The sequence below is a fragment of the Colius striatus genome, chromosome 1, assembly GCF_028858725.1.
Source record: "Colius striatus isolate bColStr4 chromosome 1, bColStr4.1.hap1, whole genome shotgun sequence".
Taxonomy (NCBI): Eukaryota; Metazoa; Chordata; class Aves; order Coliiformes; family Coliidae; genus Colius; species Colius striatus.
The window spans coordinates 177188188-177332366 of NC_084759.1; the positions used below are offsets into that span (position 1 = coordinate 177188188).

The 144179-nt window shown below is 37.0% G+C and overlaps 1 protein-coding gene across 29 annotated transcripts; it reads right to left on the minus strand.

Annotated features, from left to right (window-relative positions):
• Nucleotides 1-5692: 5692 nt before the first annotated feature.
• On the minus strand, nucleotides 5693-67093 carry NRCAM (neuronal cell adhesion molecule). Of its 29 annotated transcripts, none has more exons than XM_062020539.1 (28): nucleotides 67002-67093; nucleotides 63739-63935; nucleotides 63315-63437; nucleotides 62780-62950; nucleotides 62283-62339; nucleotides 60085-60196; nucleotides 57977-58161; nucleotides 55669-55800; nucleotides 47319-47462; nucleotides 46246-46357; nucleotides 45749-45915; nucleotides 45518-45665; nucleotides 44847-44971; nucleotides 44007-44036; nucleotides 42606-42707; nucleotides 39708-39905; nucleotides 39525-39595; nucleotides 38410-38635; nucleotides 38010-38125; nucleotides 34577-34781; nucleotides 34262-34384; nucleotides 33126-33302; nucleotides 32002-32037; nucleotides 23776-23901; nucleotides 22605-22757; nucleotides 18256-18387; nucleotides 15869-15947; nucleotides 5693-6318 (listed from the first exon to the last, which is right to left on the minus strand). In XM_062020539.1, exons 2-28 carry the CDS (start codon nucleotides 63875-63877, stop codon nucleotides 6081-6083), a joined length of 3627 nt encoding a protein of 1208 aa, XP_061876523.1. In that variant the 5' UTR covers nucleotides 63878-63935; nucleotides 67002-67093; the 3' UTR covers nucleotides 5693-6080. The 29 variants fall into 29 exon arrangements, with proteins under 29 accessions (XP_061876523.1, XP_061876508.1, XP_061876483.1 ...); XM_062020524.1 differs by having other exon boundaries at nucleotides 33117-33302; XM_062020499.1 differs by lacking the exon at nucleotides 62283-62339.
• Between the last annotated feature and the right edge of the window lie 77086 nt (nucleotides 67094-144179).

Below are 144179 nucleotides of genomic sequence, written 5' to 3' on the forward strand. Positions count from 1 at the left end.
GTGTGTTGCCTGTCCTGAGCAAAGGGGTTAACAGTGGTCACTGTCCTGGACACACTGCAAAAGGAGGGAGGACTGGACTCCTGGGCTTCCCACTGGAACCCCATCCCTCCGGCTTTCTAGGGCTGGCAGTGGAGGCTTTATATGTGTTGCAAAATCAGAGCTAATTGGCTGCAAACCAATCAGGTCAACATCATTTTTTTAAGCCTTTATTTTTGTATAGCTGCCAAACAGATGTAGCTATAAGCACTGATCTGGGAAGCGACAACCTAGCAAGGCATTCAGCTGGTTTCCCCCCTCTCTCTATATATGAACATTCAGATGGGATGTGAACGTGGATGCTATGCTTTGGGTAGCCGTTTTCCTCAGGCTTCTGCTAAACAACAACTGTGACTTCCCTCTAGTGGTCAATCGTTGTTTTGAAATGCCAACGACTAAAGACGGGGCTGCCTCTCACATTTTCAGAAAAAGAAAGAAAAAAAGTTTGTCATAGAAAAACGTACATGAGCTTCCCTTTTCCTAAAGCTTATTGTGATTGCCCAATCCTAACAGAACGACAGAGGCTGCTTTCTCATTAAAAAACTTGGAACCAAGAATCTGTTGAGAAAAGTAAGGAAGAAGAAGTAACCTCGGCTAAATATAAATTCTTGCTGGCTAATTGGCTCAGCAATTATTCAAATTACAGAATTACTCTTAAGAACTGTGGACACTACAAAATTAAAGTGATAGTATTCACTTGCAGGCAAGGTAACCAGTTTTCCAGTGCTTCCCCATCTGGTGCTTGTGTCTTAGAGACCACCCAGTAGCCTAGCAAAAGACACTTTCTTCGCTTTGCTGGAAATGAAACTGTTTTAGTCTACGTCAACTTTTTTCTATCCAACTTTCCTGTGACTTGGCCAGAAACTGCCTTTCTGTTATTTTCTCATTTTTTTCTTGAAGAAGCTCTTCAAAAACTCTGAGTAGCCACCCCTGGAGACACTTTAAACGTGTAGATCAGATGCACAGGGACATGGTTTAGTGGTGAGCTTGGCGGTGTTTGCTTAGTGGTTGGAGTTGATGATCCAAAAGATCTTTCCCAACCAAAACAATTCTATGATTCTATGATTTTGGTATTCCAGGTTTAGACTCCTCATTGTGTAAATTCTTAATTCACCTAATAGTTTGTGTGGCTCTCTTGTACCTTCCTTTAATCAACAGCTTGGAAAATGACCACTTTCCTCAAATTACTTTAAATTAGTTAAATTCCCAAGCAAAAGTCTCTTCAGCTGGCCTTGCCCTACACTTACACAAAACAGTTGCTTCCCAGGAGAAGGTTTTAGCTTGCTTCAAAAAGCAGGGAAACGGCTTCACGTTTGTTCATTCATCTGTCAATATTTATCCTACCCCTAACCTATAAACTTGCCACTTTTGAAGAAAGTTGCTAAGATTATTAAGTCCTTCTGTATCTCTTGAAACAACAACTGGATAAATAGAAAAAAACCCCAAACCATAAAATTCTCTGCAAGGAGAATGATGTACTATCTTACTGTCTGTTTCTCAAATCCTTACAAGCAATTTCAAATATTTTACCTTTGATCTTTCATCTTCTCTGTTCCAACAGTTTCATTTTCTCTCCTTACTGCCCTGGACAGGCCAAGTTTTCATACCAGCATACCCAGAATGTCTCTCTCACTACAACTCATATATTGCAAACCTTGTACTTGGAATGTGTTCTGAATATTGCCAGCTAGAAAACTTCATTTGTCCCTTTCCTCAGTCCTATGAAGTCCTGAAGCCCTCTACATCTTTGTGAATACAAGGCAAGCCAAGGTACAGAAGGAGCTACTGTCTGTGGAAAATAAGTATCAGGTATAGTTTATTGTCAGGGGAAAGAGCAATTCATTCTTTAATGCAGCATGAGGCCCAGTGATTTTTAAGAAGTTGGGCAACAGAGTCAGACTGTCTAAACTTGCCCTGTTGAAAGGCTCAGCTCTGAAGGCGTGAATATTGGTAGAGTAATGGAGAACAGACTGAGAAACTGCCTGGGTCCCAGTGACAGGACCTGCTTCACTCTCCAACTTTTAACATATGCAAACCCATTACTTGCAAGCTGGCTTCAATTTTATGCCATGGTGCATTCCCAGGAGACAAAGCAAATACTCTCAAATTCACAGTTGGGCAAGATTCTCCAACCCCCAATGAGGGATCAATCTTTTAGATATTAAACATGATCTGAATCTTTTATCAGCTCATCTACATGTGAGCAGAGTAAGGAATTTTGTGTATATTTTTGCTGCCAAAACCCATGAGATTGCAAGGACTTCAATTTTCCTCCCTGCTTACAGTCACAAGGGATCACATCTACCGTCTGTCAAAGTCCTGTTGACATGGATTTATCTTGACAGTTTGGTCTAAAGTTTCCACTTCATGTGTGGAGAGAGCCCTTCAGACATTAAAAAATGATGGCCTGTTGCGTTTATTTGCACCCTGGGGGGCATCATTTGGGGATGGATTCCTACAAATAGCACATTCAGTTACTTCCACCTGCCCATGATACCAGTTGCTGCTTCTGCCAACTCCTTGAAACGTTTGTTCCTAAGGTAGTAAGTGGGTGACAACTAAGAGAGGGAGTGGGACAGGAACATAACAAAGGACGATTAATTTTCAGAAATTATTCAAATCTCATCCTCTTCCTGCTTTTCTCCCTAATTCTTCTTTGTTTATTATTTCTATTGGTTCTGCCTTAAAAAAGGCCAGATAGCATATGAATAGAATTTAGTTCCCAAATCTTTTGCCACTTTGCCTCTGCTATGTGGAGCCACAAGATATCTGTATTTTCCTAAGAACAATGCAAGAAGATTACGAGAAAAATTACCATTGGAGTATTTTCTTTAATTCCCTCCAGATTTACACAATCACTTCAGTGAGAATAAGATCAAAAGCAAAGGTAAATCACTAAAAGGAAAATGTAGCAACTGTATGTATGAGTACACTTTGAGGAACATGCACAAAGAATGTATGTGCATCTCCAAAAATGGTTTTTGTATGAAATCTTTTGTCTCAACAAAGCCTAGGGAACTCAGACCTCTCTTTTCAGGAATTATTCTTTAATTAAATGAGAAACAGTTGTATTTCATAACTCCAAGTCAATGCACATGGTTGGAAAAATCAACAGATACCTGTACAGAAACATAGGCAGCCCCATATCTGAAGGTGCCAGAACTGAGACTGGCTGGGACAGCCAGGGGTTTCCAATCACACACAGGAGGGCTGACAGAATGGCTTCTGATTCAGTGACAAAACCCCTCTTTCGGGCAGCATGGACAAAGATCAGCCTTCTGATGTATCTTACGAAGCATCTGTATCTCTTGGAATCCATGGCTTTCCTGCAGTCTTCTCTGCAGAGCAGCTGGCCTCCTGCCCAGTCCGTTTCCATTCATACACAGAATAGACAAGATATGAAATGAGCATTGCGATGGATTTTGTGTACCGTGAAAGAAGTTATTTAAAATTTCTTCACTTCCTGTACTGTTTAAAGACAGATTCCTGGAATTTGTCAGCCAATGCCTTTCAGACACAAAATCCCGATTTGGGATCTTATCTGAGAGCTCTTAATTTCGAATAAACATTCTTGTTTTCTCTTATTCACTCTTGTAGGTATGGAATACGCCTGTTTCAGTATTTTCATTGCAGAAATATGACTAAACAAAGCATCCACGGAAGTAAAATGTAAATAGCAGGAGATGTCAATGGGAAACGGCCAGACAAATTCACATTTTTTCAAATGCTAGCATGTAAAGATATGCACCTTTCCATAAATAATTTGGCTGCAGTACATCAACCCCTGTAACATCATGGGAACACCTTCTGCCAGAGTTGTTTCATGCCTTTTTCCACTTTGAATTCTGAATTACATGGTGAATCGGATGTGATTTTTACTGCGGTGCAAAGAGAACAAACATTGAAATTTTAAAACCACATTTATTTTTAATACAAAATCCGTTGCACTATTACAGAAGTGAGCCTGTATGTTTACCCCCACATGCACAGATAATTCAGCATCTACAATTAAATAAAGAGTAAAATTATATTTCTGTTTTACCAAAACCATAGGCAAACCTTAGTAAGAAATATTCTCTTTGTGCTTTGTAATCAACGTCTGTAGTATTCACTTCTTATTTCGGTTCCTGTTAAGAAAATGGATCATCGGAAAGCTCAAAGGTGCGAAAGAAGCGTGTTACAGCTATAGCTTACATTGGTGATTACTTCTGTTGTGCTTTACCTACGGTATATGACACGAAAGCTACAAGGTGTACCATGGTCTCATGTAATGCACTGGCTAAAGCTCTGAATTAATGTCCAATTAGGAATCTGCAGCAAATAAGCAGAACGGTTCACTATTTTGTTTTCACAGCAAAGAAGAAGAAAAATAAAATAAAGTAGATGCTTTAAAATACCATGCACACCATTGGCTACAGTACTTCTTACACAGTACAACATAAGCTTTCTCGTTTCATTTGTCTGTAACACCTAGAAGCATATAGCATCTACGCTTTAAGTGTATTTACAAATTCAACAAAATATCTACATATAAAAAGCTTACTTAAAATTAAACTTGATGCAAGTTATGAAAAACCAATTTATTGGCAAATGAAACTGAGCATTCCTTCAACCATAGGTTGTTATAAAAATTGATATTTGGAGGTAAACACTTGATTGATATAGTATGCGAGAAAGTAATTTTGTCACCGATCATGGTAATCCTTTACCACTAAGCCAATGTGTCAGCACTTGTCAGATTGAATCCTGTGGTTGGCTCCGAGCGGTAACCCCCACACTGCTTCAGGGTGTAAATAATTACAGAGCTGCCCTACTGATCAGGCCGGGACACAGAGGGAAACACTCGCTGGTGCAGTCAGCTGGTTTGGTTTCTTTAACAATTTGTTTTACTTGAGCTTATACCTTTCTGTCTTGTCAGTCAATAACCTAATTCTGGCTGTGTTTTGTTGTTTTGGCTTTTTAAATTTAATCTTCTAAGGCCATGAAAACATGTTGTGCTGTAACTGTCTAGAAAGCATTTATTTCATTTTTAAAGGAAAAAAAATAAGTCAGACTCTTATGTCATTTAAAATATTTCAAAGCTTCCATTGCTAACACAACAGTTTCATAACACTTCACATTTTCACTTTATTTGGCAATGACAGTAGTCCGCCAATCAGTTTACTGCATCAACTGATTTAGTAGTACAGAGCATTATGGAATGCATATTGTATAAAGGCACTGAATGTATTTTGCCCTGTGTTTTCTGGAATATTTTCTCTCATTTTTAAAGTTTTTTTTTCTTTTTCAGTGACTGTACAAATTCCAAAATGCATTGCAATGCGTATCTTTTATGCCCTAAAATCAATCCAATGCGTTTTGATGTAAAAATAGAACACTGTACTGCTGTAATACTTGATAGATTAAAAAGGCTATAAAGTAATAGGAGCAAAGAGCAGATAATAGGGTCTCATTAAGCATCAGCAAATGCAAGTGTCATACTTAAATCATTTAGCAATTATATACTGTACATACTGTTCCTAACTGTCTTGCAAAAAGACATATGATAGCTAGACATTAAGTCACCAATTTCACAACAATGTCCACAAAGACATTGAAGTTCTATATAATACTACTATAACACTCTGACAATGAAAACGGAATTCATATCCAGGGATTCAGCTGAGGACTGCATAACAAATTGTCAAACCAAGGTTTTATAGTGTACACGAGGATTATCTGTCAATTGTGTAGTGCTTTTGTTTTCCATGCATCATACTGTATTTTCAACAAGAAACGAAATAACAAGTGGATGTTTGTGTCAGTTCCTTCTGAAAGAAATAGAAATACCCAGGTTTTGAACGAAATTGGAACGTTGTGTTTTGATTCATACTAACAAACCACTTAACGTGTCATTATGTGGTATCACTGTATCAACCTGCATACTCTCATAGCATAAACATCTCACGGTGAGGAGCTCCATTACCTGCATGTTCATAGTATGAGAAGGAGGATGTACAAGTGCTTTAAACAGACTGAAGACACAAGGGGATGAAGTTCTGGGGTTACACAAACGAATTCATGGCATTTACAGGAGAAGGAGCCTCAGAGCTTTCATTTCCTTCAGCGGGTTCTTTCTCTTTTTTACCACTATATTGTCCAATAAAGGAACCATCCTCATTGAACTGACCATTTACACCTTCTCCATAGTCAACTAAACTATCATCACTGTCTTCTTTTTTCACAGTTCTGTCTGAAGGTGTCCGGCTTCCTTTTTTTAGAGGTTTATGGTCCTCTGCATCGCTGGAGACACAAACAAACAAACAAAAGGAATTAGCTGATGCATTATACATTAAGACAAAATCAGGCATGCATGCAGAGTTTATAAAAAGCAAGTGTGCAGGCCTATAATCCTTTAGTAAATCCACATCACATTGTAGAGACAAATCAATATGATGCAGTTGACATGAATACATGGTGTAGGAATGGTTTAAACAGAGAATGTCTTCAGTGGAAGAGGGAGTGTGGTTTTCCTTTTTTCAGGTTTTTCCCCCATCGTGCATGGCTTTTCAATGGTAAGACCTGTGTCCTTGGCTTGGAAGCAATTTAGATGCAACTGCAAGCATTAAAAAGTGGGTTGTAAAGTAATTAAAAAATAATTTCTTTGTTCTCCAAAGTAAACAAGCTTATGATGTGCCGTGAAGTTAGTCTGTTAAACTTCTTGGTTTCTTTGACTCCTTGAATATGAGTGAAGAATGAATTTGGTTAAATGAAATATACCGATTTTCTTTACTAGTATAAAGAAAATAAAAGTGCTGCATTTCAAATAATTTGTTACATAATGCAGGCCAGACTTGCAATTTTCAACCTTACCTTTCAAGAGACCTACATATTCCATTAAAAGGGTGCAGAAGAAACAAATGAAAATAGCCTAAGAAGAAAAGCAAAGTCCATATCCTGATAGTGATCAGTATTTTATCAATAATAAGTTGCTCTTAAAATTGCTAAAACATATACTGTCTTACAGGTAAATCAACAATTCAGCTTACAGTAGCTAGAACTGAGGAGCTGAGAGCAGGCTTGGTCTTTTCCATTACTTATCAGACCAACCTCCCCACCCGAATCCATAACTGGTAACAAGTTCTGACGATGATGGTGATTCCGAGGACAACAGAAAAAGGAAAGGAAAAGTCAGGGATGAGAGATCCCTGTAGCAAAGTACTGCAGTCTTTCCCTTGTCAGTGGAAATGCTGCAGCACTGTCAGCATCTTCAAATGAATCTGCAGCTGTGGTAGGCTTGTATTTCATGAAACAGATGTTAGTTGGGCTCTTTTCAGAATCCTTTACACTGCATTTCAGTTTCAAGATGAAGATTTCAGCAGCAGCCCCAAAGCATTTTCAATTAAAACCCACTATTGCCAGCTGTACTTTTGGGTGCAATTATTTAGCCTGTCTTAAACAGAACATGTGGCTTTATTTGCATACAGGCTACAAAAGACTGAGTGATTTTTTTGTTTTTATTCCAGGACTGCCAGCTTATGGAAAATATAAAGGAACATGTGTAGACCATCAAGAAATGAAAATATGTTTTACAATGTCCCCAATATATATATTCAGCAAATTATTTTCACCATCTAATTCCTCAAAGCAAACGACAGTTCTTACAGCAATGCATTTTCTTATTTTTTTTTCCTAACTAGTATCTTTGAACACTCAGAGAAACCATAAATACACAGCACATACAAGGTTACACAGATTACATTGTCAGCTAACAAGTGCCCTGTTGAGAAACATTTTGCTATTGCTAGAAAACAATTACACCAATTTTCCATCAAGCTGCTTCTCCTCGTCACCTTTTTTGGCTTTAGAAGACCTCAAGCTATCACATTCTAAAAGAAATATATCTTTAATGTGCTTATATACTTACAGAAAAAACATACCAGAGATTTCATCCTTCTATGCATACACAAGAAAAAAAGGTTATAGAAACAACTGTCTCATTAGTGTGTACGAAAACCTTCATGTTTAGAATACACAAAGGCAAAAACTACAACCTGGACTGTATCAGTCTGGATTTTTAGTTATTGCTTTGTACATGGCATGAGGATAAGTATCATATCATTGATTTTCTCTGCTCACTGACCCTGAAAATACAGAGGCTACTAACATTTAAAAGTATGATACTCCAAAATGTCAAACATCCGGCAGAAGTGAAAATGTTTTCAACACTGGAAACGCAAGCAGGTAACAGAGACGATATAGAAGGGACTTCATTTTGGAAAGGTGTATTTAAAAGGTTGAAGGTACAACTGAGTATCTAAAAATCACACACAACATAGTTTCTCCACTGTTCTCATCAGAGGGCATTAGACTCATGACAACAGGCTCTTCAAACTAAACGAATCACAGACCTTGCTCTAAGATAGCAACCACTTCTACTGCTTAATACTTTCTGGGTAACATAATTCAGTAAAGAACATTGTGTATACTGTTTCCTGTTTAATTTTAGGCAAATAACTTCATAATTGCTTACACCATGGTATGTAGGAATGAAAATGAATTAAGACTGCATTGGTACCACATTCCAACTGGTCAAGAAACTGTACCAATATTCTGAAGTGTGACCATATCCAGTGTAATTCACTAGGCCGGACTATACACTAAATAAATAATACTCTATCACTGTCCTAAAAATATACACATATTTGTGTTTAACACAATAAAAAGCTCAATTTTCATGTATAACTTCAATAAACCTGGATACAGGAACTTGTGCTTTGTGTTGCTCTTGGAGTTTTCTTGTTCATATTTTGGTAAATAAAAATTTCTTTATAAGCCAAACGATGAAGAAATACACAGTTCATTGCATTGTGTCTGTTTTCTCTATATTTTAAGTGGATACTAACATAATAAAACCACAGATACAAAACTGTAGAGCAGATGCAAAAATAAAATCTGAACCTGAGGATTTCCTCTCTTTTTGCACTGAGTCCAAAGAGAGGTTCTGCCAAGGCTCTGACACTGCAGAAACAAGTGGGATTGTCCAGGGTGCTTTCTACTCCTTGCTCAGGAAAAGGAAACATATGCCATGGTACCATTTATTCTTTATCAAACTGGAATATGACTCTTGTGTTAGATGAATACAATGTTTTGGATGGAGGGGAAAGAAACGGAGGAAGAAAGAGAATAAACGAAACAAAAGAAGGTAAGTGAAGAGATCAACGTTTTGGACAACACTTTTGTTACTCTTGGGGTGCAAAAGAGAGAAAGTACCCTGGTGCTCTGGGGAAATGAACGTATTTGCTGTGTGCTGCTAAGAGAAAAACTGCAAAAAACACTGAACTGCATTATGAACATGGATGGTCAAAGAGAACACTTATTGCAAAAACATGTAAAAGCCATAAATTTTGATACAGTATCTGCAAGATTTGATAATTTTACTATTGTTCATGAAACTACTCCAAAATTCAACCAGGAGAGATGATAATTTCTTTCAGGTTTTGTTTGTGGTTTTGCTTGCTGATTTTTATACTCAGTGTAATGATGTGAAATAAAGATGAAATGCAAATTGGGCTGACTAAAATTACAGTGAAAAAAACAAGAAAATTTTGAAAACCATCCCAAATGCAGTACCTACAGTTAATAGTGAGGCAACAGGTACAGGTAAGGAACAAAACAAGGGGTAAGAATCGGTGTGAATTCTATATTTAGATCAGACAGACATGAAAGATAAGTGTAGTGATTGTTTTGCTATTTTTTGTCTTACAAATTCTATACTAGTAGGTTTTTAAGGATGAAAGTTTCTCATTTGGTAAGTACTGATCTGCACTACACACATGTAACATTAAAGCATATCTAAAAGCATGATTTAAATATTTTTACTGAACAACGGCTAATATATGAATCTATGGGTTTTTTCTTGGTTTAAGGAAGCACACACCAATCTTGCAGCTGACTGAGATACAAGCAGTGGGAAAGTGACAATAACATGTGTAAGTGCAAAGTACAAACTTATATTTTAAGAAAGAATACTTCCATTTCACAAGCTCATCAGTTATGGAAAGAAATATGTACCTTGAAATCTCCTTGCTTCTTTCAACTTTTCAATCTTTCTTCCTTAGATTTGGGTACATGCAGCAACCAGTCAGAATGGGGAAGACAGTTTTACGATGCCTCTGCAGTCCTGCAGGCAACTAGTTCCCACTAAACTTTGCCACATTCATGGACATGCAAAAAGACTCAATATATGGTTAGCAATATACTACTTTTCCTTACAACACAACTGTCAGGTGAAAGGCAACAGAAAACAAACAAAATGGGTAAAGCACTCTGGGCTATTGGATGCAGAAAGAGGATGAGGAAGATGAAAACTGTTGGTAGTAAATTCCTTTTTGTATGCCCTCGGGTCAACAGTCCAGAAATGTGTAAGTATAAGCAGTAACGTGAAGCCCCAGAAATACCCTACACTCTGGCTCCCCTGCACGCTCCAGGAGAATCTCTGCCCCAACACCTAACAGGTTAATGTGCAGGCTCCTAAATTGATAGGACTGTGCAGAGGAAAAAGGTTTTCCCTATAACCTTGTGCCATCTGTATCAATCCAGACTTCAAAACATTTTACTGTTTCTTATGTAGCTAAGACATATGCACATCTTTATTAGTTTTCTGAATAGTTTAATGTCTCTGTAGTACTCAATCTCAAATCCTGAGAGAAGCTGGAAAAACTCAGATTAAGCTCTGGCTTCCATTGGCAATAGGTTAAAAACCTGTTAGTCAAAGAAGCTGACTCACTCCTTGTGAAAATTTTCAAGAAAAGTCTGCTTGAGAGAAATTCAACCAGCTTTCCACCTTTCCTATTTCTGGTGGAAAAATATGCTAAGGGAAAGCAGAGCACTGATTATAAACATAGTGACAAGGATGTTCAAGAATTAAAATAAGAACTGTTGAAAGCACATGTGCATAAATGAGCATACAATAAGATCACTGCCAAGTTCAATCAGATTATTCAGAGACAAGAATTCTTCAGGCAGTTCATTAACAAAATCTCTTGCACTGGAAGGGATCAATCTTAGACTTATGATGCTGAGGCACAAATCATTGCTAGGTCCCCCTGGAAACACACCTAAGCTGCAATGAAAACTTGAATAACTACAGACAAAAAATACTATTGTCATAACAAACCATATTCTCATTGTTAATCAACCCAGAACACAACAGAAGAGTAAATATATTATCTAGCAATCTCAGAACCCTCCACCAACCATTTCCAGAAAGTCTCTCATAGTATATCGAAGAACTTCTGGGAAAAACACTGTGTCAAGATGTTGATGAAAAAAGGCAAAATAACTCAACCAAATGTGCAAACACCCTGTGTTACCACACTAGCAGTCCTACTACTGTAGTTGCCCTGTCCTGTTTGATCTTCCTAAGATTTTACAGACTGCAAAGAGATGCCAGACTTTCATACTTCCCATCAAATTAACTAAGAAATGCATGCTTGCAGTCTCTCCCCACTCATGAAGCTACAGATCTGTAGATGCCGTAACTTCTTAATTTCTCTTGGTTTTGGACTCAGGGTGGAAATTTAGGCTGATCTATATACCTACACTGACATGAACAGAAGCTCTTGATAGTCTCTAATTTTAATTTAAATGAACATTTGTGGTACTTCTTGTATTTCTTGGCCAGTTTCTTGGTGTGAGGATTGACTGTCCACAATTTACTACCTTGGTCTTCTACAGCTCAAGAAATCACTGGGACTGTAGTGCTGTTTGCTACAGAAGGAAGCACTGTTTTCTTTTTATTATGCACAAGTGCAGGTGCTCCTCCAATCACAGGAACATAGTGTACCTGGTCGTTCTGAGGTTCCTGAATCACCTGCATTTCCTAAAGTATTACTTCCTTTGTTAGATTGGTGTGGCAGGAAAACACGATGGTTGTTAGTTCTGCAGAGAGGATGCTCTTAGATGAAACTGAGCAGTGCAAAACTTCAAATAAGAATACTGGGAAGCTTAGAAATTGAATGTGACAAATCCTCCCCTAAAATTGAGAGCTATGACTTCTCTAGAGTATCTTGGTAATTAAGATCTAAGTAATTTAATAATTGCAACTGTATTTTGAAACAATTTTCTAAGCATTGGCCTTATTTGTCCAGAAATATTGAAGTCTATTCAGCATAAATTTCCAAATCTTTCACTGTTCCCAGTTCCTGAGAAAGGAGGAAGCAACTCTATGATCTTAAAAGGTTTCTCTTGATGGTCTGGTGTCTCTCTTAAAGTCAGATGTCCTTTTGTACCTGGCATGAAATGATTGTGAGACTTTATACTTCCCCTTCCCCACTTTAAACTTTGGAGGAGAACGAAAGGAGCTCAGACATTTGTGAGGAGAAGAAAATGAAGAGCTTCTGATGGAGTTCTTCTTCTTCAGCTGATGTAAGGAGTGTTTGTGTACTGAGAAACCCTTCATGATCTGGACCAAAGATTCACCAAATAGCTTGCCTCCTGAATATGGTAAAGACAGCAGTTTACATTTTAGATCTAGTGATGAGGTCCAAGGACGTAGCCATATAGCTCTCCAGGCTACAGTGAGGCATGCCATGTTTTTAACAGTGAGTCTGAGAGAATCCTCAGCTGCATCATGGATAAAATTAGCTGCCGTGTTACAGAGCCTGTGTTTCCTTTGCATGGCACCAGATGGGACCCATTTCTTTTTGAACCTGGCTCGTTCTTCTTCCAACCATATTAGTAATGCTCTAGAAGCGTACGTACAGTAGATAGATACTCCAAGCTGGGCTGCAGCTAGCTTGAAAGATCTTTTAATTGCTTCCTCAACCTTTCTATCAGTAGGATCTTTAGGGATAGCATCCATATTAGCAGGCACTGATAGTACAGAATCGCCAGTAACCAATACTCTGTCTACTTGAGGTAAGGTCCCCCACAATGCAGCTTTGTGCACTGGAAGAGGATAGAGCTTATGTAGGATGCCTGGAGCTTCATGCTTTGCCTCAGGATTATGCCAAATCCTACAGACAAGATCCTCCACTGCTGAGTCAATAGGAAGTGCATTATCTACCTTGACTTCTTTCGAGGAGAAAAGCAGTTCTTCTGAAGTGCATCCAGATTTGGAAGATTTTAGCATTAACACTCTCTTTATATGCTTGAACAGATAATTCTGATTCTCCATGTCAAACTTGCGCAGAGGATCTGTTCCTTCTTGCTCTTCTATAGAGGACTCAGATGACACCTCTTCATCTTCAGAGGATGACTCAATCTCCAAGGCCTTGTCAGCTTCAGATATCTTATTCCTGGAAGCTGTTCTATCTTTTGAACTGTCCATATGGTCAGACTCAAAAGCTTGAGAACTGCTCCCAGTTGCTTCTAGAGGAACCACTGGAACTTCTGTAATTGGTACCCTGGGATGCTTTACTGACTGGGACCTAGCCTGTGCCACAGAAGTTATGCTTTGTCTGGCTGCTGTCAAAGCATCCTTTAAGACACTCGTTAGCTCAGGCAAAATTACAGATTTCATTAATGAATTATTTTCAGATTCAGAGAAGTGAGTAGTAGTAGTAGAAGGTCTTACCTTCCTGGGGTAGGAGCTCTGAGTGTCTTCTGAATCTGAGCTGTAGTCTGGGGTCTGGCTGAACCAGTGCTGCAGAGAAGAATGCTGCCTTGCCAGTGAGCCATGAACTGAGTTGCAGCTGAGGAGTTGCTGGAAAGGGGATGGCTGTCCTGCCTGAGAATCTGAGCCCTCCTCCGACCCCATTATCTGTTTCTCAGAAGCATGATGTCTAGAGCCATGCCTGCACTTCCATTCGTCTGACCTCTTTTCCTCTCGGCAGAGGGAAGGAGAGACAGAATTAACCCTTGTAAGCTTGGAAGACTGCCTAGCCCTCCTCCTGGTGTAGGAGGTCTCTGATATGGTGCTGGAGTATTGATCCCCTGGCCTTCTGAAGAAGTTGGATCTGTCAGATCTCACAGACTTTGTTTTGGTAAAGACAGGGTCTGCTTCAGGAGAATTGGCACAGCTACCTTTTCTTTTCTTTTCCTTGTCCAGTTTCTTTCCTGTCCAAGCAGACATGGACCTGAAGTGATGAAAAAAGTTCAAAATACTCGAATTCCTAGATCTTTCAAAAGCTGCTCTTTTTTTCAAGGGAAACCCTATACCCTTTTTCCTCAAAGAAGCACTGCATCATGACCAGTGCCATGGGAGGCAGACAAACTGGGAACTGAGTGACTGCAGTGATGCTGGGCTGCAGAGGGGGTGCCAAGATATCTTCTGTAATCTGACTGGTTGCTGCTGCTGCCCTGTCTCTAAGGAAAAAAGAGGAAAGCCCAATATAGACTAATTACACAGAAATACATTTTAGAAAGGAGTAAATAGGATGAGCTCTTTCATGTGAACAAATCTCAAAAGCTTGGCATGCATCTGCTCATATTCACCAGACACGAATGGTGGATAAATGCCTTATAAAATAATTGAATAAAGCACTAGATGTTTCTATAGATTAACTCCAATCACTAAAATAAGGAGACATAAATTCAAATCTTGCTACAGGTCACACATGAAAGCAGACACAAATATTATTATTCTGAGAAAACATGTGTGGAGGTGATATAATTTGCATGATTCTGTACAAAGGTCAGATTCTGCAGCTGAAAGTTCCAAGTATCAAAAAAAATAAGTGCAATAAATGAGAATGCAAACTGGATTGCCTAGGAAAACTAATACAGTACTTATTTACCTCTGCTTCCAAACATTGCTTCACACCTCCTTTTTATCACCTGAAATTAGTTAATCCATGTAAAAAGATACTATTCTGAACTCATTACCTGAAGAACAGAGTATTTTATTTTTTAAAAAAACAGGGAAGAATAAACAGTAACTACTCTTTGGCATTGAGAACTTTCAGCCAGATCAAGATGCACATTTCTCTTCTTATGAAGAAGCTATGGCATCAGAGTAGACTCTTCTTGAAAAAATTATTTTTCTATGTACATTTGTAAATATTACATCTTCAAAATAATAAAGGGCTTTTACAATGCATTTGACACTACAATGCATTATAAAATCTATTTTAACACTCATGTCAAATGTAGTGGTATTGACATCTTTAGAAAATGCTAGTAATATATCCTGCAGTAATAAAAAAACCCCAAATAAAATGCTGCTTATTTAATACACTATACTCATAATTCTTATACAAAAAGACTTGACAAGACATGCTTTTTGTGATTCAAGAGATTCAGCTAGACTACATTTACAATGAAGGAAGCAAGTCAGGAATAAGAGATGTCTTGCATGCTTTGAAGCTGTCTGCTATATATCTTGTACTGAAATACATGAAAGGGAGATTTGATTTTTTTCTTGTAGGACATTCCTTCACCTCTGTGTATAACGTCGCTTCCTTGTTATTGGATTAGGTGTTAGTACTGGCAGCCATTTAAAATGCATTTGTAGTCCAGTCAATGTAACACAAGACTGCTTTTATTAGGTCACAATTAGAAAAGTATTTTCAATAAGCATAATGTGAAGTGTGTCCGGACTGAAAGGACACTGTACCTGGTATTCTAACGATCTGAAAGATAGGTTTGTAAACAAAGACACCTCACATGGAGAGAACTGTGTTTGAAGCTGGATTTCACCTTGCATTAGCCAATGGCTAACTCTAAGCTTGGATGTTAATTTTATTTTTTACTGGTGTGGTTGAAATGCTAACTATAGTTCTATACAGCATTGGGTATAGAATCTTTGTCAACACAGAAAAAAGTTAGTTTTCAATTAATAACTATGATACTATATACAGTACACATGTGAAGTGAACAGTCAACATAACAAATCACGTCAGTTGCTCACCTGTATTCACCAAATGTTCCATCATCTTCCTTCATAGGTTGTATTTCTGGATCAGCATGTGCATCCTCCTTTTCCTTCACTAAAATATTTGAAATAGTTATTTTTTTTATCATGAAACTGCAAGATGAGAAACCTTAAGACCCTAATTTTTCGAATTGGTCACATTTGGCAGGAACATGGTTTGAATAAAAATGTCTTTTTTGAATTGAGGCCTTAGTCTGTTACATTTCTTCTTTGCAAGGCAAAGATCTGTTAAATAGTTATAGAACTTTATTTTCATTCAAGTACAAAATACTGTATGCCATTCTGCATTAGGAAAACATTTTCTTTCTTTCATCTCTAGCATTGAAGACAAACTTTTGTTAAAAATCCAACTAAAATTCATTACTTGTTCTGCATTTCTCTGCATTTCATATTCACTGTCTGTTTGTATAATTTACGTTTTCATTTCATGCACTAAGATTCCACAGAATTTTAAACACTATTTTAAGATGTACTAATATTGAAAAAGTAGTTGTAGTCTGTTAATTTTTTCTTTTCTACAACATGATCAGAAGTGAAGCAAAACCATCTACACCAGAAATCCAATATACACACTCTTATTGTTTACTCTGGTGATTTCCACACTTCATGTCTACATCTTTGGTTTATATGCTCTTATTTGAGATGACATGAATCATTTCTGGCAGTATTTTCTAAATCTATTATCACAATAACATGCAACACCTTGAAATGTACCTGGCTGCTGTAATTTCACACTGAAATAATTTATTACTTTTTTCAAACCACAGGTAATGACATGCTAAAATACGATGGAACGGAACGAATAACTTTGTGCTTTGCATTTAGTACACTTGCTATGACGCAAAAAGTCCAAGTAGATCTAGAATCTGTGTTTCACCCTCTTCTAAGTGGCTCACTCCCAAGTTTTCCCTACCCTTTTCAGTTTCACCACTTCACTTGTTTAATTCTCCTAATTTTCCTTCTGTTTTTTCGATTTTCTCCACTGAGAGTCACTTTTCCTATATCCTCTGTAATCTCATTTTCTCCTTGAAAAATCCAAATATTAGGAAAAACCTTAAGATGATATCTTCAGTATGTCATTCAACTCTATATAACACTGGTTTCTAAATCACCTGTCTTTCCTTCATGGGCATAGGTAGTTGGGACAGAAGCTTCTCTTGCCTAATTTTTGCTGTCACTAAAAATGTTTGCCATCTCCGTAAAACAAACAGATTGGGCAGAGAAGGATTCTTCTATTTATATTCTTATAAAAATAATCTGCTCTGAAAGATTTGCTTATGAGGAGGGAAAGTTTTAAGTGTTCACTGATGCTAGTTTTCACAAGTGCACTGGTCAAAACACGTGAAAAATTAAAGTGAGAAATTAAAACACAGTATAGATAGTGCATCCATCTTTTTCATGTCCAAAATAAGAACATGAAGTCTGAATTGGTATTAAATATGCATTCTAGAGTCTGGATATTTATATAATCTCCAGACCTTTGGAGATTTGGTAATATAGAACATATTTTTCTCAGGAAATCAAAATGTAGCTAGGAAAGGAACAAATGAAATTGTCCTTTGATGACCACTTGAAGTTCATTCATATCTACCCATGCCTCAACAGTTGCTCTGAGATCCTATCAGGCAGTACCAAGTAAACTAGTTGACACTATCCTTTTCAAGAGAGATTTAGTCCATGGATCTACTACATTAAAAGAAATATGAAACTGGGGAAAGATGATATAAGATATATATATATAAGCACACATGCATACATTCACACATATATGCATTTCATAATGTGTATACCCAGAGGAATGAGAGTTTTGGCAGAAGTCATACATTATTTAGTTCCAATTTTTAGTTAAAACGGTAAAATATACTTAACCATCCTGAGGCCTAATACTAAAAAATACTCCAAAATAAAATTAAAAACTCTTACAAAGAAAAGCCTTATAGAGGTGAAACCAGTCTAACTAAAGGATGGTAACCTAAAATGTAACTGCAAAAATGAAGCTAATTTATTTCTGTCCATATAAATTCTAACTCAGCTAATTTTACTGGGTTAAACCCATCTGCATTAGACCTCGGAAAGCAGTGTGAGCAGTACTGAGGAGAGGACTGGGTATCTGAAACAAAGCTCAAATCTCTTTCTCAAGGTAATGTGGGATTGAAGGAGAGACTTTTCTCATGCTTAAATGGGTTGAAATTTTTTACCAGTCATCAGATTGCTCCTCACAAGCCTACCAAATTATAAAACTGATTTACCATATACTCAAACACAAATGGAAGCCAACAGCAAATGTAATTTCTCCACTAAACCTGTGATCCATCTTAGTGGATTACCAATAGGACTCTTACTGTCATTGTTATATATCATACCTGGATATTTGCCACCCTTATTCCTCCTTATGAAGCAAACAATCAGTAAGATCAAGATTAGAAGAGCAACGGCACACATAAGACCAATGAACCATCCTTGAGTAGCGATGTCCACTTGCCGACTTGCCATTGCTGCAGAATAAAAGAAAAATTAGATGTTTTGCTGCATTTAAATGCTATGCTAGTTTAGACAAATAATAGACAGTATACATTGCTCATTAGGAAAGGAATAAAATTCACTGTAGAACTTAATATTAAGAAATGTATTTTGTGAATGTTTTCATGATTCAAAATGTTTCCAAGTACATGTGGAACTTGCTTGAGTATATAAGAATTCTGCCAACACTTAAGCTTAGCAATCACTGCAAAATCTGTGCACATACTACACTGCTTCCCACAAACCTCAAAACTATTCTCAGCCATTTTACATTAATTAAACTACTGAAACAAAATTGCAAGTTATAATTCACATAACCACATCGACTGCATCCTCAAAATGAATAAAAAGCCAATAGTCATTAGCTAATGCACTCCCATCAGTCTGAAATGGGGAAACAGATGGGTCACTCAAGGCCCTAAAACTCAATTTCAACTAAAAATCAGCAATGAAGCATTCTTTAAAGTCGTATTAAGTATCATTTATCTTCCTCTCCTCAAACTTTTACGTCATTCTACAATTTATCTCAACTGCCATGAGTAAGCATTAGTGATGACTTAGCCCGATGGAACTGATAGGCCTTTCCTTGGCAGTGTTTCTCTAGAAATGCTGATTCTAGCTGGAAAATAATGTAAAGTAAACTACTGATGATAAGTAAATTACTCAGGAAACACTACAGTCACTAATATGGACAGGAATTATCTGTACAGTTTAGTCTCCAACACAGTAGGAGGATTTTCCATGCGAAACACTGTTTTTCTGCTCCCCTGTTGGGAAACGTGCTACAAGCAGTTGGCCTTAGGATTTGCAGTTGGGAGAAAGTGGGAAGCATGTGATGAGTCTGGGATGCTACAGACAGAAGACAAGTGAAGGAAGATTCATATCCATCCAAATCATTCTTGTTCATTCTTCACCTTCTCTTCCAGCTCCAAGAGTCTGAAAGTCTATGAAGAGTTGCCCAATAGACACCTTTCTCTACTTGAAAAATAGAGCCAAAGGTCACCTTCCTATACAACTAAGGGAAGTAACATGCAAACCCATTACTATGCATCACTCATATGGCATTTTGGTTCTGCACTTGTGTTTTTCTGGCTTCATGAGATACGGTATTGGATTATTCATAGCCAGTACATTACATATGATTTTGGTAGGGATCAATAGTACTTCAGATCTCAGCTTAGTGGACACTTTGCACTAGGATCACGTTATGTTTGAGACTTGTAGTCAGTCTCTTTGTTCAGATACTGTGAGTACATCAGCTCTCATGGCACAACACATTACATCCATATCTGCTAGGAAAAGTCTGTAGACTTGCTTCCACTGAAGTGGAGGACACAATGCATCAACAGAAGTTTACATACAGAACTGTGAAAGTCCCACAGCCCCATAAAGATTTCCACCTCTACTTGGAGAAGACATGTTTTTAAGGGAAGGCTCGTAAAAATAGGTCAGAGAAAAACTATTTTCAGTGGAGCATTGCCTGTTTTCCAGTCACAGTTCTGAGTGACGCAGCATAAAATCTTCTCCTTACAAAACATGTTGGAGGACAACTGGGAACAGCTGTATGCTGGTGCTGTCCCTTGAACCATCCCTGAGCCCTGCTTGGCAGACAGCTAGCTGACAGGAGACTGGATTGGGCTGGCAAGCACACTAAAATGTAAAAATATTAAATTACAGGCCAGAACTCAAGCCCATGTCTCAATTTTACTAGTTAAGACAGAGGCTGAGACAACTACTTTGGAAACAGCAGTTCTCAATGGACCCAAAATTCTTAAAGGATTTTCCATGGACTGCATGAAAACTCAAAGTACTTTTGATGTCTGGGGACAGTATTTACCCTCCATTCCAGAAAACCATTGTATATTCAACTTTAAAAGCACTGGTCTAAAATAAACTCTATTTTCCCACCCCTTTTTGCTTTTCCTGGGCAAAGTTATGACTTTATATAAATAGAGTAAGGAATTCACGTCCTTGGTTACTGTGGAGGTAAAGTTAGGAGAGTCTGTGGACTTTGCTTAAGAATATGCTAGAAGCTAACTCTTATATGCACACTAACTTAAACAATTTTTGCATTAAAATGTCTGTAAGTTGTATAAATATATAGCTTACATCCATATACATTTATACTCTATATGCCATATATAAATATATATGTGGCAGTGTTAAAAAAACAACATCACAAAGGCATCTTCCTCTGAATTATATATTGTAAATGAAAACTATAAATGAAATTAAATCTTGTTTCCACATGAAAGTTAAAATGATTTTGAGTTTTGCATATATTCATTGATAATAAGGCATTAAAAGTTATATAATACATACTGTGACAAAATGCAAAAGCACATTTAACATTCAAATGTTGTAAGAAATAGCATCAAGCAAAACAACTCATACATAAAAATATGCAAGATAGATGGGAAAGAGTAAAGATGAAAACTTACATCTCCCTGTATTCTTTAAGTTACTGTTTATCCAGTAAGAAAAGTTTCTAGGTCTCAGTGCAACTTGAAAAATGGCACATTTTCTGCTTATGCTAAGGAAATTATCTGCTTCAGGCAGAAAAGACCTTTCTTCTTGGAGAACTACTAATGCAGGAGTCAACACGATACACTGTACACTCAAAAAGATAAACCCAAGCACTGTGAAGATGCTCTATAGGAATGCTTGTCAATGAAAAAAAATGTTGCAAAAGTTTCATATATAAAATATCACTCCCGATTAAGGCCATATTCCAGTATTTTCTTCTTTGTCCCCTCAATTTTCTCGCAGTGGTTAAAAGCTTTGATCTAGGCTGAAGACAGTGGGAGACAGTATGCCATGTATACAATTTAATGTTAGACACTGAACCATTCCATTATCAAGAAGCAGAAAACAGTGTCTTTAAATTCTCTTCTTCCTTAACTACTCAAGGACATAAGCCAAGGTGACTGGGTACATACAGGATTCCTGATCTACTGGCTCAATATTTTTTTATGCAGAAAGATGCTTTTGAGAAGGCATTGTTTTTAATCGTTTAAATTCATCTTATGTTTAATGAAACTATGGTGTTGCTCCTTGCTTTACTGCTTTAGGCTTTGGATGTATATTTGCATAAAATTTTACAGATCTCCTTTTACACCACTAGCTGTCTCTGACATAAATACCCTCTGTGTTTAACCCATACATATTTGCTTGGCACTGTTTTTCAGCACCATGTTTTCAAAGCCTTCCTGCAACATGATAAACTGTGGACAGATATGGAACAAAACAAAGCAAAAAATACGACTTCATAAAGTGTTTACTTTCAAACTGGCATGTGTGTTACTTTGTTGTCTGGTAATTGTTACATTTTGTTTGAGCATATTTTCATCCTGAAACTACTTTCTTAAATCATAATGTTCTGGAGTCAGTGAGGGTACTGCTAAATACCTATGCACTGACCAAAATGCTTGGAATGAGCAGAAGTGGCTAGCAAATACACAACAAATAATAACAGTTGACCAACAAGCATGCAGTGATGGCAATGACATATTGAACATAACATCAAAAAACTTCCAATAAAGTCCCTTCTCTAAGTTAAATAAACAAGCATTACTGACTTGCTTATGAAGTAATATGACTGAAATATGTACATAAAGGACCTTGAACAGTCTTACTGATTTACAGAATATAGCTGTGACATCAAACTCTATATCAAACTAGTATATGACAGGAAAGGAACCATTTATGAGTAGGAATCTCTTAATAGTGGTAAAAACAGATTACATGAGATAACAAATTGAATCCGCAATTCTGATTATGCAAACATTTTAGCTCAGATTTTGTTACATTAGAACTGATCATACACAGATTGCTAGCTTTAAAAATATATACTTGGCTCTGTTAAAGCCCACCTTATTTGAATATAACCATATAATTAATAAGAAATAAATGACACAGGTCAGTGCACAGCGTATAGATGGACTGTGAGCAGTGACTACCTTGCCCCTAATACAAACAACATACAAGTAGAGTGAATTGAAAGGATGAAAACATTGAAAATCTACATAATAAATGTGCTGGCATTATTTAGGAGTTCATAAAATTATTCAACATTGCTCTACAAAAAGAACATGCAAGATGCTTGCTACAACATCTCTTAGCTAGAAGCAGTTCAACATCTTGGTCTACCACAATTCTGACTACGACACAGAAGTGGTACGGTGTGCCTCACCTGGACCTGTCTCAAACATATCCTCTGAACTCCTAAAACCAGATAAGCCCTCAGCACCAACCCGGACTTTATATGCTGTTCCTGGTGTTAAACCCTTTAACACAAAGAAGCTTCGAGAACCATTTACAATTTCTTTTTTCCAATCTTCTTTGCCTACAAAAATTTTAGGAAAACAACACATGGGAATTTTAATTTTCTTTGCATTACTGAAAGTTTCTAGACAGAATACCATCAACAGTTACTTGACTAAGCTATAGACTGAAAAAAATAACTGCTCCCTCAAAAAAACAATACAATTATATTAAATTACGACTTCAAATACTATATTGCATGCAACATATCGTACATGAATTATGAACATATTTGAAACGTTTGTTCCATTGTACTAGAAAAATACTATTTTATTTCTTTAAAAGGCTTATTGAACTTGTCATTACAAAATACATTAAAATAGATTTTAATCACTTAATTAAACTACATTTCTGTAGTTTCAGTCAATATTTACTTTAATCAAGAAGTTCTACTGCAATCTGAACCTTTCTCATATCTTTTTCTAGTACAGTCTCAGATACTTCTTTGACCAATATCCAGAATGCATTTTTATTCCAATTTTCAGATGGCCCTCTTTAGTAATAACTTTAGCAGGACAGAGTATTTGAAGAGAAGTGCCTTGATTTTACTATTTATCTGTGTTTTAATTATTGCTGGTGTTATCAAAGATTAAAACTAGTTTTATGCGCCACTAAGAGCACACAAGTTAGTCGATATTTTAAAGTTTACTTTAACAAACAATATTGTTTTGATTGACTTTATTATTTATTAGACATAATTTAGGGAAATTGTATCCTATTTTAAAGCAAGAAGTCATATTTTTAAACAGGTAATCGCTGCATGATAAACAACTTCATGCAAACTACATTTTTTAGAAGTTTACTTTCAAAATAATTCCTAAAATAATACAAAGGAACAAAGGCTGACATTCTGTCTAAGCAACAAATACATGCTACACATCAATGTTTATTAGAATTTAAATTATTGGATCTCCTTGATCAAATTAAAAATAATTCTAAACATTAATTAACACTGGGTCAATTTAGGACTACATTTACTATAAAAATCTTTGAAAATAAATGTGAACACTTAAGCAAAATTTAATGAAAGGACTTCTTACTGCCTGCTACACCATATTCAACATAAAAGTTCGCATGATCTGGTCCCTCATACTCCCAACTGATATTGGCATAGGTCTCAGCAGCAGCTGTTGTAACATTTCTGATCCTTGGGTAAAGTGGTTGCACTGAATACACAACAGAAAAACAAAGCAGAATACAAAACTGTGACTTCAGACATTAAAAAAAAATGAAGTTACTGTGTTAATTTAGATCACATACAGGGAAAGCATAGTATGTTTGCCATTGTTTTCATTAGTGACTGAAGTAGCAAATTTGGTAGTTGAATCCTACGCAGGATTCACTACACTATGATATTATAGTGTAAAAAATCTATGTGCACTACTGAGCATTCCCTGTACCACAAAACTGCCAAATACTTAAAAATACCTAATTGCCAAAATTCTGGAGAACATTATTTCTATTTATGTAGAAGTAAAATGCAGACAGCAGGAAAGTGAGAATGTTGACAGGGTAATGGAAAATGGTAGAAGAGAACAGAGTTATGAAGGTGGTGCACACCTCCTTCTATGCCACGTGTGACTGAATGGACTGCAAATGTCTCAACTGCAAGCCCTTATAGGATTTTGTCTCTATTGCATTGATAACGATAAAAAAGGAAGACAATACCCTTATAGAATGTTGGACGGACAGTGTGCATGACTGGGGAGGTTGCAAAAAGGGTTTCTGAATATCCTTCACCACCAGAGATAGTAGGAAAGAAAAAAATAAAGAGTAAAACCACTTTGCATCAAAAAGTAACATTTAAGTAATGCAGTAAAACCTTACCTGTTAAACGAATAATACATGCATACTCTAAGTTCATGCAGGATTCAATTAGCTTTACTAGTTAAAATATGAAACAGCTGACACACATGTATTTGAAAACAAACTGAAGTATGTGTGTACCAACATCTTTATTTTCACAGAACATTCTGAAATCAACTTCACTAACATTATGAATTCACAGCACCTTTAGACATTTGAACATTCCATGACAGATATTGGAAAGCCAATATCAACATGGTGTGAAGGTCACAAATCACTCGAATGCAAGAAGCTGTTGATTTTCAGGTACTCTGTTCTGTTGCCGACATTCTCGTTCAACAACAGTACTTTTCACAGATATGCACAATGCCCACATCTATGAAAAGAAATGCTTCTCTTTAGCATTCTGTAATTAGCCACTTCCTTGCTCATACCTCAATTCTTTGTTTTCCAAATACACTTGTTACAAATGGACAAATTCATTTGCCTAATACTACCAAAAATTGATTTTTAAGAGTTCTAACAGTGTATTAGTGCAGATAAAAAGAAGATGCTTCTCAAAGGCATGAAATTAACTTTAAGTATAAATGTCTCACTTAGTTTGCCATTGACTTTTCTATCTCTCTAGTAAAAATCTCTTTTATGTTAGAAACATCATCAGAAATACTTCCGAAAGGACCATGAAACATCAGAGGTAAAAACCTAGTCTCAATAAAGGCAAGTGGTAGAATCTCAATGGCTTCATCTACATCAGAAAATAAAATGGGCAAAAGTCTGTTATCAAGGAGAGAGCTTCTGCATAGATTTTTATCTACATAGTCAAATTATTTTCATCTAAAACCAGGATGGCTCTGCCCATACAGCTGACTGGAAGAGGTTGCAAATTAGATTCAAAGAGAAAATGGCTTACTTTTGCACAGTCAAATAAATAACCAAGACTACATGATATTAGAGCACCATGTCTAGAAAACTATAGTTTCTGAGTCTTCTTGAAAATACTCAAATTATGCAAATATTATCAATTCGCCCAAAAATGTATTTGCACTATTACAAATTTTTACAATATCAGACTTTTTATCCCTATTATTACATCAAATTTTTCTTCTTAACTTTATTCCAGTAGTACTAGTTCAACTCTTCAATCTGTATTAAACTAATGATTCCCATGCTTGATGTCTTTGTAGGTAAGTTGTGCTGATATATCTTTACACTATGTCTTTCACCAATCAAAAATTATGAGGAAGATATTATTCAAATAATAAAGAAAATATTTGTTTCTTGGCTAAAAATACCTGAACAAAACAAAACAAAAGGAATTAGATTTTATAAAAGCCATCTAGGTTACTAAGTCAACAACAAAACCTCTAAGAAATGCCAAAGCCAGAGCTGTCCAAGGAAAATCTAGCATGTAACCATATACACCATGGTAATGGAAGGGGATTAGATTCTGCTTCTCTCTGCCACTTGAAGGTAGGGAGAGGAAAGAATAGCAGGCTCTAAATTTAGAAAGGTGCAGAGTCTGAGATTGCAGACAGGACATATAAACTTCCTTCCTCATTTGCACATAGGAACAGGTGTTTGTCACAATCACCATCTATCAATTTGTTCTGTGCCAAGAAAACAAACGGTTTGTATTTTAAATATGACTTTGTATTGTTTCACTACATTGTATTTTGTCAAACTCACATTTTCCTGGATTTTGCCCTTCCACAAAAGATGACTAATTAGCAACATAACTGTATGACTGATATTTATCACCAAGGTTAAACAGAGAAGAAATTTTTAGCAATAATCTGTTTCAATCTCTTGCAAAATGATGTCACAGAATTACACCTAGTTCTTCCTCATGCCTGAACACTTGGGGATGAAAGAATCCGTCTCATTTTTTGTGACAGGCTCCAGGTGACAGACAGCTTCTGTAACACTGAAAAAAATTGATAAGCATCTTCCCTGTAAACCCTCCAACCTATCTCGTGTTTTGGGTTCTTTTCCCTCTCAAATTTCCAGTTTCTGCTCTGATTAAAGAGTTACCTGCTATAATAAACACCTAGTATCTCTTAAATGTCTGTTCACAATTGCATATAAAAATTAAGTTGGCTCTGAAAATTAACTTCCTTGGTGTCTTAGTTTCTAAATCCTCTCAAATGACTGATTTATGTTTACATCTCTCAAATGTACTCTTATCTGATTCTTATGAACAGCTGTTTATACAGATTTATCCATGTGTAGTGTTTGGTCAGATTTAAGTTCTGGGTTTTTTTCCTATTGAACAGAGTGCACCAATAAATTTGATCAATAGACCATTTTTTTTTCCCCAAATAAATATTATTACTTAGAATCATAGAATGGTAGAGGTTGGAAGGGACCTTTAGAGATCATCTAGTCCAACCCCCCTGCAGAAGCAGGTCCACTTAGATCAGGTCACAGAGGAAAGTGTCCAGGGAGGTCTTGAAGACATCCACACCCTCCCTGGGCAGCCTGTTCCTTTAATTATTTTCACTACTGCTTGATCTAACATTCCAGCAGGCCTGTAAAGTTTCAGTGAAGTCTATTAAATGTGCCATATTTGCAACATGAATACACACATAAGAAGACAAAAGATGGCTGATGGATCCTGAGGTGATGAAAGCCTAGAGTTGATGTGGTTACATTTAAAGCTTGTCTCCATGCTCCCCAGACTCAATCAGCACACCTCTAATTATAATTAAACTCTTAGTTCTTCAGTGTTTCCCAGCACTGTTCACAAATGCAAAGTGTGTAATTGCCAGTTAGCAGAAACACTCAGTGTGTGCAAGCACCAGTTGGTAAATAAGATGGGCAGCAAGCTTTGCCTGGAGGAGCAGGAATTTTTGGTAGCACTGTGCTTTCTTGACCTGTAACCAGCAGTGCTGACAGAAGCACTGCTCTAAAACTGATGGGAATGGATTGTTAAAAAGCTACAGGTTTTACACAGTCTGAGTCTTACTCAGCTACCTCCAGTAAATGCAAAATTTAGCTTGCACTTCTGAGTATGGTTTCATTCCTGTAGTGAGATGTAGTATAAAAGCTTTTGCCAACTGTTGAGAAAGAGGTCTAGGTTCAAAGCAAATCTTTCCTGTACTTTCAAATTAATTCCGGTGCCTTTTTACTGTTTTTTTTTTTCCTTTGTAGAGTTCTATTTAACGTCCAGCCCTTCAGGAACACAGTTCCTCCAAATAACAGTTACACATGGGCTGCAGATTCAGTATAATCCAATAAGATGTGACCTGAGGTATGAACAGGTTTTAACAACAGAATAGGTACTCTGTCCCAAGATTTAGTTCAGAAGAATAAATTAAATAATCCTCATAGTGACTAGACTTTAGGAATTTTCATGAGATTCACCCAATGAAATGTGTGACAAGCACACATTTGAAGATTGGTGTAAAATGAAAAAAACCCTTCGAAGAAATATATCATAGAAAATTAGTGAAAAATACATGTATCAAGAAAAAAACGAATTTAAAGGGAAAAAAGTCCACATCCACATCCAACAAATGATGAAAGAAAAAGGTAATATGCTGTGTCAGGGTCTGTAAGACACAGAGAAAGGTTTTGCTTTTGTTTACTTTTTAACCTACAATTTTTACAGTATGAAGCCTCAATGTAACAGTAAGAGTAAATTCCATTTCTGGTAGTGAGAGATAGGCATTAGTCACTTCTAAGATTATTTAGACCATAGCAAGAGCATAGTGCAAGAAACAGAGAAGATAAAGAAATGCAAGAAATCCTTACACTGGTAAGGCATTAATTTTGTGTGACAGCTATGAAGCACAGAGTATTTATGGGATTTTTTTTATTGCAGTAATACTATTTTTCTCTAGTCTATCATGTTAAGCATAATCATTGTCCCCAGTAGACTTAAGAGTGGACAAAACAGTGGTTCTGCATAGCAGGCCCTACTGAAAGAATCACAGAGATGTATCATGGAGAAACCCACAGGGAGAGAGTTGCTGAAGGAGCAGTACAAAAATCAGTTTAGCTAGCAAAAAATGTGGAGTTGTTACGTGAAATGACTCAGAGAGGGAAAATAGATGGTGGTGGGGGAAAATGATTTAAAGAATGGCATTTTGTACAGAACAAAGAAAATTTAGATGATCCTATCTTCTACATAAAGATCAGAGTTATGAACTGAGCTGAGATTGATTTCTAACCTACAGCAAAGAGTTGCATATTGGGTTGCAAAAAAAGTATTTCTGTCAATAATACTTCAACTGTGAAGTTGACATGAACAACAGAGACCGGAGTGAGTACTGTATTGAAAGGAAGTGCTACCTTCAAGTAAAGATAACTGTGATCTCACAACTGTATTTTAATTGCAATTCCAGTGTTGGTATGCATGCAGGCAATAAGACCTTGCTTTCAAATAAAAATGTTGACTAAATCAAAAAGAACATAAAAAGTGAAACAAGAAGGCTTGTGAAATGAGACTGACACCACATGTCATGACTCTTTACATTGCAGCTTACAACAAACACAACAATGAGCCCCTGGGACTGTTTATTTTAATCAGCAACTTTCATTTCTACTACTGGTCAAATTTCTATTCTCTTCCTTCCTCTATAGACCAGTTATTTAAAACTTTTAAGGTAGATGACAGAAAAGACTTGATTCCAGTGATCACCTGAGTCACTTTCCAGTTGCTCCTATAATTATTTTATATGTAAACAGGTTCTTATTCCCCAGTTTTTCTCACATCTCTGTTACCTCACAGCTGTTGTTAGATTGCAATACATATATGGCAACATCAACACCTACTGTTTACCTAATACTGGGTATACTATATCATGTTTTACATATGTACTTTTCCAACACATTTAGAATACAGGTTGCTAAGAAGAAAAACAATTATTTTTCTTTGTAGTGCCATAATTTAATCAAATTTAAGTAATTCAAACATCACACTACTAAACAGGAAAAAAGTTTAAGTCAGATAGGAGTACCAACTATAAGAGAATAGTGTGCCTATCTAAATCATATGGATCTCCTCTGTTAAATTTCCCTTACAAAAGAAAAAAACCTCTTAATTCTGTCAAGATCCATTGCATTTCAGCTATCTGATGCAAGACACACGGTGTCAAGAGACAGGCAATGTATTTCAGGACTGCAATAAACTGCAATAAAAATATTTAGAAACTCTGAGATCCTTAGATTTACCCTAGGTATTTAGCAATATATAAATCCTTAGATTTACCCTAGCAATATTCCCCTCTGAACTTTATTATCTAGTCATACTTTGAGAAGTGAAATATGTCCCAAGTGGCACAGCTCACCCAGGTTTAAGTTATTTGAAATCCCCTATGACTTTGTGTCTCACGTTTCTGACTGGCAAAGCTGCGGGTGTTCAGGGGCGGTAAGCCAGGAGAAAACATCAAGTACAGAAATTTCAGTGTCATTTTGGCTGGCTGAATCTGGGTCCTATTGTCTTCTTAACCTCCAAGATCAATGTGCTCAAATTGAAAGAGAAAGGATAATTGCATTTTTCTGGTAAGTTCTGACCTTTAAAATGAAAAACTCAGATGTTTTAGCTAGGTCACAAAAAAGTAGAAAATACCTAATTTTCACCTTCTCCTTAGTTTGACTTTGAGTCCAAATTAGAAAGAAATGTATGTAGGTACAGGCCCTCCTGCACTTAATGAAGGAGTAAAAATTCTCGGCCGGCTACTGCTTCTTCTTCAGTGGGCTGAGTATTTCTATCTTACAAATGCACCTGCTCATGAGACCAAACATGTTGGCACTTGATCTTGATCATATAATCTTCCTTTTCCTTCCTCGTAGTCCATGATCAGCAGTGAAACAGTTAACCACGTTAATGTAAGTAACCACTGAGAACATTCATCTCAGATCTGCAGCAACTCAGATGTCCTAACAGATGTCATGGCTTTAGCTCCATCCTGTTTGCAGTTCCAAAGTTTTCTTTGCAATTGTGAGAGTTATATGGTACAGGAACATGTGAAAACTTTGAAACCATAAACGGCATGGAATCAAAGGAAGACATCTGCTTAGTTTTCAGAAAATCTGAGATGACAGCTCTGAAATCTGAGCTGCTCCAGCTGATCTTACAAATAAGATGCTTTCTGCTAGCCACAGACTGTGATAGAGCTATAATTAAACCCCAGTTTCACACAGAGAATCCAGTTTTCCTTGCATGACTTTTTATAGTCAGCTATAAATAATAGGAACTTAATTTACATTTCTGCAGTTAAAGTCCAGTACAAGCTAGTTTGATTGTTCAAATCTGTGCTGACTTCTCAGATACTAGTCTAAAAAACAGCAAGAAAGACTTGTTACTAAAACAAATCCGTAACTCTATACACTTAGCAGAAATGCATTTGATATTAGACTCCACTTCAATGTGCATATGTAAATATATTATATATTAAAAAATGCATATATAGTCTGATTTATACCAGACTGAGTGAATTAAGCTCTATCTTATGTCCGTTATTGTTCAAAACACCTGATCATCAAGTGGAAAGAAAATATATGTGAAACAATTTATACTGTTTTTCCAAGGCTGTAAAAAGTTATGGGTATTTCATGTACAGATTTTGATTTGGAATGTTGATGGTCTTTATGTTCATTGGTGTTAATGACACCTCTGTGATAAAATGACACATACATATGGAAATATCTTTCTGACCTACATCTACCTAACAGGCCTCAGGGCAACCTTTGTTTCTGACAGTGAAGGTATCAAAATTCATAAAAACTGTGGACAAAAATGTGGAGGACATCTTGTTTGACAGAAGGACTGCATCATAAAGAACTACATATTACTCAATTAAAGAATAAGGATGATACTAGATTCCACTCACTGAAATATCTTCAAATACTCGCTCACAAGCTGTGAACCTAAGACAGCAGGAAGCCATTTGCCTGTACATTCAATCTGATACTTGAACTGAGAAGTATATAGAGGGCATTGTCAGTCAGCTGTCTCCTGTGCACAGTTGGCTTGCAAATGAAATAAATGTGATCAAATGAGTACCATTAGTCATCAGTGACAACAAGAACTCACTTACTTTTTGAAAACAAAAAATGCACAAGGCACAGGCAGTAAAAAAAATCTTTGCAAAAGTGCTGTTTATTTCTACTCCAGCTAATCAGTGCTAGTGCACCTGGATCCTGAATATTTATGCCAGTGACATATATCTGCTAAATGTGCAGAAATAATTAGACTTTGCTGAAGCAAAGCTAATGAATTCCCCTGGAACTCTGTGGCAAAATAAACAGATGAAAGGTATTAATGACCAAAAAAAACAAAAAGGGAAAAAGAAAACCCCAAATGACAAAATCCACAAATGTTCTTTTCTTCCAGTGCAGATTAATACTTTGAATAGCAATGTGTAGTCTGTGCTTTTCTGTCCTTACCACTGTAATTTCCCCATTTGCAACACTGCAAAATCCACACATTAACAAATCATGCAGTTTCATTTTACCTTTGCCTGCACCTACAGCAGGATGGAGAATACCAGCTTTAATGGAGGAAAACAAGAATAGGAACACTATATAATTAGACAGACCACCAAAGGGAACATACATACATAATTTCATTATAAACCAGAAAAGCATGCAGACTAGATAAAAAGTATTAATTCAAATAAATTAGAAGCAATCCACTTATGCTGAACACTGACTATTACAAGAAAGAAATTAATATATGTGCATTTACAAAATTTTATGGCTCATGCTTGTTAAGATTCACAATTCAAAATAACTGTAATTCACATGCAACCTTACTACACAATCAGAAGTGGTGTTGCATGCCAAGTCATCTACAGCAATCTCAATAAACAATAATTTTACTGAGCATAAAAATACGTGAAAAGATGATGTCAAAATAAGCTTTTGATATGAAGATGTGTAAAGTTGTAAAAAATTCCCCCCCAAATTCTCCTTTGAGTTCCTCTTACGACATTAAGCTTTCATATTTAAATAAATAACATCTTCAACAAAGGAACCGTCAAAATCAGAGATCTAGATTGGCTATAAATATAAAAATCAACAGTGATAAATTTAACCAATATACTTAAAAATGTCACCAATTACTTAGGACCATAGGTGACAAATTTATTTCTGCAGCTTTTCTTAAAGTTACAGTTTCTGAAAAAAGTTTCAGCTCTGAAAAAAGCTTAGACCCCACAGCAGCTGTTGGATCCTTCAGAAGGGAAATAATTTTCTCTAGCCATAAAGCTGCATTGTTTCAATATTGTTCTCTGTGACCCAAGCAGGTCAACGAAGCAGAACAGGTAAATGGAGGAATACCACTTGAAATGTAAAGCTCCATGAAACTTTGAAGCCCAGAAAAGCCAAAGTAATCTCCTATCAGAAGGAAGGGCTTTATACTTCTTTCAGGGCTTCCACTAAGACAGAAAACTTTTGCACATCTTTTCTTAAAAACTATTTACGATCTTTTCTTAGTGTCTGATACAATTAAGAAAGCTCTAAAAAAAATAAAATGCTGTGACTATGTCCTTAATGGAAGGAAGTAGTAGCAATACTTTAAACCAAATTGTTACATTTTTTAAACACGGTGGGTTTTATTTATACATACCCATCTTACCTTCATCCATAATTGTTACTGCTTCCTCAGTTATCTGACTTCCTGATCCAACTGAAGTTTGTGCATTAAAGTAGAACTTGTACCGTGTGCTGTAATTTAAATTTTTTAATATCAAGCTGCTTTCGTTGGCAGGAATTCTTATCTCTATCAAGGGACCCAGTTCATGTGTGTTGTTAACTGTTACAAAAAAAAAAGAAAGTTAGATAGGAAAATTGTCTACAGACTTTTTCTAGTATTTATATGTTTTGTTTGTCTGCTGGATTGGTCACTACAGTTTAAAAGAATTATAATCTCTAATCTACAGTTTCAGAAGAACATCACCTTTGTGTAAAAAGGGTGCACGGGGCCAAAATTCAACAGGGAGATAGGAAAGGTCTTTTAAGCTCCAGTTCAATTTTTGTAAATATCTGAATCTTAGGCAATTGATTCCATGTCCAATAATCTGAACTTAAACGTGTCTGAAGTACTGATCATAAAAAAACTCTGAAACTCTAAAATAGCTGCCTCAAATTCAGTATGCTTAGGGAAAAAAATAAAAGAAAACACAAAACTGAAGTGACTTGCATCTATTTCCAAGGAACAGTGGAAGTTGGTAACTGGAGGAAAATAAATTTCTGTGTTCCATGCACATGAAACTCTTTTAAATTTCCAATGATTCCAGCAAATTTCTGGGCAACTATGCAGCCGCCTGGGGAGTCTAATGAAGTGATTTATAGTTCTGATATAAGTAAATGGCACATTTAAGAATTTTTCATTTTAAAAGACCATGACAATTGAAGACAACAATATATTTGGATGTATTTTGATCCACTTCAAATGTTATTTTCTATGCAGTTTCAATACAAGATTTTTAAATGGCAGCCTCTTGCTTCTAACTTATCTGTAAATTATATGTAGGACTTCATCTTCATTTTCCTGTGAAGCCTGGTCTGCAGAAATGAAAGTAATGGAAAAACGCGACCCTTGATCTTGAGTAAGTGAAGTTTTACAAATACAGTTATCTACATTGACAAAATACAAAAATCTTTCTCAAACCTGACATTTACAATGCAATTATATCTTTTTTCTTGATAAGTAGATTGCTATTTGGTAGACATATTGTCTAAGTTAGAGTTATATATTCGTAATTAACTTACTTGGCTGAAACTTCAGTATATATGAAGTCAAAACACCATTTGGATGGGTAGGTGAACCCCACTCCAGAGTCAGAGAATCCAATGTTGGATTAGTAATCTTCAGAAAGGAAGGCGAGCTAGGAACTTTTAAGAATACAGAGTAAATATATAGTAAATTAACTCAAAACAGCTCATGAATTACTAGTTCTTATTACTATATTGAGACAGATCATTATTTTATGATGTCCCAGATGCCAGTTCAGCACTTATACCCTTAGTGTTCTGTTTCTGAATATATCACATTTAAGTTTGTTTTCTAGCTTTCTCGTTTCATACCTCCTTCAGGGGTCTTAAATACTTTGTCTGGGCTTGCTGGTCCTTCTCCTTTACCATTAACAACTCTAACATTCAGCTTGTAAGAACTATAGGGCTCCAGCCCTGGCAACATTCCAAAAGTCTTGTTTCCCCTGAAAGTCAAGATCTTTTTTTCTATATGCCGCCTACTCCTTCTGGGTAGACTCTGCACTTTCCAGTAGTAAACCTAAAGACAAAAGAAAATCTATAGTGAGTGTTTTGATGTTCTGATTTTACAAATCCTAAGCTTCTCCATGAGTACGCATGAATTATAGGTAGGAATAACTGCAATTTTAATAAGCTCAGATGAGACACAGCATAGAGCTTTCCTGCTCCAGAAACAGATCTTGTCCAAAAATAGTCATATCTACACAACTGGGTGAAGTTTATCACTTGCCACTTCTGCTAACACTTAAAGCCAGTTGAACACAAGTCCTGTTTTGGAACTGCATTAATTTGTGATGGTTCTCATGTTAGCAAGTCCTTCTGAGAGGCTGGACTCATTCATACCATACACTTTTTCAGTAAGATGTCTACACAGCTTCCAAAGCAGACTTGCAGTTTGCCACTGACCACCAAGCTGATTCTGGTGTCCATTTTGTGGGTTGAGTTTCTAAGAAAATACTGATGAGTCTCAGTGGGTAATTACCTTGACTGCACCCTCTTTATTTCACAGTCTCTCTACCATGATATCTGAAAAGATATTAACAGTTGCTCCTACAAAGACTTCTGTTACTCCTAGCATTGTCAACTTCAAAAACATGACTGTACATTTTTCATAGCATAGTTTTCATGCATGTATTTGATACAGAAATATAACTGGGTAAAATTCTGGTTCCATTTTGGACAACTCTTCAATTAAGGAAGCTGGAATTTCACACATGAATTAAAAAAGGGAACTGTTAAAGACTTCCAAAGCCTGCTATATAGCTTATAAATCAATGTTACACTAACACCAGCTTCTATTGATAACAACATACTGTTTTACTCTAATCACAGTTAAATGTCACTGTTTTACATGGCTCCAGTTAGTATTTTTCAATACTGGTAGCTGTCATACTGGAGCTTTCAGCCTGCCAACTAGTCTAGAAAGCCATGTACAAGCTAATAAAAGCTAAGCTTGAAGTGTTGGCACTATTAGTATGGAAAATAATCAGGTACAGTTCATGGTATTTTAAGAACTGTTAGTAACTTTTCACAAAGCACATTATTATAGTTGGGGTCATCATTTGTTACTAGCCAGGCTGAAATGAAAAAAAAAGCTTTATTATTCTGGGTTTGATACGCAGTGATTTGGTAGAGGAATATAGCAGTAAGAGACTGTATCCCATTTGTCACATACTGTACTGCACAACCACTAAGTTTGTTATGAATAATAGGAAAAAAATGGCAGCAGTAACAGTGAAAATAATTCTTCTTAAAATGTCTTCTTAGGTTTGAAATGCTTTATAGGACCTTAGTATATTGAGTAATTTGCTAATTAGAGCAAAATAAGAGTGATGGGCTGTAGACTGCTGCTATTTGGATATCTTATTGCTTTGTTCATATATTTGTCCTCAGGATGTGATTCTTTAGCAAAATACCCCTCTCTATTAGCAAATGTGGCCCTAATGCAACACTGTATATTGGATTACTGTCTGAAATAATGTAATTAATTAGGAAAGCCTGAGGTTGCTGGCAGGATTTTGATAATGTGTTTAAAAGAGATAGTCACGTGTTTTGTCAACTACGTCAATAACTATGACTCTTAAAGCATATTCTGCATCCAGGAAAAGTCAGTGAAACCTTTCTAACAATAGCTGTCTACCAGGTCTTAGGACTTGTCACGTCTTGTCTAATTTTTAACCTATTTTAGCTTTCATTTAGCTGTATCTACAAAAATTTCTTAAGAGACTGGTGCTGTTATCTGCAACTTATTCAGGGATGTGTCATTGTCACGTTTGTCCTAGCCATAACAGCAAAACTATTCAGTAGTCAGGTCTGTTGTCAATCCTGTGGTTTTCAGCTTGCTTTATTTATGATTATTGACTAGCATATTTTAGCTTTGGTTTTGCTTAGTGTAACACTGTGATTCTCCTCTCCTCAGAAAAAAAACCCCAACCATGTCATATCCCAAGAAGGACTAGCAAAAAACCCAGAAGTAATCATGGCATGACTAACCCCAACTGAAAGTATGCAGTCAATTAGTAGATACTGGACAGAGACTCCAAGTCTGAGCAAAACCAAATCTCCATCTAAACTTGGGATGATCACAACTCACTGTAACCTTTGAAGGCTGAGAATTCAACATTTGATATATGGGCAGACGTTTGTGTCTACACGTTTTTTGATATTATTAATGACCTTTAACTGAAATGTGGTGATTTGGGTTATAAGCATTACTGCTGCTTTAACTTAATTAATAATAAGCATTAACTTCCCTATATTCTAACTTTTTAATCTTCACATAGTAGACGTTCTTTTGGTTGTCCATTTGTATGTGAAACAGCAGGTTGATACGAGACTGTCATCTAACAGACAAATATTTGACAGACCAGTAAGTCTTGAGTCTCAGTTGAGTTTCTGTTCATTTTAACAGAAGTAGTTCAAATTAGTCTGTGTTAAGAAGTAACCTAACTCAGGCTGTGTTAGTACACATGCACAGGATCAAAGTAATTATTTTTATTTTCCTTTATTGTTGCACAAGTCAGTAATTCCTCTCACTCCACCCTTCCCTCCACAACCAATCTTATCACGCTTCTGCAGTTTCCATTCCTGAGCTTCTTCCAATGGGCTTATAGTACAACCTCTGATCCGATTTTCCCTGTTCTCCAGGGACATCAGTTCCCCCTGTTTTTAACCTTGATGCCCCTCTGTCTTCTCTATTAAATTGCTGTCCTTTGGCTCCAACAGAACCTTCTTAGTTATCATCAAAGCCAGACAAATATCTTACATTAAGCTTCCTTCAATTCTATGTACACTCCAAACATTCTACCATTTTGTCTCAAGCTTTTAAACTGAGCTTTTCTACCAAGTTCCAAAAAGACACATAATCCAGCACAGGCTAGCAAGTAGACAGTTACCTAGAATTAGAGAGGTGATTAATCATACTCCTCATACTCTTGAATATTGTTTTGGAATAAGATCTGTAAAATGTTACCATTTTTAAAATTTATATAAAATATGAAAACTTAACTGCAAACCCATCCCATTTTACTTCAAGGAAAATGCTACAGGAGGCTAGTGCTAAAAGGCTGGAACATTGTTGAACTTTAAATGAATTCTATCAATGCTGTTGCTCTTCTTAGCAAAGCTTGTGAGCCTGCTGAAAAGCAAGAGTCCTCTCATACACAGTTACTTTGACCTGGACATAATCTCATACAGGAAGTGATTTATTTTAATAAATGAGAAACAGATTGCTTTTGACTGTACTTACCTTGTATCCTTGAAGGTGTCCTCGGACAGTTTTTAGAGGAACTGGGTCCCAATGCACCTTTGCTAATGTGCTGTTAATAACATGAACCTGCACATTGCCTGGAGCAACCATTGGCACTGTGTGGAAAGGATGCAACAAGTCCCTAGTTAGAATGAGAAACCACATCAACATGCTTTTTCAGAATGAGACTTTGCATTGCACTCAAGGAGTAGGTTAAAATGTTCCTACGTTAGAAAGGTGACTTCAGGATTAATACTACAGAATCTCCAAATGACTTAATTTTTATTGAAAAAATAACTACTGTCTCCCTTCTTAGACATTTTAGTATTTTAAATACACATTTACATTACATATTTAGTTGCTTTTAATTAGTACAACTGAGTCAAACTACAAAACTTACAGTCTTCCCCCGAATGTCCAATCACCTCTGATGGCTCTGGTGCATATCCCAGGTCATTTAATGCTTGTACTTTTATTTCATAGGGAACAAAAGTCGGTGTACCAGACACAATATATTTAGATACATTTGCAACTATAACAGATGTCCATTCATCATCGAAATCCTTCTGACGCCAGCTGACTTTGTACTGAAGCCCTGGTCCATTAGACTGAAAACCTTTTAAAGACTGAAATGAAAAAAAAGTATTTTTTAAAATATTCTGCAGTATGTGAAAACTCCAAAGTCACACAGGAAAGATACTGATTCTCCTTTAGGATTTTACTGAAAATGTACCACTGTGTTCTGTGACAGAGAAGCACTGCTGAAATTCCCAAGCCAGGAAATTTAGGTTTTGCAGGAGGTCAGTTCAGTTGCTTTTCATTCATTAGTAAAAATCACATTGAATGGTGATCCTGGACAATTCTCATGCAACCAGGCATCGTGGTTTCTGTAAAGATGTTTTGTTTTCAAATATTTCGTATGAAGTGGAAGAGATAAAACAGACATACACCAATGCCTCATGAACTGTGTTCCCTAGACAATGTTTCTTGCATGGGATGGGAAATTGGGGTTTTTTTGGAGCATCTGTAGCTCCTGTCATAATGGTAAGGGCATGACAGAAAAAACTTTTCCACAGAAGTTTTTTAGTGGAAGAGTCCACAATACTTCAGGTTATCACAAAAGTTGAAGGTAGAATTAGGATTCATGTTACAATTCATTCTAAAAATAAGACTCTACTTGAGATAAATCTCAATTTACATATTTATGTTTCCCTAAATTGGCAGAAAAACATCCTGTATTACCAAGTTAATGGCTTATCTTGATAAATCACTCAAGGAAAATAGAGCAGCTTAACAATTTTTGTTGTTGTTTTTATAATGCATGCAGCTTTTCCTTGAAAATGACGATGGGGAAATGTCTGGATTTTACTCCTTTTCAAGAATGTTTTAAGCAAGCAATGCATTGGGTATTCTCTTAGCATGTTCACAGTTAGATCCCTACTATTTCTCAAAACAAAAAAATGCTACTCACAGACCTGAAAACAAACAAGTGAAACCTCGAAAACACAAACTTACCTCCCATGTTATTACCAAATTATCAGGTACTGAGCCTATCCCTTGTACATTAGAAGGATTTTCATCAGGGTCTAAAAACAAAATATTCACACATGAACAAGAGTGACTGCTGTTTGCATTCCAAGCACATTTAATGCTATGCACAGTATAAATCAATCACTGGTAGCGGGAACAGTTATTTACTTGCAGACTTTGTCAGGTACTGCTCAGATGGTTCACTTGGCTGACTTCTGCCAATCTCATTGACAGCTATCACTCGGAATGAGTAGTTGACGTATGGAGACAATTTCAACTGTACTGTTGTCTGAGTTCCAGGAACTTCCGTCTGGAGATGCCATACCCCTGGTTCATGCAGCCCGTCTTCATATTCAATCACAAAGGCTGTACACAAAAATTGAATCCAACTTTATGTCAAAACTTGCAACACCCTCTTAGATCAGCGCAGGCATTTCTCAATGAGCTACTCAGAAGGGAGTGATCCAACCAACATTTTAAAAAATCACGGAAACTGAAATGTAAGTACAGAAACCAATACACAGATCTATAATATGGATCTCAAAAGTACCACCTAGGTAGAAATAAAATAGAAATACTCTTATTATTTTGTATTCTCAGTAATGCAGCTACCTGTCAGGTAACGTGTTATTACAGCAGCTCTCTCTCAGGTAACGGATTTTAATGTAACAGCATGAAAGTGGGACAAAATAGGAATTTTGATATAAAAAGCAATATTTGGCTGACAAATATATTGGTCTTAGTTGTATCAAGTTGACAGTAAGTAATAACTGTACAATATCATCCGTATCTCAGTATTCCACTTTCCCCAGTGAGACTGGCTTAGTGAAGAACTATTTAAAGTCAAGACCAATACTTGAGGGAAGTTTTTGAGAGTACTTTTCAGTATCTTCAAATTAAGTCAAGGAATGTATGTTGATAAGCTAAATTTCTTGATAGTTCCCTGTGTGAACATTACAATGATTACTGTTAAGACCCTACAGAGTGTAATAACATCAGGGAAAAAGAAAATCATACTCAAAGACAAAATCTCTTATTTTTTCAGCTGCGAAATAGAAAAGAAAAAGCTTTCTGCTGTTAGGTATCAGATAGAACTTTTGAAACTCTTAAGAGGAATTGTAAGCATACAATAAATAAATGGGAGAAGAATGCATAGTCTGAGTATACTCCTTAAGTTTAGATACATGAAATTTACATGAGCATCAAATATCTGCGTGTTATGTAACAAAAAAATATTTCCCTATCTCATGTGTAAGTGGTGATAAGAAGTCATAATGTGACTACAGAATACATCCTGTTTGCAATACTAAAGAAATTCCAAGGGGCATCTAGAAATTGCCTTTAGAAGAATACTTAGAAGCCAAGATGCTCAACAAGTGAAATAGGTAAGTAGCACTACTCATAGCCTTCTGGACTTAAGGCTTGCAGATTTCATCCTGACCTGAGTAGTAAGAAAGAGGAGAGCTGGCTCCAATTTACTGCCTGCACCAACAAAGTTTTTACCTCTGGTTTTTGCTTCCCTAGTAACTATCATTCTGCCTACAATTCTAGTAGCAGAACTTATAGAGGATATCAAGGAAAAAAAATCTATCTGAGCATTTGGAGAGATTTCATTATGTCACTCATATTACTTGTGTACAAGGATCACTCATAATGAAGTACTATCCTTGAGTCTTGATCTCCATTTTGAAGTGACAGCACTAGCAGCAAGAACAGGCTTACTTAGGAAGCAAATGCCTGATTTTGTAGGCTCTCAGGGAACTATGCAGCAATATAAATTGCATCATAATTCAAATCAGCATAATTAAAACTTGTATCTTCTGTTCTGGAAAAAAATAAACACACTGATACAGGAATATATGAATAAGCCATTAACTGAAATACAATTCAACTAATCACATTAAACTTCTATATGTTACATTTTTAAAACTATATGACTAGTAGATATACATTAGACAAGTCTGAAAGTGTAAAATTTCAGCAAAATCCCTTGGTGTTTCACTAAACTGCAATATATTTGATATGTTCTGAATTTGTAAAACTCTGTTTTTACAAAACTATCTTTCCAGATGCTTGATGCTTATGGTTTGCGTTCTGTGTTGATAATGACCAGCATCAGACCATGGACAGCAACGCTCAATAACTCAGCCTAACTCACACATTCCAAATATAAGCTGTACGCTGATCTTGGTAACTTGTGGCAGTTACTAACTAAAAAAGTTGCCCTGGCAAATCTTTCTCATCCTATTATTTTGGGGAAAACCAACAGTGACACTCTTCTCTCCTCCCCCTAAATTCTCTGCTCAATGTAAGCAAGAATATTTTTCATCATGTTCTGCTAGAAGAAATAATAGCAGTTAAGATCCGTTTCCTGTCTCAAAAGTTTATTTTCTCTGTCTTATCGACATACTTTATTACTTAACTGCCTAGACTAGCAAAACCCAGAAAAACTACCTGCCTTATATTTTCATGAAGAATAAGCTTCTATATCAGTAGTGATGGATAATCCCTAAAGAGAATGGCATTGATGTTATTTCAAATGCATGGGAATTATGAAGGAGTTAATGCAAGATGTTAATACCTCTCTTCTTCAGAAGCATACAAGTAATTGACCCATCTGCTCTCTACATATTCACAGAATCAAAGAATTTTAAGGGTTGAAAGATCACCTAGTCCAACCTCCCTGCCAGATCGGGGCCACCTGGAGTAGGTCACACAGGAACTCATTCAGGTGGGTTTTGAATGTCTCCAGAGAAGGAGACTCCATGACTCATCTGTAAGACTGGACCTTGTCAGACAGTGCTCATATCAGTATCAATTTCCATGTTGACAAGCACAGTTTATGGATGAAAAGCCCAGCTCTTCAGGGCAGTAAATAAGTTTTTCTGCTTGGCTGAACAGTAGAGGACATTCAGTGAATTTTTGTTACGTAAATAAAGGCCAACTGTAGGGAATGCACTTACCATGCTCCGTGCTGCACACAAAATTTATTTCAGAACTCCTTGGATTCTGAGAACAGTTAACATAATGCTGTTAAGGTAGTGCAATAGATACAAACAAACATACTTGTAATGGGACTGTTATTTTCATCTCCTGGTACCCATGAAAGTTCAACGCTTCTTTCTAGCTGACCTGTCAATTCCAAGTCAAAGGGTGGATTTGGACGAGCTGAAAACCAAACGAACACAAAGTAAATAATCACACCAGAATATGTAGTTTCATCTTTAAATTCCAATCAAAAGAATTCCACAAATACAATAGGGCAGATCTACTCATGTAAGCATGACTTAATGACCATAAGCATGCAGTTGTTACAAAACAGAGATAAAATGGAGCACTGATGTATCTGGAAACTTCTCTACATAAACAAAATCTATATTTGATTTTCTCTACATCTGATTGCACTGTAATACAACAATGTAATGAGATGCAAAGAACTATGAAGTGCATGTTTAGTTTATCTTTGAATGACTATGGGTGGTTATCTATTGTAACTAGAAGTGTTTAAGAAAGCCTGGAAAATAAAGAAGCATTCACATCAAAGAAGCTCTTCCAGAATAACCACAAATATTTTGTGTGTGAATTCAAAACAAGTACAGTTCAAAGAGAAACTAATTGCAAGTTACTAAGTCATGTACTTTTAAAAAACCCTGAAACATAATGCAAGTTGTTAAAATCTGTCCTTATAATACATAAAGATGTAATTGTCCATTCCAAGTTGCTGAAAATAATTCATTATGTTTGTTACACAAAAATCAAGCTTAATGACTTGGTTCATTTAACAATACATAATTTGCAGTAAATACAGTAGGATTTACATAGAAGTGCTTGAGAAGCTCAAACTTAAAAGTGTTACAGATATATTACACTGCATTTTAAACCCCAAATTCAGAAAAAAAGTGCTACCAAATTAAAGACTGTATACTGTCAAATTTAAGATTACTTTCTTTTTTTCAGACATTTCAGCTTTAATTCTAAAATCCTTATTAGCAATTTCACGAACTATAAACCAAACTGCTCAATATGCTCCTACTCAATTTTTGAGTGAAGTAAAATGAAGGCAAATTTTTAATGACAAAGCTGTCATCAAAAGCAATGTAAAAATGTAGGATAATTTGGTTATTGCAAGTTCTTTGATAGTGAATTAGTTTTCAATGAATTGTTGGATTTCTCTTTTAGATCTTTCATTTATTATATACCTAATTTGCATTACAGTGTTCTCTGTGAGAAAAACATCATCACACTGTAACCAAATGTTATTAAAAATACTTAATCGCTGAAAATCATTTCTTCCCTAAAATGCACAGCAGTCTGTGCTGTAAAATTCCGAAGTCCAGTACTCCAGTAATGAAGTAGTTGGCAAAATGGGATGAAACCACACAAACACACACACAAACATGGGAAAAAAAAGAAAATGAGAAATATATCTGGTAGATGATGTAGAAAGAGAACTTCATATTAGTTTACCGTAAATGATAGCTGGAGTTGGGGGAGCAGCTGAAAAGGACATTAATATAAATGATTTAATCAGTTAGTAGCCAAAGAAACAGAATACTGTAGGTAGTTAAAGACTATAATTATTAGAGACAAAGAAAAGCTTACTTATTTAGAGTAAATGGTTATTTTTAAATAATACAGCGACAGTTTTTCACTGGAAAATTAGAAAGTATTCTTGAATATTTAATCTTTTTTTTCAGTAAGGATAGACCAAGAAAATAAATATAATAAGAAATATAAAACTTTAAAATAAGCATTAGATGTTTTTCATATGTCACTCCTGGATAGGCGTAAGTTCACAAAACAATAGTAAAACACAGGCATACTTGACTTTGAATCTCAGTTTGAACCTAGGTAAGAATCATTCAGCGTATCTACTTTAAACTTTCTTACAAATTGGCAGAAAGGGCAAAGTAATACAGTTTCCAACCATCTGCAATCATAGAAGTTTAACAGAGAGTACTAATTAAAAAATAAAATCCTTGTAAAGTCATACAGCCAAGCATGCTCAGTCCTGCTGAAGTAGATCTGTTAGCTCAGATGTGATCCAGTAAAGTCCTACACAGCATGAAATTGAATGTGTCCTGTAACTACTGCACCCTTTTGTAAGCAGCCGATTCAAAGGCAAACTTTAGGGTAAGATTACATTTTAAAACAACTGAAACATATTTACAAATAGGTGATACTTCCTTTTTCCTTTCCTAGAAACCAAATCTATATATGTGCTTTTCGTTTTAAAACTAATGCTGGTTTCATATTCAAAAGTAATTAACACAGTTCTGCTATCATAAAGTTTGAGAGTATTCTTACCAACAACAGTAAGCACAGCACTTGCTGAAACACTGTCCAGAGTAGTATTAACTATGCAAGTGTATGTTCCATCATCTTTATCAGTTACATTCATAATGGTCAAGTTGTCTTTACCAACTAGAAACCTGTAAATACAATAGATTCAGCCACTGATTTTTCAATAACTGGTACTGTTACAAGAAACTTGTATAAGACATTAACAAATTCCTTATCACTTGCGTATTTCGGCAAATACCTAGCAACGTGAGCTATGGGACAATGTCAGCCTTTTCTGCATTGCTCTTGACCATTTTCCCACAGTATCTGTCTTTCCTAATGTGCTTTTATTTCCAAATATACTCAAGTAACTTTTGGTTATCTGTGATCTAGAACAAAATAGTCTTCCACTATCCATTTAACTTCATATGCCAATAACCTTCTCCTTATAATTGACACACGTCATCAATATGTGCAATGAAAATTTTTTACATCTCATTTTATTTCAAATTCTGTCTTAATATTTTCACAACACTAGGTAAGTCTTTAGTCATCAAATATGGAATAGTGATGATATTTAGCAGTCTTCTTTGGAAAATATCAATAGGTCAATATGTTCCTTTCAAAGACTAGGAAAAGGAGTAGATAAAAGAAACTAGAAAACTAAAAAGAAAGGAAAAATATTTTACCCATACCTTTCATCATCTGGCAGTTCATTATTGTCCTTCAACCATATAACTGTTGGTAATAAGGTAGAGTCGTGTTTTATTATACACTCAAATGAAACATGGCTGTATCTTTGAATCACTTTGTATTCTGGTTGTTTAATTATCATTGTTGGATCTGAAATTTAAAATGACTATTAGATATTTAGAAAGTCTGAAATTCTATACTAACCTGTGATTAAAGAATGATTCCTTTCTTACCTTTAACTTCCAGTTGTACCTCATTTTGTATCTTTCCTAATTCATTCCTTGCTACACATGTGTATGTACCAGTGCTGTCCTTCTGAGCCACTGGTATTTCCAAGGTCCCATTATCATGAAAAATGTACTCATTTCCACGCAAGATGCTACCTTTCACTCCCTTAAACCTTTATGTAAGAAAGTAATGTCATTATCCAACATCACAGTAAAAATCTGTTGCATTTTATTGTCAGAAAATGCAAACTTGGGACTGCTGTATTAGAAAATACAGGCAGAATGACTTAACGAAATATAAACTTGACTCTGTAGAGACAACTGCTGTTACATTAAGAGTATGTAATATTGTATTATCATATTGTAATCAGCATAGATATAAAAAGATACTATTTAAACATCGTAAATAAAGTAAAAATAGTTTCAAAGCTTTAAAGGTTTGTTTCCATACACAAAACTGTTTCTCTTTTTTACATAACTTGAACACAATAATTACAGCTTACCATTCAATTTCAGGCTTAGGTGAACCAAAATAAGCACAGTCTAGTAATGCGGGATTATCTGTGATGACTTGATACAGTTTATTAGGAGGAGTCAGAATTCTTGGTGGCTCAGCTGAAAAGACAAAAAATTTCTGGATATAGATACAACTACAAAATACTAAGACATTAAGAATAACTTAAAGAATTATATATTAACATCCTTCGCTGAAGTGATTTCTGGTCTCATCGAGGTTCAAGTACATTCTCCTGCCTGAGCTTGAGTAAAGTTAAATTAGGAGAATTATCTTGTGAAAAACAAATGCTTCTTCCTTGTTTACAAGTAACAGGGATGGGTACCAAAAGCAATTATTTCAATTGGAAAATTTAAATAAGAAAATACTGCAAGAAGAGAAACTCTTGGTAACAGATTGAACTACATAATGCTGAACAACTCTGCAGTCTGAAAGAAGCCAAGATGTACTTTTTTTGTGAAACGCCTACCATTTTTTTCATTTAAAAGACAGTCAAAAGTTCTGTCAGCCACTGTAAGGGAGTCTTTAGAGGGCATTCTGCCCAGGATTTTGCTACTAGTTTTGTTAAATATAGCAACAAGAATTAGAAAGACCAAGATATCTTGTAATTAAAACCAAATTCTTGGGAGGTCTTCAAGACAATTGCGTAATAGTGTCCCCTTGCAACAGCAACATAGAGATCATCTTTTTAACTGACTCAAAACATCCATAATCAATGAAAGTGTGCTGAAATATACTAATTTAAGGAATATTAATTCCTTACTTGTTATGCTTCCATTTGCCTGATTAACATAAACAAGCAAATAAATGAACAAAAAAAGACCTAAATTTTCTTCCAAGTTTTCTCCAGCTTTCACAATCATCCTTCTTGCTTAGGAGTACTGAAAGTGAAGTTCAGGAATATCCTACAAAAACAAAGTAGGTATACTCTTGCCTTTTACAGGGCTCAGGAAGTATGTCCATTCCCACTGAAGATGTCAAGCAAGGCTTAAGCCTGCAATCTGTGTAGCAGCAGGAGACAACTGAATACATAAGAATACTGAAAAATATAAAATCTCTTACCCAGAACATTCACAAATGCGTTTGCTAGCAAGTATCCATATTCATTAGAAGCATTGCATTGATAAACAGAACTTGACCTTTCTTGCACATGTGAGAAAATAATGGTATCACCATCCACCTTTCTGCTAGGATCTTCTGGAGCAACTGTTGGTGTAAAGAAACAAAAATAATTGCTTTTTCCTAATTTGTTGTTGGGTTATATGTTTCAAACTTCTGAAAAGAAGCAACAACTCAGAAGAGAAATGTGTCTTTTCTTTTGTTTTCCTGGATGACTGTTCACTGGTTAATTTCAATCAGATTAAGGAAGGCTTTTCAATTCTACAAATATTTTACTCAAAATGGTAGAGTTTTTTGGTTTTTTCATTTCTTTTTTAAAGAAGTGAAGCTGAGATCATATTTTGCATTCAATACAGAGGAAAAATACTTGATATAACAAGATTCAGGCAACTACAGACAATACCTAGAAATTCCTAGAAAAATAAGGAAATATTTCTGAATGTCAAAAGAAAAAATGCTGTTAGAATGAGTCCTCTGTGACTTAAACACTTCAGCTTTTCAAATCAATTGTTACAGCATAAATAATCCTCCAAATATAAAAATAGCTTTATTCAGTTGAAAACTATCTGACTGAAGTACAAGTAACTCTTTCACACAAAATCAAGTCTTCACAAGAGCACTGACAGTAATGCAGTAGGTGGCACTCTTTCCCTTATTTAAGAATTATACAGTGGCATTTCCTCAACTGTTCTGTGGTAGCGTGAGCTGTCAAACAGCTCTTGCATCCCAGAAGAATTGAGAATGTAATTGAAAACAAAATTCTAACATATTAAAGAAGAATAATAGCTGTCAGTTACAATACAACTGGATGGAGTTAGAGAGGTACAATGGAGAAAAAACTTAGCTTGAAACACTGCACTGCATAAAAATGCAGAAACTGTGGTTTAATATTTTAATAAATAATCAATAAAATCCAGATAAATCTATCACTACTACTGAAAATTAATGTTTAACATTATTTATATAGTAATATGAAAAATAAATGCATATATGCATAGACACATCACAGTTTGGTTACATCATCAAAATATACACCTCTAAGGCAGTTTGAAAAAATAAGCATATTTGTGAAAGACATTTTCATATCAAATCACTTCTCATTTCTTTGTATTCATAGAAAAGATCAATTAACTAAATTAATGGTAATTTTCTGAAAGCAACAAAACCTTTTGTTTCAGACAATACCTTAGTAATCATCTGTAAAGAAAACGTAGAAATTTTTTCTACATTTTCTCAAATCTACTGAGGTATTTATTATTGAATTGTATTGAATTGTCTACGAGAGAAGAAAGCAGATAAAGGGGACCACAGTTCTTTGATCCTGCTTAAAGGTATTTCTATCCTGAGTGAACTTTAAAGCCATTTTACATGTTAAGTAGTTACATCACTTTCCAAATAGATGCCTCAAAACCAGTTTTCCACTCCCTTTTTAACTCTTCTCTTCCATCACTTTGAGTTCAAATTAATATCACAAATTTACAAAATTTGGAAAGGAAGAAAAAGGTACTACTGGAATTTTAAATGCTTATTTTCTGGATGGCTGGCAATTATTTTTCTTCTATTTTGCTTTACTTTCTATTGTATTCCCTGTTTCTCATTGCTTCCTATGTAAATGCCATTTTCATTAAGAGATTCACGGGCTGAAAATAGCCGGAGCAGGTGAGTAGCCCAGCGGGCAGGCCAGTCAGTGGTGAGAAGTGGTCTGTTTCTGCATATAAATCACTGTTAAATGGAAAATTCGAACAACCATCTTCCCAGGGGGTAGGAGATCTGCCAATCACAACTACTTCCTGCCCCGGGCTCTGGGCTTCCCTCCACTCAGGCCTTCTGGAATCCTGATGCATTTTCTGAACTCAGACAGATCTTTAATGGGTACACAGACTCTCCCCACACACACACACACACTCCCACACAAAACACCTGGCAGATGGAAGCCATTAGTTTAACCCTGTATGACTGAAGAAAGAACTGGATCTTAAAAGAATGATGTAACCATTAAATTGTCATATAAAAAGACATTTCCCTTTGCCCTGCTGTATTTAAGAAAAAAGATATGTCCCTCTTCAGCTATAAGGTAGATGCCTTTTCTCAGAAAAGTGCTTCAAGCTGTGACTCCAACAGGAAAGAAAAATGAAACTGAGGAACGTGTCAGGTTAGTCAGTGCTTCCTTGTGACCAGTCTAGCCACTTGCATGCTGAAAGACACCTATTTTAGGATGTTCCCTGTTGAGACTGGTGTCTATTCAACAGTCTGTCTTCTGACAAGTCTCATCCTTCCACACAAAATCAACAGAACCTACGTGTCTTTGCCCATGTACTACACTGTGTTTGGCAGGGCAAGGCCCTAAAATTTACATGCTGTATTATCCAGCTGTTTTAATGTTCTTAAGCACTCACTGATGTACTTACACATACAGGAATGGTTGAGGTTGGAAGGGAACTCTGGAGGTCATCTGGTCCAATCTGGGACATGTACAGGCAATGGCCCAGGACTATGTCCAAACTAGGGAAGGATCATTTCCCTTAACTTGCTGGCAAAAATTTGTCAAATGTAGCCTAGGACAATGTTAGCTTCTTCGCTGCAATGACACAGTGCTAGCTCAAGGTCAACTTCGTATCACCCAGGATGCTCAAGTACTTTTCTGCTAAGCTACTCACCAGCTGGATGGCCTCCAGCATGTACTGGTATATGGGAGTTGTTTCTCCCTATGTGCAGGACTTTGCACTACTTCTTGCTGAACTTCATGAGGCTCTTCTCAGCCCATTTCTCCAGCCTGTACAGATGCCTCTGGATGACAGCGTAATCCTTAGGTGTATCAGCCACTCCTCCCAGTTCTGTGTGACTGGCAAACTTGCATACTCTGTCCCATCATCCAGATCATTAGAGGAGAATGTATACAAGGCTGACCCGTGGGATACACTGCTAGTTATTGGCTTCTAACTAGACTTCGTGCCACTAATTGCCACTCTCTGGGCCTCACCGTTCAGTCATTTTTCTGTCCACCTCACTGACTGCTTATCCAATCTCTACATCAACAGCCTGTCTGTGAGGATCTTACAGGAAGCAGCATCAAAGGCTCTTCCCCTTAACTACCAGGCCAATCATTTCCAGGCCAATTCACTTCCCCTTAATGATGTCGTGCTAACTATTCATCTTGGTTTTCTTGTCCTTCGAAATGGTTTACATATCTAGCAGTTCCATCACCTTCCCAGCAATCAAGGTGAGGCTGACCAGTTTGTAGTTCCCTGGGTTCTCCTTCTTGCTGTTCTTGAAGAATAACATTTTCTTTCCTCCAGTCTTTGGTGTACTTCTCTCTGTTACCATGATCAACCAAACATTATCTAGAGAGGCCTTTCAATGACATCTGCCAGCTTTCTCAGCACATGGGTACATCACATCAGGGCTCACAGGCTTAAGTATGTCCAGTCTCCTTAAGTGTTCCCTGACCGGATCCCCCTCCAGCAAGGGTTCCTGCTTTTCTGCAAGTCTCTGGGATCTGGGATTCCTGAAGGTCAGACAACATTTAATCCCCACAACATCAAGTTCTAGATTATGAATGTATTTATGTCTTTTCTGGACAAAGACCTGATTGATTTGCTTCACCTAATTTTCCATCAATTTGTATAACATGACTGCTTCTTGACTCTATAGCCACACACAGCATATTCCCATACAGAGAATACTGTGATACTTTTGTCATAGTTAAGTCATCAAGACTCTCAATATTTCCTATCCACCAAAATGCATACTTCTATCTTTATTTCATAAACTTCTGACAGCCCAAGCACTTATTTATGTTTGTATGTTTAAGTAATCACTGTGGAACCACTATTACTTTTTCATTTTTCCTGAAAAAAAAACCACCCACACTGTTATGCTTAAAACTGGAAGAAATAAATCAAGATTTTGTTCAGATGTTTTACTTTTTTCCATTGAAGAACTTCATTTTCCTGACCAATTTGAATAGCTAGTCAATGTGAATTTATGCAAATTTGGGAACTAGGAAAGTGTTTCTGTGTCTATAACCACTACTGAATGACTGAAATGAGACTTTAAAATATTATTTGTATAATTATACACATTTGTTCTCAGATAATTTAGCTACAACAACAAGAGAATGTGATAGAAACAAGTGTTACCATAATCAACCAACTACACCAATCCAGAGTGCGGTCATCGAGGTCCTCCTGGTGTTCTGTAGATCACGAACCACACAGTCTATGAATGAGCTTCCCGTTAATATTCCTCTGGCTGTAGCTAACTTTCCTCATAACAGCTGAAAGTCCAAACCAGCGACTATTATGCAATACAGATGCAGATGCTCTTGCACATCTCTGATCGTATTACCTAAACACCTTATTATGTATTTAGAGAGTGTTCTGTGGGGTGCGGGCTGGAAGATAGGCTTTCCGAGTTAAACGGAAAATTGGTGATGAAATAGCAAGAGTGGGCACTACAGTACCTCAGACACTTGAGAACCTATAGGGTCAAACCAGGCCTGAACTGAAGCAAGAAAAACAAGAAACTTCCATAATCCAGTTTTGCCTTATCTACCCCTTACAGTGAACTGACAAAGACTTAATTCTGGAAGAGATGGGACATGGAGGAAGACGCCGTTTTCTTACCAATCTCACTTGTTCCTCAGCAAGATATTTCCCTGTGTTCCCTGATATTCTTCTTTCCAAGTTTCTGATTCTGATAGCACCATTACCTCCAAAGGGACAGCAGGTTGTTACCTGCACTAGTCATGACCATCCTGTGACTACCTTGCATAGAACAAAGGAAAACTTATTATCAAAGGTTTCCTGTCTGCTGCAGTTCCTACACCAGATGCACAGTTCCAACACAATGACAGCAGAAGCAGTGGATAAATGTCTGCTCTGGCAGTTCTCTCCTCTCCAAGACTGAACTCCTCGGGGCATCAGAGTCCAGTAGATTTCTCCCTCCCCTTCCCTGGCTGCAGTGAACAGCTTGCGTGTGTACTCAGAGAACATGATGGATGATGAATCTCTGAGCCAGGGATTACCAGGGCCTTTCATGAAGGAAATCTAAGGGCTAATGTTTCTCACTTAAATTCAGTGTGATTACTAATGGAGACTAAAACCTAAGCGTCAATGTGAAATTTGATATAAACAAATGAAGAACATGTTGAAAGAAGACAAACAGTGCCTTTCAGTGCACTATTTTGTATAAATCTAAGTCTGTGTATTTAATATTTAATAGCTCATCAAGAACTGTAAACCACTGAACCAATAAATTAGTCTTTTGTGCAGTATTTGCAATGCCTTTCTGAAGTCCAATTATGAAAGTGCTTCCCCTTCCCAATTAATCTGAGTTGTTACTTTTTTGAAAGTTGAGATTCTTTATGCATGGTTTCCCTTTTGTAAAACCATGTTGAATATCTAAGCAGTAAAACACAACGGATTATGCGGCGGTATAAATAATGCAAACCTTGAGTGTTAACTGAAGCACAAGGCAAGGCAGAGTCATGGCCCCAACTTTCAATTGCTACTTGCCAAAGTAATTCTAATTGACCTCAACGGGACCATGCATGTGAGTTCAAATTACTCCAGTGAGTAAACATTAGGAGGTTAGGTCCTTATCACTCTAGCATGTCTGAAGCAGCTTTCTTTTCAGACATGTTGGAGGGGTTTGTTAAGCATTCTTGTGGAAGAAAAGGAATTAAAATGTTTCAAAGAAACCTGATATCTTCCTTTAAAACTATCTTTTTAAGATAATCTGGAACAAAATTTACACCACTGCAATTTTTTTCATAGGTGCTTAAGATACACTACATTTTTCTTTATGCTTCCCTTTTCCCTATCGTTATTTAAGCCTCACCCTTTGACTGAGATACGGACCAATAGTTCTTTCTTCAGCGTTCCCCCTTCCTTGTCTGACTCTATTATGGAAAAACAAAACCAGAAGAATTAAGCATCTCCCAGTTGTACTTTCCAATAGAAAATTAAAGTATTGCAAACAGATTACTGGCCCACAGGAGGCACATTGTGGGATATATGATGACAGCAGGGCTTTGAAATTCAAATGTAGCTCTTTTTCTTTGAAACCCTGCCATGGGTGTAGCTCAGAACTGCCCTGAAGCTGAAACAGCTGCTTTAGTTTCCTTTTACAGTGATTTACTAATCATTCAGTTGGAAGAGGGGCTCAATTCTATAATTTAGTTACAAGTGAACAAAAAGGCACACTGTACTTGGTAGTTTCCAGATCAGCTTTTAAAAACTCAGAATAATACAAAATCACAAGAATCTTAAGGAGTGCACTTTCCATGATCATGATGCTTTTCTTTCTTAGATGCCCTGACAGACTTGGTGTACTGGATTGTCCAACTGAATTGCACTTAAATATTTAAGGTGGACAAAGCTTTATCTTTTCTCAGCAGTGAAAGTGACCTTTAACATAAGGCTGAGCTACCCAGTTATTTGTTTCTTGTGCTCTTTCCTTTTAATTTTTTTTTCTTTTAATTTCCTGCTGAGAGTGACTCGATAATTTAATTCAAGTGTCTTAATTTTTCCTGAGGCCCCTCAGGCTCAGAGTATGGATTCCTCAAGGCCAGCCAATATATGCTGCCCTTGTATCTGGGAATTTTGGTGGCATCCTGCAGCTGCTTCTGAAAACTCTGTTTCTTTGTGTTTTACTGCTATCCTGCAACAATGCAGAACACATCATTGCTTTTCTGGAAAATGTACTTGTCTCTCATTTGAACAGCATGTCCTACAGCTTCGACAAGGAAGCAATGCAAGTCAGAGGTCAATCTCATAGCCAAATGCCTGAAGACCTAAACTATCAGGACAGTAGGATAAAAATTTCCTGAAAACAAACAAAAAAAGTTGATGTTAGCTACCTAGAAATTAGTCAGGAAGTGAGACCACCAAAAACCCAGAAAGGAAAAAGAAGGACAGGTACTGAACTTTGATTATAAGGCATGTATTATATTTACGTACAATCTATACAAGATTACATTAATATTTTCCTGTTTTCCTGTAATTCCATCATTTGATTATGTAGTTAATGTCAGCTTATATAACTTACCTAATGGAAACTTTTAATTTTAAATCTCAGGCTAGAAATGTCAATTTGCATTTCATTAGGATATCTGAAACTAAATATTTATCCTTTGCTAAATATTTCTATCTGTTTCAATATATACTCATACTTCCTCCCCTCAAAGTTGCATATTTTCCCCTCCAGTTCAGTTTTATCACTCTTGTATCCCAAATACTTTGAAGGTATCTAGTAAGAATTCTCATTTACCTGTTGCTATTTCCTAAATTCTCACTGCATAGAACCCTCCTTCGTGTCCCAAACTCTGGGACATTTACTTCATCAACAGACTTAAACATCTCCCGAAACTTCTGAAAGTTACACTGTCAACAGGTCAGCACAGACTAATACTTTACAGCACATTATCTCTCATGAGGTTAGACTGTCTGTTTTTATAATATTGTTTTGGGAAAGAGGAAGGATAAATGCAGAAGAATCAAGTATGATTTCATAGTACAGGCTATGCTGAATGTTAACCCAACTAACACCACACTGCAGTGTCCCCTGGCAAGTTCATCCCAAGTAAAATTGTGCTATATATAGCAGCTATCTTCTGTCATACAGTGTTGCCAGTCATAATACTGCAATAATTAAGTGACTCAGTCACCAATTCAGGGCATCTTTTCTTATCTATGCACAGTGAAACAGCTGTTTCACTGCCTTAGGGGTTCCTTTTCTTTGACACCTACTTGGCACAAGCTGTTTGCTAGGCACTTGGTGACGCATTCAGTCAGTTTTGCTGCTGTTGCTTTTTAGTGCTGAAGCCTGGAAAGGCTCAAGCATACTCTAAGCTGCAAATCCTGCAAAAGTGATCTGTATATCCACAAATGTGTGAACTTGACTGTTTAAGTCACCTTTATGATTCCCAAGTAAAATGAGCGTTGCAGTGAGGTGGCAAAGGAGAGATCTAGCAAACATGACTGCCATGGCAACAATGGTAAAAATGGCAGCAATGTCTCTCTTCACAAGGATACCATGAGCACAAAATACCAGACAGAAAAACCAGGAGCACACTAAAAAATTTCAGTGCTCTCAAGGACATTAGAGGCACAACTGATTGTTTCACTTTTATGAACTATGGCATTTTTATCATCTCATTTATAATTTAGTATTACCTGTCAGGCAAAAACTACTCAAATACATGCTCTTCATTCATATTTGAAAAAAAATCCACTCTGATAGTGTTCACATTCTCTTACTCATCCTCCCAAAAGATAATTAAGACTCTTACTTGCTATGGGAACACCATTTGCCAACCAGCTTATATTAGGCTTTGGGTTGCCATTAGCTCTGCAGATCAATGTCCCGTCTTCTCCAGGAGACAAGACCAAGTTTCTGGGTGCTGTTATCCAGTATGGGGCAGCTGGGATTAGGGAGAGAAACACAGCAATTGTTTTCCAAAATTATGCACAGAAAATCATAAGGCACACACATGGTAATCAGAAGATAATTCAAACAAAGTATGTATAAATATAAACTTAGACTAATAATGTAAATTTTTATATACTTATACTCAGTGATCAACTAGTAGATTATACTTTGTCTAAATCAATCTATTGGCTACTTGCTGCATTGAAATTCTGAGATAAGCAACAAGAGGTTCTCTGTTTCATTTAGGGCTGCTTGCTTTGAATCTAATTAGCCTTTCCTAAAGAAACCAAAATTTATCTGAGTATGGCATCTGCAGATATTACAGTGGTCTTTTGATTAATTTCAGATATATCTGTTCTCACAGTAGCTACACCATTAGAAATGAACTTAGGTTTGATTACAAAAAAAGATTTCATCTCAAGGGTGAAATTTAGAAACAGCAAAATCCTCAGTCTTGCTGAATTCAATAGATGATTGCAGTGCGGCCAGATGTTTACCTTAGATGGCTGAAAACACACAGAGATCAAAATGGATGAAATACTGTCCTTACCAAAAGATAGCCATCTATGTCTCCATCTCTTTTATGATAAATAACCACAAATAGCATATGTTATCACATCTTGCAATTAAATTTCAGATTTTGGATTGATGGACAGATGCAAACAGAAAATGAAACTTCTGCTCTTAAAAAGGAGGTTGACTGATCATAAAATGATGATGGTCTACAACAAAATAAGTGGCTATTTAGTATGCAAAGTAAGCACTACAGCTGATTGTTGCAATGACTAATTAGCTGTCATTTCAGTTTTCTTGTTTCATGGTATTCAAAACATACTTTAATTCCTATTTGGACAAACATGCTGTAAGCATTTTTTGAACTAATAAGACATCATCCTGGGTAAAAAACTTGAAGATAAAGAAACTATGTCAAATAATAGAAATGTTAATTAAGAGGGAAAAGAGAAGAAGAATATACAACTGTAAGACAATAGTAAGCTAGAGAAAAGAATGAATCTGGGCTACACGAACAGAGAGTAGAAAAGCTGAAGAAGATAACGAGATGAAGAAAAGAGATGGGAAGGAAGATACAAAAACAAGGGAGAGAAGTATGTAATGACAGCTAATCAAAGGAACAAGCTAAGAAATTATTTTATTATCATTACAGTATCATTTCAATTTAGTCCGATCCTTTACATCAAAAAACAAAAAAGAGATTCAAGATACTAAAGTCTTGGGTGGAGAGGAACCTCATGAGGTTCAACAAGGACAAATGCAGAGTCCTGCATCTGGGAAGGAACAACCCCATGCACCAGTACAGACTGGAGGTCGACCTGCTGGAGAGCAGCTCTGCAAAGAGAGACCTGGGAGTACTGGTTGATAATAAACTAAGCATGAGCCAGCAATGTGCCCTTGTGGTCAAGAAGGCCAATGGCATCTTGGGATGCATCAAGAAGAGTGCAGCCAGCAGGTCAAAGGAGCATCTGCTCCCCCTCTACTCTGTCCTGGTGAGGCCTCATCTGGAGTCCTGTGTCCCGTTCTGGGCTCCCCAGCTCAAGAGGAACAGAGAACTTCTGGAGAGACTCCAGCACAGGGCCATCAAGATGATCAGGGGACTGGAATATCTTTCTTATGAGGAAAGGCTGCAGGAACTGGGGCTGTTTAGTCTGGAGAAGAGGAGATTGAGGGGGAATCTCATTAATATTTACAAGTATATAAATGGTGGATGTCAGGAGGTTGGGACATCCCTTTTTTCTGTTGTATCTAGTGACAGATCAAGGGGTAATGGGATGAAGCTGGAACACAAAAAGTTCCTCTTAAACATAAGAAAAAACTATTTCACTGTGAGGGTGATGGAGCAGTGGAACAGGCTGCTCAGGGAGGCTGTAGTCTCCTTCCTTGGAGGTCTTCAAAACCCGCCTGGACATGTTCCTGTGCAACCTGATCTAGTTGAACCTGCTTCTGCAGAAGGGTTGGACTAGATGATCTCTAAAGGTCCCTTCCAACCCCTACCATTTTATGATTCTATGATACTGATCATATCCTCATGTTTGTCTTTTTTCTTTACCATTATCACTCATCCTTTCAGCTACATTTTACCCTGGAAAGCTAACTTCATTCTTGCACTCTGAACACTGACAATATTACATTCAGGATTATTTTAGCATTACCTTTCACAGTTACTGAAATGACATGATGAGCAGAACCTAATGTATTTCTTGCTATACATTTGTAGTTCCCAGAGTCAGCTTCTGAAACATCTATAATCTTGAGAGTTTTCTTAAAGTTTTCAAAAAAAGTTCTGTTGGCTGGCAGTTCTCCACCTTCTTTAATCCATCGGATTACCGGTGTGGGTCTGGAGAAGTAAAAGTACAGATTGAATTTAAGGATCAGTAGGTAGGAAGATGAGAGTTCAAATTTTGGAACATTTATTTTACAAATAACTGCTTAAGAGCCTTTACCCAGATTCTGGGGCACGTCCAGAAAGTGTGCAAGATATACTAGGAAAAGACAAGCCTCACTAATACTGTCAATGACCATCTGTTCATAGGCTTAATAATTACAGAATATATTTGTCTGCTAATTAATCTAAAACCTGGGATAATAAATTCATACAAGTGTATTTCACATTTTATTGCACTTGTACTATTAAATTGATGCACCTGGTGCTCTAAAAGGTAGCTTCTAAATAATGACATAATAATAAAGTTTATAATTGTCCTTTTTTAGCAACATCGTAATGCTTCATGAGTGTCACAAAATTTATAGCAGAGCTATAAGGAGACAGAAACATTTCCTATGAGAAACCAAGAAAAAAATGTCAGTGCTGAGTCAAGTATAGCTACTTGTCACTGCACCATGTCTATGCCTTATGTTTTCTACTGAAGTCAAAAGTTGTCCAAACAAACACATGAAGATATTCTTTTCAAATTAGAAGAAATTACAAAGTGTTACTTATTGAGTAGACTTTCCTCTCTCAAACAGTCATGACTCAAGGCAAATATTTTCTTTGCAGTCTAATATCATATATTTTATGACAGAGACACCTAGCAAAGTTAACTTTTAATTATTGTATCAGCAAGTAGGAATAGTTTGTTTACACGAAATCTGAATATGGTCCTTTATGGACAGTTATGTAAGCTTCTCTCCTTGAATTTATTTATTTATTTTTAAATTACATGATGGCCATATAATGTATAATATTTTCTTCCCTCATTTTCATCCGGCCATTTTACTGGCATTTGGATCACTGAATACGTTTATTACGAGCTGGGAAAAAACATGTAACTACATTGCAGATGAGCTGATGCTACTCCCAGTCATAGGTGTGGATTTGCTACCACAAAGTGATATAGATGATGCTGATGCAGACACCTGAGCGGACCATAGATGAGACAGAAAAACGGCACTGATGATTGCATCAAGCTGTGTCAAGCTGTGCATAAGTGTGCCCTGTGGAGCTCATGCAAGTCAATGCATGTGTATGATTCTGTGGTGCATCATTTGCAATTACTGGCTTTCCTCATGGCTACCTCAGAGCACTCTGCATTACAGGCTTTTGTGCACTGTAAACATGTTTACTGTTTCTAAAATAGGTACTAAAGATTTTCCACTTTGCACTAACCAATCTGTTATCAGATCTCTTCCTGAGGACAAAACTGATTTAAGGTCAAACCAATTCATGAAATTAAATTGCTCTTTAGTCATTTTCTACTTGTGCAATAACCAGCTGAAGCAAACTTGCATTACATCGAAGTACCGATTAAGCTCAATTACAATGAGAAATTGCATGTAAGAAGCTGAAGGTATGTTCTAACAACTCCCACCTACTAAGTAATTATTAGCATATGTAAGCAGCTTTCTCAGATTAGAAAGCAGACTTTTATCCATTTTTGTATAATTTGAGAGACGTATGATTGTAAATGTAGGAAGCAGAGGCCTGATTCCTGAGTGCAATTCTGCAGGTGTATGTCTCAGTTTACCCTATGGCACTTCCAGTTTGTGTTCTTAAAAATAAATCAAAAGTACAACCTGAATCCTTTGTGTAGGGTTTGGGAATATGAGGAAGCAGAGGCCATACTTATGCTCCTAGTTATTTTTAAAATCTGCTGATGGCCAAATAAATGGTGGATTTCCTTAAAATAGCTCTTTACATTTTACATTTTTACTTCTTAAAAATGCCTAACGTTATACAGTAGTAACATTTTAAGCATCTCTAAAATCTTTTCCTCTGGTTTGTACATTTATTTAGAAAAACATCGTGTAAGAAGTAACTCACAATCCTGCTGCAATGCACTCCAACAAAAGCACATTTCCTCTGAGTTCCACTTTGGTACTTGTGCTACCTGTTGGTGTTAGAAGAACTGGCTGCCTCTCTGTAACTGGCTTTGCTGAAACAAGAAAATGTAAAATCATTAATTTCTAAATCTTATTTTAATCCTGATCAAATGCATACATCCATTCTCACATTTTGGACAGAGATTTGTTCCACATTGGTGGCCATTCAATTAAAAATGATTCTTTACACAACTACTCAGCTCAGTCAATTACATTTTTGACAGACATAACACACCTCAATATGTTAGATGCTATAATTTTGAACACACACACATGAAAAATGTTATTAAGATGGGAGCAACAGAAACATAGTTTTTACATAGGCAACTATGCAGCCTGATGGATGGGTGAAGAGCCCTAATCCTAAGAAGCCCCTATTCACTTCAGCAGAACTATTATGGGAAGTAAGAGGTCAGTGATGTGAATTATAATGCAAGACTTTAAGTTACCAAAAATTTCTGGGCTTCCATCAAAACACAAAAATGAAAAGTTATTGTATTCAGAAATATAAACCAAGGGGACAAAAGGTATAGTCCACTTTGCAGTCTCTTCAGAAGTTAAGCCTTGTTTTCTCCTCTTAAATTATAATTTATAAATTTTATAAATATAGTAATTCAAGTTGTTCTCCAGGCTAATACTAAGAACCATTGATTAGCCCACAAGAAATACTGACAGTAAAAAGGCAGCTATAAATATAAGATGCATTTCTGAATTATACTCTTTTGTCTTTTGAAGTATTATGGTATTTCATGTGGCTTCACAGAAGTCAGAATAAGCGTGTTTCCTGTAATAATAGAATGCTTTCTGTAAATACTCTAATGTTCTTTTATAGCAGCTTTAAAATAGAGGATTAAATTGCTCTAAAGTGCAGTAGAAGTCTGAATTATTACAGTATATTATTCGCTTTTTAAAAAATGCAGGAAGAAACATAAATTCTTGTTTATTAGGGTACAGGATTTACTGTTGGATTAATGTAAATAGAATACTTAATTTTCATACAGTATGTGATATGAATTCCTGACAAAATTAGTACAGAATTTAAATTTGGAAGAAAAAAAGCAGTCTAGAGTCCAGAATGCAGTTGATATTTACAGGCAGTAAATAATCTACTCAGTTTTGGCACTGCTTAGGACTACTGACTCATTTTTGCAAGACTATGAGAACTCAAAAAAAAATTACCCCTAGTATTTCTTAGTTGTGAGCCAGCCAAATGGTGTTTTCCTAACTAATTCTAGCTAACACATCATTCTGTGTTCAGGTACATATTTCTTGTTTGTTGCTGAATGACAGTTTATTTTATGCAGAGAATTAAAATATTCTGTGCCCTGTTTTATTTTAGATTCCTGTAAGTTATAGTTTATTATGTACAGTGCCTCATTTGATGATGAAAAAGTAAAAAACAGAGTATTATGTCTTTTGTACCTCACATAATATCAAGTGGAGAAGCTAGAACCTCAAGCGCTTCCATACTAGTATTGCTCCAAAGTCAGCCTCGCTAAACACACATACACCTGTTCAGGAGGATTTCATGCACAATATGCAAAAGACCATTCCGTGCAGATTAATGTAAAAATCAGCTTAAATACCAGATAAACAAAACTCATCTTTGCCCTTCAAAGTTATTTATACAGATCGTATTAAAATGTTTAGATTTTCATTAATTCCAGTTTTATGTGTATGTTAAAAACTAATGGCGCCTTCAATAAGCTAGTAAATGTGAAGTGCATCTGTTAAATGCTTAATTGTTGTTATTTATTATACAGCATGGGATATTGAATAGTCCTAGTGACAATGAACATACCAAACTGCTAGGTATATTGGAGAGGGAAAAAAAGCAACACAGTATAGAAGCAATCAAATAGAGAATTTTAAGAATCTGCCCCAGTGTGAAAGGACTGATTCATTGTAAGAGTTTAAATTTTTTATGAGCCACACGTTACAAAAGCATTAAAATATTACATATTTGAAAGGATCACACTGTGCAGTCCCTTTCTAAAGCATGTATTATCATCAGCACTAATAGATACCTTTATTAGAAACTGAAAAAGAAGCAAAAGGTTAAGTAGCCATGGAGGTGAAGTTAGTTAACTAAATACTACCGTGAAACAGGGAGTATCAGTGGGGACCAGTGTAACTCACCACCATAAATATCAGTGTCACTCAAATTAGCAGCTATAGTGTCATTCAATGAATCCACTGAAATAAACAGAATATCATGAAGAATGCATACAAGAGGGATAAATCAAAATACTGGGAATCAAAAGGTGATGACATGGCCACGGCGAGTTAATCAAATGAATGATTAATTTGTTTCAATAGTTATAATAATAATAACTTGATAGTCTTGGACATGAAAACTAATATTTTTTACACTGTGTTTTTTCAATATTTCAGAACTTACAAAACATTTTTTCAAAAGACAAAGCCTTATACAGGGAAAAAATGGCAGCTTTTAAAATGAAATACATGTCAGGAAAACCGGAGATTACATTTTAACTTTACACAGTAATGTAATTTCTTACTCTGAATTAAAATGAAAAAAATCCCCTGGCGTAACACTACTTAACTTCGGCAAGTAACTTGAGAATTCAGGATAAATACTATGTCAGTATGTAATTATGCAATGCAATACCTACTTGGAAAGACTTTTACAGAAATGGGTTGCTTCTGCTGTATAGTCTGTGTATGATTAAATCTTGCATAGCAGATATAGTCCTCCCGGGTGTCTTCTGGTTGTACATTAGAAAAATAAAGGTCTCCATTTAGACCTTGGGAAACTCTTTCACTTTGAGGCAGCCTTTGGAAAGCTACAGGAAAACAAGAATATGTTTATCTCAATTACAATGCACACTCCATAATTATGATCTGCAGACTCCAGATTCACTCTGTGACACTGTGGGTTTAGAAATATATAGACCTTTCCAAGTTCCCTCTCAAGCTCCCTTGCTTCCCCAGTGGGTTAATCTACAACTTACATTAAGACCTCCAGCTGCTTTTGGCTTCATACCCCTGGGCTGCATGTCTGCTTGTTTCTTGGCTTCTATAGAAATGGAAATTCCTTGAATTTTAACTTAGAGGGAAACTCCAACCATCTGTGGTCTTGGTAAGTAATGATCAACTATGTAGAAAAACTGCAAAAAGTAAACCAATTCTGCAATAAATCAAACTCACCATTATCCATCCAAAATATTATTGGTGGTGGTAAGCCAACCGGAGGTCTGCAGTGTAGCACTAGTGAATCACCTTCTCGAACCTGATTTGGCTCGAGTTTTTCTTTTGTCCACAAAGGGGATCCTACAGAAAGCAATTTTAACACATGAAAAAAAAAAAAGGAGAATTTAAGGAAGAAATAATCATAACATTCAAAAGAAACAGAACAAATACATGCATCAGAATGTTAAGTCTGATCACATTTATTAAAGATTTAATTTTTGCTCATTTTTTATGATTGCCTTGGAGAAACTGTACAATACCTTCTAACACGATCACTTTGATGATCACAGTTTTAAGACAGGAGGAAAAAATGTGAAAAATTCATAAGAAAACATGTAAACCAAGGTGTTTTGTGTTTTATGAACATGAAGACTTCACTTACTAGAAGGCCTTATAACGATATTGTTGGAAATGGCTGCTCCTCGTTCATTCCTTGCTGTGCACTGGTATACCCCTTCATATGCTTCTGCCTTCCCACCATTCATAATATTTATGACAAGAGTCCCTGAATTTGGTTTCATTGTTACCTGTGCATCTTTATCTATATCAAAATGTGTTCCATTGCGTGTCCAGGAGAAGCTAAAATAATAAAAACAAAACGAAAAGTTTCTTCTTCATTTGCCTCTTGTAGATAGTACAGAAAGAGGAAAAAAGTAATTTTCAATAATACATGGTATTTTTTCTTTAGCAGATAACCCAAACTATATTGGCTAATAAAGCAATAGAGCACTTTTGATTGTAAGAAATCTGGCAATACTTTAAGAGAAAAGGCTTGGATGAACATGTTAAAAGGAGACATTTCAAAGTTAATATAATTTTTTGAAAAAATTACATTGAAATATTCTGAATTTAATACTATCTGGAAAAGAACTGATTTTCTTTCTACTAAGGATGACACAGAAACATCTGTGAGAACTGATATTGCTAAAGCTGCATTAGCATTTCCATTATAAAACGTATTGTTGAAAGAGTTCATATACCTGCCTTTAAAACCTTGCTCTGGGCTGAAACGTGTCATCTCAAGTCCCAGCAGGAGACCATTTCTTTTAATTGGTTTGGCCACTTTAAAGTTCCACAAGTGAATTAAAGACTGTGTGCTAAGTTTGATTTCTTTTCACTACTCTAACGTAACCAACCATGATTCTTTAAATGAAATTTTTCAGTCTGACAACCCATAACTAATCTAGTTAATTTATACTGGTGTTACTTAAAGCGACATATGTTTTAAATAGTATTCACTAATAATGAAGCCTATTAGAACTCATTTAAAAATGTTAAAAAGCAGAGATTCATAGTCCTTATATGATTTACACTACAGTAAACACCAGTTTCTTACTTAAGGTTTGTCAGTGGTTGAAAGTATAGCTACAGAGAGCTAGAGTAGTGCCTGTGACCTGCTGAGCACTCACATGTTCAGATGCTGTCAACAGCAGTTTTCACATTTGGTACATTTTAGCTTCATAATCTTAAACAGAAGCACTAGATTTGCTTACTGGTTAGAATGCTTCCTGAAAGTATAAACTTACACAGAATCACAGAATAGTAGGAGTTGGAAGGGACCTTCAGAGATCACCTAGTCCAATGCCCCTGCAGAAGCAGGTCCACCTACATCATGGTACCAGAAAAGCTCAAATTCTAAGTGATTCAAATTGTGGGCCAACCTTCTGCAGTAGGAGAGCAAGACTGGATGTGCTTCTGCACTGTGTGGTGGGGAAAGAACTGGATCTGACCAGCAGCACTGCACAACACTGCAGTGTTTTGGGAAGACTAGCATGCATAGTGAAGCAACAGTGAACCTTCTTGTAGTTGCAGAATGTGGGGTTTCTGTAATCCGCTGCTATCAATAACAGTGAAGGACATAGGGAACTGTGATGTAGCTTCAAATGAGAGGTGTTAAATGTGGTACAAAATCCTGAATCTGAGATACATGAAAGCCAGAATCTTTGCTGCTCAATCTAGGGGCAGTAGCACATCCATAAACCTTTAAGCCAGCCACTCTCGCCGGTAAGAAGTTACCATATTTGAACAAACAGTTCACACTCTGGACTGAGAAAGTTCATCTTCAACTTCAGAGCTCTTAAACAGCTCAAGTTCCAGTATGCACTTGCAGATCATCAAAAAAAAACCCCACCTTATTAGAAACTGCTACACTTAAATCCTGTCACTTCCTCTGTAGCAGAGGATCAAAGTAAGACATAAATTTGGTGGGGAAGATGAAGCTGTACAGCAGAAAGCCCTGGCACAACTCAGATATGTCAGTCTCATGGACAGTGCTATTGTTCTCTCAGGAACATCCAACCCAAAAAAGACATTTGAGAGAAGTATGTGCAGAAGTAGTACAGATGTCCCAAAGCACACAATAATCATCTGATTCTCCAGATCATCAATACCCAGACTCTTGAGGATGATGTCATGTCTCTTAAATTAAAATGCTGGTAAACATAGCAGCATTATATGACTCCTACCATTAACAGAACACTAGAAAGGGTGACAGCATCACAGATAATCTCCATTTTCCCTCCTCTGCTTCTCAGTAGGATAATAACCATGATCCCAAGGCAACAAGAAGGAATAATGTAGAAAAATTCCAAGTTACTCAGAAAAAATACATTTAATGAACTCTGTCTGTGTCTGAATGAGCAATTATAGACTGACCTTGCTAGTAAGCTGTAGCATAACACTATTGAAAGCAGACAGATGCGTGTTTCTCTTCATAGTCTCTAAAATCAGAAGCAGTTACTAGCAATGTCAGAATGCTTCATGGCCACTGCTGTTTCCAGTGCAGGCAGTCAGTATGTTGAAATGAGTAGTTTTCAAATATTTCAAGATACTGAAACAGGTCCTTAAATGGAAGATGATCAGGAATCTGACCTATACACAAGACTACCACTTCTGTAAAAAGCAAAACTTAAAACTATTAAATACACTTGGAAAATCAAGGCTTCTGATAAAATGCTTATGTACTTCAAGAAAAGTCTCATAAAAGAGAATAACTTACAAAATATTAAATTTATTAGTGATACTCTGAATTTATTCAAGGTCCATTCGAGATATAGCATGCCTCTCAATGTTTTCCACATGCATTTACTGATCTGCTCTTGTAGTAATTGAGTATCATTTTATTGTTAGAGATTGGAGGAGAAAAAAAAAAGATAGCTGCTTGATGATTACAGATAAGTTTAAATGTCAAGTATGAAAAGAGCCAAATTTATATCACTATCTGGTAGCTGTTTAAATTACAAAAGTAAGAGTACGTGTATATTTCGTAGAATCATAGAATGGTAGGGTTGGAAGGGACCTTTAGAGATCATCTGGTCCAACCCCCCTGCAGAAGCAGGTTCACCTAGATCAGGTCGCATAGGAACATGTCCAGGCGGGTCTTGAAGACCTCCAAGGAAGGAGACTCCACAACCCCTCTGGGCAGCCTGTGCCACTGCTCCGTCACTCTCACAGTGAAATAAGTGGAACTTTTTGTGTTCCAGCTTCATCCCATTACCCCTTGTCCTGTTGCTAGCTACAAACTTTCTGTCTGTGCAAGCACATACCTAGGCATATACTTATCTGTTAGTTTACAAAAGTTACATTACTCTTTCCTAGTTTTCCTATGCTGTTAGGCCAACAAAATCAGAACAAAAGGCTACTAACCTAGGAGGTGGTTTTCCTTTTGCTTCACATTGTATTACAATATTCTCTCGAGGGTCAACAATGTAATCTTTTGGAGATTGCTGAGTTATCGTAGGAGGTTGTGACACTTCATTATAAAATACAAGAAACAGAGAGAAATTTAACAATATTTTCAAAGTATCAGCCATACGTTTTTTGTAAGCCAACAGAACTGCAAACAGCAATCAAATCATTGACAGAAGAGAGGGATTCTTTGTGGGACTCTTTCATCTTTTATACTAGGAGGCTGAAGCCTTCCACTCTTGTAAATCAGGGTAGCTATACTACCTTCCAACTGAGCTATGCTGATTTATAGTGGTTGAAGATCTTGGCAAAAAAGAAATAATTAATATCATTTTTATGTGTCAGATTTCAACAGATTTTCCCCAAACTAAAGGAAACAAAAATTTTAAGTCTGACACATCCTGAATGAGGAGTTATGAGACATATACCCACACAAAATGGTTTTTACCACTAGAAGGAAAAAAACCCACATTGCTTTGTATTTCTAAGCATTTTATATATTTCCATATTCTCCGCGAGTGTAAACTTTTCACACATTTATTGCATTTAACATACTGAATTAATCCACAAAGCATGCTTTTAGGAGCTACTTTTCAGGAGTAAAACATGTGTTATAAATAACATAAATAACCAGTTTCCAAATTGAGTAAACACGTAGGAAAAGTCTAGCATTGAGTCTCTTTTAAAAAAACTCAAGGAAAGTATAGTCAATCTTGTGAAATGCCCCAGGAGATGCAAAGACTTGACATATATGAATTATCAAGTAGATTACAATAACCAGCAGGATACAGAATTTATTCACTTAACAGAGTAGTTAATGGCTGCCTATTTAAACTAAATTATAATCTGTTTACCGTTATCTATGTCCATTTTTGCATTTAAAAAAAAAATCCTGTTTATGATATTTAGGTAGTGAAAAGGGGGTCTTCCTCAACACTATTCACCTGTGTAGTGTCAGTTAAAGGAACCAGTTAATAACATGTCTGTGAACATCACTGTCAAAATCTTGTAAACTATCTGTCCAGCAATACATTTTGCTGGTACTTTGAGGTCATGTCTAGCCACTTCAGCAAAATACTTCAATCATTACAGTTAGCTGTGGTCTCATGCCTGACTCTACCCAGTTAAAATTTTAAAATTGGTATTTTTCTTTGAAGTCTTCCCTAACATTATATATAAAGTACTCTGTTGCACAGAAAGAGGTAGCCATCTGTAAAGCCCAACCCACAAGAAAGAGTCAGGAAAAAAATCAGATAATGGAATCAATGAAATATAGCAACTAAGCAGAACAGAACAGGCCATGCAGAGATGGGTTTTGCTCCTCTTCCTCAGTACAGAGAGGAGAGTGCTTAAAAGAGAAAGGTGACAGTTTCACATGGTGATGATTTTTTGTGTACTTCTTTAGAGAGGCACTTCAAAGAAAGACCTTTTTTTTTCTCTCAGAGGCAGTACACATCAGATGCTTCCTTGCAAAAAGCAAGCATACTCTCAAAAGGGATATGATATGAACGCTGCCCAACGCATACACTATTCCATCTGATGCACATCAAAGACTGAAGTCTCCACTCCTGTGGTACGCACTGAACTTAAAGTTACTAAATTAACTATGACACTAGAGCTGAGTTAGGAGATACCATAAAAGACGAGGGCTGCTTAAACAACTGCATCCACTGTTTTTTAAGGATATAAAGTATCTCCAACTCAGATAAGTAAAATAGTACATAAGCACATATATTCTGATGAATTTTCTTTTTATCAGGTATATTTACTCCTGAAAGTAGCAATAACACACTGCTTATGCTGATAATAAGTAAAGATTTTAATATTCAGATGGCATACAACCAAAAATCAAACAATTAATTTGTTCAAAATATCAGAACATCAATTTATGTACAGGAGTATTTTCTGAGCACTGCATGCACAAAACTTTCAGCTACAACAAACAAAATTATCAACAAAATGTCAGAAAACCACGTTTTTGCACTGCAAATTCAATTTGCAATACAATCAGTATTAATGTTTAGCAGCACACAGCCTAGTTTTTTGTGGACGGGAACTTACATTCTTCTAGAAGTTTTGCTTTTATTCCCCCATCAGAATCAGCAGTTGAATGGACAAATGAAGATTAAAGAGAAACATTTGTTAGTTAAAAGAAAATTAGCATTTTTGAGAGGGAAGATAAGTATCTCTGACAAATACATTGGTCACCATTAAAAAGAAAACATTTTAAATATTTAGCACTGTAAACCATGCCTGAAATTCCAGCCATGAATTCCATTGTGTCAGATATTACTACATTTATTTTGAAGTTCATGGTATGAGAAAGCTTTCCAAAGTGTTGACTTTTTAAGGGCAACCGTGATATGTGATTTTTGTCTTTGCAAGGACACAAAACACTGGTACTGAGGAGACAGCAAATCAGAATTAATGGAGAGCACGGCCCTCATGCTGCAACCAAAATCAATCCACTCATATGATCATATGGAAGAACAAAGAGCATGCTTCAGGCTAAAATTACCCTTACAAAGAGGAAAGCACCTAATTCTACTCAGCAGACATGCAATCCCTTTGTGCTTCAAAAATAACTGAAACAAAAATTATCTTAGTTGTCACTCTTTATTGCACACTTTCAATATTTTGCACATATGTCTCCTCATCCATAATGTTTTCAAACAAGATAAACTGATTCTGGTCATCTGCATTGCCAGTCATCTTTTAACTACTTTGAGACAGACAAGAATAGGAACTGCTAACTTGGATGAAACCTAAAGGTTCAACTAATCAAGTCTCTGTGGTGGGTATGTAGGGAAGACCCACAGAAAATATAAGCCCTTTCCTTGTGGTACCCTCCCAGAGTCCATTCTAAAAATTATTTCTGAAAGCAATAACATCATTATAGATGTAATTTTGGTTAATATTACTTTTGGCTTCAAGTACATGACTTGCTCAGGTCTAAAAAAAATATTAAATATTACATAATAGGCACAAGGTAATTGAGAGTTAACATGATACATCTGAAAGAGTTTCTTATTTTTGTCTATTGGTGTATTTCTGGTTATTTTAACCTCTATTTATATCTCTATATAAAGATATTAAAGTGGTGCAAATTTTACATTAGTTCCTAAACTATAAGATGGGTTTAAAACACTACTTCTAGCCTGCAAAAATTTTTAGGGTGAAAAATTTTGGAAAAAAAGATGTTATTTCACCAAACTTTTAAAGCTGTCTTTAAGTCACTGTTTATTCCTCTAAAGGCATTCACAGCACAAGTCTGATGTGATTCAGTTTTATTGATCTTGTTACAGAAATACAGGTCCTTGATTTGAGAGGCTTCTAAATGTGCATAGGGAAAAAAAAAACAAAGCAGTTTAAATTTACATCAATGATTATTTAAAAAAATGCATTTATGGAAAACAGGAAGGTATCAAAAACATGGGGGTAAAGAAAGCCATGCGGATTAGTGTCATAGGTAAATTTACTGATGTATTAATCCATCAATTTAACACCATCCCTAATGTTCTCTTCTCTGGCAATTAGTTTAACAAATGACTAGTTACTGTGATGTGCAACATGGTTCACTGAATTCTGAAAATGTGACCATGCTTATCTTAAGAAGAAAATAACAACTTGAAGCATGAATAATTTCACAACATTAACAATTAGAGCTATACAATGCAACAGCTACCATTGCTTCTGTTTCAGAATGGAGTGCTACTTTCAAGTTTCCCCACTAACACAGTCTTGTATTAAGCCAGAATTTCAGATCCTGTGATTTCCCCTCTTCCAGATGTTTCCTCAGTGGTTGATTATAGAATCATTATACTAGAGTTCCCTGCTCAGCATACATGCTGTTAACTTAAAGTCGGGTACTTAAGTGTTTTCAGACACTGCTTAGGAAACCTAGGAGCCCAACTTACTCTTCTGGAGTAAGATGCTTCCAGTGTCTGAATTTAAGCTATTTGAATATTTTCCTAGATGTCATATCAGCTCCAGGAAACCTCTATTATGAAGATAAGGGTGAATGTTTACAGCAACTATGAGTTGTCCTGGGGCTTTCAGCAAATTGTCAATATGAACTTAATTTCACAAATAATTAGCATTTAAAATAATTAGCAGAGAGCTTCTCTGTCCTTCTTCATTTTCATCAAATTAAGTGCTCAATAAAGGCACATAAAAGTGTGAGTATTCATAAGAATCCTATGTTAACTCTTCTCAAGTGAACAATGTAATTTCATATGCACAGTTTTTTAAAATTTGTGTAACTATTCAGAATGTCCTGACTAAAATGAGCAAACATACTTCGTGTTTAGCTCCATGTTGAAATTATCTTCATCTTCCTATACCAAAATTATTTAACTAATCTTCCATTATTCTGCACTTATTTAGCAGGTTAATACTTACAGTCAAGAGGTACATCCAGTGCAGAAATCATTTGGCAAAGAAAGAGGACCAAGGAAGCCTTGCTTGCAGATACGCTTTTCTTTTTCATCATGATTTTGGGCTGTATTGAGTAAATCACACTTGAAGAATGAAGCTCAACTTCATCAGACTAGGTAGCTTGGCATAGTTATGTAAATATAGACAAGAAACCTGATAAATAAAAATAAGAGAAAGACAATATGTAGATAATAGAGAGTTGAATTATCACATCTTAATAATATTATGAAATACCATCGGTCTACAGACTTTATCCAGGGTAATAGTTACACCATGTGCTGTAATGAAATCCAAGAAGAGATCTACAAGTTCTTAGGACACTTTCCTACAGAAGTTAGTGAACAACTATAATTTTGTTGAATGGAAATACAAATGCTTCTTCTAAGAAGGATAAAGCATAAGTCCAGCTAGTTAAAAAAGGCTATATACTAAAGTTAATAGTCCTCTCAAGTAGATTTAGAAGATTAAAGGTCTGAATTGTCTACCTAGTCTCTTTTCAAACACTCTGAAAAATTCTTGGAAAGAGTTATTTTAGGCATCTATTCCTATGAAAACATGTCTGGCCACAAATTTTTTAAGTAAACTGTGGGCTTTCCTGCAGCTTTGAGTTAGGTTTAGTTAGCTTCTCCCTGCTTTGGAATTCTTTCTAATAGACCACTGCAGACTGAATACAGAAGACCGCGGACTGCCACATTGTTGTGCTAGTTAATGTACTGCATAGGAATCTGGGATCCTATTCCCAGATTTCTGATTCCACTCAAAATCCACAATATTGAAATATTTTATCATTTCTAGCCTGAAACCAAAATTTAATTAACTGGCAGCACACTATCAAACTCTCTTCTCCTCCTTTCCTGTGTGAAGAGGTGGAAAAAATTAAACTCAAGCGATATCTGTTCTTTGAAATGTGCTAAAATGTGCTAGATTTTTCCCCTCAACCAAGCATGACAGATTCTGTTAGCCATGGTAGAATGATTCTAGCTCCCTCCTTATTTTTACTGGACCAAGCTCTAACTCAGAAGAATGTTGAAAGACTGAAAACTAGCTGCCTGTAAGTCTCATCATCATCGTGGTGACCTACAAAGAGCTATAAGAACATCACCTTTAGAAATTCAAATGGTACTTCTCAGTAAATGGGACGCTGATAGAGCGTTCCCAGAAAAGTACTATCAGAAAGTTCTCAGTGATCAGCATTAGTTTACCTTGAAGAGAGCACTTCCTCAGCTATGTCCACAGATGTTAAAACAAAACGGCTATAAAGTCCACAAGGACAGTTGCAAAAAAAGCAGCTGCCTTACAAATGTTAAATAAAGAATTACTTGTGCTTCCTGAACTTAAACCAGTCTATGCTAAGAATTTTCCTCAATCTTCGGATTACAGAAGAAATGTTGTCTCTTAATTGCTGCTGTAGATGGTCTTTCATATAGTCTTTTGAGTGGAAATTGGACTTTGAAACCAGAACTGAGGTATAGAGCTCAGCCTCTCATCTTAACCAGCACATCAAACTCTCTGATTCTTACTGTCGCTATCTATAACATAAAAGTTTGTTTCATAGATGTATTGCTCCTTGGAGCTCTTGGGAACTGCTGAATGAGGCACAACATGAGAGAGCAAATTTTTATTCACATTCAAAACTATCTAGAGTACTGCACACCATAACGAAACAACCAAGTATTTGTCACAGCAGATCAAAATTCATCAGATGACAGAACATCTGAGTTCTAGCCTTTGCATAATTATTTATACAAACTGGAACTGCAGAAGCAGAAATGTTGCCAAACCAAACTCCAAAATACCCAGAATGGGGTTAAGGCACATAGCAGGGAAGAATAACCAGTAGCCAGACTTTCCTCGGAAAATAAACTGGACTTTCCTAAATTTTAAATGAGTACCCTAAAGCACTGACAGTTTATCTGGTGAAGGGGAGAAGAGTTCCTTCCATCCTGCTTTTGGTACATACAGTTTCCTGTGTTCCTGCTGCAGTAAGGGGAAGGAGAAAGGCTTCTCTTGAAAATGCCTGGGAGCACTCTAGTGTGTTTCCTGTGATGAAGTGCTCTCCAGTAGAGCGACTACAGCTGCCTGCTCTTCTCCAGTTAAACTAGATTCTCACACTTAATGTCATCTCCTCATTATAGCATCACTGCAATCAGCAAGGTGCCCTCTCTATACAATATGTTTGACCCAGGATTTATAGGATAATCTTTGAAGTATTCTACAAGTGAACCTTGACTTTTATTGTTTCTTCTCCAAGTAAAATTTCAGTTCCCCTTATGAAACTGTGAGAACCTGATTATCCACTTTATTGCCTTGTTCTTTCAACATGTAAAATGAGTATTGCAGTGATTTGAGAGTATTTTAAAATTAAATTGCATTCCCTTTGAACAAGTACAAATGAATATGCAAGAAGTGGCAAATCAGGCATGTGCAATTCAAGTGATTGTGAAAGTAATACCCTTGAGAAAAAGTCTCACATTGTCTACCTCTGCTACTACCGCTTTCCAGTAGGATACCTATTGAGTCTACTACTGTGATGTCTGCATATAATGTGGGAATTCAACAGGCAGAGGGAATTATAAAGCTGAGCTTGCACACTGACTTTGACCTTCTTCAGAGAGGCAATGTGCCCAGTTGTTTTGTGACAGAACATACTTAACCAGAAATGATTTTAGGTTTGTCAGCATAACTGGGTGCTCTTGTTGAATACATTCAGTGTTAAATCTGACATAATTTAGTATGAATATAACAGCTGCTGAGTAGAACTAAACACTGCTTTGACATAATATTATCTGCTACAAAATAAGGACAGGCCTCTAAGTGCAGATCAGTGTAAAAGCTTCAATTTCAAAACTTAAAATATTTATACAGCAGATTGCCTCATCCTCCAGATAATTTATTTAAGATATCTTGTAACTCAGACATTTTGTCCTACCCTTTTCACAGGAAAACACATCAATTTTGACAGCTCATTCAGGAGTCCATTCACTAATTTCTACAAAATAAGATTCTCTATACCTGCATCTGTCTCACATATGTAACAAATATCCTCTGTGCTTCTTGCTGAGATGCTGTAAAATATGGACTAAAAGTTGAAGCTACAGTGTAGCAAACAGAAATTGAGGTAAAAGTGAATGTATACGCAAAGTATAATAATATTTTATCACAAAGCATGACATCAGATTTCAAAGTGAGTTCTTTTACGTATGCAAAAGAACATAGCTCAAATGAGCATACAATTTTTTTGCCACTTACTTAAAAAAATGATAGTGCTACTTTTTACAGATGAGCTACAGAAAGATGACTAGAAGAATGAAAGCATCAGTGAGTCTGAGGTAGGATATCTGGCAGAAACACAAAAGAGTTTGGTGCCAGTGATCTCTTCACTGTGACTCAAATGTCTGGACACTTTTGGCTAAAACAACAAAAACAGATACTCTGAAAAGACTGAAGGAGATAGGAAAAACATCCCACTTATGGAAAGGATCATCTGGAATGCAGAATTCAAGATTCCTTTTCATATTATAATTCAAATAGGATAGGACCCTTGTCCTTGATTTTAAGATCTTAAGAGCAAACAAATCACAGAATCATAGTATCATTTAGGTTGGAAAAGAACCTTAAGATCAAGTCCAATCATTATTCCAGCACTGCCAAGCCCACCACTAAACCATGTCCCTCAGTGCCACATCTACACATCTTTTAAATACTTCCAGGGATGCTGACTCCCCATCTCCCTGGGCAGCTTGTTCCAATGTTTGACAACATTTCCAGTGAATAAAATTCTCCTAATATCAAATCTAAATCTTCCCTGAGGAAACTTGAGGTTATTTCCTCTCATCTTTGCTATCTTGGAGAAGAATCTGACACACCATGGCTTACATTCTTCCCCTCTGAAGAACATCTCCATACCACCCTTGCACTGTGCTACTCCCTGAATCACGTCCAGGCATTGTCTGGATGAGTTAAAGTTGGCCAAGTTCAAAAAGGTCTCTAGGAATGTGAATTGAAATTAAGGTCAATGTTAGAAATGTGAAAGAGTTATAAAACTACAAGAAGGAATAACTAGAATATTTCACACACATTAATGAAAAAAAGCATCCTCTTCTATGTAGTCATGACTAAATTAATGGGGGAAAAGTTAGACACTGCAAACGAGAGGAAAATTACCATTGAGCAACACCTTGTATTTTTTTTCTTACAGTGAAAGACAGATACAATTAGGATACAGGAAAAAAAAGCAGTTTTCAAGGAAATTTGTTTCAAAGCATCTTTATATAAAGCTCCATAGAAACATTAAAAGCAATTTCAAATTATGTAAATGGATTTAATGAATTGTACATAAAAAAGAGTGTTGATAATACATATATTTAGTTTTATATTTTTAACAGATAAAAAGAACAAAATGCTTTTGAGGACAACTACAATATTCTTATCACTTAATGACAGATCTTGATAGGGCTTATGTATTTTACACAACTGTGCTAATTATGCAAGATGATTTAAAATATTTTTGAACAAATGGTTTAAGATTTCACGCTTCTTTTTTAGTTTATCTAGCATTTACAGTTAGAGGTAACATTAAAATATCAGATTGAAAGCAATTACTTCATTTAAAATATTTCAAATACAAACAAACAACAATGCACTTAACATTACACTACCTGTCATACACATAGTGCTAATAGAAACAATAATGCTATTTAGATAATGCCTTTGTTTTAGCTATTTCTATGGATGTACCATGACTTTAAATAGACTAAAATGAGTTGACAGAGCTCAGTCCTATTTGAAGTCCCGCTCTTAAATAATCATGTAGTCTATTCAATACTTACTGGTTTGTTTTCCCCACCTGACTCTTACCTATTAGATGTAAATTGTCCAAGGTATGGCCTATTTACAGGTAGGTGGTCTTAATCTACTTACAACAGGACATATAGCTGAATATAAGCATACACAAAAAGAAATTATTTCAAAAACTTTCCAAAATACATCTAGTTAGAACCATTCTATTCCTCCAGAACTCTGGAAAACACCATACAGCTTTCCTCCAAATTATTCATTGGTTACAGTCTACTATAGATTTATCATTCAAAGTCATCAGGGAATACTAAATCATCTTCTCTGACCTCCTGCAAAGGTTAAGCACATTGCTTTGTTTTGGCTACATCATATATGCTGTGGGGACAGACAATTAAAGAAGACTGGATTAAGAATAAATTATGCAGACAGAACTCCTGAATTTTACAAAAGACTTGTAAGGACTATTTCAGATGCTGCAGGTGCTTCTTAGTGTTAGATGGTTACATGTGCTTTAGCCGTTTTTAGGCTTTTTTGACAAAGGCAGATAGCAAAGCTGTGTGCTGCACTCTCAGTGTTCTTAGCAGTTCCATATACAGAAAAGAATCATCAGCCTAGTCATGTTCCTGGACTCCCACTACACAGTACATTCCAATTCTGGCTGCCAGACCGTACTTCAGCATTCACACTGGTGTCCTTCCTTCCCACCACCCAGACACAATTTACAGTCTCTCTACTCTCATCCTCTATTTTCCAATATGGGAAAACCACTTATCCTATAGTAAGATCCACTAGTTGTTTTTCTAGTTCGTTAAAGTCTGGTGTGTTTCATTATACAGTGCATTTTACATTTCACATTGGCAACAAGTCACTTTTCAAAGTCTATTACATTGACAGCATCATTTTACCAAACCTGTGATTTTATCAAATATCAAAAGATTAAAATCAAATTTTTGTCAATCATTTGTTTCTCAAGCTTTGCTTTCCATAAAACTATGTTGAGTAGAATTAATTTTACTCACGGCCTTTAATTCCCTGTCAGCTGAATCCCCAATCAGCTTTTTCCATATGTTCACTGTGATTTATATCAGGCTATATTTACTCTGCTCAATCTGCTTGTCTACTCTGAATCTGGGCAGAACACCAGCTTTTTTCCAGTCTTAAAGAACATGTTAAAAATGAAAACCGGTGAACTAGAAATCTCCCTTCCCTTGGCTCCTCTATAATACACAGGCAGATCCATTGCAACAGACTTGCTGACTAAAAATACCTTTAACATACATTATTTCTTAGCTATTAATGGTTACTATGACTACAGCTCTCCATCCTAACATGATGCATCATACTTTTTCTTTCAGTTCATCATGTTACTTGCAATCATAAATCAATAGCAAGAAAATAAACTGCTGGTGAAGTAGGTCACAAAGCAGCACTAATCCTGTTTCTGCTCTTAAATCTTGGTCCTGTAAAACTAAACCAAATAGTTGTCTGCTTGTCTGCCCCATGGCAATGGCCAACACATCTGCCATGAGAATAGAAGCTCTTTCACACAAGTATTAGTACTGACTGTGTATCTCCCAGCACAATGAGATCCAATCACTTCTAGCGTAACTTCAGTATCAACCACTGAATTAGCAGTGTAAACCAGCTTCATTATCCATCCATTTTTGCATTGCTACTGGACTGAGCTTGTACCAGCTCACTTGACACATGCCCAGCTGATGCTAATTTGCGTGAGGTCGACTCCTCCAGTGCAACCAGGACTGAGCAGTGTCCTACAAGGGCATGAATGTTTAGGGTCTAACTAAGTATATTTAACAACAGATCTGTCCTCAAACGGTGTTTATTGGGTGAGGTGGGGATATAAACAAAGCTATGTCCGTTTGGTTAATTCTGTAAAACATCCTCCTTCCATTCACCCACAGAATGGGAGATAGAAGGAAACTCTCAGGTTCCAGGTCAGATTTGATCTTTTCTACATTGCTAAGGCACAGACAATCTGATCTTGTCTTGTTTACTTGTTCATGAGGGTATTTTGGTTTTTGCTTTTTTTTAAATCTCAAAATATTTTTCCCTTTCCCTTTTTTGAGTCCTTAGTGTTCTTCCTGAACACTATAAAAATTTATAGCTGCTAACTGTAGCTCATTGGTAAATCACTATGAGCACTGGGATACAGCTAAAAGACCAAGGATATAGGTCCTTAAAAATTCCAGTCAGCAAGGTCTTATTTCAGTTGTCTGCTACAGGAGTACAAATGTCACATCCTAGGAGTGTCCAAAAATGCAGGGTAAAAAACTCAACTAAGTATGGTGTTCAAATGTCTAATTGAGGGCTGTAGGCAAGCCTGTAGACTCAGTCATGATGTACAGACTTGAATCTCCTCTTGAGAGCAGCCACTTAAGAGTTGATTTTTTTAAAGACTGGATCAGGGCTTGTACTTTTGCAGTTGTCTTACATATTCCCTGAGGACCTATACTAACTAGATTTGGCACTTCTGAGGATTTAAACAGAGGAGCACTTACTTTCTAGATCCTGCTCAGATTAAATTATAAGCTGCTTTGGCTGGGGTGATTACATACATGGCAGAGTAAATCTATGGACAGCCCCAGACAGGGAGGTAAACCTAGTAAACCTGGCAAGTTTAGATGCCTCTAGAGTCAAATCAGCAGCTAAAGAGCATTTTTGAATTGCAAATTTAAACTCAGGCAACTCAATCTTGCTTGGGTGCTTTGTGGTGTCATAAATTCTTGACTGGATTTAGTCTTTTTCATCTTTTTTACCTGCTCACTTACAACAGGAGACGGAATGGAGCATAGAAATAATGGTTCAGTGCCATTTATTTCAGTAGTCCTTTAAGTCTTTGCAGCCTGAACAAATATACTTCATCTCTTATGCAAGTATACATGCCTAATTTGCTGTCTGAATCAAGGACTTAGCTGAAATGCCTGAATTGAGTGCAACTTTCCAAATCTGTGGAAGACTATGGGTTTACACAGAAGGAAGTAAAATCAAAATTTGCATAGGTTTAGAGACATATAGTTTGTGTTGAAGAGAATCACTAAATATGGCAATCAAGAGGAGTAAAGATTATCCAATTTTTGGTGAGAAATCAGAGTGAATGAGAAAAATTAAGGAAACACATTTTTACAGCACCAGGAAGTTAAAAACAGGTACCCACACGATAGTATCATTTGGATAGCTCTTCAGACTATGCTTTGACATTTGCAGAAGTATGCAAATGATCTAGTCACTCATTAAGTCCACTTTCAGATATGTAATTCAGACTGAACATGAAGATGACAAAGATTTTCAAGTAGCCCATCTCTTTCCCTCAGAAAGGTTTTCCGATAGACCAAAACAGTGCTTATGAGAAAAAAGTCTAAGAATCATCAGCCTACTATGACAGTCATACCGTACTGTGCAAACAGAACCAGAAGGAAAACTGCAGACTGGGCAGAAGGAAAATGCACCATCATCCTGAGTGAAGACTCCCAGTTTAATGACTACAGTTAGCTCCTTGTAAATATGCAAAAGGGATGCTCAGCTGAAATGCTCCCTGAAATGTTAATTTCTTTACCCAGGAGATATAATGAAAGGAGGGTTTTTTTTCCTTTTTTTTAACCCACCAGAATTCAGAGCAAAGGCTTCAGAGAGCTCACTTAGGAGAAGGCAATACATTCTCCATTACTCTGGTTAATTACCTTCTTTGCATCCCTACAGCTAACCCCAAAAGCAGCATCTGTCCAGCATTCCTGTAATCCTGGAGATACTCTTGTGAAAACCATACTGTGCAAAAGAGCAGAATCTGATTCAAAGACTGGGAAACTCCTCCCTTTGGGAAATAGAGCAGAAACCACTCATATTAGCATGAAATGCCAGAATAGTTATGCTAGGGAGGAGGTCACTCAGAATAGAGACAGTGCCAGAAACTGAGGACTAAGGCATTCTGTCAGATATAAAACCCTAACAAGTACATGAACAAAGGAGAGTAAACAGAGCTGAGGGAACAAACTGTACTAACTTCAGCTAGCTGCCCTGGGTAGATTTTTCAGAAATGGGGGCTGAGAACTAGCCATCTATGTGTAACATCTATTTAACAGGCAAAAGTTAGCATGTTTGCTGCTTTAATTAATTATGCTAATGGAGTTAAAAATATATTGGTTAGCTTGCAATCTCTGCCCACCATTTAAAATGGAAGTGAACTGAGAGCTCAGATACAAGCATTTCCATGCTTTAGAAATATCTCTGCCTTTCTAAAAGTGCTAACAATGTTCATGATGACTATAGCTATGCAAATCAGGTCTGTCCCTACTTTAAACAACACTATCTCATGCCATGTGAGACTTAAGCAAACAAACAAAGTCTTTAAAATTTATTTGTAGATATCACCAGTGTTGTGCCACATTTCATAACCAGGTCACTATGCTCAGGTATGCTCCCGAGGAACATCCATGCAGAGATGACTACTGCCCTAACAACAGGCAGAACGACCTTGCCAATTGTGAGATTTTCTGACTTTATCACTTCTTTACAAGAGTATCTGTAGTTCTCCCTCACTCTCACATAATTTAGAAAAAATAATTTAGAATAATGTATTAACCTGTAGAGCATTCAGTTCCCTAAATATATAGGCCTCTGTGGACACTGTGGAGACCTGGAACTGGGGCTGTTTAGTCCAGAGAAGAGGAGACTGAGGGGAGATCTTATTAACATTTACAAATATCTAAAGGGTGGGTGTCAGGAGATTGAGACATCCATTTTTTCTATAGTAGCTACCAACAGGACAAGGGGTAATGGGATGAAGCCAGAACACAAAAAGTTCCACTTAAATTTAAGAAAAAGCTATTTTACTGTGAGGGTGACGGAGCAGTGGCACAGGCTGCCCAGAGGGGCTGTGGAGTCTCCTTCCTTGGAGGTCTTCAAAACCCGCCTGGACATGTTCCTATGTGACCTGATCTAGGTGAACCTGCTTTTGCAGGGGGGTTGAACTAGATGATCTCTAAAGGTCCCTTCCAATCCCCACCATTCTATGATTCTATGAGTATACAAGGCAAGGCCTGCCAAGGACACTGCAGCGAACAATGACACAACCTCATACTCTGTCATCAGAGTTTGGAGCTGCCTTAGTTGGCACTCATGGAAACAAAGGTGATGTGGTTTCTCCCACTGCCCATGAGCAGGACACAGAATGGTCTGGATGAAGTGTCTTCTGCCTCCAAATGTACAATAATGTACAAAAATGTACATAATCCCACATAAGATGGCAGATTGACCCAGAGAGTGGACAAGGCAAAAGTTTCTTTGAGCTTGGAGCTGAGAAGAGGATGACGAAGTACAGCAGCAAATGTTGAAGCAAGATACTGCCATGGGATTGAGAAGATACTAGATAAATAGTACATTTTACGTTTTTCTAGATGGAGGGCGAAAGGCTAGAAGAAAAGAAAGTGTGTACATATTTACAGACATCAAGGTTGGAATTACATTTTAAAATTGTATATACCTACGGTCAGATGCAGAGAAATTGAAAGTATTCAACATGATATTAACATGAAAACAGAAAAAAAAGAATTCCAGGAGAATGTTGAAAGCCACAGTTGGGAAGATGGTCTGCAAAAATCCAGACTCTGTAACAGCCTAGTGGTTTGTACATGAATATTTGCTAGAGCTCTGCCCGTGTCTACAGTAAACCCAGAGTGACAAGTTGTTTCAGCAGTGGTATCACCTTTAAACAAGGACTACAAGAGCGTAACAGGTATTTCACAGGAAGAAAGAAGGGAAAGGTGAAAAAACCAATGCTGCAGTCATTAGGGAAGATGTAAAAGCATTAAGGCCTGAAAGTTTCAGATCCACTGTGGATCCATTGTTAGGGTAAACTCCAGAAAATCTGATGTATATAGAGATTTCAGCACAGCCTGCTGTGACTGTCACCACCCTGACTTCTCACCCTGAGGTACAAATCATGGGTATCCCTCCTCCTCAAACAGCTTTTGTTTTACTCAGCTCTATTGCCAGACAAACAAAAAAGTGAACATTTTTAGTTCAGCACACAAAGAGCACCTCGGATGAAACCATCAGAAGCAAAGATGACATTTGGATGAAGCAGCACTTCACTTGTTATTACTTTCCCCTGCAGTCATTCCATTTATTCCTGTATTTTTCTTGTTTTAAACAAACAATGTGATTTTAGCCAGTTTTATTGCTACTGACTGTAAAACCCCATCTCTCTAAGTACACAAATTGATGGGTCTACTTTTTTGTTGTTGTTTTATTGAGACAACTTCAAATAACAGGCCCAATGCACTAAAATTCATATTTTTAGGATTCGTCTCTCATTTTGCTGGTGTTATTCAACCAAATCTGCCACTGACTTCGTCTGAACTTGTCTTGATTAAAACTCTTCATTTTAAGATCTGTTCTATCCTCTAACCATCTCCTCATCTCTGCATTAACCCCCCCCAAAAAATACTAATATTAAAAAATATAAATGAAGAGTTTATTATTATGTGTTTCATGTTTCTGGTAATGTGGAGAATTTCTCTGCTATTACAATGTTAAAGGAATAATATGGCTTTTTAATTAAATGTATTTTTAATTTTAATATATCAAAAATAAAGCCCTGCAGCTTAATTCTCACAATAAATCTTGCACTTCTAATAGAGTTTTAAAACACCCTTATCAAACTGAAACCTCCTCAATAACATGTGGTAACTGATATTCCCATGCTGTTGCCCTCTCACTTGAAATATAGTTTATATGTTAAGAATATTTTCAATTTTCTGTTTAAAAGGAGTTAGAGAAAAACACCATTTAAACAACATAATTTTAGGTGCAATTTAAGCAAGCAGCAATAGGGCAAAGCCAGTAATTACAGCCTGAGTGAGCTTTTTAATACAAATCATTAATTCAAACCTTTAGGGTAGAAAAAGCTCATTTATTCACAAAGAAGTTAATCCAGTTTGCTCTCTAACTGGGAAATAGCTTTCCCTGCATTTTTTGGTACGTGTACGTTATTCATTAATGAAACAAAAAAATCTTACCCAGAACTTCATATCTATTCTGTGAGTAAACATTACACTTTGATGTAAAAATTTACATTGTTCACAGATTCATTTGAATTTCACATTCACATTACCACCGAGGAGATAAAAGAAACTTCTTTCACACTGCCATGTTTACTACTGTTTTCTTTGGCTTGTTACTACTAATTTATCCTATAAATTAAGATCTCAAATGCAAAGAGCACACATTGCAAGAATACTAATTTATTTCTTTTTGTGTTTAAACTAGGCTCAGTGCAATTCTGCTGAGTGGTACCAATGGATGACGAAAAACTTCTTCCATTTGATGCATTCTTTCAAAGACTCTGTTTCCTCACGATATGACTATTATTCTGAGCACATATGATATCCTCCCACAAAACCAATAATAAATATTGAATTACAGAAAGATTCTTCAAGCTAAAGGTAAAAATATGATTGCAAGATTAGAAAATCAAAAAATAACTACCAAAAAAAAAATTCTGAAATTCTCCTGATAGTATTGCAAAAGCAGTTTGCTACGTAACTTGTGATCCAGATCGTATGCTGGTACTAAGCAGGCTGATAAGCATATTATTTTATTCACACCAGAGAATGACATTTAATGATTCAAAAGTAAAAAAACTTATTAACTTTTATACATATAAGTATATATATATATAGTATATAAGTTTTGTGATCACACAATGAGGCATCCATAGGAGTATCTACTTTTTATGACAATACATCTAAGCACAGAAACAAAGCATAATTTCACTCCATGACTGAATTTTCATTCTCATGAAAAGACACTATTCTATAATGATGCATCCATTTAAAGTGCTTTTTTTTTTTTCCTTAGGTCAGTTTATTTGCTAGATTTCTAGATATGCACAAAATATGAAAAACAAATTTCTCTCTAATAATGAGTACACTGAACAGTAATTTCTCACAGCACAATTACAACTACTCATTTCAGTAAATTCCGCCAGTCCTAGTTTTTGCATGGTTGTAACATCTAATGAATCTTTTTCATGCAAATGCAGTACAAAATATCAACATTTCAGAGGAAAAACTTCAAGAAATTATAAAAATGAATCAAGACACTTAAAAGTGAAAATAAATAATATTCCTAATTAGCTTTGATTACTTCAAACACTTGGCTATGCTTTATAGTTTTTATAAATTATCTTACTCTTTGAGGCAATTTTCAGTCATAGTTAGAATAACAGTGTACTAAGGCAACTTGCCAGTCACATTACTTTCCTTCGCCCGTCTTGAAATATTGATCCTTCAAAGAAAATACAAAGGAATGCTCACTTGACTCTCAAGCAACACCTGCAGTTGATATAGCTGTAATAGCATAATATTGTTCTGGATTTCAACATCTAAAGGCCAAAATAATTTTCTCAGCCATGCTAATTTGCATTGGACCATGCTGTTGTCCAAGGATTTTTAATTTTACATTAAATTGCCTTACTGCTTATACACCAGAGAAACGATAATATAACTAAGACCAGAAAGTACTCTTTAATCTTTAATCTAAAATTAAATTTTGCTGTTTTTTCAATTTATCCAGAGACTTGGTACCCTTTAAAACTGTGCTTTGTTGTATTCATTTTAATCAAATGTTATTTTAATTGGGTCTGTAAGGACATGTAGAAACTAGTGCACCATTAAGAAACTAATTTTTGATCTCCTGTTCTCACATCTCTGAAACCAGCCTGGTTTTTAGCCTCACCTTTAACTTCCCTTCAGGCATTATTCCCCAGGTTTCCGCAGCTTCAATTCCCAATTCATATTTGCTCAGAAGAATAATGTATCTCAAAGCAGTACTTCTGGAAAGCAAGACTTGTGGAAATGGAGATGTCTTACCAAATTTTTCCATATGGTCTATGGGAACAAGTCAAAGCTTTAAATAAAGCTCTTGGGAAACGTTTGAGCAGGCACAATGATGGAGCAAAAGGAAAAGGTAACTCTATCCAGTATGAAATTTAAAGATCGATGCGAGGTTTGCCACTGTGTGTATATGCAACAAAGTTGGAGTATCTCCTTACAAAAAGGAGTAAGGCAGGACCTTAGACAACCAGTCGTGAACATACAACATCTCTCCCTTGCCCACTCTGATGTCTCCTAAGCATTTTCCTTCTCAAAGACAGACAAATGCTGCCTTTTCTTCCTTCCTAAAAGCTGTAAGCTAGCTGGGCACCACCAGACTGGTGGAAGAGCTGTTCTCCATACTGCTGTGAGAGTAGCTACCTATGAAGAAGGCTACCTACCTGTGCAGAAAGGTGATGGGAAATAAAGTCCATCAAGGGAAAAAAACTCAATCAGACTTTTAATAAGAACAATTTACTTAACATTGAAGAATATGCTTTGAGATATGGCTTTTCTTACTGCTAGAACAATAACATGCTAAATTAATATTAACCTCTCATGGAGGGCTGAGATTGGCTGATAATATGAGGCAGAAAAATTAGGGCAACCCTCTCCCAGTCGGATTCCTTCCTTTCTTCCTTCATTGGTAGGAACTCAAGCTGTTTGACTGCAAAGATTTGGTAAGTACTTCCCAATTTTCTAGACTAAACTAAAAATATAAATTCATAACTATATTCCACAATTGAGCAAGGTTCAATTTGTCCAGACACTATTTAAATTGAAATTAATAGTTTCACTGTCAGAATAAAATTTAAAGTAGTAGATCAACTTTCATCCCTAAGTGCATGAAAACAATAATTTTGTATCATGGTAGTCATTAAAAGTCTCAATAAGGGGGGTTTTCTGAGTGGGGGTTGTTTTTAGCTTCTGTGAGTTAGATTTTGGAGTTTTATCATTTGATGGAATTGGAGAAAGCTCATGAAAGGCATTATGACACATTGGTCACTTGTGCAGCACTCACTGGATAAGAATGACCAAGGAAATCTTTTCAAGCTTCCTCTTCCAGAAGGAAAAATCAGAAAGCAGGTTTCAACATATTTAGGGCTTGTCAGTAGGGCATAATACAAAATAGTAGGGCATAGGACAAAATACTTTTGTATTTTAAAGGGTTATGTTGTTTTTCTTACATTTGAACTAAGAGTGGAACGCAAAGACAACAAACCTGTTTGCACTCCCTATTACTAATTTTAAAATGTAACAGGTTTTCACAGATCCATAGGGATCTCTCACACTCCATTTTTAACTTCATCATTCATTCTGTAAGAAGAGGTGGTTGTGTAAAGGAGTTGTCAGGAATTAACCTCCACAAAACTGTGGAGGAGGCAAAGATGAATCACAGAATCTTAAGGATTGGAAGGGACCTTAAGAGATCATCTAGTCCAACTCCTCTGCCAGAACAGGACCACCCAGATTGTCACACAGGAACTCGTCCGGGTGGGTTTCAAATGTCTCCAGAGAAGGAGACTCCACAACCCATCTGGGCAGCCTGTTCCGGTGCTCCGTCACCTTTACAGGGAAGAAATTCTTCCTTATGTTTCTTTGGAACCTCTTCTGTTCCAGCTTGTACTGTTGCCCCTTGCCCTATCATTGGACATCATTGAGAACAGCCTGGCTTCATCCTCCTGACACCTAATATTTACAAATATGTAATGGGTAATGAGATCACCTCTCAGTCTCCTCTTCTCCAAGCTAGACAGCCCCAGCTCCCTCAGCTTTTCATCAGAAGGGAGATGCTCCACTCCCCTCATCATCTTGGTGGCCCTGTGCTGAACTCTCTTCAGCAGCTCCCTGACCTTCTTGAACTGAGGGGTCCAGAACTGGATACAATATTCCAGATGTAGTCTCATGAGGGCAGAGTAGAGGGGAAGGAGAATCTCTCTCTGCCCACATCCCTTCTTATACACCCCAGGATGCCATTGGCCTTCTTGGCATAAGTAAAATCTTTTCTCACTCTTCTTTAATCTTGATAGTGAGTTCCCAGCATTAGGCTAGGTCCAACAAATTACATGCAGTTTGACATATAATTCTTGCTGCTGGGTAGCTGCCAGGTAAGATAATAAAATTTCTGCTTTATTAAACCACATTCCTTTTTCCACAACAGCTGACAATCTTGGCTATTTTTAACATTGCAAGATGTATTCACATCAGCATATGATGGGAAAAATGGGATACACCTTTTGTTTGATATCAAAAACCAGAATTTCCAGACATAAAGCCGACAGTTGGCATGACTGAGACACTCTGAACTTCACACATACACTTTCTCACATGTTTAATCATAGGAAGTTTACCTAAGTCACTGCACTGGTTTAGCAAAGGTTTTGAACGTCTTAGGGAAAACAGCAAGGGGGAGGAAAGCCTCAAAGATTTAAAAAGGACAGAAGTATAGTTAAGACATTCTTTTAAACAAAATGAACCATTTCTTATGTATTTGGGTCAAGGTACCTGCACCAAAAAAGCAGAGAGTGAAATCTGAGTTGAGAAAACAAAATTAAACCTTAACTAACTTGATTGCTTGAGAAGAAATTACATTAGCCATACAATTGTCTCCAGTACTGTAAAACATTAAGAGCCATGCTAGAAAAGTAATTTCTTACCCTGCTTAATCTTTCATATAGTCTAAACAAGTGCAGATATGAAAAAGGAGGTTCATGGAGACTCAAACAAACACTTCTGTTTCTTGGTTTGCTGGAGAGGAGTTATGGATTTCCATTCACTGGCCATACTCCCCTTTTTTGCAAGGTCCTTATAGTTCTCTCCATCAGTGTCTACCATTTGAGTAAAAAAGTCAGTACTTTGTTTAGGGGTGGGTTTTCACACTAGGTTTGCTCTAATGACAAGTAGACATCAAGAAAACATTGGAGAGCTCCTGTGTTCTTCTGTTCCTCACTCTAAGTTCCTACCCTTTCTCCTTGCATTTAAGAACTGTAGTATCCTCACTAAGCTACATCAGTTCACTGATCCAAAAGTAAACAAACCTACACAAGAAAATATTTGGTTCTAACATGACAGAGATTTCCAGAAAGGAACTACTTTGTTTTTCAATCACAGTCTGATATTAAACAAAGTAAAGTATCACATGAAAGTGTACTCCCTACTTAAGCCTTCATGGATCTGAGCTGGGTGAAAGTCATATCACTTAAGTTGACTCTGTTCCTCCAAACTGAAGCACTGGTGAGGAACACTCTGCAAAGCCCAGGAAGATTACTTCATGGCAGAGTCAATGTCACGGTTTGACATGACAGCCCTTTCTGGTAAGGGGGAAGGGGCTGTAAAGATGGCTCCTGTAAGAAGTTGCTCAAAACTCTCCCCAGCTCTGAGCCAGACCCACTTCTGGGGCTGAGCCAATTAGACACCTCCATGATCACTTTTTAAGAAGTCAGAAGAGGAGGCTTTTTCCTTCTCTGTCTTTTCTGTTCCAGCTGGTGGTGGTGGTGCAAGGAGTGGGAAGAGAGAGAAAAGTGACCACGCGGACTCCAAGGGCAATGAGGGAGGAGAGGAGGAGGTGTGCTGGAGCAGAGACTCCCCTGCATTCTGTGGAGAGGACTGGTGAAGCAGACATATGTTCACACTTCGTTAAAGACCCCACATCAGGGACAGTGATTCTCTTGATTAAAGACCCCATGTCAGGGGCAGTGACTATGGCCAGAGGAGGCAGTGTCCCGTGGGATCCTGTATCTGCAGAAATTGTAACTGCTGGGAAGAACCCACACCAGAGAAGTTTGTTAAGGACCGTGTCCCATGTGAGGGACCCTGTATCGGAGCAGGGGAAAAATGATAAGAGTCAGCCTCCTCTGAGAAGAGAGAAGTAGCAGAACCCATCTGTGAGAGACTGACCACATCCCCCATTCCCTACGTACCCAAGCCGTTGAGGGGAGAGGAGGTAGAGGTATCAGGAGCAGTGAGCTGCACCAGGCAAGAATGGAGGGATGGAGGAGGGAGATCTTACAGTGTCTCAGACACATTTCACTTGATGACAAATGCAATCATAACTTCCACTGCATATTGCCGTTCAAAATTCTGGCACTACCACTTCATTTTACTATCTTGATTAAGAATATGCCCTTGTATTTCTTCCTAGCGAGGTGCAGCATTTTTCCTAGTCTGTCAGATAGGTGACTTTTGAATTCTGACGTACTATATTCTGCAAACTCAGTAAGTCATAAAAAGGAATGCAAAACCTTTTTGGACTTCCCTGAGCTTTATATCCACCAATCTATTACACTAATGTATTCAAATAAGATTTATTTGGTCTAGTAGGAATAAAATAGTTCAAAGAAGTGTATGCAAGTACCATATATCAATGTATGCAGTCTCCTATGAAATAATTCTAACATAGTACCACCTTTCACTTATATTTACAAGGATGCATTTTATAAATAGCATAAATCCTATATTTGAAGACTTTTCTTTCTAAAGAGGAAATAAAGAGAAAAATTATGTGTACACATAATTTATAAAATTACTTCAGTTTTGTAGTTATACAATTAGAAATATATACCTCTGTGTATAGGTATATATGCATATACACATACGAAAACAGTATTTAGTCTGGCATGTGGTGAATTAGAAGTGTATTCTTCAACTTAATCAAACCTGTTGCTTTGATGGGTACTGTCCTTTAAGAAAGCACCCTGGTTGTGCAGCTCCTGTGCTCATTTGCATCTCAAATATATGTCTGGCACTACAGAGCTTTTCTGTTTGCACATCAGCTTGCAAACGACAGAGAAACCTCTAAGTTATCTAAAAGTCAAAACAGCAACTGAAAAGTCAAATATAAGGTATTTATGGAGAAATTTTCATGCTCACCTCTGTGAGTAAGCACACACATGCAAACCATACTTTTTTCAAATCTGTAGGAATCTTTTATTTGGGGTTTTCTCAGTGGAAAAGATATTTTTGAGTGGAAATGCATTTAGCTCTGTGTAGCTTTGTCACAACAAACAGCAGTTGCTAAGTGTCTCAGCATCAAGGAGCTTTATCTGACAAAAATAAATAACCATTTATTTTGTACTCTGAAGGTAATCAGGGACTTTAAACATGAAATACCAACAGCATTACTAACAATTGTACAAGGAAGGCTGCAGGCCTGTCACAGAAAGTTTTCGACTAGAATAGTTTATAAAGATACTGTATTCAGAAATTCATAACTAATTTACACATGATCTTACAGAATACAGGATGCAATGTAAAACACATTAACCTTTCTTGAAGAAAGAAAGAGTACTTTTTGAACAGAAGTGAATACACTCCTTCTGATAGAGTAAGTAGAACCTTTCTTTTGCCAGTTGACTGAAATGGAGTGCTGCAGTAAGTACTTTCTGCAGTAAGTACTTTTCAAAAGATACTTTCTACTGTTCCCAGAGATCTTGTCCATCCTCTTTCCAGGCAGTCATGACTTGCTTTAAAAGAATTACAAAACAAGGCAAGGATAATAGCTTTTTGTGAGTAATCCTCAAACTCAATTTTTCTTGTATTTTGCCAGGCAGTATATTTTGTTTCTTCTGTGATTTGGCCATCACATTAAGTTAGTAATTTACAACACTCTAGTATAAATTTTAACATGAGAAGGATATAGCCTCTTTCAAAACAATGTTTTCCTTTTTAATTCATGGCTGCTTTGGTGGCATTTCAAGAACTAATGAATATACTGACAGATGACTGGATGACAAGTTTCAAATAAATATTTTTGCTTTCTGTGGCTAAACATTTGACAGTTTTCTTGCAGAAATGTGTTTCCTGAATAACACTTCACAGAAGTTCAACAAAAAGGATTTATACTCCAAAGTTGTAAAAGCCAAAACCACATGAACTGTAATTATTTTAGAAACTAAGTGACCATCAACCTTTGTATAGCCAGTCTTTGTTGCTTTGTTCTAGCACTGTACACTATCATTATCTGTACTTCCAGCAGTATTAAAAGGCTTTACAAACTGCTGATACTCAGTCATTCACTCTTCAGTGAAGTCAGAGAGCTTTACAACATTACCGGACCACATCATAAATCAAAAGACACTTAGGTACTGCAAAAGAGGGCTCCTGATGCCAGACAGATGACACTATTGAGCTATCACAGTACTCACATCTGCTAATTTTTAGAAGACTCGTGAGAGTTCATGAATCCCGAAACAAAACCAAAAGCTTCTGTAGAATACATACAAGATTAGGTATTTTTCAGCACGCACTATTTAACAATGTTTCTGATTTGGATTCCACAAATCCTATATAAATCAATCACTTACTAAAAGCTTGAAAATATTGATACTGCATAGATGCTTTCCCAAATATAATACGTTTTATTTCACAACAGACTTACAAGGGCTGCAAAATTTTCATATCACAAATTTTAGATTTCACCTTTCGCAAGAGGGAATGAAATCCCTGGTATATTAATTAGAAGTCTGAAATCATCTGCTACATTTTACTGCTCTAATACTGATCACAACTGAATGCAAAGTGATACTGTAAGCATTTTCCTCCTCTGATTATAGTGCCCACACAACCCAATGTAATACTCTACTGATAACGTTATAGGATCATTGAGATTGTAGCTTAGCTCTGTTCAAAACTGAGGTTACTCTTCCTGTCTCTGCATAATAAGTTTAGGGATAAAACTTTTAGTTCTCTATCCTTAGACTTATATATGCTAGACTAGGTTCCACAAATCCACCTGACAAAAACAGAGACATTATCCCCAAGTATTCATCAAGTTATACTGAATTCTGGTTCACCACTGTAGGTTTGTGCCCAATTTCATTTCATCACTATCATACTATGGGTTCTGTGAGTTTATGGACAAATGTCCTCTTGCAGATGGCTCAATTAACAAAGGAATGAACAAGATTTAAATGGGTAAAATATCAAATGAGTGATTTAGCTGGCTCTCATAGGAAGGCAGTACCCACCCTCACAGAGAAGGTCAGGTAGGCTGATAAGACACAGGGTGGTGTGCTCCTTCAGCCCTTTCCTATTATGGATGAAGGGTGAAGAACAAAACCATCATAAGAAGGCAATGTCTTTGTTAACTGCTGTTTAGTGATAATGTCCAAATAAGGGCCAAGTGTATTTGCTGTATGAAATGTCACATATTGCATCACAGAAAGCTTTTCATTTCCTATCACAGCCACTCTCAAATTATGTTCAAAAAAGCATAGATATCTTTGTATGGATCTTCCTACCTGTGTACACCAGTACAGATTAAGAGAATTTAACAAAATCAACTAGAAAAGGAAATTAAATAATCTGAATCTAATTCCATTAGCTTTCACATACTACTGTGCAATCACACCACAGACATCCAGGGATAACAAATTATATTCTAACTTAGTAATGCCAACAGACATTCTGCTGCTGAGTTCAATTAACCACAACTGCATGTAAACACATTCCTCAAATCAAATAAGGTTATTATCTGATTGAGTACAAGTACCAAAGGAGTTACGCACCCTGGTACAAAGTGGGTGCCTCCTGGAAGCAAAATGGAGGCTACGCTGCACTAAGGTGCTGTAAATTCAGGAGAGGCGTTCAGGTCAAGCAGTCTGCTTTCCTGAGTTCTATGGGAATTGAGCAGGATGCAACAGAGCGCCTGAGAGCAAAGGTGCTGTGCAAACCACATCCCACAGGCTCCATGGAGAAGCTACTGTCAGACATAACATGTCACAGGCAGTCATTGTACTGAACAGACAAGGAGGTTAACTGCATGCATAACAGATAAGTGCTGACATCTGTCAAGGTACAAATGCATATACCACATATTGCCCTCAGTCTGTTTGTGTCCTAAGTCTGCATAGCCTGTGCTCTCTGTAACCTTTCTCTCATACGCTCACTTCTCTGTAGAACATCTCTTCTATGTGAAGATTCCCTGTAGCCCTCAAGGCAAGATTTGTAGCCTACAGTGGAGATCTCCACTGAACAACAGGTATTGGAGAAGAGCTGAAGCTTTGTAAGAAGAAATGTTGTGTTGCAGCTGCAAGAAAAATCATGAGTGAAAGAAAATTTGTTGCCACAATCTGCAATTCAGTGTTCTTAGTACATGTTTATTTGTATTTTTCCAGGGAAGATCACCTTATTCTTGACTGCTTAGGTTTTTCATCACTGGACGCTGAGGCTACTCAACAGCTTAATGATTAACAACCTGAGAAAAATCAAATACTGTACACACAACCCACAAGATCCTACTTGAACACCTTGGACTGAAGCCAGAAACAACCGGCAAAGGCTTCCCAGCCCTGCTGAACACTGTAAGGACACGTGTACTTAGCTCTAGGGAAGAATTCACATTGTTAGTTTTGGTATCTACATTCCCTATTAGACTGAACACAAAGGAGACAGATGTTTGTGCACAGTATTGACATCAATTAGCACTGTCAGTGAGGAAATGCCTATCAACACTAGCAGAAATTGTAAAAAAATTTTAAATTCTATCTTTTGCCTAAGAGGTCAAAGCACTGTTACATCAGCATGACACCAGAAATCAGAGCTGAAAAGCTGTTGCTCAGTCATGAGATCATACCACAACTTTACGTATGGAAGAAGGATGCAGCAACGATTTGCACAGTAATGTGGTAGGGCAACTGTGGAGTAGGAGGAAACCTGTATGTGAGGCTTTTCTAGCTCAGGTCTAAGCTAGCAAGATGCCATAATCATGAGACTCTAAGCAGTTTATACTATTTTTGAAGTTGGGCCCTTGTGCAGTCAAGCAAACATAAATAACTGCTTCTACAGAGTATATACAAGAAGTAAAGCAGTAGGCTATTTTCCAAAAATGTAGGTATCTCTCGTGTGGGGCTGCCCTCTAATAGGAACTCAATACTCTGATACACTAATTGCTGTTTGGTAGAAGCTATTTCTGATCTTTTTACCAAGTTCCACTTGGTAAATCCTGTTACAGCATGTTGGTGAGAAGAATAAAATTAAAAACCCTCTTTGGACCTTTAAGTAAAACAGTTACATCAATGAAAAAACAAATCTTTATTCAGTTTGACACAGCACTTCCTGTTTTAAGTACTAAAGCAAAGCTCTTCAGATCAAAGTGCAGTTACTTAAACTCTCTCCAACTTCATCATTCCCCCTAGCTCCTCCAAAGATACAACTTCAATAAATGGATGTCTTTTCAGTTAAAAAATGCATTATCTAAATGTTGCAGTAATGCTGAGAAAACACAAGGATGGTGATGACTGTTTCAGTCAGTATAATGCATCCTACTTAATACTCCTACAATTTCATACAAGTTACCTGCATAATTTTGCAACGGCAGTAGAAAGAATCAAGCTCTACAGATCCTTAGAAGCTTTTCCTAACAAGCATCGAACACCTTTAAAGTACTACTTTGGTTTTAAAAAAAGAACAGGTGTGGACCTAATTTCCTTACAGATTTTGCATGAGTTACTAATCACTTTTCTGCGCCGGTGCCAAAAAATGAGTCAAACAAAATGCCACATCAGCTTTTCTAAACTTAATTTTCAACTGACTAATCAAAGCATACTTCTGTAGTAAGCAAATCGATTCAAAAAGTTTCATCTTACCTATACAAAAACCGACAGAAGCATAGATGTGATAACGGTGAGAATCACAATTGTATTTCACACTAGATACTGTTTTGGGGGAACTGTGCAAGGAAGGAAGATTCAATTGTTAATGTAGAACAATAATACTTTTTATGGTTCCCATTAAACTGCATGATCACTTTTAACATCTGCAGGCTGCAGGAATATTTTGTGTCTGTACAGCACTTTATATCAACTAATTGAATTTGTGGACATTTCACTAATTCCAAAGTGGTGCACCTTATATGTTTATACTTCTCCACATCCGTCACCCATCTCATTGTTCTGGAAGATCCCAAAGGCCCATACAGCAAATACTGTGCTAGCGAATCAATGAGACATGGAGACGTCTCGTGAAAAAAAAGTTAAAATATACCCTAAAAAACTTAATCCATTTACTTTGCATGAACTGAAGCTGTCTCCAGAGCTCTGCAAACAGTCCAAGGCAACTAATACTGTCCTTAAAGTATATGACTAATTTGGAAGAACAGTCGCTGTGTACTATTCCATATCATCTTTCAAGATATGGCTCTATCTCATGATTTTTACAACTGCTTGAAAGATAGTAATTGGTGGAAGCATGCTATTCTTCTGCAGTCTGCTGTTCTAGACATAAAGGAGTTTTGATACCTTCAAAACCTGTGTGGCCTGAGAGCTACCATTTCATGTAGATGACTGGGAAAACTTGTCAGAACAAACTTAAATGAGTAGGAAAATATGACAGTCAGTGGGAGACAAAAAAAATACCTGCAGGGTTTAAACCTTCCTTGCAACATCTCTCTTTTCTCTGGCTGGAAAATACCCATTCCTGCCAGCCAAACATCTATTTTCTTTTGAAGTACTTCCTGAGAATTTAATTGCCCAGTAAATTGCCAACAAAACTTTCAAGTTGTAGACCAGCCCTGCAGAGGGAACAACCTATAATACCTAATTCATCTTTCCACAGCCAGTGAGGACAGGAGAGCTGCTCTACAGGCCTCCAGACATAAAAATCAATTTTTTGACTGGATAAAGTTCACTGAGCTAAATGTAGCCATATGCAGTAGGTAGCGAAGTTCCACTGGAGCTATGCCTTTGAGAACCGGAATAGGTATTCAGATAATTAGAAGACCTAGATATATGACAACTCAAATTTAAATGTTTTATATTTGAAAATGTGTTTCTTCGATAATTTACATTTCTGTAGTTATTTACCCTCTCTTGCACAGTTCTACCACTCTTGACAGGTCCTCCAAATTGATTATGTACCATATATTTACAACTCTCAAGGTTCAAATGATGACACAACATAAGAAATACAGTGGAGAGGAGCATTAAGTTACTAAAATATATTTTTAGTAATGGAAACAATTTTAGATTCTCAGTCTCCAACCATCTCAAAATAAACAATTTTCCATAATATAGCAAAAGGACTCAAAATACTTGTGAAACAGATAAAAATCAAAACAGATAAATTTCTTTTAAAATAAAATGACAAATAACTGTAGCGAAAATCCTAAAAGTGCTGACATCATTTCTCAATACTGTAAACTATGTACCTCTTGCAGTTCTGTAAACTCTGTTATCTTTCAGGAAAATGTAAGTTGAGGTAACACTGAATTGCAGTAAAGCCTAGTATGCTATGAATATTCAATTTAATTTTTGTTGTTTGGAAACAACTGTTTTACAAATAAAAATGTTTATGTTGGAATACAAGCTGTTAATCACTCGTGACATTTTATTATGAATATTTTAGTGAATATTTTTGAAATTGTCAATTCAAAAAAATGAATACTTGTAAACATGTGCTACTCAGGCCTGTTAAGAGTGTTGGAATGCATTATCATCAAGGGCTAATCTTAACTGCATTATGTCATTTTTAATTAAAAGATAAGCTTTTTGCAGACAAATTTATATTAAAGCTATTATTGCATTAGCTCAGCTACCGTTTTTCACATTTTATTTCAGGATCTTAATAAAATGTATCTTCTACTGCTTTTCCCACTTCACTGAGTAGCTTCTTTGATTAAGTGCATTGTCGTAAGATGTCGTAACAATGCAGCAGCTAGAAAAACACAGAATAAATGGAGCAGCAGATGAGCAGGAGACATTAGAAGCCGTGTAAAAAAGGTAAATTATTTAGGAGAAATAATTGAAATAAAAAATATTTTGGAAGCTCCAATCTGCATAGCTCTGTATTCCCCAGATCTTTGTATTTGAAATCTCCATCATAAAATACTGAAATATATTAATACTTGTAGCATAAATGAAGAATAATAGAGGTCAAGAAAAGGGTCTCTTTGTCACAGCGTGAAGAAAATATCATTTACCTTAAAAATTAAGATACTATTGAAAGCTTAAGAAAAAAAAATACTGGATTTAACAGTATTTTAACATTAATTTTTTGTTTTAAAGTTCAAATTGTTACCAAATTCTCACTTAAGTCTTCCACCCAGAAGTGGATTCACACTAATGTATCAGTTACATGACCTGATGTCTCATTAGGACACACTGGCTTTTTATCTTGGGATTTTGTACAGTGTCTGCTTGGGTTTCTGAGTGTAAAACTAAGCAAAGTAACTTAAGTTTGGAAGTCATGTGTTTTAATTATCCATGAAGAAGTGTTACTTTAACCAATCCATTTTCTTATATGGTTTCTGTATTTTAATCTCAATTAATATCTCTAAAAAAATGGAAACAATTCTTTGTGCAGAAAAGTATAGCCCTTCTTCATTACAATCTTTGGCTTTTCTTGCTTTCATTAAATTTGCCTCTCTACCCATCTCGCAACAATTTCCTAACGTAGCACATTTAGGGCTTTTTTTAAGCCATTACTTGCATATTTTCTGGTGACTGTGAATGCTCCAATGCCAGAGTCGAAGTATTGCCTGCAAAGTTGGTGAGATCTGGTCTCCTGTTCAACTAGCCTGAAAGAATCTCTTTAGTAAAACAGATACAGAATATTAGGTATGAGAAAGTGAAAGGTTTGGTAAGGATTTAGTCTTGTCTGATAATGTGAAATAAATGAGATCTCAAAGTATATATATCCAGGGCCAAGCGGGATAAAAAAATGGCTCTGAAATGGTCTATTTCGGAAAGAGGACAAGTTGATACCTGCTAAGAATTATCAAACAGGTACAGCACCTGCTGACCCAAAGGACACTTTTTAGGTATACAAAACCAAGAAGCACCTCTTATATCTGGTAAAGACATTCAGGAAAGATAAGAAAGACAGAAAGAGACACAGAAAAAACATGAAAATCGGTAAAGTTCTTCTGATCCACTACTTATCAGGTTTTCCCATTTTACGCTGGCCCCCAAAAGACAGAAACTTGTATTCACAGAAATCTTGTGGTTTCAAGATTACATCTCTCTCTCTCTCTTTCATATGTAAACAGAGTGAAATGTGTGCTCTTCACAGTAAAGATATTTTCTTGCAGGACATCTCTTTGGCTTCTATCCCTCCCTCGCACATGTGAAGTTCATTAAGAAGAATCTCTGTGTTTGTCTTGAGTGAAAGCACAAGCACATACACGGAACACATTACTGCTTCTTGTTTATCTGAGATATATAGGTCTACAAACTGCTATGGAATATAGCACAGGTCAGAAATGAAAGACATTGCATTTCTTGAGATATGAAATGAGTTTCTTAAAACACACACTTAAAAATATCACTGAGTCTCTTGGTTGCCAACAGGACAGATTCTTTAAACCAAAGAAGATTGGTCAAAAGTCCTGAGATTGGGCACAAGCCCCATCCTCCTCTGAAGACAGTAGGTTTAGAGAAAGAATTAATTCTGGATGAGGCAGATGCAGAATTGTGGTGGGAGCAGTGCACTGGGGGAGTAAATACAGTTTCTACCTTCATACTCAACATTTCTGTACCTTTCAGAAGATTAACTCCAATTCACTAAGGAGCAGGCAAAGCTCAGCAAACTTGTGTGATTCAGACCCTAGGGAATACACTGATATTTTTTCCTAGAGATAGCACAACAAAATATTGTTCAGGATTTGAAGACTGTAGCAAAGTAATGATTAAAGTCCATTCAGTAAGGCAATCACTATTCTTTTCAACAGTAAATGACCTTCTATCCATTCTGTGACTTCCCCTGGTGTTACTATATGCTTCTGATATAGGGGAACTATTGACAAAATAATTTTTGAGCAAAGGAGAAGGGGGAAGTTAGTTACAACTCACTACTTGCCTTTATTCTTTCTATTTTAATCACAGAATCATAGAATCATTGAATCATTTCATTTGGACAGACAGTGGATTTGTTAACCCTTTACATCCCCAGCTTCTTAGAAATAAATCCATACATTCTGGATACCTCTTCATATACTACCGATCTGTAACACTGATAACAGGAACATCTTGTTTCAGAGACTGACATGTAGTTCAAAAAATAACACACAAAAGACTCTGCTGTCTTAAAACTTTTAGAATATGATTTCCTTGAAATAAGTACTACTGGATGAAAATGAAATATTACACTGTATCAGTCACTTAAATATTCATATGCATTTAGACATCATACACTCCTGTTGCAAAACACTAGAAAAATATCCAGGTAATTAAGGGTTATCTATAGTCTTCTGCAAAAGGATAGTGGCCTTCAACAAAGGCTGAAGCTTCCCAGGTATTAAACTGCAACACATTTGCTATCTTTATTACATCTATTACATTTCATTGACACATAAATCTATCCAAATCATCCAGTAATATTACATCTTCATTATGTTTACTAACTCTTCTATAAATTTATACTAAAATCAAGATACTGCATCTTCTTTTCTCTTTGTATTATAGATTGTATTAAAAAAAATTGATTTAAAACAATTATACTTGTCCACATTGAACTGTTGTCCTTCATACCCTGCTGTAATCCATTCCAGTGGTCTTTTCCTAACTGAATTTGTAAGCTCATCTGTTGTGTCGTAGAGCACCACCAGTTTTTCTGAAATCTCAATTATGCCCTTTTTTTTCAGCCTCTGTTTATTACTACACACTCCTGAAACTGTGAGCATAAGCCTACACACTGGCAAACCATTCCCTAAAAAATTCAGCATTTCCAAGTGTTCGACATGACAGACCAAGGGAAAAAAAACCCATGTATTCTGGTGTTTCCTTACAAAAGGTCTTGGTACAATGCCTCAGGTTTTTTTCAATACTATTTCCCATGTTAAACTGCTCCATAAAATATTTAGTAAAATTAGACTTAAAACAAGTAGGTGTAATGCTTCCCAACAGTATCTTGCCTTTTATAAAGTACTGACTCAGGGTGGTGCTAAGGCTTTTGTACATTCCCAATACCAGTCCCTGAAGTCATAGAGGAAGGAAGTTGCAGAGAACACAGTCAGACTTCTTCAAGGTGTACTGTAAAAAGTCAAAAGGAAAATTTCAATCAGACTTAATAAATTCTCTAAGGAGAGAAGTAAAGGACAAACTAAACCGACCAACCAAGCTGTAGGATCTCCACTTTTGGAGATTTTAAAAACTGAATAGGACAAAATCCTGAACCAGCTGCCCTGGCTCTAAAATTTGCTTTGCTTTGAACCACAGGATGGACTGGATGACTTCCAGGCCAGGCAGAAGACCTCAGAAACATTCAAATTTCAAGTTTAAAATCTAAACAAAATAAAAAGAAAATACAAATATCTAAATGGTGGGTGACAGGAGGTTGGGACATTCCTTTTTTCTATTGTAGCTAGCAACAGGACACAGTCGGATAATGGCATGAAGCTGGAATACAAAAAGTTCCATTTAAACATAAGATAAAACTATTTCACTGTGAGGGTGAGGGAGCCCTGGCACAGGTTGCCCAGGGGGGTTGTGGAGTCTCCTTCCTTGGAGGTCTTCAAGACCCACCTGGACATGTTCCTATGTGACCTGATCTAGGTGAACCTGCTTCTGCAGGGGGGCTGGACTAGATGATCTCTAAAGGTCCCTTCCAATCCCCACCATTCTACGATTCTATGATTATGAGAGTCTCTTATCTTGGCTTTTGATTCTATTTCTATCTAGTGACATACTCATCACAGAAGATGTTTGACTACACCAACTTAGAAGTATGTAACTGACTTCACCAATGTTTAAAATGGTTTAAATTGCACCTCTTACCGATCCAGAAAAAAAATTCTTCCCGTGTTTCCAGTAAATAGATTTGGAGTGGTGAAGTGTTTCCAAGCTCAAGAAGACTTTCTTACTACTGGACCTGGCCCAAGTATTCAAGAAGTGATCTGGTATGTGGTTCTATTTCCCAGTTTGTATACTCAGCAGTATAATATATTAAAATGAAACTCGAACTACAAGCACTCCTAAAAGCTAGCTTTGAAAGACAGGAAAGGTGTAGATCTCTGAAAGCAAAGGTCTGAGATGATATGGGCATACTAAGATCAATTCAGCAAACAAACTGAAACATAAGACATTCTCTCTTAACATCAGGAAACACTTGTTTACTGTAAAGGTGACTGAGAACTGGCACAGGTTGTGCAATAAAGCTGTTGCATCTCCATCCTTGGAGATATTCAAAACCTGTCTGGACATGGACCTGGGCTACCAGCCCAGATGGCCCTGCTTGAGCAGGAGGGTAGACTAGATGATGTCCAGAAGTCCCTTCCAACCATCCTGTGATCCTTTATAACCATGCATTTTGCTACAAGAGTCAAAACCTTTGGAAATAAATATTAAATATAAAGATTGGTTTAATGATTCTCCTCCTTTCTTTCTTTATGTCCCTTCTCCTTTTAACATTACCTTGTGAAAAAAGTTACAAAAATGTTTATTTATGGCATCTTTGATTGTACTCATGCAGGAGTATATTTACATTCTTGAATAAAAGAACCCTTCCCATCCTCTCTTTGATGATGTTAAGAAACTATACATTACTGAAATATGTTTCTGTTTTCCAGATGAGTTCTCCTGTCAAGTTTCCTAAATTTAACTGGTTGATACGCCAACTCTGTTAGAGTGAGGACATTTTTCACACTCGAAGTATTACAAGGAATTATGTAAATTTTAAAAACTGTACTTCTGTTACTCTTACTGTTAAAATAATAATTCCTCTGATTCCTAACAATTAAAAGTCTCCTTTCTTCAGTCTATTTAAATTATAACAAACAGTTGTAACACATTGTACCAAACCTTTTCTTGTTTTTATTTTTTGCCTTTGTCAGCAGGTCTTTTTATTAGCAACTACAGCAAGGTAGAAACATAAACAGAAACATAATGATGACAACAGCTACCTAGCTGACTTCACATGACTTAGAATACTTTCAAACCTGACAAGGCTAAAATGACTGCTCTTCATATTTTTAAAAATACACCATTAAAAAGGCATTATTTTAGAAACACAGGCAAGTCAGCCAAAGCAAAACTGACAATATTGTTTTAAAAAAACCTTGAACTAGGGAGACACTGATTTCATGGAGGAATCCTGCCAGCAGCACCTGCTGGGACTGAGACACTGATCAGGACAGGCTCGGTGGGTGATAGGACAGGAGCAGATGTTGTTTATCTGGACTTTTGCAAGGCTTTTGACAGTTTCCCATAAAATCCCCATAGACAAACTGATGAAGTACAGACTAGACAAATGGACAGTTGGATAGGCTGAAAAATGGCTGAACTGCTGGGCTCAATGGGTTGGGATCAGCATGAAGACCAGCTGGATGACAGTCAGTGCTGGTGTACCCCAGAGATCAATACTGAGGCCAGCACCATTTAACCAATTCACAACATTTTTCGGTGGTACTCTGCGACAGAGTAAGAGGCCATGGGCACAAATTAAAACTGATGAAATTCCAGCACTTCTGTACTGCAAGGGTAGTTAAGTACTTGAGTCAGTTTTCCAAACATGAGGTTGCTTTAGTTGACCCTGATTTAAGCAAAGGGGGATGCTGGACTAGACAATCTCCAGACACCCTCTCTAACTCCAGATATTCTATGGTTCTTCGAGGAAGAGACAAAAGGAGGGCAACCACATCTGAGTAATATGGACTACACACTTAATGTCTGTTGTCTTCTCTGCACAGATCAAGTCTTCAACAATAAAATAGTTCACTTGCACATCAGTTGCCTATACCTGACTGCATTCTATGAGGGTGAGTTTTTATTAGACTTGGGAAAAGTCTCATTGTACAGATATAAGTTCTTTTTCTCTCCCATATATTTCCTGATGCCCAAGTCTATAGGTCTAACCATCATAATTACCTAACATGGAGGTTAAAGCAATGTATTTGTTTTCATATGTGAAATATAATCACTTTACTGTCTATTACAGTGTCCAGTAAACATCCATCACTCTAATGGATTTCTCTTCCTCCCTTCCAGTCAGTACTCAAATGCTAAAACTAGTTTAACTGAAATAGGCTAATGGGAAATCATCCTCCTTCTCTCATAATGTCTGTTCCCCCACATCAATATGTTGAAAGTTTTGGTTTGCATCTGTAGGAAAAATGAGAGGAACCACGAGAACATCGCAGAAAAAAGCTAGAACATGAGGACCAGGAACCTGTGCACTGACCCAGTTAGACATTCAAACACTTGTCACTTTGGAGCTGGCTGGTTGTCACTCATCCAAATAGCCCCAGGGGATCTATTGTAAGGTGGCATTCCCTGACAGGAAAACTGAAGCTAAGGAGGCAATGAGAGCACAGTGATAGGGTGCCAGGATCCTGGTGAGCAAGCGCAGTCAGCAGCAAAGCCAAAGAATCTCAGAGCTTCCTTAACTTGATTACCATCCAAAAAGCCTTTCAGAGCCTTCAATGGTTATATTTTTTTCAGAGCAGTCTAGTTTAAAAACCTTACAGTAACAGCCCTCTTTATCCAAAGCTCCCATTTAACTCTTGGGTGACAAACACAAGAACCCTTTCCAAAGAGATCCTTGAAAGATTTCAAAAAAGAATAATCTTCTTTGCAGGGAAAGGATACACTAAATGTTACTTTTAATAACACTGACAACAAAAAGTCAAAACGTTTTAGTGCCCATCTCCTCCCTTCTCTGTTTTAAACATAGTACTGGTGTTTTCGTATGCTCTGTCTCCTTGAACACAGAAATGAGGGATAGCTGTGCAGCTATCCACGCCTACGCGCTACAAAAGATAGAAAAGGTCTGTTCCAGTAGACTGTATACAATACTGTATTCAAGACCTCCGAATCAGATTTTTTCATTCAAAAAAAGAAAAATCAGATATTAAACCACAGATTCAGCAGCTACTACTGACTTCAAGTAAGGCTATCTCTGTTCTTCAGAGAACAGAGATAGGTAGTTCAAATACAAGAGCAGGGAAGGGGTGGAGGAAAACGAAAAGAAAAAAAATAATCAAAGCTTGCTTCAAAACTTTCAAAACTGGCATTTTAACCTTATAATATAAGCCATGAGAACAAAGAATTCAGAATATCCTCATCACTAAATCTGTGATCTATGCTGGATGAAAAATCTTCTATCAGTATGAAAGTATCTCAAGTTTTAAGTCCATTTTTCCAGACTCACTTTTTACTAGCTGACTTGTCCCTCTGTTCTCTCCAGCAAGCAATATCAGGGTTGATTAAGTCTATTTTCAATTACATGAAGCTATTAAATACTTTTAGCCACTTTTCTAGTTAACATATTTGATATGAGCCCTTCTGTTAGAAGATAGTAAACACAAATTTTTAACTCAAGAAAACATAGAAATGCAGGTAAATGCAGATGTTATATAACTAACCTATTAGTACTTAACAGAAGCTAACAGAAAGACAGAAAACTAAAACAACAACTTAATGTCAGTTTTGGGGTTTTTCCCAGTTATCCTGGGAAATTAAAATTTAGAGGGAAAAAAAAACCCCTTACCTTTGAACAAATAGCTTCAGAGCAAGAAGGTCTATTTCTGTACTTTTCCTTCTCTCTTCTCCCCTGTATGACAGGTCTTTATGTTACTTTGCCTGAAAAAAAAAATTATAAACCCTGAAATATTTGTAGAGGCACAATTATGTTCACTGTTAAACTATAACAAATATATTGGATATGTCTTCATACAGCTGCAATCCCAAGTCCTGTTAAGTCATGTGCAATAGTATTTTAATAGGAACTAATTTATACATGTTGGGCTAAAGAAAAAAAAAAGAAGCATTAGAAATAAAAAAAAAAGTCCCTAAGTTTCAATATTATTTTTTGCATTTAGGCCTCCAAAACAATACAGTCAGTCGCATCAGATCAGACCAGAGCACCCAAAGACTTATCCAGCTTTGCTGTATCATCAGTGAAAAAAACACTCAGCAAAAAGAAAAACCTAACCACACCTTTCTAACATTCAGTAACCTAACTTAAGGCCCACTACATACCTCTATGTCCTAAGGAGCAAACATTTCAGTGTTCTTTGGGATAAAGATGCCCAGATCTCTAAAAAGACATCTGCTGGAAGGAGTCACAGCAGCTGACAGTAATCATCTCCTGCAGGAAAAGCCTTTGGTTACAGCACTTCCCCAGAAAGAGAGAGATCTGGGCTTATAGTCAATTTGCACACTGTCTCCTCTCACACTTTCTAAGATAATATCCTTAATTTTAGTTGAAGGATGGGACAGAGGAGCCTCTCCCTCCACTAACCCCCCCCAAACTGAGAGCACAATACAAAGAAAGAGGAAACAGCAGGAGAGGTTTTTGAATTCAGCTACTACCTTTATTTATTCACAAGAATGATACATCCAGTTCCCGTCTTCTCTTAACTCTTTGTTACTTGAAACCTCTTTTTAACAGATTTAAGGTTTTATTGGAAAGGAGGTTGCTTACTTTTCTACAGAATAAAAGATGTGGAGTTGAACTTTCAAGTGAGTGAGGTTCAAGTAGGATCATAAATTTCAAAAGCAAACCTCAAATTCTCACTGAGGATTTCCCTTACAGTCTTTTAATTTTACAGTACTTATTGCTCTTATTGGTCATCTGCAAACTCAGCTAAGTTTGCCACTATAAGTAGTCCTTAAACTGGTGATAAAGGGAAGCTAGAAGCAACACATTAGCATCAGTGCAATGTCTGTTATTTTATATATTGTACATAAAAGAAGGCATTTTATCTCTAGAAAAGTCATTGAAGTTCATTGTTTACTCATAACTGCCAGAAGACTTACTACAGTACTATGGTAAAATCAGTTTAACTTCCCATAAAATTGATAATGTAGTCATACATGTTATTTTAGGATACTTGTAAAAGCTCTTTTATTGCTAATTGAGCTGCCAATTGGCAAACCCCTAACTGTAGAACAGAACTCTCTTGTAGCCATTTCTTCCAGTAACAAATTCCACTTCTCATGAATTGCTCTTCATTTTGCCCTTTCAAATCAACCTGTTGTTCTTACATAATAAAGTACTGGAAATAATACATTATCTTTTTAACTTTGGGAGTTTGGCATATATAATTTATTTCACTGGTGTGAAATTCACTTAAGTCATCCACTTCATTGCCTTCATGTTTTTTTCAGGAGCTCAAATCCCTTCCTGCCTTTCACCTTCATCTAGAACAGCTGCCTGCAAACCAACAGGACCCTGGTGAGCCAAAGCCAACACAGAACCTGCATTCAGAAGTGCTACACATACATGAGTCCTAATTGACCAAAACACTCGACTACAACAATGATTCTATTAAATAAAGGTAATGGCTACATCTGCGCAGCCATCCACAGTTTCCTGGAGGCTTCAGTCCAACAACTCACTGTCTCTGACATAAAACCCAAGCACATTTTAGGAATCCTCCATCCCAAGGGACTCTTCCAAAGGGCAGTATGTGACAGACTGCCTAAGTTTTGATTCTCCACTACAGAAAGTCCTGCAGGTCTCCCATGCAGGAGATGCACTGCATCCTCAGTCATACCCTCCACCTGCCTCCACGCAACACTCCAGAGCACATGCCACAGATTCACACCATTAGGCTGCACAATCATCACTTTGATGAGCTGAAATATAGCTCTCACTGTTTCACATATTTCTGAACTAAAGCCATTAAGTAGCGTATTAGGGTTGCAGGAACATCAAAGATGAAATTCAGACTAAGTTGAGAGAGTTTGGCCAGTCTATTTTATAAGAGACTCATTTTCTAGAAGATTTAGAAGCAGACCAACCTTTGCCAGTTAGCCCACCTTGATGACAGGAATTTGTCCCTATCTTGCTGTAATAAGCACTAAAGAACAGCTGTAGCTTCAAGGATTATGACTACAAGTTTGGCATAATCTAAAACACAGATATGGCTTGCCTAAGACCTCACGTACAGCAGAAAACCACAGCTCTGTTGAATCTACAGGTAACCCTTTCCAGACTTCTAACACTTATTAAAAGGAAAGGGGGGAAAAAAAAAAAATCTCACCACTTTGTTCCTGTTATTCTTTTGAGGTAAACATGGTTATAATATGTGTGGCTTGGAAAACACAATAATTAATTACAATTTTCAATGTTTTATTGGGAGAAAAGAAACCATACTACAGTCAAACTGGTTTAGATTCTTGGATAAGAGGTGGACAGAATAAAAATCTCCTTAGATGTCTGGAATACACACATGCTGCTCCAAAAATAAATATTTGTTACAGTTCTTCTCGACATCTGCAGCTTTAACCTATTTACACTCCATGATCAGATTCTTTTGCTGTGACATTATTTACTTTCTCCAAGTGTCTTTTAGGAGAGAGTTTAACAAAAGCTTGAGACAACAAAGAAATTGTATCTTTGAGGATTTCTGTAATTTGTGTACGTGCCTACTGTGTACTTATTAATTTAAAGGTTTGTGAAAGAACTAGAATTTATATAGTGTTACTTTCCAAACTTTCATCATAGTGTGGATGGACTTCGGGTAAATAAAAGTCAGAGTGAAAAATCCATAGACTGTAAAACGTAACTATGAAAAAAGTTCAAATGTAAACAATTTTAAATACAAAAATTTCACTTTTATAACCTAATTGGCCAAATAGTTTTATATAAAATGTATTCAAAACATTCAGCAAAAGATTAGGACACTTTAATGTTCTTAATGTAACCTCAAAAAGCAATAGAATGAGATAGTATGCATCTTTCTCCTGAAATTAATCATGTATCTATACAGACATATATCATTTTACTTTACAATATTGCAGAATGTTATTTAAAACAAAACCTTTTCAAGGGACCTGCAAAATTATTTTCTTTGTGACACAGAATTTATTTAGTGTATTTAAGCAGAATTTTATGCAATCCACTACTGCCAAGGTCCATTTTTCATCCTCATGTCATTTCCTCTTTCAGATTGAAGGAGTGATGAAGAGCCCTTAGAAAAGAAGAAACTACTCTGTTGCTTGATAAGGGTGGTGATCCATCTTTCTGTCATATCTATGTTATTTCTGGTAGCACTCAACCCCACATGATTCTGACAAAGTAATAATGAAATAGAATATCATGGAATATTCCAAGAATAACTGTTCAGTTTTTAATTTCTCATACACACATCCTCATGAAGATATTTCCTAAGGCAAGTAGTCCAACCTATATTATACCTGTTAATTTTACATATACTATAATAATCAAAATAGATTAAAAATTTCACCTGCTCTTTAATGTGTTACAAAGTCAGGCCCTTTCTGCATGGATATAGATTATAACTTCACCGATTTCTTGTTCTAGACTGTTAATCAAAGAAAAATATTGGAGTAAATTACATAGAACAGATTTGTTCCCTTCAGAGGTGTAATACACCTCGTGTTACTTCATTCCAATAAATCAGAACTAACTACTACTAAGGTACACAATTCTCACCTATGTAAGTGACTGAGAAGAATCAGAATAGAAGAGAGAAATCAGTCCTTACCTTGTGCATATAGCTACACAGTCCTTAGTCCTCTTCCCCTTTTGGTTTTGGTTTGGGTTTTTTTCCCCTTTCTTTTTGTTAGTGAGAGGTAAGGATTTGTACCATGCTTCTCTTCGTGTTGTAATCTTGACAAAACTGCTGTTAAGCCCTGCTGTTGTTGGACTGTGTGCAGAAACACGTACAAGAGGAGCCGTTTCCAGCAGCCCGTCGCTTTGTCCTCAGCCCTCCCAAGCTTCTGTGTGATCAGCACAAGCTTTGTGGCCATACAATAGAGGTTAAACATTTCCCTGTAGTTATTTAAAAGCAGAGCCAAATCTGCTTAGCTGAATCAACTTTTAGTAAAATGATGCCCACTGTATTAGGCTATTTTTCCATTTGTTTGTTTAAGAGTGGCTTCTATTAATAAAAAAGGAGTTCCTTTTCATTACACACAATTTACAAACAATGCAGCCAGTAAAACTGATGAAGATTTTTATCCAGATCTTACCAAATCCACGCTTTCTCCCTAAGCAACTACCTGTGCTTGCCTCTAAACTTACAGCTCTAGTTCTGTTTTTATTTTATGTCCATTCTACTTGGTACCTTGCCAACAGGGCAACCCTCTGCTCTCCATCGACTGTGGCTGAGAGGCAGATCAATGCAAAAGCTACTATTTGTGCTGAGGGGTGAAATTCCAAGACCAGAAAGAAAATTTAAACATACTGAGAAATAAATGAAAACATTTTAGAAGAGCTGAATGTTTGTGCCCACACTGTTAAAGCCACCAGTTTCAGAGAGCACACGAAACTCTGGACCACCTTCGCTTTCTAAAGAATTACCTTGAAGCAACACTGAACACAGAACAGTGGCTTTTTCAACTTTCAAAGAAAGAAACACTATTCAAAACTTTTCTCTTCTGCCGCAAATCCAGACTCTTTTTTTTTTTTTTTTCCCTTAGAACTACAGTTTAAATGTTTCTAACTTAAGGAGGTTTGCAGCTTCTTACAGGCAGCAGTCTAAGAATTCTGACAGCATTTATTAGCACCAGCATTAGCTCAGAACAATAACTTCATCTGCTCCTTTGAAACCTATTCTGTTCTCAAGGCTTATCAGAACAATGCTTTTCTTCACAAAAGCACAGTCTCTACTTAGGAACCTGCTTCAAAGAACATTGCCTGGAAGGTTCAGTAATGACTGCATCCACCTGACCTCTTAAACTTGCTGAAATAGAACCAGAGTATCTTAATTGACCTCTCACTTCACATATGTACCATGCTTCAGGACTTAGAGTAAAAACCTCAGAAAAACAGAAGTTACAATTACAGGCAATTTATTTCCGATTTGAAGATTTACCAGCACAATACAGCGTTGATTAGGCAAAACCTCTGCCATTCAAAATTATTGCTCTTTAATTGCACATTTACTACTGTATATTCTAATGACAACAGCTGACATGAAACTGTAAATAAGAAGCTACTTACGATGCCACAAATGTGGCACGGGACTAAACTATTATTTGTATTCTGTAACATGTCCTAAAATTTGATTCTCAAAATCATTGTTTTCTTGGTTTTAATTATTCCTTCTAAAAAGAAGTCCTAGATGAAAAAGGCAATTTTGCCAATACAGTAGCTTTACCATTTGCTCCCCCCTGCCTTTAATGGCATATCATATTAATAAATTGCCTAAAATATAACTGAAGAGATTTTTTTTGTGTTTAACCAGGTTTAAGCAGAAACTGTTCTCTGAATTTTAGAGCTGAATGAGAGAGGGGCAGGGCTCATTTTGTCATCTGATTGACCAAGCCTAATGAGAATTATTTCTGCACACTGCTTCACTACAGCTGTAGATCCATTAAACACTAAATGCTCCAGAGGCCTGTTTCCCTTCAGCTTCCCACTGTGACTCCTATTTTTCAGCCAGTAGCTACTCAGTGGGCTACTCAAAACATTCAAAAAATGGAGGTGCTATATTTAATGGACAGATCAAAACCCATAGCAAAATCTGTCACTTGACTGTCAGGACAGCAGTTATCATAATGAAATAGACTCTTTGTGATTGGGACTTAAAAATAAGTCTTTGAACTGGTTGTCTTACCTCCCGATATATTTTTATTAGGAGAAGGTTGTCAGTCATAACTATTTTTTCTTCCACAGACATAATCATGTCTGTCTCTGAAAATGTTCTCTCAGATAGGCACATTTTTTTTGTAATCATAATACTACTTGCGGCATCTTGGTTTGCATCTTATCGCCATTTTACCCTCAGGAAGCTTTTAAACTAACATAACCACTAGGAACATCTTATTGCACAATTCACATATTAACAAAACTACATTTTAACATATTGAACCATTTAAGTTACACGTCCACATCAGTTACATTCAACACACAACTCCTTACTACAGATCATCTGAAAAGATGAAAAACAGATTCTGAAAATTTTCTAGCAATTGCCTGATGATACTGATTATTCATTCATCTTTTTTCCTACACATTTTTTTACTTTCCTTTCCAAATGTCCTCAGCTCTTTTCAGACATATTATAATGCTCAGAAACTAAGCCACAAATCATTTATGCTTTTTTGACATCAAAGTCATACTCCCAGTAAAATTTAGCTAGTATAATACTGGGCTGAGCTCTTTGAAGAGCTCAGTCACTAAGCTTGCTGTAGAGTTTAACTCCAGATGCTGGTCTTGGGTACGGTAGGTCCAGTTGGGCAAACAGGTATGATATCTGTAACTCTAGAAATGCAGCATGATTCACAAGTACTTAGGGACAGGGCACAGGAAGACATTTGCCCAAGGTAAAAGATGTTTGTGCAGTTAGGTCAGAACAATGAAGAAGATAGAGGCTTGCTGTCGTAGTACTATAATAAAATGGGCTGGATGTTTCACCTGTTATTTTGAACAGTAAATATTTTAAAACCTTCTGTATGCCTAACCATTACAACTGAAGTCATATAAACACTGTTCATTTTTTAGTAATGACTCACATATTGAAAGGTATGATTTGGTGTATTGTTATCTCCATTAAGTCTTCTGGCATGTCCACCTGACTAGGACCAAAAGTGGGTATGCCAACTAGACACCTGGAGGGGTTTTTTATTACCACTACTATTGTTTCTTCAAAAAGTGAAAGGAAAAATACTTCCATTTCCTACATGAGGACTTCAGAAACGCATAACCTTGATTTAGCTTTCATCCTTGAATGTGTTTTGATAGTCATCTATCACTATTTTCTCGCTTTTTTTGCATAAGCGAAATTAAATTTTCTTTGCATTTTCCAGCCTCAATTTCTTTTACTTCATCAGTAAAGTTTTACAGGATCATAATTTTTTGTGCAATAGTAAGGTCCATATGGTTTCCAGTTTTATTATGAAAATTGTCTTTAGGATTAAGGAGTCTGAAAAGAGTTTAAAATCCAGACAACATTCAAATACATAACTTCATATCAAGATATATAAGACAACTATGCACTGTCACTTGTGTATCCTTCCAAAAAGCCATTCCAAATATTTGAGTTGGAAGGTGAACTTTAAAGAGTAGTTACTAGGTTAAGGGCTAATATTAAGAGAAAACTGTGAGGATCAGGATTCTCTGAGGATTGTAAAATTTATCCATTTACTTTAAAACATCATCACAACCACTTCTAAATTGCCATTCAAATTTCATGGACTTACTTGCTGTCACCTCCTCAGTAATAATTTATTCCTTTTGTTTTTTTTCTTACAAAGTTACATATGGATGTTCTATCACAGAATCTTAAGGGTTGGAAGGAACCTTGAAAGATCATCTAGTCCAACTCCCCTGCCAGAGCAAGACCACCAGAATATAGTCAGTTATTCCTTATTACAGTCACCAACAGTTTATGGTGGGCAGAGCTGGCTAAGTAATTTTAAACTAGACCTGAATAACCTACGGTTTTTGTTCCAAAATCATTGTAGCATATACGTCCTGAATATCACTCAGACTTCTGTCTCCTTTCTACATTTTCCTGACATTCAGTGAACAAGCCAAAGCTGGCTATCTGCCAGCTACAGAAAATCACTTCTCAAACATGCAAACTCATACTGGTTTGATTTCTGTGTCTTTTACAGGGAGAGACTTTGTTCCCACACATAAGGCGTATAAGCTGTTTATCACACAGAGAAGTTGTCAAGGAGAGTGAGGTTTCCTAGAAGCAACTCCAGCAAGGCAGACTGAGAAAAGTCCTCTTCAAACAACTCCAGGTTCATTCACTTTATTATTTCACCATCTATAGCACATACAGCTCAGTCTGGCCAGAGGCTCAAGTACATGGGCTTTCTTTCTGCTTTCATTTTACTTTTTGATGAGGATGTTCCACAATAAGAGTCACAGCCTTAACTTTAACTATACTAGTGCTGTTCTCCATCCTTTTTCATAAAGTAACAAATGATTTGTCCTCCCTCTTTGTGTACAATAAGTGTCCTTGACTACTGGATGCGTAAAGCAGTTTAAATACATGGGTCATAGAGATACAGTGTAAGTGTAGAAAATGTACATTTCCTAACCCCAGGATGAAGAAATTTATCAGCAGATAGAAAACCAATTGCAGCTTCAAGAACAAAACGCATTTGCTGATGCTGCACTGCCTGTAGATAACTCGGGAAGAAAGACTGAAATTAAAACCCTCCTAAATACATCTAGTGCACAGCCTAAATGCATTTACATCAGCTATGCAAAAAGACATTGAACAGCATCAAGCCTGAGGGAGAAAGGGAAGAGGAAGGGAAAACGATGATAGCTACAAAGGGAGTTTAGAATCTTGATTCCAGTACAAAACTAAAACCAAACAAACAGGGAAACAAAACTAGAAAACTCAAGCATCCAAATAAGCAAACAAAAAACCTAAACTTGCTATACCTGAAGCTGCAATACCCAAAGGGCCTCATTTCACTCCTGAGATTCCTCTGTCCGACCTCATCTGCTATCACACCTAGAATCACACCTAGAATCACCCAAATTCATAAGTGTCATCAGACTTACTTGATGTTTCTCTAGCTATCCACCATTCTCTCTCTGTAGCAGGCTGAAACAATTTAGCAGCTCTCTGCTTCCATCATGCCAGCATTTTAACTGACAACTTGAAACTAAGTTCATCCATCTGAAACTCCTAAAAGGTTGTTTTCAGTAGGCACACACAGAGCATGTCTAGCACTTGAGAGGACCAGGCTCGCTGAAGCACTGTCAACCAGAGAAAGTATGGCACAGAGCAGGGCTGGCTGGGGCCCACCCCACCACTTTGCCCTGAGTGGCACAGCTTCTACAGAGAGACAGAGAAGATACTCTCTTCTCCCCATGGACCATATCTGAGGAACATATTTGAGTTAAAAAACAGGCTCTTTTCTGCCCCTTTGTGTTTGCTATCCAAAGATCCTAAAACTTGATAAATACAGATTTTCCTCAGAGATAAAATGTGGGCTTGAATCTACTTTGAAAAAGGGTGTACTTTATCTGATGTATTTATCCCCCGCAATTTCCGCAATATCATGGCTGTTTGTTGAAAAGACACAAATCTGTAATAATCCCCTCAATAAGTTTCGAACTTTAAAAATTTTGCTCAAGAAACCAGCACCCAATAGTAAAGCAGAGTCTCAACAGAAAAACAGATAGAGACAGCTTCTGATTTTGTCTCAGCCATCCTATGGATCAGCTCTTCACAGCTACATGCCGCTGGCCCCTTAGTAGGACCCTCAAGGCACCACCAACATTAGCAACAGATGCAGTATAAAGTGGGAAAGGGAGGTGTTAACACTGAGTAGCTAAACATGATACTTGTGTGCACCCAGACTTGGCAGAGCTGCTGTCCTCATTTGCTGTTTTGATGTATCTGACCATTTTTAAAGGTAAATGATGCACACTGTACATAACTGCATTTCTGGGCATCATCTTCCCTGAACTTTCCCTTTGAACCTGGTTTCTGTTTCTGAATCATGGATATCTATGCTCATTGCACATGAATCTGCCCTCAGGTTTACATTCTTAAAACACTACAGGTTTTCCACTATGGCAGAGCCCATTCATACTGTATGATTAAGACTTCAGGGTCTCAATTTTAAAAAGTAACCTGGAGATGATTAAAAAAAAAAAAAAAAGAAATCAAGAGCTTTAAACCATTCATTCAGAATTGCATCTGATTTTAAATACATTTGAATAATTCAGTATTACTTTTATATATTTTTCTTTCTAAGTATATTCCTGATTTCAAAGTATTGTCTCTCAACATGTCATTCACATCCACACAAAGAAAAACACGTGATTAATATTTTGTAAATTGTCAAGTGACTTACTGTCGCAACTAATTGCTTTAAATGTGTTACACAAATAAATATTTCATTTTAAGTATAGCCACTTTAAGAGTGTTAAGGAGTAGCCACTCAAAGCATAATGGCTTCTCTACCTCTGCAACAACAGCAAAAAGAACTATTTGCATTTTCTTTAAAGACAGTAAAACTATATGACAGTAAGAGGTAAACTGAACAATAAAATCACCCACTCAAAAAATAGTTTCATCAAGAAAATACACTAAGCAAATACTAGCAGTAGAAGAAAAAAGTAGTTGATGTACAAGGTCAAAAAGTCAGAAAAAGAGGCTATAATTCATATAAAGTCATTATTAAATTATCTTAATATGGAATTTTCAGTCTGGAAGTGTCCATACAAACCTGATCTTTGCAGAAGCCTTTTTTATTGGTATCAAACAACTTGATAAGCAGCAGATGCACCTCTCTTCTTCCCTAGCAGCCCGAGAAGAAAGGTGTTTGAAAACATTTCTGCACCTAGGAGGTTGGAGTTGCCAACTGTCCGGTTCAGTTATTTACAATTTGCCTTTTGTATAGCAAATCTGGTTGGGAGCAGCCTCAGCTAAAACTGCTGCAAAGACAGAACTGGAGCAGCTGGAAAAACACCACAGCTGTAATCCTGTGACAAACAGCAGGTACAGCTTGTTGGATTAATTCTTGGGGCCAAGCAGGTCCTTTGCAATACACAAGTCTTCTCCTTTCATTAGAAGTGTATGCCAAATCCAAAGGTATTATTGTAGGTGACTCAAATTATTTTACTTTCCAATTGGGGGAGGAGGAATATAATTTACATATAATTTCTATACGTAACTATAATCCATTTAAAACACTTTTTGCTTACAAAATTGTATGCCATATATAGGATCGTAAACCAGCTACCTGTTTTACAAACTCAGTGGAGATCTGCATCCCTAGGACAGGTTTTACTTGTACAAGAGGCTGCTGTGCTGTATTGCCAATGGCTATGGCCAGGAAATCAATGTGTTTCCCACAGGTGGCTGAGACAACAGAAATATGCTGTGCTTCCCCCCAAAGGTGCAGGTAACACATGTACAGAACACATGCAGCCTCAAGGATCAAAGTTTGATGAGTTAACAATAAATACAGTGATTAAATGTGGTCTTAGAAAGTGAGGGAGTTAGCTCCAAGGGACTTTTAGGGTCTGACTAAAATTGACGTTGCTTCTTTCACTATACTAATATTGTCACTATTTTGACACAGAAAGAAGGGATCTGTGAATATCCCACTAAAGCTTTAGCACTAACATATCACATGGTCTCATAATTTATTGTTCTGTCTGTACTGAACTCCTCTGTACATTAATAAAGCCCCCTGTTCCAATGAGTTACATCTGCCCTTATTCCCAACAACCTTCACATCTTTCTCTAACTTTACTATTTAGTGGAAAAGTCAGTCTTGGAAATGAAATCAAAGCTATTTATCTCAGTTATACTATTATGGCCTGTGGATATCAATATATATTAGTTAATCTTTCCTGAAAGCATACCCAGATAGACTGAGATGTGACCTCATTATCAGAGGAGAAATGTTTTGCTCCAGGTGATGTGATGGATGAAATGCCAAATTATGACAATCCTAAACCTTATTGGAATTATGCAAAACATATTTGGAAACTACTTTAGCAAATACAACCTATGAAAACTGATGAATTAGCCTCAAAAAAATGGAAAACATTTATTCTTGGTCTTAAATAAGACATTATTCAAGTAGGCCATCTCTTGACCTGGTAAATAATCTTTTAGCAATTCTTTACAACAAATAGGAAATAAAGACATTTTCTAAGCTTTAGGGGTTTTTTTTCTCTGAAACATAAAACCTGTTTAAATATTAATTATTTAGCTAGTATTTATTTTTTCTTTCAAGAACAGTAAATTTTATTATGAATAATGTAAAAGCAATAAACACCTAAAGGACGATTACGTAAAAGGAAAGATGGAGACTTGGAGACATACTATAGTAATCCAGTAAATAAGATCAAAAGTGTATTTTGTTCCCGTGTTCCTGCGGAACTGTTCTCCAAGCACAAACCAGATTATTTTTGTCTGCTGCTGCAACAGTGTTGTAGTCTGTCTGGGATAATCCATCAGCACAGTGCTGGTATATGTGCATAGTTCTCCCTTATCAGAAAATAATAATACTCAGGCAAGGATCACAAGTAGCAAACAATTCTTAAAACATACCTTTACTCTCAAAATGCTACAGACAGCAAGAGATGAACCATGTATTATCAACAAAGCAAAATCCAATTCGAGAACTGGCATTCAAACAGTTTGAAGAAAGGAAGGAAAAAAAAATACAGCAGTAAAAAATAGAAAATAGCCACTGCAGGTTCCTTAAAAGGATTTATAGGCATACATCAATTGAGGTTAACACTGAGTGCTACCAGCTCACTTTGAAGTACTAACATAGCTTTTAAAACACACCGCAAGTTAGTAGCTGTGGTGTTATTAAAGTTTAATGTTATTTTGACTTTAAACACAGACAAGATGTCTATTTTATCAAAATAAAAAAGCCCATTGGAGAATATCTGAATCTTTCTCAGGTAGAGATTCAAGTTTAAAGCATGCAGTGCAAAACTTTTAGGTTCCAGTTCCTGAGAACATTTGAAGAATTCTGCCTTCATGACAGTGACAATACTAGCAACTCAATGAAGACATCTACGTTAAAAAACGTGTATGTGTGGATCAAAATCAAAACATATTTTGAAGAAAAAGGTCTTGAAAAAATAATGCTGACTTCTGATAATTTGAGAACATTGCTCTGGTTTTATATTTACACCAAACAAGAACACATTAAAACCTCACACTGAGGTCAGTCCTGTTGCAACAGCTCATCATATTCTGCTGGCCTTACAAAGGCCTGATCTCCTCAATGTAACCAGATAAACGATGCTGAACTTGGATTAATTTAGGCTACATCAACCAGCAGAGCAACAGTATCTGTCAGCTGAAGAAAATGTGTGTTCTCTCATCCCTCCTGTGTTAATATGAAAGTTAATAAAATTAAAGTGTGCACGTATGAAGACCAAGTACCTTCACTTATTTGTAAAATTAAAATATATCCAAAATATTTTTAAAAGAAATTTAAATACAAGACTATTTTAGAGTATTGTGCAAGCTTCAAACCACCGCTGAATATGGCACAGTGAAATGGCTGCTCATATTTTACACATCCTATTGAGAGCTGAAATAAATGACTTTGGGCTACATAGCAGCAGCAGATTACACACTCCAGTATGACAAAAACACAAGCTTCAAATGACAAAAAACTAAGGCAATGACAAGATCACAGTAACAGACACTAGTCCTTCACTCTGTCCTGTATGGCCATGCCAGGCTTGTCTGGTGGTGCTTTCCATCTCACTCTTGCTCTGCAGCTACTAGGACTCTGCACTCTTTCTAGCCTGATTCCTCTGAACCCAGTTCCCTGTTCAAAACATGTAGTTATTTTTAAGTATCAATAGTGGTCAGAATCTTCATGTATAAATCATGCCTCTTTTTTAGTAAACACTGTAATGTACCTCTGTTAGGAGTGCTTTCTGCTAAGCAGTTCTGACAGTCTAAATGGCCTCCCATCCAAATAAACTATGCTGCAGTCACCAAAATCATTGACAAGTACAGCCTTCACCTTTCTACACATTGGAGACAAGTGAAAAATGCATCCACGTTTACACAGCTACTCCAGGTACATGGGTACTGAAACACTGTCTGGGGCACTGTTTGCATAAAATGACAGTAAGATAATTTAATTTTGCCTCAAGCACATATATTGATAACACCTGTCAAAACTACAGGGCATCAAATTAATTTTCATCACCTGTGGAGAAAGTAAGCAATTCACAGAAACCTCCTGGCTTCTCTAATAAGCAGCAAAATATAAGATAATGAAGACAACAAACTACTTCTTTCCTCCATGACAATGCCTAGGGATTGCTTTTGCCCCATGAGGAGGGGTGAGGAATGTTAACAAAACCAAACTTCTGTGATTCCACTAGAGACGATTTTGACCTGGGCTACAAAGTTTAAAATCCAACCTGTTTTTGTTAGCTGGCAGGCGATTAAAGCTGCCAAGCTCCCTGCTCTCCTGAAGGGCAGCAGCAACAGGGGTTTTGTGTGCTGCAAACCCCCACTGATTGCACCAAAAGAGCTGGACAGAGCATCCACCAGCACCACAAAGACAGCACTGTCACTAACATGGAAGCTGGGGCTTCAGTCATGCTCTGGGAGACAGGAGTGAGGAAAAGATCCATAAGACTATCAGCAGGTATCTGAAAACAATGGAGTCAAGTTATCTGTGCTAGAAGAGATATTTGGTCCTAGCGAATGGAAGAGTTTCTGCAAAGAGTTTCTCCAGAAGATTTTAACACTCAGAGTGCCTGTGCTATGTGCTTTTCCCCCACCATCCAATTCTATATACATTTCAAAGACACCATATGGCAGGAAGAACTGTTATCTTTAAGCTGATCTCTACATCCATATCAATAATTGAATAAAATTTTCCATCAGCAATTCCATCCCCACCCCTCATATAAGCAGATGATTTATTACATCAAATTCAGCATGCCTTATCATGTAATGATTATAATGCACATGTATTATGAGACTAAAGTTCTATCATACTTGCAAATTTACTCTAATATTTCAGTTGGGTGCTTGATTTTGAAGGTTTTCGTATTTCTTTCAACAAAGCCTTCATACCACATTTTCCAGTTTTTAGAAAGTCTATCCAATGACATCATTAGAAAAAATGATATGGCTTAAAAGCAGAGTTGGGAACTTTAGGTCTGTTACAAGTGATCGGAATACCGACCTTACTTCTGCACAAGTGATCTAAAGAGAAGAAACATCAAAAAGTTAACTTTTCTTTGCAAGGCATCACTAGTGGAAAAGACAGCTTATGCTTTTGCAGTGGATTACACAGTAGTACAAAGATGACTCCAAAATTTTGAGGTCAGCCTTTGAAGCTGTGTAATGGGTATTGTTCAGAAGCACAGTTTGGCCTACATGAACTTTTTGTACATGTATCTCAGCTCTTCTTATAATGCTGCTCCTTAACCTTGTCTCATGCTGTCTGCTAATCAAGCTGCTGCTTCTCCAGTTTGTTAGGGTTTCTCCTGGTACCTTCTCTCTTCTCATCTCTTACTATTATCTACTTGATTCAACCTTATCATTCTACAAATGCATGGACATAAGCAAGCTTTCAGTCATTTAGGCCAATCCTTTTCTCCCCATCGCCCAACTTCAGAGGCCTAATCTCTTCGCCAAATCCATCACATCAAATAGATGCATACTGCTCACAAATAAGTTATGTGCAGAAGCTTAAACTTAATCCATGCTGTTTAGTCTCTTCAGCTTTCTATAATATTACTTCACTTGGGAGCTGGTGCAAGGGACAGTATTCATAGGACAGCAATCCTTCTATCTCATTCCACAGTGCTCCAACACCACTCTAGGCAGCTCCTGTCACATGTCCTGATGTTCCCCAGGACACACAATGTACATAATCAAGTCGATACTATCAAAAAAAAAGAGAACACTCTGTTGAGCTGCAGCAGAGTCCTGAAGATGCACCAGGTGCTTTGCATTGAACCTTCCAAAACCATCAGCCAATTTAAGGTACAAGATTACCATGTAGGACTTGGGGAAGACCTGGCACCAAATGCAACACACACAGTGTGCAAGTAACCGGACTACAAGAGGATGCAGCCCTTACCAGCACTAAGTTAGTCACTTTATCCTGATTGCCTACCAGAGAAGGACGCCTTCTTGCCAAGCAATTTCCAGTCTCAGTTTCATCAGCTCCACAGCTCCTCACAGACTCTGGGCCTATCCATTCACACTCTCGCTGACTCTCCTTGCTCCTCCACTTTACCAGCTGTTCAGCACTCTAAATTACTGACAAGCAGCATTATTAACCAGAAGGAAAACTCCTTTCCCTCACTAAACCACCAGTTCTTTTGCCAAGCCCCAGACTTGGCCAGTTGCCAGTAGCTTGTTACTGTAATTACAAAGAAAGCCTTTTCAGACACCTGCAGGTATCATCTGGGATGCACTCAGTGTAGACACAGTATTTGTTACAGTTTATGTGTTGCTACAGACAATGGACAAGCTGAAATCTATTGAAGGTTAACTCTGTTAGTAACCAGTAAACGTTCACAGATATGGCAAAATACCAATCTTTGAAAGAAAGGGAAAGGTTTCTAAAAGCTGGGGGTGAAAAACAGCCCACAGACAACTCCTACTCTGCCATCATATTCAGAAGCAACTGAGTTATTTTGGCTGAAGTTTTTCAAATTTCGGTTGCAGAAAACACTAGCGTGAAATAGCTTTAAAAGCAGATAGCAGTAACCATCCCTCCCTTAACAGTAAGAGGTGAGGCATGATCAACTGTTACAAGTTATATTTCTTTCATGCAATTTGATATCGCTGTGCCCATATGAACTAAAATAACCCAAAATATCAACGAACATATAACAAACCCTAATCTCCAGGTTTGAACAGAGCTATAATTTTAGCTCAGCATTGTGAAACAGTTGCTATAGGTATAATTTTCTTCAATGTGTTTAAGTATTGAAGTATGAAAATTGGTCTTGACTGCCTGTAAAACACTACTGAAGAAAGGGCTGCATCCAGAATGGATGCAGCATAAAGCATACTCAGCAGCACCTGCTCTGCCCAGAGCAATACCTGACTTAGTGTTTCTACTCTCTTAGGAGCTTACTTTGGATTCAGCAATGCAGCAAGCACAAGCATCAAGCAGCAGATTATCCTTTACTCTATACATACATGTCATCCACCAAAATGACCAGGGAAGCATCTGGGACTCTGAGCCAGAACTTAGAAGCCAGATCCAGGCATCCTGCACTGCAAACTGTAGCTCCTTGTGAGAAGCCCAGCACCATGGAGCAACCCTGAAGTGTTAAAGGAGACCTCCTTTCCTGTCTGCAACATAACACTGTCACTAAAAAGAGGTTTGAATTCAAAAGCAGCACACTGGAAGTAAAATTAGCTCTAAGTGCTGGATCGTGACTTGGCATCTAATCAGTGCACCATCCTCCGTGATTCACCAAATCAAGAACTCCCAAGTGGCTGATCCTAATAAAAGCAAACCACCACATATACCTGCAGTACAATATTTTTTTTTAAGGATAAGGAATTCTGCAATAATCAGACTGTTGTGCAGATGCTGTGTGAGCACAATTTACATTAAAGGAAATAGATTAAATAATTAGTAACAAAAGTATATTATTCTTTCAATTATGCAACAAGCCTTTAAACAAGGCACTTGAATGTTTGATCGTTTAAAGCATGGTGGGTGGAGATTTGCATTTTAATTAAATGTTGCTAAATTCCCCAGCTCAAGAGGAAATTCCCAATGTGGGGGCTAAGAACCCACTCTAGATAAAGAATTTCAATCTAAATAAGAACTATTTTCCACGTTAAAACATTAACCCCCTAAAAGAGAATACTAAGTGACCAGGTGTTCTAAAAGTGATGCTTCAGCTTTCCGAGGTTCTTCACTTTAAGAAGCCAAAGACCTAGAATGGAAAAATCTCAGAGATAACAAAACACACTGACTGCTGGTTCAGGTTCTTTTGTTTAGATACATAAGAGTTTAAAAGTCACGTGTCCAGTCACACACAAATCCTCTTGTCTTCTTGGGTTTTTTTGCTTTCTGATCCTTCTGCCAGGTTGCCATCCCTGAAGACGTATCTTTCTATACCTGTTCATGGATCTCTGTCGCCAACTCCTTGTGCAAAGGGGTGGATTCACAGCAAGTGACTGAATAAAGAAGGTCTCCCAGGGATTTTGTGTGGACTATCTCCTCCGTCAGTCACCTACAGATTACACACCGGGACTGAGACAACATGGCAAGAGTTTGAGTAACTCGTATAAGGTGAACTGCAGCATGTACAAATATATTCCACATAATGCATTCTTATAGTGAATTATTTAATCAATTCAATAAGCATGCAGGATTAAAATACTGTCAGTGCCAGTTTTTGAAATGCTCATATATACACCAATTTCACCAAGTATGGAACAGAGCTTTTAAAATATTTTTTTCTATCTCTCAAACATTACTGATAGATGGCAAACTTATAAATGAGCAAAAAAAACTATTATATTAAGAGTCTGGTAATATTTATTTCTGAAATACCTGGCAATAATTGTCCTTCCATTCCATGAAGGGATAATATGATGACTTCTAGTGCATTTAAAAAAATAGTTAACTCTTTTTGATTAGCTTATGGTTATTAAAGTCACACTCTTGACAGCTCAAAAATAATAAGGAAGAGACTAGCTAATGAGGAAAAAGAGGTCTTCAAATGCAAGACATGCTAGCAAAGTGTAGAGAAGTCAAATTTAACAGCTATCGTTTTACAATAGAAAATTCTGTCAAGAAAGCACAGAATTTTTAATACAGCACATTCTTGCAAATATTGATAAACTAGGAATCATTATCTGAACTGGAAGCTATTGTCTTCACCTTCTTTCACACTGGAAAATGCTGAAACCACCATTCTGATTACATGGATGCTGCCTCGTGAAAACAAAAAATCCTAAACAAACTTTTCAATAGTGATGCAACTCTACTGAAATCCTACCAGTAAAAAACCATCAACCTTTATGTTCAGGTTTCACAAAGAAAGACTCTAAAGATGTTGCATCATCTGTCCAGCGATACACAAAAGGCTTTCCAAGTTCTTTATTGTTAGGGCCAAGAAGTTAAATGAGGTAATACCAAGAAAAGGGAAAGCACGGACAAACTCAAGCTGATTTAAAGATTTAAATAAAATGTACAATAACTAACATTCTCAGAACCATGTTTGTCCTTGCAAGAAACATTTCTCTGCATTCTGAAATTAAACTTATAAAAGCCTCACTGAGAAATCATTTTGTTTCAGTTTCTATGAATCAACCCATATGCACCCTTGCTCCTTACAGTCCATTCACTGCCATACCACACTGACATGCCATCCTTAGGATTACAAAGGACGCTCCAACAAAGAGGGATCACCCACTGTTTTCTATAAATCATCTTGAACCTCATTGACTATTTTAACAAAGGTAGCTTAGATACACGTGCATCTTTGGCTGTCTTGCACAGAGAAGAGGACTTTGAAGCAATGTCAGTGTTACGCCCTAGGATTCAATACAGGATAATAATAACAACTTACTGTAAAAGGCTGTCAATGACAAAGTTATTTAGGTTTCCCTAACAAGTAGCATATGAAACACAGCAGATTAAAAAAGGATTTTTTTTGTCACTCATTATTATTTACTGAAGAAATTAGGATGCCTGTCAAGCACACTAATCATAGCCCAAAACACTGTGGTTATGTGGAAGTATAACAAGATATTTCTCTTGATTTAGAAGAGACTAAGCAGGAGAGAAACATGAAAGGAAGTCATGAGAAGCCCTGCTGAGTCTGACACTCAAGTTCTGCTTTCCATGTCTTTCCGTACTTCAATAAACATGAAATGAAAGCTTGACATTTCTGTAAGGCAAAAAAAGTCCACCCTGAAACACCACAACCTTTCTCTAATTTACAAGTATTCCACTGTTCAACCTTTAACTAGAAATGCAGTCTGAAGTTTTCCACCATGCAGCCCAAACACTTTTCTCCACCTAAAGCAAAACTTTCCTTCTTGGAGCTTTTAAGTTTCTTAGACCTGATAGCTTGAACAAAAAAAATATTACACTGAAACCACTACTTTTAAAACTAAGTAGAATGGGTAAATCTAGACAAACTTATCATTTGGCTTGAACTGCAAAAAGCAACTAGGTTTCATTCCCATTTCATCTAGGCAAACATTTTATTAAGCATTTAACCAGAGCTTCTGACTCAACTGAAATATAAACTCCAAAATTCCAAAAAACTATTTTAAAAAAAGCTTCTGTCCTAGGTTTCAGGTAAGTACTTCCCTAGGACAGAATGAGTCTTCCTACTTTGCATGCCTAGTGAGGTTTTAATTATAGTTTGAGTCAACATCAGACAATGGGAATGCAAGTAGACAGTTGGGATCCAAACATAGTGGAGACTGCAATTACCTTATGCATATTAACACCACTATATTCCTGGTTCAATACCCACTCCTCCCTGACAGAGCATAACCCATCCTGTTCCCATACTCAAGGCACTGTTATAAGCCATCAGAAGCCACTACTCTTTGAGAGTACTTTCAATTCTTCTTGCTGTCACTGAGTCACTGCATGCTCTAGCACACACAAACATTCATCAGTAAAGAAGGTGTCAGATGCTCCTCCTTAGGCCATTCAGTAGGTTCAGAAGGTGTCATTTATTCCTGCCTAGGACATTGAACTAGACTAAGATATTTCTCTGGGAGAACAGAGCACACATTTTAGCTCCCGAGTAATTTGTATCAATCTGCTATTAACAGAAAAGACAAAGAAACAGTCCAGAGTTCACAACCAGGAAATCTCACTGCTCCCATCCTTTCCTCCCTCACTAAAGAAACTTCTCTCCCTCATGAGTGAAAATGCATGACACACTTTTTTCCTGGTTTTTTTAATCTTTTATCCCCCACCTCCATTCATTACAAGCTATTTGTACTCACTTTTATTCTTAATATTAAAACTGAGGCAGTGTTCAGCCTCAGAATGCCCTAAATAACTGCTTTGTTTCTGAGCATGTGCCTCCATAAACATCATGGCACAGCACAGCTATGCCTGAAGAAGCTCAAGTGCTAGAAACCACCACCTCCAGGGTAGTATGGGAACAGGTCTTGACTCCCACAGCAACAACAGAGATAAGTTGGCCTCTACTCCTGGTATTAGAGGCAGCATGATACAGGTGTGTTCAGCACCATTACAACCATGTAAACAGCTTTATATGCAAATTTGTTTATAACAAATACCTCAGCACACCTACACAGGTTCTCTGTGCTAGCCTTGGGCTAGTAAATCCTGCCAGGCCTGGAGATGCTGTGAGCAGTCAGACTAGGTTTCTGAACCTCATGCTGAGATCTCAGGCTGCTTACAGGAAAGAGTTTAGATGCACCCAGCACTCTGAACTCCAGGAGAGCTTGTTAGCTTGAACATTTAATGCATGAATGCATAAGGCTGGCTTGGATCTAATACTGAATGTAAGCCAAACTCCTCCTGGCACCTGCTGAGGACTGCAGAGTGGAAACATCCCATCTGGAGCCTGCAGGAGCTAGCTCAAGCCCAGGCAGGGCCAGGGCCCAGCCCTGAGCAGGAAGCCTCTGCTTATCCAGCCTACCACCTCAGATGGGCTTTCAGCCTCTCTGCTGTCCGGGGTCGCTAAGGGACAGCAATTACACATGGCAGTAGTGAGAACAGATTAAAATCAATGGCTCAGAGGCTGGCACTGTCAGCAGAAAGGGCCTGTGGGCAGCTGGAGCATGACACTATCAAAGCCATGGGCTCTTCTAGGGACAGAGAGGATGAAGTAGCATTGAAAAAAATCACAAGATCTGTGCCAGTTATCCCTCAAATTGAAGTACAGCTTTCAATACCAAAAACTATTGCTTTCAATACCTTGGACCTAGTGTAAACAGTTGTTCCTGGCTGAAGGACTTCACAGTAATCAGGACAGATCTGAAAACACAAGTAAGCTAGCATGTACATATATGGAAAACACCTGTCCACACTAAGAGATGTTTGATACAATCTTACAAACAAAGAAAGATGTGAAAGGTTTTCTGTCACTAGCAAACTCTGGTCATTATGGGGTGTTAAGATTTTACCATACAAGAACAGACCGACAACTTAATTCCACATTGTGAATGACAGAATGGGTTTTCCCAGTAGAAAAAAAAGAAGCAGGAGACTTATTTCACACTAGAAAAAGTAGCAGCAGAATTATTTCCTAGTGATTAGCACCTTCCTAGGTAAAAATCTTTTACGTTTTTCTTAGATTAATGATTAAACAAAAAGCTTACAAATATCGATTTAGGTTTATTTTAAAACACAGTATTAAAAGAGCAAAACTGAATCTCAGTAAAATTAAGCCTCAATAAGTCACAAAAGCTTATGTTTGGAAGTCAGTGAACTAATTTCTTTCACCTAAATCATCATCATTGGGAGACAGTAGATTTCTGTACAAAACTCAAAGACAAAATAATATTCACAGAGTATATTCTGATAATCAAATGTTTTCAGTACCAAACTGAAATAAGTTTTCTGGTAAAGTCAATGGTGAGCAAATTCTCACTCAATGTGGTTTACAGTATGAAATCTAACACATGCTCCCACAAATCTAAGAGCAAGTTCTAAGAGTTTCAGAATCCGGTGGGTCATGGGCCAGTAAAGGTCTCAGCATAATTTATTAGTTATCTTTATTCCACACAAACTGCTTTTTTTTGGTGTAAGTAATATCTTATTCTCAAAACCAAATAAAACTCAAATTAATAACATTAAATTCAGCTTTAAGAAGAATGTAACAATAGACATATAAACTTACTGTTCTTCTTGGCATTTCAATCATGACTGTTGACTCTGTGGAAGCAGGAATTTTGTAACAAATATTAAGAATAGTAACGGACTAGGTGTGAATGGAAGCTTCTTTACATGCAAGCACTTTGGTGTTGGTGAGTATATGCATATCATAGAATCATAGAATGGTAGGAACTGGAAGGGACCTTTAGAGACCACCTAGTCCAATGCCCCTGCCAAAGCAGGTCCACCTAGATCATATGGCGAGAGCAAGCAACTGACTTCTGAGGGAATTAGTGAGAATGACTAAACCCAGGTTAAAATAAATATCACCTTCCCCTTCTGTAAGCTCCACTAAGCTTTGCCAAATTTCCATGTGAATGTTTCCATGCATTCAGGCCTCTATTTTTAGTACCAGAATAAAGACTCTGTCTTCAGAGACATACATTTAGTTCTTACTACAGTCAAAAGAACAAATAAATAACATATTTTTACAAAAAGAAATTACAAGTAAACCTAGGAGGAACTGGTAAGTAGGCAGAGAAAACTACTACTCAAATTTCAAAAGTTTTCAATAATATTGTTAAAGACCTTTAAAAAACTCTTCAATTATCAACAAATACAGGGAAAGGAGAGTATCTGGAGAAAACATTAGAGGAAAAGCCAAAAAAAGTGAAGACTAAAAACAGTTGGTTAATTTTCACACCAGGAAATATCAGAAAGTCCATGCCAGACCTCCCAAAGATAAGGCTTCTTGGACATCACTGAAAACAAGGAAGCTAAGGTAGGTGCAGGGTGAGGCAAAGGGCTCAGACCACAGAGACAAGGACAAATGGTGGAGAACTGCAGGTCAGTTGTAAGACTGACCATCTGGGTGATATTACAGCAAACAAAACTCAGCACAGAAGACCACAGTAATGCACCCTGGGATGTATCCCACAGATTCAGTAACAAGTTCCAGGGGGACCGTTACCAGAAAGAAATTTTTGGCAGTATAACAGCTCTTCAACAATGTCAGTTCAACTTCCAAGCAATCAAAAAAAAAAAAAAAGTCAAGCCAGAAGTTGGGAATTGGTAGGAATAAGAAGTGAGGATGAAGAAACACTTCATTGGCCAACAGTATATGCCAGAGTATCCCTGTATCCCAGTGACATGCATCATTCCCACCTTCCTAGCTCAGAACAAAGTAACTCTTTGAATTGCTTTAGAAGTTATCAGCAAGGACGATCATGATCACTAAAATGATTTCTAAGAAGAAAACAGCCATTTGCACTTTATCTTCAGGCCCTAAAAATCCAGCAAGAACCATGGAGACTGAAAGAGGGAAGACAATAGATGGCATAAAAATGGAGTAAGAACTGACGTCGTAATTTTACGAAGAATAACTTTGTAATGGAAGTTATGCAGTAGACTTAGTGATTCATCATATAAAGTGTAAGTAAACCAGGATAGAGGATGCTATGAACAACAGAAGTCCGCGTGGATTCATAAGGTGGTAAGACAAATTAAGAAAGCTATTGAAGGATATTAAAAAAAAACCTACCACCACAGAGGAAACAAAACCAACTCCAATTCAGAAAGCTACCAAGATAAAAAACTGATAGGGTGTATGCCATATTCTTGCTAGTTCTCACTTATGTTCTGCCAGACAAAATTTTAGGTGTAGGTATCTGCACTAGAACAGAAAACCTTTGTCAGAGAGGTTCACCACCACATTCTTCACACCTACACTGAAGTTAATTAGAACTAAGAAGGCACTACCTTAAAAAAGCTTGGTCTAAAAAGCTCACTTTAACTAAAAACTAATTGTCCAGTCAAGAGAAACCAACGAAGACAGGTAAGTAGGAAAAGGATGGAGAAAAGGTTGTTTACTGGGTGGCCTCTTGGTGTTAACCGTTAGTTATACACAAGAACAGTGTTCTCCAGTTGAAGTCTGGGAGGCTTATTGCCCATCTCAGATTCACACAAGCTCTGCTGCCCTACACCACATGCTAAGTCACATCTGAGCAGGTCAAGCAGAGGGAATGTTGCCCTGCACATACACAGAAGAGAGGACTTGAGGAGCTTTTATTGTAGCTCGCTACTTTCACAGCAGGCTCAAAGACTGCTCACAGATGGCAAATTAGGGCTCTGTCTGACCTAAATATGTGATGTAAGAAAAGATTTAGGTGGGAATCCATGGAGTGTAGGAAAGTGGTACAGGGGAAGGGCCGCAAGCCTGTTTTCTGGAGCAGAACCAAAAGACAACATCAACTCTTCATGTCTGAACTTGTGCATCTCCAGACAGGACAGCTTCTGTTCCCATCTGTTCACAGATGTTTTCCAGAGAGTTCCACAGTCATCACCATCTTGAGCACTTAAAATTTTTAGGACCTAACCAATATTACAAATTAACCCCTTTCAGTGAACCCATAAGCCCATTTTAGCCAATCAACACAAAAATTTACTGTCATTGCATGAATGTAAGATCAATCTAAAAAATAAACTGCAGATTCCACGTTATTTCTAACTGCACCTAAGACATCTCAGTTCAGAAGATGAACATTACACATGACATGACTTTAAAAAAAGTTTAAAAATTCTGGCTCTAACAGACATGAATTAACTACAAAAATTAAGATTTTTAAATCTTCCAAAACATAAGATTTTTTAAAGTCTTTAAGAAGTCAAGAATTAGTTAAAATGGATAATTGCTCTCAGATGTAAATAAACTGTGAGATATAATGATCAAGTAGCACCTAAAGGTAATGAGAATGTAATAGTTCATTTCTAATCAAGTTAATCTTCTAAGTTTTGTTGTATTTCATATTAATCATATTTTAATGAGATTTGCAATACAGCCCAAGACTGAAATAGGTTACTGTGCTGAGAAGAACTGCCTCAAGGCAGGCAAGAAAAAAGACCTGGGACAGACTCCTCTTCAGCAATGCATCACATTGCCTTCATCTGTCAGCTCTATTCTCTATCAGCATGTCTGTGATCACAGAGACAGTGCTACAACAGCCTGTTACACATTTAATGAATCCAGCACAGGAGAAGAATATGGGAAGATTTTCCTTTGTGTTTTAATTGTGTATTTCTTTGATAAGAAAAAGACTGAAGCAAAACCTCTCACACAGGAGGCTATTGCCCTAGAGACAGTGTGGAATCTTTACATTTCCTTTCACAGTATATAAACAAGACCCTGAGAGGAACAGTACAACAGGGAGTGAAAGACACAATAGGAGCAACAAGAGACAATTTCAAAGCAAATTAATATACAAACTTATACTAAACATATCTTGCACAGTAACTCTTATTTTCCTCCCACCTCTTTTGTAAGACAGCTTTGTACAAAGTTCCTGTTGATATCAACTAGAATAAAACCCAGAAAACACAGCAGCAATAGGCATGTTTTCTATATTTATAAGGGGATGACTGACTAACTTAAAAGTTGTCCCATCACTAAATAATGCAACGAAAATATACTACTGGTGCTAGCTTCATAGAAATTGAATAAGAAGCTGAAAAATATCTGATACAGACAGAAGAGACGATACAGCAGGAACCAACAGACAAACAGCATCATTAATTTGCAAAAAGTAAAGAGCATATGACTTTCTCCTCTCCCTTCACTCACAAAGGCTGTTTAATCTCAATTAGCTTTCTTAAAGGAACCAACTGTGCAAAACCAATATGATCCCAACCTCTGTCAGGTGACAAGGACTCAGGTAGGCCATGCCCACCTTGGGAATTTTAAGCACAGGTTGATGTCTTTGACTTAACAGAGACAATTAACATTTTAGGAGCAGCTGAGGGTATCTTTGGCCTCAGACTGGAACCAGGTTCTCCAGAGCACTTTTGCCCACTGGTTTCTTTTTAAGTTCTCCTTCATCAACTGTCCACAACCTGGCTACAGTAATGAACTCATGCTCACCCAACTCCATCAAGTAACTAGAAGTGTGGGACAGGTGGTGGAAGTCAGTGGAAAAATCCAGTTGGATCACTGAGTCCACCGTTTCTTCTGCAACTGACCACAGTGGCTCAGATCAAGCATGTCTAGAGCACTGACACCCTCAGTAAAAATGCTGGCTGCCATGATTAATAAGGAAGTTATGATATCTGAGGGTTAAGAACAAGCAGGGTATCGTTCATAAGAGCAGATTAATTGACATACTGTATTATACAAAGCCTTAGAGCAAACAAGCAAAGAAAAAAAAGCAAAGCTCTACCTACAAAAAGTGTTTTCAGACAAAACATGCTATCCAAAGCCATATCCAGTCTCCTAGGCTTATCCATTATCTCTACCACCATTTCTCAGCAATATGAACCCTCTCTGCTTAACCCAAGTACCCCCACTTCTCCAGACTTTTTTCCAGAGGATGCTGACAGTATCATTTAAATTCCAGCTTTGGGAAATATTTAAGGACCTCTTCATGTCATTCAGATGTTTAAATGCACTAAATCCACTGCTTCATAAAGCCACTCTTTGCCTTCCTAATCTTAGCTCCAGATACAGCAAAACTGAATCTCCCTCCATCTACTACACTTTGATTAGACTATGGCTTTGTTTCTCCTTGTACATTCAGATACGTGTTAGTCCGTAAAAAACAAATGAAAGAATTTAAACTGCCATTTGGTCCTTTCAGTGGAGAAAGAAGTCGCACATCCAGGAGTCCACTGAAACAAGAAGGAATATTATAACACAACAAGCTCTGTTCCCAAAGTTGTGTCAATTACTTACATGAAAGTGTATATTATCGTAAAGATATATTGAGAAGTCACAGTACAAACATATTCTCTTGTTCTCATTTTAAATGTTGTCCTTAAGACATCTGATTCTCTCCCTGTAGTTTTCCTCTCACTTTTTCCAGTTTTCTAGTCTGCAAACTGTTTCTTCTCTCATTACAGCTGAAAGCATTTTTAATTCTCTGCTTCTTCCACACAACTCTGAAAGAAATGTTTTATCTTGTCATTACGAGTCACTTACCACTGCTTGAGAGCTCTGAGGTTTCATTTTCTGATCACCTCCAGAAGTCTGCTCTTTCTTTGTCCTGCACAGTGAAACCCTTACACTGACTAAGGAAAGGAGGGGGAAAATAAAGAACAAAGATGCCTATTTGCAATTTACTGGAAACTTGAATCATAAAAGAGAAAAAATACTAACCCAAAAGACTACATTATAGCAAAGAATTGCTGCCAGTCCAACTCAGCATATAACAACCAACGCACTGCAAAACCAGAAAAGCCTCTACACATGCAGCTATTTAAAAAGAAGTCTGAATCAGTCAGCGTTCTCAACACGACTACAAAGAACAGCAATGTTGTCAGACTGCCCCGAAGTTACAGCTATTTTAATACAAGAAAAGGTTGGAAATATATTTAAAAGTCAAGCATGCTCACAGAGAGCACTGAGTCAAACCATCTTCTCCCTGGCGGGATCCTCTGCCTCACAGTCTGAGCTGATGCTTTCCCCACCTCCTCAGACTGGTTTTAGGATCTGGTACCTGCAGTTTTCATGATGCAAAGACAAGTAACATTTGATAAAAGATGAGCACAGAGTGCTTTCATCTTCAACTATCGGCACATATTAAATCAAACAACTGAAGTGGAACAAGTGTCTGTGTAAAAACATTATACAAACATGTGACCATCATGAAATGATTACATCCCTGGGGGAGAGAAATCATACGCTTTTGAATTGTTCATATATGCTGTAATTAAAACAATAATTGTAAGTCAGTCTAGGTATGCATTTCCATGTTATAACAAGGTTGGTTTAAAATGTGAATAATGCATTAAAGATGCTTTGCTATCAAAGAATATGGAAAAAAAAATCAGGTATCAGACTTTCGATTCCTTTATTAAAAAAAAAAAAATTCTAACATACATTAGAATATTAGAAATTGAAAAAAGAATAATTGATTTTGTACACAGCTATTAATTTCCTCCCAACTATTTCCAATAAGCCACTACATAAAACAAATGTCATCCACGTCATTCCTTATAAACACTTCTCCCTGATTTCCATTCCAAGTTTCAGGACCTTAGAGTTACTGGTGTCTAGCTGTGTTAGTCTGTAGTTTAGGACACCAAAGCAAGTTAAAACCAGAGTAACCATGAGATAGAGAAATTCTCCAACATTGACTGTAGCTGCTGAACACTGGTTGCTAAATACAGACTAGGCATTAAGTAATGTAGAGGAAAAAGTATAAGGTTGGAGCCGTCATTGCTGACTGTTTTTTTATGTGTAGCTTTAAAATTCTAGCTAGGCAAACATGTTATACAAGGAAGGGAGGCTACTTCAAGTCCTGCTTAGACTTCGCTGTTCTATGTACTCAGAAATAACCTGGAAAAGGAGTGAACTCTGAGCCTCCTAGCATTTCCAAATCATTCCAACTGTAAGGACTGACCACAAATAACTGAAGAAGGGCTTTGCAGTACAAAGTCGGTAGACAATAAAATAGAAAGTCAAACAAAAAGTTACCTATACCATGAATTCTGAATTCACTGTTTAAAAAAAAAAAAGAACAAAATACTGGCTTTATAATTAATGTTTCTGAGAAAGATCAGTGCAACCCTCATTAGTGGACGGAAAAAACAAACAAGTATTGAGAAAGCCACAGAGAAACACGATTTTTTTAATCTATACTGTATATTCATATTTGATATTTAGAGTAAAAAATCATGATATAGCTGCCTCTGCATTTGGTGTGTAATTTTTGCCTTCCCTCAAAAGTCTTTTATCCCTAAAATCTCAAAAAAACCTTACAGTCACGGAAGAAAGCAATTTTGAAAACAGTCTTGTAGTCTTGTCTTTTATGTATAGAAAATGTTACTTATCTCATTAGTGTCAACAGCATAATCTTAATATATTACTTTTTAAATAGACAAACAAAGGTCTGGAAAAAAATGGCTTTAGGATACAGATACTTTCTCACTAAGACTCACCAAAAAACTCATGATGAACTAATAGAATCCAAGTCTTGTTTTCTCAAAATGATTACAGAAAAGATAATATCAAAGAAACCACTTGTTGCTGAGAAAAAAATCCACTAAATAGTCCCTCTCTTTTAGAATAAAAGTGCAAAATATAGTGAAGAGATACTAGTTTTTTTCCTCACATCTCTGACAAAGGGACTGGAGTAAGCACTGATCTGCAAATTAATTTATAGTAGCTTTCCACTGTCCATTAACAAGCTCGGACATAAAGACAGCTAAACGTGCTTGTGCAGAGACTTCCTCTGTGTGCAAGAGAGACCAGCATCAGCCAGACGTACACTTACCATTTCAGACTGGCCATAGCAGTAGCTCTACTAATCACAGAGATAAATGGATATGCAGTCTGACAGAAAAGGGAACAAAGACCTGTGGCTAAAGAAGAAAAGCTCCCTGCTCACTGGCTTAGGATGCTTCATTTGCATTATTTGAAGCAAAACAGCTCTTGTCAGGAGGTTTTTGACCACCCATTCTCTTTTATTTCACAGCGGAATTAGATGATGTGATCTATAGCTAATTGTCTGAATTCTTAGAACAGGCTGAGTAAGCATTGACATAGGCTGGGCCACACTGGTTTGGAAAACAGGCTAGATCATCACAGTACTCACATTCACAGGGTAAAAAACCCATGACCTTTTGGTCTGAGAGCCATGTCAGCCTCTTCAAGGAAAGACTGCATCCAGAAAGATGAAACTCGGTCTTAGGACTTAACCTTTCTATTGCTGCTAGACCAGTGCTTCTACTCTCCCCAGGCAGACAAGCACTCTTCTGCTCTCCAATTATAAAAACAACTTCCATTTATGCACTGGTACAAGATGGAGGTAATAAAGAACTTGGTAGACATTTGCTGTATTTTCCTCAACTCTGCTAATTCACTGCTAAAGAATTTGCTGTCAAATTCTGGCTCATTTGCACCTCATTTGTCATGTGCCTCTACCTTATTTAAATGAGCTTATGGGATAAAGACATAGTGGAAACTAACAGGTGTCACTGCAGTTATATCTGTTACACATCTGGATATTTACACCCTCCCTGTATCAGTCCAAAGAAAACAATTTCTGACTCAAAGTCAAACCTCTCCCTTGCATCATGCTTCATACCAGTCATGCCCACCACACACATGCTCTACAGACCGCTGCCCTGGACCAAAAGGCAGCACTGAGGGTCACGAGGAATCATACAAAAGAATCTGACAGAAGTCAACACCTGTAATTCAGTAAGTGTGCAGACCACAGAGAAAAGGTCAATTTCTTCCAGTAGCACTCTCACCCTGGGAAGCAATCACCACTTTTCTTCTATTGCTCCATCACAGCATTGTTTCACACCCATTCACCTCACACACATGTCAACAGACTGCTTATTCTGAGAATGACAGTCCCATTCACTCAAGATTATCAAGACACAAAAACCAACAAGATTTCTTTAAAAACCAAAAAAGGTTATTAATGGCATGGGGGGAATTAAAAAAAAAATGTTCTAAAGATAATTTACTAATAAATAACAAATTTGACAATGGATGACAGCACTCAAATCCAAGACACATCAAGCCATATGAATAGATACTAAATATATCTTTTGTGCCAACAATGGTGGTCTTTACAACAGGAGCCAGAAAAGCCCCTTTACCCAAAAGACTCTTCATTTGTATCCCATATGTCACAGGTAAAATGTATGCACATACAGGACTAATAGAAAAAATGTTACACTTATAACCAGTTCAGTAAGAAAAAGGTTACAAATTCATAAGAATATCAGGTTTTTATATAAAATGATTGAATGGATTAATTCAGAAATCAAGATAAACTGTAGTTTTAGCTGCCTTTATAACAAGGCTTAAAATACTACTAGATATGACAAACTACATTTCCTAATTTAAAAGGCTGATACTGAAGTTTAATTTCAACTGCAGTGAAAGTATTAATTCTGAATGGATGAAAAAACAAGGATAGATCTCTCTCAGAAAATGAAAGTTCAAAGGAAGTATCACAAGAGTTTTGTTTTCTAAACATAAGTCTTTTAGACATATCTTTTATAAAAATGAGAAGTCAGCTTTCATAAGATGAAAGTGGCAAGTTTTACTTCGTCTCACCCTACTATCATTTTTATACCTATGTTTAAAAAAACCCACATAGATTGTAAATAATCCTATGCAAGTCAAGGTCATGGTAGACAGACAAGTTTGCATGTGAAAGTGAAAAACATCTCAGTGTTCACAAGCATTCAACAGCTATCATTTCACATCTACAAATTGGGTAGGTTTGGCACAGAAAGCACTTCAAAATAGTCTGCATAAAATATTTCAGAAAGGTTGGGTTTTTTTTCTCCTCCTGCCCATTCAGAGCCAGCTGAGAATGCAGTGGGGAAAGCAAAAGAACATAGAGGAGTTGCATCACATGTAGTTCCTCCCCTTTCATTTCCTCGCCCTTCACTTCCTCCCATCCATTACCACAGGAGGCAACTTCATGATCAAGAACATCAATATTAATCCAGCAAAGAGGAGAAGTTAGTGTCTGTATCACAGAGCTCTCCTACTATTCTCTCCCACTTTTATTTTATAATCATATTCTATAAAGCTTGCTTAAGCTTCTTATAGAAAAACTTGGTCTTATCAGGAACTCAAGGTCCGTAAGTGTAGTACAGGAAACGGGAACAGACATGGAGTTTGGTTAGTCTGTATCTCATGTGTGTTTCAGACATTTCAACACTGTCATCTTGAAATACAATTTAAGCACTTATTTTAATAGCATTTTTCACACAACCTAATAAGGAGTGCATAGAAAAGGTTTGGAGTTAGTACGGGAGCATAGGAGAGGTAAGGAAAAAACCCCCAAATCCAGTTTGGTTTTGTTTGAGAGGACCTAGTTACTGAAACGTGTTCAGCTACCACGGAATAAGCCTGTTTCAATGGGAATAAGCTTGTTCCACTTTCACCTAAAGGAAATTACTGCATCGCTACTGCCTGGAGCAAGCTGCCAAATGACTTCACAGAGATTTCATTCTCCTGTTCCAATGCTGTCCCTCTTCTCTGTAGCAGCACTTCCAGCACTTCAGAAGGCAGACTACAAGCACAAGAAGAAAGCATTACTCTCACTAGTCCCATATATTCAAGAGCAGAGATGTGAAAGCCATGCAAACCACAGGTAATGTCCTTTGATTATGCTGTCATTTCAGACCCAGAGCACACAATGTCTGCATGACTAATTTCTGCCTACTTGAAACTGAGGGGTACAGGGAGACCTGAGCTTAGCAGGCAGCCATGGGCTTTCTCAGCTGCTTCCTTGGTATTTAAGGAACATCAAACTTCCTATCCCATTGTATTTTTACCTCTTTGAACATGAATTACATGTAATCACTTAAAAGGAGTTTCTCCTAAGGTGCCTTCCAGCCAATTTTTACCAGAAATTATCACCAAAGTCCTAAAGTCAGCATCCCACTTCTCAGGTCTCAGAAATAATTATCATTCCCCTGCAAAGCACATCAGTATCTACCTGAATAATACCTATAAATGGCAGATTGAAAATGCTACAGGAATTTATCTTCTAAAAGGATAGGGTCTGATTATCTCCATAAAATTCAAACTCCTTATGGCCTGTAGCATTTGGGAGCTATATCTTGGTACCTAGAGAGCAGAGCTCTGAAGAAATGAAAACTAGGCTGACGAGAAAGTTAACTAGTTGTAATAAGAGACGGGAACACAAGTCACAGAATACAAGAAAAAACTTTATTCTTCAAAAAAATAGAAGAAACTATCTACATGCAAGCTACAGGCTTGGCTTTTTTTGCTTGCATATTTATGTACAGCACTAACATTTCACATTTGCTTAAATCCTTCTGGTTTTTTTCCTCTTAAATTTCTACTTTTTCTTCCTTGGCCTGTATATATTAAATGCACTTTGTAATGCAGGAAATGCTGCCAACGTTTCCCTGGGAAAAACACGAGGGTAATACATTTTGGAATAAATCTGGTGCTTAAACCAGAAGATGTCAACATATTTGAATGAAACCAGGCATGAGTCACAATAAAATTCAAAAGTTGAAACTAGTTTAGGGGGACCAAAAAAGCATGCTTCCATTTAAGTCTCTTAATAAGGAGCCTTGGCTGCTGAGTACATCACACATTTTAGCTTTCTAAAAGGAAACACTACCTTTGTAAGAGACTTTCTTTCTCATGTCTAATAGGGAGTGGCACATTTCAGGCATTCAGATCATAAAGCAATGACAACAATGCAGAGTCACATGAAGCTGTTCTGTACCAGCTGTGTAAGCTTCTTGAAACTTCATTCACTAAAAGGTCAAGAACTTGTGGTACTGTACATATGAGGCCTTTTAGAAATTATTTGGACTTCAGCTGCCTGTAAGATTTTCCTTGTGTTTCAGCACAAAACTAACATTTCACTGATTTGCTTGGCAATGTGACATCTTGTCCACATATGTTCTGTCGTGCAGAAAATGGATGCGGTCTTTTGTGTTGTTTCTGGAACCAAGTGGCTTTCTGCCTTAGGAAAAAAACTTATTAGGGGTATCAGCAAATTCTGATTTCACCCATGCAAATCAGATTATAATTATTCTAAACAAAGACGCTATCCACCTTAAAATCTACTAACCCATGCATACAATTCAGATTTTCAATTAATAATTTTAATTTTTTTAAAAAATGAAGTCCTCTAACCTGAAAATATGAAGGATTTGGAAACTGTTATTCTGCTGAGACTAATCCTAATGTGCTCAGTTATAAACAAACATACATAACCAAGCAAAACATAGCCTCTGGCTTAAAAAATATCCTGTATTAAAGCCACAGGTAATCTGTCTTACATAATGCTATTTGCATTTTGTAATCCTGTTTAAAGTACTTGTGACATCAAATCAATGTCTTCTATTCATAAATGTAACATCCAAACCAAGAGCTGCACTCATGTAGTAGAACTCCTTTTGGGCTTTTACTTTATTTTGTAAGTAGTCCTGTTGCAGTATTTGTTGTATACATAAGCAACAGAGTAATACAAACTGAAGTTCAGTCTTTTAGCAAAATATAAACATATATGAATATAAAATATAAATTAAATTAGAGAACTATCACCAATTGTCCTTGGAAATTAAACTAGAGCCTAATGTTTTAGTTTGGTGATTTAGTCACATCTGCAGGGGATGAGACAGTAACATTTTTGCCATTAATAAAGCAGATTGTAAATTTAGGGTGGGAAGTTAATATTAAACCTTATGCTAACTCATCTTATTCTACTTAAATTCGGAACAGCAATTCTGTTTGTAGCATCAAAAACAACCAGGATGTACACAGATACATTCTACAAATATGCTACATAAATCCCAACTCAACCTTTGAATTTCCTAGAGACTTGACTTCATCCTGTGCTCAGAAGCACATGTTCTGGGTAGATAAACACTTCTCTTCTGTGTAACACCCTAGAGCTTTCTAAGTAGATATGTTTAAGCACCTGAAGTATACAAGAGTTCTCCAGGAGACCTGGAAAAGTCAGATGTGATGGGGATCAAAATTACTACTGAGAAGCTGAAACGATGCTACTCCTACTCATTTTCTCCTCAGATAGGTGTAATTAGATTACATATTGAAGGATGGGAGCTTCAAGCCCCATGTCAGAAGAGCTGGTTGAGCAGGGCTAATGATTTATTACAGAATGCAGGCTCATCAGAAAGTGTAAACTAGCATACCAGCTCTCCCAGCTGATCCCTGTTGCACAGGCGTTCACAGCAGATGGAAACTTTCACATAGCATGTCCAGGGTCCTGGTAGTTAGGACACAGAACAGAAGCGACTGAGATCTCGTGAAGGCCATAAAAAAACCCCAGAATCAAGATCTCCAATTTCTTCCATGCCCTGGTCACTGGAAAAAAAGAGGGTTCTTCATTCCAATATTTCTGAACTGCCTACCAGCAGAAGAACTACACACAAACTTGTTCTGAAATGGAGAGAGGACATATAGCAGAAGTAGAGAGTTGTTGAAGTCGGGAGGGACCTCTGGAAGTCACTTGGATTACACGCTTTCTTCCAGCCTGTTCAGCGCAGGAATAAAGTCAAAGTTAGATACAATATCTTAGTGATACCTTAAGGTCTTTCATTAAAGACAGGCATGTATTTCATTGGACTGGTTTTCAGAGAGTTCTTATTTCTCATCATGAGGTAAAGTACTGAAACCAAATTTCTACTGGACAGGATGGCTACTCTACACTAGACAGTTCAAATTCTGGTACACATGAATTTAAATCAGGAGGACTGGATTTTACTCTTAGTATGCACAAACACACACAGAGCGCAACATTTACAGATATGTACAACTATTACATCAGCATTTCCCAGAAAGATATCCTAGAGAGTTATGTCAATTTTGGCAGGGATGGAGTCAGTTTTCCTTCAGTAGCTACTATGGGGCTTTGTTTTGGACTTGTGCTGGGAACAGTGTTGATACCAGCATCAGGGCCTTTTGTAGCTCTTATACCACCCCATCAGCGAGTAGGCTTGGGGGTAGGCAAGACATTTGGAAGGGACACAGCCAGGACAGCTGATTCAAACTTACCAAATGGATACTTTTATCCCATATGATGTCATGCTCAGTATATAAAGCTGGGGAGAGAAGAAGGAAGAGGGGGATGTTTGGAGTGATAGTATCTGTATTCTCAAGTAACCATTACATGTGATGGAGCCCTGCTGCCCTGGAGATGACTCAACACCTGCCTGCCCATGGGAAGTGGTGAGTGAATTCCTTGTTTTGCTGTGCTTGCATATGCAATTTTTGCTTTACCAATTAAACTGTATTTATCTCAGCTCACAAGTTTTTCCACTTTTCCGATTCTCTCTCCCATCTCAATGGTGGAAATTGAGCAAGTGGCTATGTGGGGCTAAGTTGCCAGCTGCGGTTGAACTAAAACAAGAGTCCAGTAGGTTTCCAAGCCCTGAGCTGATTTAGTCTACTGGTCCCTTTACATTTGCAAATACAAGTGCTGCATGTCCTATCAAGTCTGGCATTTGCTTAGCATATTAACAAATATCCATCTAGCCCAACTTCTCATCTCTGACAGCAGCTAAAAGCAGAGAGCCAAAAGAGAATGATATGTTTGTAGCAGTACTCTTCCAACCTTCACCTGAAAGTTTAGAGCCTTGCTACCCATTTCCCATTGCTCAACTCTACTAGTATACTATCTTGATGAAGTACTAACACTTTTACACCATTGCTGTCATCAGAATAAACTTCTCCAATTTCAGAAGCTATACTAGGCTATTTGAAGCATAACTAACATGCTGTTAGTTGCAATGGCTGTAAAGTTAGCAAAGAACACTAGAACAGAAACTGTACTTAGGAAATATTGTGTTTCCATAAAAAGGCAAGGTACTGTAAAATTTTTCCAGAACCTTTTTCAGGTGTCTATCAGTTCTTTTATCTTGATTTTACAGCCAAATTATAGTCTAAACCAGTATCTTCTATATTCACAGAATCATAGAATGGCAGGGGTTGAAAGGGACCTTTAGAGATCATCAAATCAAACATCAAGTCAGCTGAACAGTTCCTGGACCATGCTGGGTGCTGCTAAGTAAATGTGCTGGGAAGGCATACAGACACAGTCCTGAATAAACTACAACCTGCCTTTTGCAACAAGGCAGCTGGCACACAGAATCTCTCCAGATGGAAATTGTGGACAGTCTCTGAAGTTTCCCCAGGCAGCTCCTCCTGTGTATAAGACAACTGATGGGAGTTGCTTGTATGCTTAAATGTATTAATAGCATCCCAGGTTGAGAATTTCACATTCACAGACACTCTTGAAGGCAGCCAAAACTGTTCCTGCTTATGTAGCAGTCTCCTGTACACAAGAGGGACAGCCAGGAAGTGGTTTGTATGGAGCTTAATGTAAGCAAGAGAAACAGATCTCACATTAGCTGTTGAAAACATTTTGTGGAGTTTCCTCTAATCCAGCTGAGGAGATGAGGAAATTCCTATCACCATCTGGTAAAGGACCATCACACCCTATCAAGATATTAGATTCCCCAGTGAGCGTTACCCAGTGCAACAGAAACCAGTCAATTCCTTTTCCCATCCACACTTTAAACAAACAGATGTCTACTATTGGGATAGTTACTTGGAGACAAAGATGACATTGTTTTTTCAAGAAAAACACTATGATCACAGCATCTGCCGTGACATTAAGCCTATTTCATCTGCATCTGTGTTGCTTCCTTAATGATGTCCAGATTAAAGTTTTTTGGTTTATCAAAGTTGCACTGATCTAAAAAACAGAAAGTGATCAAAAGCCCAATTAAAGTTTCAGATTAATTCTAGAGGCATTACTGCCATTTTACATATACAACAGACCAGAAAAAGCCCTAAAGACTGAGACATTTTCATGAAACCTTCAAGTAATGATGCCAGATGGAAAACTAAAACCTCACACATTTCCCACATTTTTCTCAAAATACTTGAAATCACTGTGTCACCAGTGTTCCTGCAAGTTCTTTTAAAATACTACCCAGGCAGGATTAGAACAGTGTTTCCCAAGTGATGGTTGCATCTACCACCTATATTACAAGTTCTCAGATCAATCCAAGTCTAAGCAGCATCACAACTCTGGCTTCTCAAAAAAACAATCCAATCACAACAACCAAGTTTGCTTTGATTTTTATTTCCTTATATACACCGTTAAGCGATGCCAATGGTCTTCCTTAGACATGGCATTTATACCACAACTACCTTTAATGGACAGTATATATCAACACACAAGTTACACAGGACTAGCTGAGAACTGGTGCAACAGTCATCACCCCATAAGGTAACTCACCTTCACCTCCCCCCCCAGCCCCCATCAACCTTAAATAGAGTAATTAATTTTCAGTTATCCAAGGGAGTAAAGAGGTCAGATAATCAAGAAAGAAATAACCACGGGAATAATACATGTGTATTAAGTTACAGAAGAGCAATCACCACTATAACTGATGACTTTGAACAGACACAAATCTTTTGACTAATACTGACCTCAAATCAGACAGCACTGTGTAAAAGTAACTCTCATGCTCACTGAGCTAAGCTTGCTCACAGGAAGCCAGTTTGGGCACTTCTGCATTTACAGTACAGTTAATACCTAATCTGAAAAATAAATACAAATAAATTAACCTTACCAGAAACCACAGCTTGGAGAACAATTAGAAATACATACAATCTTTTAGTTAAATCTACTATATGATGATATTTCTAATAACTACAAATTGCCAGTGTAACATTAAAATCATTATCAATTCTCAAGATAGTTCATAGAATCACAGAATGGTAGGGGTTGGAAGGGACCTTTGGAGATCACCAAGTCCAACCCCCCTGCAGAAGCAGGTCCACCTAGATCAGCTCACACAGGAACACACCCAAGCAGGTTTTGAAGACCTTCAGAGAACAAGACTCCACAACCCCTCTGGGCAGCCTGTTCCACTGCTCCATCACCCTCACAGTTAAATAGTTTATGTTTGAATGGAACTCCTTGTGTTCCAGCTTCATCCCATTACCACTTGTCCTGTCACTAGATACAACAGAAAAAAGGGATGTCCCAATCTCCTGACAACCATCATTTAGGTATTTGTAAATATTAACGAGATCCCCCCTCAGTCTCCTCTTCTGTAGACTGAACAGTCCTGGTTCCCGCAGCCTTTCCTAATAAGTCCCCTGATCATCTTGGTGGCCCTGCGCTGGACTCTCTCCAGCACTTCTCTGTCCCTCTTGAGCTGGGGAGCCCAGAACTGGACGCAGGACTCCAGATGAGACCTCACCAGGGCAGAGGGAGAGAAGAACCTCCCTCAACCTGCTGACCACACTCTTCTTGATGAATCCCAGGATGCCATTGGCCTTCTTGGCCATGAGGGCACATTGCTGGCTCATGGTTAGTTTATTATCA

Bases quoted from the DNA above. Each gene is read 5' to 3' on its own strand.
- NRCAM (XM_062020524.1), bottom strand. From the start codon at position 63,877: ATGAAACCAAATTCAGGGACTCTTGTCATAAATATTATGAATGGTGGG. The intron at 63,438-63,738 runs GTAAGTGAAGTC...TGCTTTCTGTAG, and splicing joins TATCGTTATAAGGCCTTCTA to GATCCCCTTTGTGGACAAAA. The intron at 38,126-38,409 runs GTAAGTTTTGTA...CTTTCCACACAG, and splicing joins TGGACATTCGGGGGAAGACT to TGCCAATGGTTGCTCCAGGC.